This window comes from Fringilla coelebs (genome assembly GCF_963513975.1).
Source record: "Fringilla coelebs genome assembly, chromosome: 10".
NCBI lineage: Eukaryota > Metazoa > Chordata > Aves > Passeriformes > Fringillidae > Fringilla > Fringilla coelebs.
The window spans coordinates 13,918,638-14,062,193 of NC_140036.1; the positions used below are offsets into that span (position 1 = coordinate 13,918,638).

Sequence of the window (143,556 nt, forward strand, 5' to 3'; positions counted from 1 at the left end):
AGATGGACAGAAGCTGACTGACTGACAAACCTTTTGACTTTAATACACAGTCTACACCTACACAGGTGTCAGGTTCCTGGCATGCTGCAGGCACAGCTTCTATTACACATTTCCTGCTGGAAGTTGAGTAAATATACTTAAAAAGCAAACTAAAAAGTCACAGTTCATTGACAGTAACTGAACAGAACTGAGAACGGACAGCTTGAGGAGTCAGGAGCTAAATTACCTGCAGAGAGCATGGATAGGTAGGGACACCAGCCACTGTGCATTGCAGCCAAAACATGGTCAGGCAGCTGCATGGATAGGTAGGGACACCAGCCACTGTGCATTGCAGCCAAAACATGGTCAGGCAGCTGCATGGATAGGTAGGGACACCAGCCACTGTGCATTGCAGCCAAAACATGGTCAGGCAGCTGCCTATCATTCCACAACACCTCTGCACTGTGGATCTGCCCACCTCTGCTTGCTTCTCACCAACAGGGCAGTGGGTGGCGGCTCAGTACCTGGGCTGGGTTGGCCAAAAGGATGATTTGTTGTAGTTTTACCCACAATATTTTGCTGGTTCTTTGTGTATATTTTACTCATTCCTGTGCAGCTGTTAGACCCTTTTTTCTTCCTACTTAAAGGCTTTATTTTTTTCTCCTCCAGCAGCATGTTGTTTACATGCCCTGATCAGAGTAATCAAAGGAAGTTGTGAGATGCCCAATTAATGCAGTTTGACTTTCTGCCTAAAGGTAGGCTTTTCCTTCAAGGCTTGAAGTAATGTTATACAGGCTTCCTCAAATCTCCTTTTTCCCATAAAACGAAGAAGCCAGTTTTACCCGGCTCAAACTGCTGTTTGAAGTCAGGTTGTAGCTGTCTATACATCAGTGGGAAACACAAACCTCTGCACTGAATTGATCATACTGGGTCACAGCCAGGGTCTGGTGTCATCCACCTGCTTCACCTACTTCAGCTCAGAGCTCTGGGGATAAGAAATAAGCCTTTGGAAAAACCTTCTGCATGGGCACTTCACCCCTCCCCATCTGCAACAGGAACAGCTGCCTGGACATCTCAGCTCTAGAGCTGAGCACAAAGAGGGGAAAGAGCACACAGAGGTATTTTTAGAGAATTCATTTCCCCCACACTCCTGGTTTGAATGCTAGCTAAAGCAACAGAGAACCAGGTTATGAAAGCCACAAAATCACACTGGAGAGGAGTTGTGGACAAGGTCTTGGCCTCACATGAATGGGATAGGAAATTTCCTTCTTAGCTTCCAACTCCTGTCCTACCCTGCTGGTGGTCCTGCCTGCTGCTTTACAGTGCTTCACCATCACCAAGGGACAGACATGAGCCAACCCACTGCAGACCCACATGGGTCTGTGCCAGACACTGGAAGGCTTTCTCGGCTAATACTGCACATCTTCAGCTCAGGACTTAATCCAAGAAGGAGTTCTTCTGTTCTAATACCAGGAAATAGAGTGTAAAAATACAATTATAATTAATACTTCTCTGAGATATAATGTGCAAGCCGACCTGGAGAGGACAACACTGTAATCTTTTTGGTGTTATTGTAACCCTGTGCCCATAAGGAAAAGCAAATATCAACTTCAAATTAACTATAATACACACAGTGAAAGCTAAGTGGAGTGAATGAGGAGAGCCCAAAGATAAAACAGGCTGCTCTCCAGACATTATTCTAAAAATTAAAGTGAGTGGATGGAAGATATACATCGTGAAAATATTCTATTATGCTCAGTGTACTAGAGCAGAACTTTCACCCCTTTAAACTCTCATTAAAATGCAGCCATTTTTGTTTCAAAGGATTAACATGTTGGCTCTAAAGAGAGAAGAAAAATGTGATTCATGGTGTGCTTGGAATTAGATTTTGTTAATTGAAAATAACCCTAGGCACCTACACAGTGCTTTTCAGCTCAGAATCTTGAAACTATTTTGTTTGTATAAAATTCATTCATGTAAAGGGGCTGCTAAAAGACATGAGCAGCAAAAATCTCATCAAAGAGTACTGAGGGAGCCCTTGTATGTTTCCACTGTACACTAAGGCAAACATCACTTATGGGCTTCTAGAAGGCTTTTGAAAATGTGGGGACTCACTGCCACATAGGAACAAAACACCTGTCTGTAAAAATAGCAGGAAATCGTTTATTATGGTTTGGCTGCAGCTGAATGGGTATCTGTACAGCTAGATAAAACAAGTCCCCTGAAAACTGTGGAGCCAGCCAGTTTTGAACCCAGCATCTGAGTGCCCCCCTGTTCCCCTCAGAAGGGAGTCACCCTTCTTTTCCTTTTAATATTAGAGGTGGTGATCCATCCAACAGATGAGGTGTAATTGAGAGGCTCACTGGGCAGATCATTTTCTTCTGTGTCATCTCTCTGACCCTCTAGATCCAGGGCCTCATACCTACTCTGAAGTGGCACCTGGGTAGGTGATGGGGATTGGCAGGAATTGTTATCACCTCTGAGTGGGGACCTGTTTCCACTCCCTTTCATCCACCAAGTGTCCTCCTCCTGCCTGACAGTGAGAGGCATGGGAGTCCTCTGACTCCTGGTGGGCCTCCCTCAAGGATGGAGGGGCAGAACCCCACCAATCTATCTCCCTTTCACTTTCCCTAATACTCCTTAGTCTTTCTACTTCCTCCTCAAGCTCAGCCACCAGTGAAAGGAGATTGTTCACCTGCTCACACTGCTGACAGGCTTCTTCTGTAATGCTCCCTTCTGCAATGCCTACTGATAAGCTCAAACACTCCACGCAGGTAGGGGGTCTGTGTTGGAGTGAAGATTTACCTTTTAAGTTTTTTGTTTCTGAACCTATTGTGACTTACTTTAAGTTTACTGATAAGTGGCTAGGATTTAGAGTGGTTGGGACAGTGATGTGATCAAAGTCACACTTTGGTACATGGAGGCAAAATAAGCATCAAGGTCAGGAAATTTTGCAAAGTGCCACCAGATGAAATAGATAACTCTGGAATAAAGATGAAGAGAGCACCACATACTGAAAGGAAAGATCTGTTTGAAGTGGAGAGAGCAGAACGACAATTTTCATGCGGCTAATTCATGCAGCAATTCCAGCAGGAAGTCTTGTAACTGATGAGTGCATCCAACACCTCCAAATGCCCACTGGGAAGCAGAGGTGATGAACACCTTTGATAAGCCATTTTCTGCAGACTTTCATTCTTTGCTAAGGTAAGGGATGATTTCTCACAGACCTACTAGCCCCTAATGACCTTTTTGTATAATCAGCTGGGGCCTGCCATTGCTCCTGGAAGCAGGAATAACTTCCTTTCACACTGTGTCTGGGAGGCCATGAAATAGGGAAAGATACAGGTACAAGACTTCATGAAGACAACTAAAACCAAAGTGCTATATTTTATAACCAGCTTTGGCTCTGGCTTCTGCAAGGAAGAACTAGCTATAAGCTGCATGTAAAAGGCAAGTGATATTAAAGCACTTGGCTCTGAAAGGATCTGGGAATGAGAAATGCCACACTGTAGAAGCTATTACTGTTGTCATTTTACTGTGGAGAGTTCACTGTCAGACTCAAAGAGTGGTGGAGGAGAAGGGTGGAGTGGAGGAGGCTGGAGGAAAAGCCATTAGGATGGGCAGAGAGGGCACTTCCTGGACCACACTTATGATAGAGCTGTGGACAAATGTCTCACACCAGAAACCCAGAGAAGTCAGTGAAAAGGCTCTTATTGTTGTCATCAAGGTCAGGATTTCACAGAGGTCTGACCTCAGCTATATGTACTCCAAAGTATAGGTCACAGCCTCACAAAGGGAGCTCCAACAAAGCATGGCAGTGGAGTGATATTTGCCTTTAAGCTCTACGATATGTCACCATGGCTTTTATGTCTCATTCTTCTCTTCTGTGTGTGACCTCTTCCTAAGGCTCTGCATTGAGCTCCCTGCAGAGGTCATTAGTGCCTCTCCTGGGGCAGCAAGTGTGGAGACAGGGGCTAAAAAACCACGTGGGTTTCACAGGAACTCAGTACTGCATTCTGGAGACACTGTCTCTGTCCTCAGCTAGCTTTCCAAGCACACAAGGGGAAAACACAAGTGGTGTTTCAATTAGCACTCTGCAGCTCCCAGATGTGCCAGGGTTCTCAGAGCCAGCCCTGAGCTCACTGCTGCACTGAGCCTCCCTGTGTTCTTGGAGTGGCACCTGCTGCTGTGTGCAATGCCTCCCAGAGCACCCCTTCCCTGCCAGCCCAAATGGGAGATGTGGCAAAATCACTGAAACTCTTTGACTCTAGCAGAAGGTGGAGTTTGATGTCCTCTTATAAAATTACATACAGGGAGCCTGATCCTTGGCCCTCATTGTCTCCTGAAATTAACTGAATCTCCCACAGAAATGCACGGAAATTTTATCTTAATAAACCTTCATTATTTACTGGCTTTACTTTGCTTAAGTAACCAGGGGGAATTTAAACTTATCATTTGTTTTCCTGTGGAAAAATCCCATGCACTGTAATAGAGGAGACCCTGAAAGGCTTTTATCTTAATTACTGTAGAAAATTACAGAGAATTAGATCCTTTGTAATGGTTTTCTGAATCATCCTTTGGGATTTGATAGCAAGAATATAATTCGCTATTGAATTGTATAGACTAGTGGAATAACAATGCCTCTAGAAAAGTGTTCACTATCTATTAATGTCTATAGGGCTTCCCTATAAAAGGTTTCTAAAAGCCTTTTATTTATAAATAATTCCAGGGGGTTCTATTATGCTGTTCACCTTTGTTTATAATGCACAGTCATTAGAGTAAGAAGGGCAAAAATAGACAGCAGAGACCAGAGATCTGGGAAAAAGGACTGCATGAAATTACAGGACACCATCTTTGTAACCCTGTGAAAATGCATCACATAGCCAAGGAAGGTAGAAAAAAGCTAAGGTTTTCATCCTGCATGGAGTTACTGTTGGCAGGCCCTTGTTCCCACCTAAACTCTGCAGGTTCAGGGAGATGCAGGGAGCTTTACTTTGGATTACAGGTCCCTAAACTAACACAATAAGGTGACAGTGGAATTTGATCATTGCCTGGAAGCTTGCATGCAAGGATCCATGTTTGCATGTGTAATATAGCAATAATTGATCAATTCCTGGCTTACTTCATTCAGCTGAGCAGCAGCCAGGTCTTTCAGCTGCAATCCCAGCTCCCTCCTGAGCAGACTGTGCTGTGCATAGCCTGTTTTTCCTCCCCTAGTACTTGTTGCACTGACAGAAAAGGACTCCCTGAACCCTGCCCAGCATCCTCACTTCCACCTCACAGATACCAATACTGTAACCTAGGGAAAACTTGGTCTTGGCTGTGCAGTGGTTTGCTACACAGATCTGGTCTCACTGTTAACATGCTTAAGCATCTGAGAAATGCTTGCAAGGCAGTGTGGTGGGGCACTGTCAGGTGCTTTATGGATTTGGGAGTGATACCAAGCTCCTCTTCCATTCCCCTGGTCAGCAGTAAGAGCTATACAATATCTGCTTTGAGAGTTTTCCATTTCTGACGGGCTTTTCTGTTCCTTTTTTGGTTTATGCTAAATGCTTTTGCTCTCTCCTTATATGACTTTGAAGGAAAAGACCTTGCTGAGTGTAGCTGTGTACTTTTCAACAGATTTGTTATTTCACCACCTGATGGGGAACATGTTGAATGGTGCCTGACTCCAGCATGTGCTGCCAGAGTTACCCTGAGTTTCAGCAGTACAGCTAAGGCTGCCACATGCAAGGGTTTGCAGGTCTGGGAACAAGAGAAGTCACAGAAAAAGTTCAGGCATCTATCCTCGATCTTCCCTGAAAAGTGCCCAGCAGGGAAAATGGAAGAAGGATGTCAACAGCAACTTCAGAATTTGCTTGTTTCTGCAAAAGAGGTGAGGATAGAAGAAGAAACAACAATTTGTGTGACTTTCCAGGTGACAACGTGTCAAGCTTTCACACAGGAGACACAGAGGGATTCTAGCACTGAACGATACTGGGGGGTTTTTTGAGAGAAATTAAATTAGGAAAATGTTACAAAGCAGTCCCAACATGGCATACCTGTGCCAGGTATCCCAACACTGCATAACCATGCATTTAAAGCCCACATGACAAAAGGTGTTTGATAATCTCAGACTAAGAGGTGCTTTTCATTTTCCAGGAATCCACTTGTATTGCAGATATTCACACGCCAGCTGCTAAAACAAAACACTTAAGAGTAAATACAGACCATTCCAGAACAGTCTGTAGTGGAAGTGGAAAACAGATTATGTTAGTTATTAGATTTATAAGTTGAACTAAAGCTAGAAAAACCATTCATGTGTGTTGCAGTTCTGACCAAGTCCTGGCTCACTAATACCTTTCATGAAAAGCACAATTACCTTGATTTTCCTTATCTTTCCTTCACTTCCTCCCCTCCCATTCTTTCATTATTTTTCATTTGCAATTGTCTGTCTTGGCAGACAGACAAGTCCTGTGTTCAGGACACAAACTCCTACTCATTATTATAGATCTCTAAAATGTTTCATCTAACACATTTTCAGGCTGTCACAAGAATTACAGGAGATTTTTGTTGTTGTTATAGATTGTTCCCGCTTTTTGTTTATCCATCTCAGATTTTCCCTTTCTCAGATATGAACCCATGCATCAGACCAAGCTGTGCTGAAAGCTGCTTCTCAACAGTACAAAAAACGAGCTCTTAAAAATTTGTCAGCATTGGCCAGATGCAGAGAGATTCTTTGGTGAAGCAGGGCAGTTAAATACAGTACAGAGCTCAGGCCTCCTGAATTTCATTTTATGTTAATGTATTTTTATAGAGAGACATGAAGAAATCTATTAGACCTTCATGCTAATGAAAAGGAAATTGACTTACAAGTCAGTGTGGTTTGACAATCATTTACAGATAGGGATATTCTAACAGGAAGCATAATGTTGGGAAAGGCAGAAGAAAGGGAGTTTGGCTTTAAACATGTGACCAAGGGAGGGTTTCCTCTTTGTGTAGATGCTGCCACAGGGAATTGTAGCATTTCCTGCAAACCTCTGTTTTCCCCAAACCCTTATGACAACTAGCAAGTGTGTTCTTCATAGGAAAGAGTCTGGGTGTTGGAGTGTTTCTTGTTTCCAAACTTGGAGAAACATCCATCTTTTACAGCTACAGCCATTTCACAGCTGTGGCTACTACACAATGGGATTTGAAGTAAGAAATGGTGCTGAGGCTGGTACATTACAAGGCTCCAAAGAGGTAGCAGGTGTGTCGACATCACAGTTGCTATTTTACTGAGTTTGCATGTAAAGTGCTGTGCTGAAATCTGCTCAAGATCTGCAGAATATGATGTGAAACCTAAACTGCTGCTGGTAGTCAGCCTGTGAGCAGAGGGGTGGCTCAAGGAACGGTGTAACTGGGTCTGGTGGGTCTGTACGTCACTGCAGGCACAGATCCACCGGGAACATTTCTGAGCTCCTGGGTGGGAAGAGAGGCACTGAGTGAGGTCTCTGAGCACACAAGGAAATCAAACTGAAGTGCTAATGACCACTTCTTCATTGTATTTATATCTGGTTTCCAGTACAATAGGGCCCTGATTGTAATTTGTGGGTTTTGATTTTATTGTAATACAAGCAATTAGCTACAAATGAACAACAGCAGTGAGTAGACAAGCTATACATAATGCATATAGATGTGTAAGGGAGCATGTCATACTGTTTGTGTTCCCCAAAATGCCTCACCAAAATTTATTTATTACTTGTGGAACCAAACCCAAACACCAAATCCTCTCCATGTAGGAGAAATTTGCCCATGGATGAGGGATTTAATGTTCTGATCATATCCCTGTACCAAAGCATTAGTTCCAGTGCAGCACTGCAACGCAAAGCACTGCTCAGATATGAAGCCAAATTTTACTGCTTGAGAAAATCCCAATTTCAAAATAAATCTAATGACAGAAAATTAACATAAATCCAGGAAATGAGCAGCAGAAATCTATACAAACATTGCTTACAGAGGTCCTGAGCCAGCCCACTTAGAGACTATGAAGCTTTTCAGATCAACTTCAAAGGTGCCTGGCTACAATTTAATGACGCTTTACAATAATGAGATTAACACATCACTAGTATATTTTCACCAAAGTAAAAGACAAAAAAAAAAAAAAAGAAGACACTGAGGCAAGAATAGTAAATGATCCACCTGGGGACTTTCAATAGTTGTTGTCTGAAGCTGGTTGAGAATCAGGAGTTTGCTTCTTAGAACCTTACTTAAAAGCATCTGCTCTTCTTTTAGAAAATGTTTTAAGCATCCTGAGTATGGGTACTTTGAGGCTGGCTATGACAGATGCAATGCTATTGTTTCAAAAAATTTTAATGAGCACAGCTCTGCTGCCATGCAGACAGCTCGATGCTGTGTCCTACTGACAGGATGCAGATCACAACTCTTCACAGGGGAAGGCTTATTTTTTTCTTTTTTTAATCTGGAGAAGAATTTTAAGTCCATCAAGGAAGGAACACACACTTTTTAAAAACTGTCTGAAGATTGTGGTGTGTGCTGGACGCCATTGGCCTGACATAATCCTTGGCATATAGAGATTCTGCCTGTAAATGATCCAGATTTTTAGCTACAGACACAAAATTTGTGGTTCTTGGAGGGGGAATAAGGAGGGAGCAGAGCCTGTCATTGTCTCTGGGAGACACCTGAAGGACACTAGGTGTTTGGAGAAGGACAGAGCTGAGTATAATCCATGCTAGTTTGGCTGGCACATTTAATAGCTGTGACCACATGTCCCATGTGGAGACAGCTCCGGGTGGTGAAACTAAGGGAGTTCATGGCATTAGTTATTAGAATTGAGCTGATTTTACCCTAAAAATGGGGGAAATCAAGAGGGAACCATGAATACAAAACAGGAGTCCAATTCCTTGCCAGTTCCAGGTCTCCAGAGTCTGGAAGTGCTGTGATGGGGCTCTGTGACTGCAGCTCCTCAAACTCTTGCCCCTTTGAAGCATGTAACTTGACAAGCAGAGCCAGGGAGACGTTGTGAGTACAGACTTCATCTGAAAGACCCTGTGTGCCCTGAGTCTGCACTAAACCCAGCTTTTGGAGATCCCAGCCTTGTGCAGCCTGAAGACTGCTACCTGCAAATGCTGTTTTGAAGACATTTTTGGGGTGAATGAAATACAGGCAAAGTTTCTGGCATCAGAAGGAAGGGAAGACCTGACACAAAGAAGCACAAGGAGTGCTTTGGTTACATCGTGACATTATGTGACATTCCAATTCTGTCCAGGAGTCCCAAAAATGCCTTGCTACAGAACCAGACAAGGGACTGCTATGGAGGGAAAGATCTGAAGAGCAGTGAAGCAGCTGCAGTACACTAGGATATCACCAGCTCAATGAAAGTGAGGTCCTGCTTAATGTGAAACCAGGTTTGGTGCTTCTCTGGGCTCCTTCCTGCTGGGACTGGTACAGACCTGGGAATTGAGGTCCCACAGAGAAAGTGTACAGGCAGAAGAAAAGGGAGAAGTCTTGGCCAGGATCCAGCTATCAATAGGAAGAGCACAGCTGAGTGCAAAGCCAGTAAAGGAGAGGAAGGAAGATGGCACAGCAGGATCCTTGGTCTGCCCCTGAGTGACTCTCTCCATGTGAGCAGCTCATTTCCCTGCTCTGTCACTCTTCTTATCTGCACAGACAGCCTGTTCTGCAGGCCAGGACCAGGTTTCTGCAACAAGGCACAAAGGACTCTTGAATAGCTTAGAAGGTACTGCAATAATACAAAGCAGAATTTGCAGCCACCAGATGGAGAAAATAGAGCACTTCCAGTCAGCAGTTTTGTTCCTGGTAAAGTCCCATGCCACATGAAGCTTTGAGCTACAGCTGCTGCAGTGCTAAGTACAGAAAAGGGAGGTCTTTCTGGAGTCTACTTTGAAATTTTAAAAACTGGATACAATTTCCATGAAATGAGGGATGAATTTAGCTCATTTTTCATCATGGTCTAATTACCAACTGCAGTGAAATATTCTAAGATGATGTATCTCAGGCTCCATCTTATTTCTGGATCTTGCTCCAATTAATTCCCTCTACAGTTTACAGCACCTAAATGAAATGCACTGAGCATCAGGCCAGGAGTTGCCTGGTCTTTCTCCCTTGGTACCCTAGGCCAATTGCTCTTCATAGCTACTGCAGTATTGTTTTGCCAGTCTTAGGGTGAATGTGAGAGGGAGAGCACGGATTCTAGTGCAGGTGAGAAGCAGTTTCGTAATCCAGGTTGTCAATCCCTATCCCAAATAAGGTGAATGTCCTCATTGGCAAGTCTTGGGGCTAGCACAGCAGAGGCCATAAGTTCCTTCCAGATCCCAGATAATGCTCACAAGAGGAGCTTTGAGGATGCTGCATTTTTTTCCACAAAGAGTTCAATTTCAGAAAGAAAGAGATTTGGTAGAAAACTTCGGGCCAACACTATTTGCAATCTCATTCTCATTTATTTGCTCAAGTAATCCCCAGTGCTTGATTTACGTAAGACTTGAATTAACTGTGTATTTATTCAGAGATCTTAAATTACACTGATGTGATGAGGTAAAATTGCAAGCTGATGCAGTTTCAAGGGTATTAACAAGCACATGATGGTGAGGCAGATCCCACTTGCCACTGAGGAATCCAAGCCCATTCAAAGGTTTCTACAGAAGGTGCTAAGAAGGATCTTTTACAAGTACAACTGCTTTTCATGAAGCAAAATTTATCTTAGCACTGAGGTGAGGTAGAGAGGTACAGTTCTGTCAGAGACTTTTGAAGAAAATTAAAGCTGCTTGCTTGATGCTGCTCTTGATGAGCAGTCTTGGTTTGAGCTCAGAAACTGAATTAAGCAAATTTTTGGATCTGAGAATTTTCTGAATAATGCATGGTACCAGGAATAAAACAAATTCAGATGAACAAGAAGCATGGAGCAGTTATGCGCCTGATCTAATGGAAATTTTCTCTAAGTATGAAGGTGACTATAACTTCAAGCAGAAGGTGTCACTAAAAGACAAACTGAACTCATCATTGCTTAGCTGTTTCTGAAGTACTTAATGTTTTCCCAAGGTGCTTAGTGAATTCAGGCAATGAAAGCTAGCTATGAAGTTGTCACTGAATGGGATTTGGACCTATTAAATGAAGAGGGAGGAAAATGATAACGTGAGTCTATGGTTGATGGGGTGGAGAGCTGATGGGACCATTTGGAGGTCCACTGGAATACAGAATCTGAGACAAAATGCTCTTAAAGAAATGCCTGGAACTTCTAGTATTGAAATATGATGCAGCAAATAGAATATGGTTAGGAAAGAAAGGGATCTGGTCCACGAAGCTTGAGGAGATCATCAGCTTGAAAAAGTTGAGGCAAGAGGATTGGGAATGAAAACTGAAACTGGTATAAAAAGATCTGTCTGCTTTGCCTAAGTGGTGCCAGTGATGCGTGCGGCAGAGCTGCTGGAGGTTTGCACCACCTGAAAGGGAAACGAGGATACCCACACAGCTAAAGATGGTTATGACAGTCACACAGGAGACTGAGAGGCGTTCAGAGACGGACAGGGCAGGTCTTGAAGTGGGTCGGGGTTCAGGAGCTACTGTGACTTCTGTGGGAGCGGCATTATCACAAGAGGGAGCTGTCCGCCTGTATGAGATTGTCACCCCGGCAAGAACACCGCAGGCAAACAGCACCAGGGCTCTCAAACCCGGGCAGGGGCAGGAGGCAAGAGGTGCCGAGAGCTCAGACAGGCAGCGACCACAGCAGCCTAGAGTGGAGGGCATGGGCTGAGCCGGGCTAGCAGAACTAATCCCCCAGGGCAGGCCACACACACTGCACACTGTAATTGCTCTTCTGCAAATCAGATCCTGCATGGTGCTGGTGCTATCAGTGGATGCTGTTTTGTTTGGTTTTCTGTAGGTTTTGCTGGAGAGGGAGAAAAAGGAGAGGTGGTTGGTCAAAGTCAGACAAGGTGCCAGTCAGAGGTTCATGTGACAAGGCAGCTGATCACCAAGGCTCCGATGGTGAATGAAGTCCATGCGTGTCAGACGGCTGTGAGCAGTCTGAGCACAACAGGGCCCGAGAACCCAGCAGAGGGCATGTGCACACACACACACACAAACACACACACTCCTGCCTGTACCTCTGGGACATCATTTCTTAGATAATGAGCATATCAGTACCCAAAACGGTATCAGTGGCTATAGGACAAAGCCAGAGGCACCAGGCGTTCTGCTTGAATGGTTTGTGGTTTCTGTTACAGGGTTCAAACCTGCTGAACTTCCACTTCAGATCAAGGTAATGGTTCAGAGGAGCTAAGCAACATCCCTAAACTCAGGTTTAAAGACTGGCATCTGTGTTTACAATATATCAGGCAAATCAGCCTGTAACCCCTTCGCATTCCCCTGTGACCTCTTCACACTGAGCTTAGTTCCAATTTATCCAAATGCTCATGCCTGATTTTGGTAGACACATTTTACCATAGTCTGAGACTGAGCTGAAAGCTTTTTTCCTGCCAAGAATCTTGAGAGGATAATACATATCCAAGCAGTTTGCATCCATGGAATGGCATCTAAATGCCCTACAGAAGACAAAACCAATGTATTTGTACACTCCCTGGGCAGAAAGACACACAGTTCTTCCAGTGGATGCACTAAGACATGTAACGGATCATTCCGTGTATGTTCAGTGATGGGTCAAGGCACAGATCAGGCTAAAGGGAGAAAACCACTGCAGGTTGAAAAGTTAGAAGGCATTAAAATTACATACAGAAGAAAAGGGTGTAGTCTTGTTGATGGGAGAAATGGATGAAGATGAGAGGTCTGGGCTCCTTGCCCCAGGCTACTTGACCTCAGGCAAGTCTTCCGAGATCCCATTTCTCCTCCTAGCCTTTGTCTATGTGGCTCCCAGGAGCTTCGACGCAGAGTTGGTCTCAAGCGCAGGAGTTACTGTACTTTATCTTGATCATTTCTCCTAGGGCATACCATAAAATAATTTCTTATATATATACATATATGTATATATAAAGCAACCTTCAAGATAGCGTAAGAAGCTAAAAAGGAATAAACACAGAATGCTTCGGGAACATGTGGGAAGAGCAGAGTTCACAGCCAGTTATTAATCCACTTTCAGGACAAGGCTTTTGCTGGAGTCTAAAATAAATTTAAATTTAAAAAGAAAGGGAAAAAAAAAAAAAACAGGAAGAAAAAAGATAATTTTATCCCGAGCCAGCGGTCTGGCTCCAGCCTCAGCACCCGCCCGCCGTGACGCCGGCAGCGGAGCACCCCCCCGCGGCCCGGGCCGGCGCGGGCAGCCCCGCCGCGCTGCGCTCCTGCGCTCCTGCGCTCCCCGGGCGGCTCCGCGGTGCCGCGGGCGCGGCGCGGGCGGGGGCTGAGCCCGCGCGGCCGCTTGTTGATCGCGGCGGCCGGCGCCGCTCCGGGCTCCGCGCCGGCGGCCAGCCCCGCGCCCGGGCTTGCCGTTGCGCCGCTCGCATTCTTCCATTTCAACAGAGCAAACCCCTCCTTTTTTTTTTTTCCTCTCCCTTTCTTTCCTTTTTTTTTTTTTTTTTTTTTTTTTTTTTTTTTTTTTTTTTTTTTTTTTTTTTTGCATGAAGATGGCGGCGCCGCTCGCCAGCAAGGCAGGGTCCGCCGGCACCACCAGCAAGCCTCCCTTCCCGGAGCTGGATTTCCGATCGGGAGCCAGGGTGGAGGAATTAAATAAACTCATCCAGGAATTCACCAAGCACGATCAGAGGGAGTACGACGACCAGCGAGCGCTGGAGATCCACACGGCCAAGGACTTCATCTTCTCCATGCTGGGTAGGGCAGGGACCGTGCGGGGCGGGGCGGGGGCGATGCCGGCCGGGGACCCCCGGGCAGGGCTCCCGGCGGTGCGGCACCCGCGGAGCCTTTCCCCGCGCCGGGCTGGGGGGGTCCCCGGTCGCAGGGCGGCTCTCACCCCCAGGAAACTAATTTTTCCTGTCCTATCCGACTAGCCTTTGGCAGTGCTGTATTTATAAGCTCAGAGGAAAGGCTGGGTCGCAGAGCTGGCCGGTGCCCGAGAAACACGCCGAGCCAGCAGGGCTGCAGGCGAGTCCGACCCTTTATTGTTTTTACCCCCAACTATCGAGACATAGGAAGCACAGATTTTTCATTTCTTTTTTTCTGGACCGCCTATTTTGGATATTAGACCGGCGGATGCTTGTACAGGAGCATCTCCCGAACTGCCTTTCTTGCTTAGGTTGCAAAACTCGCAGCGAGTGGAGTCAGATTGTGGCGGGGGAGTCTTCATCTGTGTGAAACTTTGAATCGCGGACAGGAATCCTTAAGCAAGGGTGAAGCATGTGTTGGCCCTTGCGGAAATCACCTGGGCTCTGGCATGACTAAGGCTTCTTAAGAGTAACTGTAGAATGACTAACAGCTCTGATTCTCCAGGTAGTCAGTTTCTGATAAATATTTACCGTGAGTTAACTAAGAAATCACTCAGACGAATAAGAGCCTTCAGGATACAAAAGGATGCTCTTTAACATGCAGATTAGACCTTGAAATCAGTCATCCAAGTTTCAATCATTGTCTTAAACATTCTCTCAAACATTTTTGTGTAAACAGCTGCCTTGGCCAGGGAATGGTTCTTTGTAGCTCAGAGGTGCACATACACTCTTAAAGCATACTTGGCACAAACCGAGTGTATGGTCTGCATGTACACTCTGAATAACCTACATCACTTTTCTCATCCGGAAACACGGAGCTGTCCTATTGCAATAATTATTATTTTCTGTCTCAAAGGATTGTCACTATGGTAGCCCACTTCCTCTAGAGCCGTGAACACACCTACACTGTCATGAGAATCTATCTGTCCCACTGGTTATCTTCTAAGGTACCTGGATCAGTAGAATTGCCCGCTGTATGGGATTTGCACGATTTTATATGTGTATTGCTTTTTCACCGAGGGCTGGACAGGATATAGCAGACTAAATTTAGCCTGAGAACAAGGACAACAAGTTGAAAAGTCAGTAGCGTGTATATTTATAGTTGCAGTTATAAATATTTCCCCCTTCCCAGTTAAACAACAACAAAAAAGATGTGGTGAAGCCACAGTTGCCTCAAAGCCTGTAGGATTTTTCTTCTTAAAAACATGATCTGGTGGAAGTCATCCAGTATTATGATCTGATACATTTTTCAATCAGGGCTTTAAATAACTGGCTGAGGAAACATGGCTGGATGGGATGGAGCAAAGAAGAGTGGAGAGAAAAAAGCAATAGCTGCTGTGGCTAGCAAGTAGAGAAAGCTTTGTATGATCCTATTTAAGCATTAATAGTCTTTGCAGGGTACAGGGATCACAGAATTTCTTCCCGCCTCGTGTAGGAGAAAGCAATAGAAAAGAAACAGAAGAATAAACTGGAGCATGCCTTGTATTTCTGCAAATACACCCTAATGCCTTGCTGTTCCTGAAACAGGGAGCCTTAGGCTGTTTAGAAGTAATGTAAATTAATGTGGTTGTCTTTGTTAATATAATGACTGGGAGATGAGCATTCTTCACTTTTAAATGTATGGCTAAACCATTGGTTTCAACAAAAAACCTTATTTCTGTCTAAATTGTACCTGATAATTTTCAGTTCGTCTTTTTTCTAAATAAAAGAAGAGACTTGAGGACTGAGCCCAGGACAGAAATGGAGATGGGATGTCTGATTTGCCTGCATTAGACCCAGAAGTTGTGTTTGTGGATCAGATCCTTCTTAGCAAGACAGGCTTTTAAATCTAAAAGGATTTAACTTATTAATAAATAGCTTTTTCCCCTGTGCCTGATCTCTCCCATACGTACTGCTCTTATCTCGTCGGGTGATGATAGGAAAATTAAACATAGCTTCCCTGATTTAATTACACTGGTGTGTAATTGGTGGATGAATGATAGGTGAGGAGACCTTGTGAAGATTCTCAGATGTTTGTACTCTGCATGGCTTGCCCTCTAGGTCAGACTTTGCTTTTAATTTGCATTAACTCTTTCTCATCTGTGTTGTCTTGCCCTGGCGTTAAGTAACTGAACTCTGGGAGATCTAAAGAGTTGGACTGTGAGAAAATTAGAGAGAGGCACTACTTGTCCTGTGTTTGTCCAAAATCTTGTGCCCCAAGCATTGAGGACTGCAAATGACTTACCTCTCTGGTGGGGGAAGTGAGTGTTTTCTGATTGTGGGTGGTTCCTGGCCATTCACAGTCCCTTTCACAGTCACCAAGACCATATGGTCTTGCCAACACCCTATACCAAAACAACAGGTGTATTTTGGTGCCTCTGTTGGTAAATTCCTGTACTCACACTGAGCTATGCCTGATAAATTCTTGTCTCTTTGATTCAGGTATGAGAGAGATTCAGAGGAGGGAAAGGCTGTAGGAAAAAGAGTGGAGAAAAGACGGTGCTGGGCAAAGGGCTGGCTAAGAGAGGCTGAGAGACCAAGTCTCTACCTGCTAGTCATGAAAGAAGCTAACTCCTTATTCCTCTGATGACTCAGTTTTGGGGGGGTTTTGTGCTTAAAAAGTGATAAAGGAGTATTTTTATCAAATGATGGTATTACAGTCAATGATATTTTGATTTTTAAAGTACTTGCTGCCATTGATGGGAGGTGCATAGCAGTCCTATTAAAAACCATTTAAGGGTACCTGACCTAGAGGGTATTATTCTTGCAGTACAAGTACTTTCAGGAAATTCTTTAATAAACACTGCCTGTCTCTTTCTGTTCAGCACCTAAATAAAAAGTGCTTTAATGCACAGATGTGGTAGGCTTAAAAAACCATATATTATGCTCTTGGGAACTAGAACATTGCATATAAAATAACTCCTTGAAATTTCTAGTGCTGTTGCTGCCTCAAACCAGCTCACGTTGTTTGGAATACCGACTCTAGAATTTTATATAGCAACAAGAGAAAGGAACAAAAATATATTAGTAAGTACAGACTGTATAGAGCTATATTCTCCACTCCAGGTACACATCAGGGTTCAGTCATCTAGAGCAGTTTTCAAGCTCTTTAGGTTGGTATTTTGTTTCTGTTTCCTACTATGAGACTTCTCAGCAAAGCCAGAAGACAGATGCTTAGGACATTTCATGCCATTCTCCATCCTGAGAAATCAAATCAGGGAAAGAACTAGTTTAAATTGGTGCTGAAGTGGCCTTTTGGGGTTTTAAGGCCTCTAGTGTGTCTTTTTGTCACTTCAGTGGTTACTTCTGTGGGAAGTGCCCACCAGGGCAGGCCATACTTTGGGCATCTGCAGCCAGCTGCAACTTAGAGCTGTTGACAAGACCCCTAGAGAGCTTGTCTCAGCACCTGATACAGGAGAGGTGGTGATCCTATTCTGAGATCATTTCCTAATTCTCTGGTGTCTGCCTGCTGCTGCGCTGGTGCTGGCAAGTGTTTGTGACAGAGGCAAGTCTCAGAGTGGAAACAGGGCTGGCATCAACAAATTATTTCTGCTGCAAATACCAGATTCCCAAATGGAGGGAGCTACCCTGCTGAGCCCCTGCGTCTGTAGCGAGGCTTCCAGCTGTTTCCTGGACTCATGGGCCCCTAAAATATGTGCTCTGGAGGTGCAGATTGCTGTGCTGACAACACAGGTGTCCTCACAATAGCTTGCCTTTGTCAGCAGCTTCTACAAGGAAAGAATTTTCCAGTTTCCCCCTGTACCTGAGGTCTGTGTTGCAGAACAGCATTGGCGCTGTGACTCTTGTGTGGGTTCCTGTGGCATTTTATTTCTCCCCTTCCCTACCTGCCATAACTTGCTGATAAAATCTATTGTAGATTAGATTTCAGGCATTGTTTGAAGTGCTACCTGTTTAGGTATGTGTCTAGGATACATCATGGAAATTCTCTGGTTCCTGTTGTAGTGTCAAGCTGATGAAATAGCAACAGGATTGGAGTGATCTCTCTAGGGTTAAGTCTTTTGTGTGTGTGCGCCTTCTCTCAAGAGAAGCCAATCATGATAGGAGCTCACTGTACTCTGAGGCCTATGTTAATAAAGGCTCCCTGCTGGCATTCCCTGTGCTGCTGAATGCATAATGCACAGCTGTTAAAAACAACCTTACTCTATCACAGATTTCATTTCTGCCCTCGCTTGTGTCTCCTCTCCCTGCAGACCACATGTTTCTGTATTTGCATTTGAGGCTGAGGGTGTTTCTTGGTGGTTTTGTTTTTCCTAATTAGGGGACAGTGTACTAAACTGGTAAGGTAAGCCTACAGAGCATTGGTAGCTTCTATTTGGTTATACCTGTCAGAAATCAACCAATTTAATCTCACTGGGAATTAGTTGAAAAAGGTTTGGTAGGCTCCTCTCTTTGTTCAAAGGAATTGTTGGTCCATATGGGTGTCATCAGTGAAAATAGGTCGAAAATCTTTGTCTCAATTTGTTTTAAGATGCTGGTATTTAACTTGCTGGACTACTGTTTTGAAACATTAGTCTGTGATGCAAAGTATTTAGTGTAATAGCTAGGAACATGTCCTGAGGGCACAAATTCTCATGGCAGGCTTGTCAGACTGCCCACCGCCTGTTCTTTCAGTCTGTGGAAATATTTGTAAAAGATTTGGGAGAATACTTGCCAAGCCCAATTATGCAATTATGTTTTAAGGGCAATTTTATAATTACAGTGGAGGATGGTAACCAGGATACAGGAGTTGTTGAGGTTTTGACTTTTCCTTTTTTTCCCCTATGTGACTTTGTGTGAATGCTAAAATATTCGGGGCAATTCTAGTTAGAAACCAGTTGTTCAACTTTCTTTTAAGCAGCTGGCTACTTTTATAGGTGAAGCTAAATTATAGATGACTCCAACGCTGCTCAGGAAGGCTGGGGACATGTTTTATTATAGCTTTGGTAATCTGCAGGTTGGATGTGTACTCAGAGACCCAGAGTAGCCCATCCACAATGTCCAGTCTAGAGGAAACTCAGAGGGTGAAAATCTGCCTGAACTTCCCAAAGAGAATCTCCAAGCTGATCAGGTTTTTGACAGTTGGGTTTGTAATTTTTCTTTCACAAATGCCAGGTTCCTGCTTTGCCTCCTGCACAGCTGAAATTTTTGCACTTTTTCTTGGGCCTTGACATGTGCACTTTTGCACAGAGGTGCACCTTTAGGGGCATGTCCCAGTCCTTTGGCTGCAAAGATGGTTTTCCCAGGCACACCTCTGGAATCTTCTCCTGCCCAGGTCAGACCTGTTTGTACTCTGCAGGATTGGTTAGATGAGAAAGTGCCAGGAAGAGATGTGGCTAAGGCCAAGATTGCCTCTCACCTCCAGTCAAGGGGTCTTGAGTTGCAAGGGCTGCTTCAGCATGACACTGTGAACAGTGACTGGGATGGCAAATTGCACTTCCAAGCATATCTGTGTGAAACCCTGTGGTGGCAGCTGCAGGTAGAGGCTCTGGAATAGACCTGTCAGGTTTCTGTGAGTCTAAGAAAAATGACCTGCCGTGGAGTCCATCACCTTTGTCTGGGTGATGCTGATGTATGAAGCTCACTTGAGAAGCAAGAGCTGTAGATCATTTGCTGTGAGAGGCTTAAGAGTTGAGTGCATTATATAGGGTGACATATCTCCTGGGTTTTCCCTTAGCAACAGCTGGGGTGGTAAGTTCCATGTCCTAAAAGAAAACCAACACTTCTGGCCATTGGTACCTTGGCCTGCTATCCTCTGAACAAGGAGAAAATTCCTTGGGAGTGACAGTCCCTTCATAATACATTACATTTAGACTCTTTAATTTGCTTGTCTTTGGGGTATGAAACAAGCAGTAGAATAGGTGGAGCTCTGGGGAAGCAAAGGGGAGTATCTGGATTTTTTTTTCCCCTTGGAAAAGCAGAAGATCTATCATGGGAGCTAAGCAGAAAGCAGCTTTGGAGGCTGAATTCACAGAATGTCCTTTACTGGGAAAAGAGCAGTGAGCCTGCATGGGAGCAAGGGTGAGAGAGCTGAAAAATGACCTCTAGCTGCATGGCTCGAGTTATTGGTCTGAGTCTTGTCCTGATGACTCGTAGAGTGGTGTGAGTTCAGGAGCTGAACTGTAGCTTTATTGGAACTCACAACCATATTTCATAGGGTCTCCATCTTAACTATGGATTTTATATCCAGTGAAGTTTTATGACTTCTGTTAGCACAAACCTCTCTTACTGTCTAAGTAACAAAAATATGGCAGTTGGCTTTTCTCGGTGGTTTTTTTGGGTTTTTTTTTGGGGGGGGGGGGTTGATTTTTTTGTTGTTGTTGGCTTCTTTTTGGTTTTTTTTTTTTCTAATGGAACTGGAAGGTAGCTTATGATACATTCAAAATAAATCTTTCAGCAGCAGCTGATGTTCCAATTGACAGATGCAGCTATGGATTTTGCTATGTTTCATTAAGAGAACTCCACTGTTTGCTTTCATTTCTACCATTCTGTTGCGTTCCCTTTTACTGTAAATAGCAATTGTCCTGGACTGAGTGGATTAATCTGGGCCTTAGTACTTCAACCAAACTGGCAGGTCTCTAAATCAGGTACTTGTACAGTAGATAAAATTTCTGCAGTTCTTTCAAAGCATTATTTCAGTGACTGTGTGGTTGTATAGGAACCGTTCAGTTTGAAGAAGATAGATTCCCTGCTCCCCAACATACTTGACTTTCGAGCTTTTAATAAACACTGGATGCTAAGAAAGACACAACAATCTTATTAATGCATTGTTTCAACTGTCAGACAGTCTGATTTTAACCTAATTTAAAGCATTTAATTAGAAGGTTTGTTAACGTACTTTGTTATGAGCATGCTGGTGTCAAAAGCACAAATACCATTGAGTGGGGGTGATTGGTTGCTCTAAGGTTCATAATATCCATGTCTTTGACACAGCAGTGGTAGCTACTGCCACCCACTCATGTTTAGGGCTGTGGGCAGACATTTTCACAGCATTGGGTGGCTTCAGCTGGTAGAACAGGAGGTGGGTGGCATCTATTTCAACCTAAGAAAATCATTCTGTGGGTGAAACACTGAGTCAGAGTGAGGACACCCTAGACCTCTGTTCTGAACTGCCCCCAAATTTATACAGATCTATGCAAGTTTCTGCATATAATCATATGTAGTAGGCCTTGGTACTATGAGAAGCCTTCCTCGTCTCCTGTGCTTCAGCAGTCTGTGACAGGTGGGGTGGTACTGCAAGAGTGGAACATTGTGGTGCTGCAGTTCTTCATGGCAGGATGGTTTAATCATGCAACTCTCCCATGTAAAGGGAAGTCTGGCTCTGAGAGTCTTGCCATGAAGAGTATTTCAATAATGAAGGCAAATAGTTGACTGTCATTTGGTGTCGATCTAGTGGCTTTGAGTTCAAGTAGAATTCAACCTCTATGAGAGAGATTACAACCTAACCCAGTTCTAGCAAGTAATCTTGTTTTGTACTGAATGGACCCCAAAGCAAAACTGGGACAAATTAGTTTAAATAATGCATCCTTTCTGTAGTGTGCATAGTGATGTAATTTGGCAGAGTCAGGCAATGTCACTCAATAGAAGGCAGCAGTTTGGGACAGAAGGCAAGGGAAAATACAAGACATGAAATCCTGCTTGGATAGCCATTAGCAGTGAATTTATTTTATTTTTTTCCCTGTCCCATGACAAACTTGTCATAATTTAGGAGAAAAGTAGAGGTTTATGTGTGGGATGTCACTGATCTGCCAAAAGCTTCTTTATATGGATTGCAGTCAGACCATACAGACCTTCTACTCACTGATGGACTGAGAGTTCAGAAATGATTTGGTTCAGAACTACTGAGCAGCGAGAAAACACTTTCAGTTGAATCTGGAAGTAACAAAGTCAGTTCTTGCTTTACTGCATAATCTGCTAGGCAGTGTGGTTTTTTTTTGTTCTAAAATGTCTTGTCTCAACTCTCCTGTTCCTGTTTGTGGGATCTTTTGGCACTGCTCCACAACCCTCTCTCAAGGATGAGTGTTTTTATTCAGTGGTGCATATTTGACCCGGTTTACAAAATCAGGTTCTGAGGTTGTGAAGGAGTAGCATTAAACATCTATCAAAAATGCTGAGACAAACATTGCAATTAGCTTCTGCGTGTTTCCCTTCAGCATTTCTACTCTTTGCATTTTAATAGTCCGAAGAGCTATGTCTTTGTGATGCTTTGGGTGACTCCTTTTGGAAATGAATCCTGTGCTGGTAGCTCTGGCTGTGTCCCATCCACAGGCACGTGCTTGGAGATATTTTGTGTTTGTTTTGTACCTTACTAATTAATGTGTAAGTTAGTGGTAGAACAGCAGGAAAGCTGCGTTTGCTGACACTTCATGAAATAATGATTTAATCCTTTGTGACACATTCCTGCTGAGTGTCAAAGCTGATAACTCTAATCTCTGTCCCTAGCTCAGTGCAACAGGGACCTCTTCTAGAGGGCATTTTGCATGATCTTGCAAGCTCTTGTAGGTACTTTGTGACCAATTCATGTAAACTTTTTTTGTACATTGCCACTCTTGAGCACGATTGTTCAGGATTGTCTGGCACACTGAGGAATCTGGAGTTGAGGGCAAACAAATGAGCTAACATTTGTCTGCTTCAGAAATAAGGGGTGTCCTGTGAGCAGCAAGGAAATGCCCTTGTTTCCTTCTAAAAGCACCTCTTCCTTTGCCAGCCATCAGAGCAAGGCATGGTTCTGTCCATCCAGAGGTGCTCCTTGACAGAGCTTTGCACTGGTTTGGAAGGGGGAATGATGGACCAAGGGGGTCTCAGTGCCCTGAGCTGGAGGACCATGACTGAGACTGTGATCAACTCCCAGTCAACCATGAAATTGTGTGGGATCTGCTGCTCCAGTTGGACCCTTACAAGTCTGTGTGGCCTGATAGGATTCATCCAAGAATTTTTAAAGACCTGTTATGTTATCACAAAACCTCTCTTAATGACTTTTGAGTGGTCTTGGGAATCCAGAGAAGTCCCAGCTGTCTGGAAGCTGGCAAACATTTTGAGAAGGGGAAGAAAAAGGACCCCAGCAACTACAGGACTGTCAGTCTCACTTTGGTGCTTTGTGAAGTTATGGAGAAGATTATTCTGGGAGGTATTGAAAAACACTTTGAAGGCAACACAATCATTGATCACAGCCAGCACAGCTTCATGAGAGGAAAGTCTTGCTTGTTGAATCTGATTTTCTTTTATGACAAGGTTACAACCTAATTACCTTACCACCAGGTACAGCACGGCCAGCCAGGCAGGGGAGGGGATTGTCCTGCTCTGCTCTGCTCTGGGGCAGCCTCACCCCGAGTGCTGGGGCAGCTTTGGGCACCACAATGAAGGAAAGACACTGAACCATTAGAGAGCATCCAGAGGAGGGCTGTGAATGGTGAAGGAGCTGGAGGGGAAAGCGTGTGAGGAGCAGCTGAGGGCACCTGGAGGAGGCTGAGGGAGAATTCTGCAGCCACAGCTTCCTCCTGGGGGAAGAGCAGGGGCAGGCACTGATCTGCTCCCTGTGCTGAGCAGGGACAGGACCTGAGGGATGGCCTGAAGCTGTGTCAGGAGAGGTTTAGGTTGGATGTTGGGAAAGGTTCTGCCCCCAGAGGGTGGCTGGGCTGGAGCAGGCTCCCCAGGGAAGGGGCACAGCACCAGCCTGGCAGAGCTCAAGAAGAATTTGGGCAATGCTCTCAGGCACAAGGTGGGACTCTTGGGGATGGTGCTGGGCAGGGACAGGAGCTGGACTTGATGATCCTTGTGGTCCCTTCCAACTCAGCAGATTCTGTGAAACCCACCCCTCTTCACTCTATGTGATTCTGGATCCTGGGTGTGGATGCAAATCTGTATGCAGGGATAGCTGAGAAACTGTTCTGCAGTAATTAGTCCTTGAGATACAACAAGCAAAGCTTCCTTCTCTTCTGGCATGGACTGTGAATGGCTGTTTAAAATAAACTTTTGGTTTAATGGTATTAAACAAAAAATGTGCAGCTCTGCAAATAGAGAAGGGAATGTCACTGTAACAGCACTTTAGGGCCTCTGAAATTCATCTTTTACACTTGCAATACAATGTGCTGAATGGCAGATCAGGTATTGATATTGGCCCCTTGAAATAAGGGGCTTAAAACTTGAGTTGCTGAAATATCTGTATTTCGTAGACAGTAGGACAACCATGTGCTAAGCAATCAGTAACTTGAGGAAAATAAGAGGAATGCAGGTCTCTCTGCCAGCACAGCATGTCTCTGACAAGCTGAATTAAATGCCCATGTTTTTTTCCAATGAGCAAGCTGTAATGCACATCTAAGTGCATTATTGAGAAAAAGGAACCATTACAATTTGATTGAGCATCTCTCAGAGGCTTGCATTATGTAATAAGTTGTCTGTAAAAGTTTGACCCTGAACTTGCATTTTTTCTTAATATCGCGTGAATGTCTGTGGATGTGCAAAATTTACAGTTAAGGCAACAATGTTAGAGTGAAAATAACCCCTTTGACACAGGCTTGTAACATCAAAGACTGTTTCTGTGCAGACATTTTAATTGTCTTGGGGAGAGATTCGTATGTGCCATATAAGCACTTAGCAAAACTATTTTCGCACTATCGGAGCTGCAGAGTTAAATTACAAGTTAGTCTGGAAAATCAAAGTTTAAAAAATTATTTTCATCCTCTTAAACCTAAATGCTGGCTATGACTAGGGCACTCATGAGTTTCTTTAGAAAATAGACAAACCCTCTCACTCCTTCACCCTAAAAATCTGGAATCATCTTTTTATCTAAACTGCTTCTTAAAAATTCAGGTAAAGAAATTGGTGTTTAAAAATCTGCTCTTCTGCTGAGACCAGTCTTGTAAGACGTTGCTTGTATATGTATGAATCACTCTATTGTTCTGTGTCTGTTCTCAACTTCTTTTAAGTGACTCTTTCTTTACCTTAAAATGTGTATCTGCCTTTGTTTTATTCTGTGTGGAGGTCTGACCCCCTCCCAGCAGAGCTGTTCCAGTGTGGCAGGCTTCACTGGGCCAAGGCCAGCGCTGCTTGGCGAGGACTGTAGGAGTCCTGTGGAAGAGATTTCTGTCTGAGGGAAACAGGAGTGAGGGAGACAAATGAAGAAAATCCCCAGACCCCCAGCATGTTGATAGACCTCCTGTTGTTTTTAATTCGTGTCTGTAAATGGCACTGGTTTCCGCTGTTGTGCACCGAGACAATAATAAATAACAATCCTTAGCATTTATATACCACTTCACAATTTTCAGTGTGTTCAACACACATTAACTAATTCAGCTGAGATGCACATGTTCTGTGAGCAAAACTACTCTTCTTGCTGCCCAGGGGAACCTTTTATTACGGCTGGGACAAAGCTTTTCTTTTTACCCTTAACTGGAGCTGTTGGCAGGAATGTTCTATACAGGGCCTGTGTCTTTCTTCCTGAAGGTTTTAAGCATTTGCATGTAGCTCTGTTTGCACAGGAACTGGACCACTCCCAAGTCGTATGTGATACTATGAAAAAGATGTGCTGGAAACTTATCTTGGTATTTTGTGCTGCAAATATGCAGACCCAGGGTTAATAGATTTGTGGTTTCAGAAGTCATTGGGTTAGCAAAGATGTGCAACATTAAGTGCATCTTTCTGTGCTTCCATAAGGTCTTCAGGGCTCACCATCTCCAGTGGTCCTCAAGGCTCAGGAGGGGAATAAGTCTCTGTTAGTTTTGACTGTGTTGGATCATCACACCATGTGCTGAAGAAAATTGAGGATGCTTGGTGGTTTTGGTGCACTAGATCCAGCACTTGCTAGGCCACCAACCTGTCTTTTGGGGCAGGAGAAAGCTCAACAGAAGCCCGTGGCCATGTGAGAGGTGTTTTGAAGGCAATTAAAGACATTATGCCCTATTACTTGTAATCCTGAATCCCAAACATGCACTGGCATGAATCCAACCTGTCAGGCACCTGACTCCTTTTCTGCCTTGGCATTTTGCATATGTGTACAGAGCTGGTGAGAGGGAGTTCGATGCATCCCTGTCTGCATCTTCAAGCTGGGCAGGGCTGGTTCCACATTTTCTTTCCAAGAATAGCACCATTTTATCATTCCATTTGGGTGACTAGAAGATAAGCATCTTATTTAATCAGGTCATATAACGTGGGATTAGTGGTTTACCTTGGGAATAACTGTTTTGTAGTCTTTGTAAATTGGTGCCTGGTACTTCAGAATGGTTTTACAGTTGTAGCTCTTTTTCTGATCTGAGAGATTTAGTTATAGCTAGTGGTCACACTTCTGGATTTCCTCTTTGTCTGATCTATAGTAACCTTCTGATTTGGAAGTGGTGGCTGCAGGTTTGACCTGAAACTGATTCTGCAAGACCAGCATGGAGTATAATTTTCCTATAAATGGTTGTATGAACCAGGAGCACCATTAGCCTTTTAGTGACCTAATTATGCAGGCAGGTAGCATTTTGGGATCAGAACTCTCATCTTGCTACAGCTCTTCCTTCAGCTGACAGTGCATGAGAGAAGAACAGCATGTTTCTTGCAGGTGATGATTTCTCTTTCAGTGGCTTTGATATCCTCATTTTGTGTTTGAAGGTAATGTGCAGATTGCTGGGTGGCGTCACTCAAAGTGACTGACTGAGCTGCTGTAGCATGTGAAGATGTCTCCAAGACAACTGATTTCCTGGTCAAACAGCACATTGGCTTCTGCCACAAGACATTTTAAGGGAGCTGCTGAGCTGAAGGAGCAAGATATTTTAACAGTTAATTATTAGCACTCTAGCTGCCAAATGCAGCTCAGAGTCTAAGGCTGAAAATGTACCTATTGCACACTATAAATGAATAACTTTAAATAAAAAGGATTGTGTTATTTGATTAGCAAACTGATTTTTCAGAAAACTTCTACCAAATAATAGGATTTAATTCCCCCCCTTTACAGTTCTTTTCCTCCAGTTGTTATATGTGGAATTTAGGGACCTTCTTTTACTCTTACGTTTTGTTGTCTATGTCCCTGCTCCCTTTCAGCTTTGCTTTTTAAGTATTAGTGTGCCATATTTTTTTCTAAAACATACACAAAAAATCAAATGTTTGTTTCTGTTTTCCTTATGCTCTAAAACTCAGAACGGTTTAGTGACTCCATTCTATTCTAAAGTTAGGATAATAAAAGCTTGAAGCACTGGGTTTTTTCCCCTGTGTTATCCCCTCCTCCCAGTCCCCTTTGTCTCCAGAAGAGCAGTGTTACTGAACAGGTGTAGAGCATTTCAAATTTTTTTCTTCTGCATTTCAAATTTTAAACTTTTCTTTGGAAAATATTCCTACGTCCATCCTGTTTCAAGGTACTTGGTCCAAACCAAAATCAAAAATACCCACTTGTTTTCCTGCCCTCCTTGCAAGGCTTGGCTGTTCTGCTCAGCTGAACAAACCCCACCTTTGTCTTTGCTTTGGAATGAGAAACAAGCAGGCTTGTTGATTTCTGCTGCATTAATACTCTCCTTCCTCACAGAGATGTAGTGGTTATCAGGGGTAGGGTGGGAGCTGCTGGCTGCTGTTTCCATGAGATCTCCAGCCCCAGAGGCAGCACAGACTGAAGGAACACGAGCAAAATGTGCTTTGTGCAATGGTGGGTAGTGAGAGCACAGAGAGTGCTGAGAACGCTTGAAGATTTTCAAATAATGTGCAGGAGAGCCAGGGGGTTGTATCCCTGCCCTGACCTCTGTCCCATGGAACATCTGAACCTGAATTCTCAGCTAATAACCCCTAAGCTGCCTTCTCTGAGCGGGGAATTTTAGGAATGCGCATTTCAGCACAGCCTGGCTGCTGCTCACCCTCTGCTCAACCAAGAGCTTTAGAAGCTGGTGTGGGGTTGGTATTGCCCGGATAAAACCCCATTGTGGTTTGCAGTATTCTTTAACTAAAGATTTATTTTCCTGGGTAAAGTTCCATTTAGAACAGCAGGAGTCAACATCAAAGAGCTGGAGAAAGGCCTCTTCCCTTTCCCTGACACAGCACAGCTTCAACCCTCTCCCTTCAGCATCCCCTCTCCCAATTCCTTTGTTTTTAAGGCATTACAACTTCAGTGACTGGAATATTGAAGAGACTGTAGTTAGTGTTGTGTTGCCCAGAATTACAGGGGCAGTTGATCTAAGGAGGTAAGAGGAGGAGTGGGAGGGTAGAGCCAGTATCACTGACGCAGACCTCTCTCTTTTGATGTCCCCTCCATGCTGATGCAACTCCATCTTCAGCCTCCAGCCTCTTGAGTAGTTCCTGCTGGAGGATGTGGGATGTCTGCTCTTGACCCATGTGGGAGGAAGTTGGGACACTGGTCACAGAGCTGGCCTTGGTCACCACCTGCTTGGCTTTGCGTACAGCTCTGTGGACCGTGTGCCTTTAGCTGCATGTGTGTCTCACACAGCGAGGCAGCAGGAGTCTGTGGGTTTGTTTTGGAGCAGATATGGTGACAAGGACACTCCTTACTCACCCCTGTCTCTGTTTCTGGTGGGTAGTTGAAAGTCCTTCTATTTGCTTTGAAAAGCAGCTGACAAAGGAAGGCAAAGCAATTTGTGTCCTCAGCAGGGCAGAATAATCATGTGACCAGCATCTCTGAAAGATCTCAATGGTGCATCTTGGAGTCTCATCCAAACTGTGTTAATGCAGAATTCCTACACATGCAGGCATTCAGTGCCACACTTGATAACTAGGCAGTGATTCAAGCTGTTTGAGATCCTGCTTGCAGTATGAGAAGCAGCCTGGACCAAAATGAAAACCCAGGGTGATTCTGGAGGAAAATGTAAGGTTATTTTTAGGATTGCTGCTATTCTGTTGTGCACCAAGGAAGATAATGCTCCAGCTTTGCACTACAGGTCAGCATTGTTTGGCCTTATTCCTCATTTCTTGACCTCATCTATTTTAACTGGCAAATACTGTTTGCTTGAGCACCTCCTTTTGTGACCCTGCATCTAATTCATCTAGGTGCTGGACAAAGCAAGGGTTTGAAGCAATCCAGGGCTTGTGTTCTGTATATAAAATGCAGTTAAATTTGTTCCTGGTCATCTTGCAGCAAAGCTATTTATGCCCTGCCTATGGTCTGGCTTGCAAGCTGCAAATGTCCGGATAGGATTTATTATCTCTGACCATAAAATTTTAAACTGCTTTTAATAGTAGATATTGAATCACTCTGCAGAATTTCTGAGTTCCTAGGAAGGCATTTTGTCTGCCAGTAACCTTTGGTTTCTGAGAGCAGAGGCAGGTTACAGGGCTGTTCACAGGATGATGATGGTGAGGGACCTGTGTGCTGGCCAGTGTCCAGGCATCTGTCTGGCTCCAGAGAGCAGAGCCAGGCAGACCTGGTACGGCTGTGATGTGACTGAGGGATGTTTGTATTGGTGTCTGGGTGCAGACACTCTGCTAGGACACAGGGACTGAGTGTCTCTGCTCTTGGCTTTGTTCCTCCCTGATTGAAGTATCTTTGACACAGCAAGAAAACTGGAATTCGGTGCTTCAGCACTGAGCTGCTTACAACAAGCTATTTTATTTTTTATACATGTCTAATAAATACTGAACTGTTCAGTGTTGTCACTCAATGTGGCTTTGTCCCTTGCTGCTGGGAGTCTCTGCATAGATTTCTCTTGAGACTGGCAAAATGCTTCCTTCAGGATGGCGTGAGAGGCACAGTGTTCTAGCTGAGGCTGTTGTTTGTCACCTTTGCCTAGAGAGCAGTGGCAGCACTAAAACAGAATCTAATGTTTCTTAAGTCAATTAATGGCCTTAAAGCCCTTTTCAGGAAGATGCAAAGACAGCTGTGGCAGGAGATGTCTTCCTTGCCAAGGAGGGGGAGATGCCACCTTCTGTGCTGCCCTTGCAGGGGAGGCAGAGAGCCACCCAGGGCTTCCCACTCTCAGGCCTATGCACTTTACACTGCTCCATCTTCCTCATGGCAACCTAGCTTTCCATTTCATCAGCAGGAGTACCATTTAGTGTGTTTTGCTTTAACCCAAAGCTGCACATCATAGAAAACAGTCATCCAAGACTAGGCTGGTAAGAATTGTTTGACATCAGCATATCAGAAAAGGTTGCAAAAATGTACAGTATGCTGTGGCAGAGTTTTCCAGAGCTTCTGCTTGACTGAAGCAGGAGAACTCCTGTCCCTAATATGATGTTTAAAACCACTGTTCAAAGCAGTGCCTGCAGTGATGGCAATTGGAAGCAATCTTCTGGACCAGAGTAGCCAAAAGCTTAAAAACATCAAATATTTGATAATTTTCATCTTCTGGAAGATCTGTGCTGTCTAACTCAGGGGTTATTTAACTTCCCTTATGGTGGGAAATGCAGGCTATGATCAGTAGAGACTGGTAATCCTGGACCAGGGTTTAAGCAAAACCACTTTCAGCAAGAATGCTTTCCACAAGTGGTTCTGCCCGTCTGAAGTTAAAAGGAGACTCTGACTTTTCCTCTGCTCATTCTCACACCTCTAAAGGTTGAGCAGTCCATTCTCTCAGTGCTCCATATGGCTTCTTCCCATATTAGAAAGGGAGTTGCAGAATATGGGCATCCCAGGGTGCATGCGTCTGTCTGTCTGGACCTGTCCCATCAATTAAACAGCAGCTGACGTCATATTTGAAGGTCAGCTGTTTTATAACCTAATATTATCTTTTTTTTTTTCCCCCTCTGGGTTTATTATCTCTCTCCAACCTGCAGCTCAGCACCATCTGGTGCACACAAGGGAGAAAGATTAGAGAAAGTAAAGCAGCTTTGTTCGCTTCCCCCATTGCTTCCGATGTACAGAGGAGTCGGCAGTCTCCTGCAATATTGAATTTTAAGTGGTGGGGAGGGCTGGATCCTGTTTGCTATCTGAGAGAGGGAAAAATAGTCTGTGCTTACCAGCAGCCTGTCAGGAAGTGTCTCAGGATTCCTAAGGGTCTTACTGTGGCCACAAAGTGTACATTGCTGGCATTTTATTTTCTATTTAAATACCATTGGTGTTTTTATGGCCTGTTTTTCTCAGCACACATATTTTCCTTACCTGTAAATCGCCAGGAGCACTCCTAAATGAGGTACATGTGCAGTGCTGACCCCAGCTAGAGTCTGACTTGGAGGTGAAGATCTCTGAGCACCTGAAGTGCATTTACACCTGACAGAGCCAAGTGTCACACCACAAGCATGTCCTGCCACACAGAGGCGGCTCCGTCTTCCCTGGTGGCATCTGTCTGCACATGCCAGGGAAGTGAATATTGACTTACCCAGCCTCAGCCTTCAGGGAAGACATGAGTTGTTTTCATTTCATAGGCAGGGTAGGGTTGCACAAAAGCTTCACCCTCTCTCCCATCCTCCCTCCTTCTTTTTCTCTGTCCATCTAGAGGTGTGATTGCTTTCTGTCCAAACTGCATGGTGCTGATTTTCTGTAAAGGCAAAGCTCTTTTCCTTCCAGTAATAAAATAATAATAATTCTAGAATGCTGTTCTCCTCCTCCAGCTGGTGTACTTGCAAACTACTATCTTGTTGCTTTTCTTCAGTGTTTCAAATTTTGCATTTGGCTATTTTGAAACAAAATTTCTTTAGGCATAAATAACTATTTTTGGCTGTTGGGAAAGGATAGATAATTGTTGGACACAAATAAAAAAGTTTAATTATGAAAACAGTTGGCTGACTGGTGGTGCATGGCACGTACATGGCACTGTATCATAAGACATAGAGACTCTTTTTTGTCCAACTTTCCATTGGTGCTGTGTAGCCTTCTCCTAAACTGTGATTTTGTCAGGGCAAGGTCACTTCATACAGATTCCTCTTTTTGGAGAGAGTAGAACAGCTTGGGGGGGTTTTGTGGAAGTTTAGTTTCAGTTTTACTCTTCTAAGAAAAAATGACGTTAGTTTCTAGGTTCTCCTACTATATAAAGAATCTTGAACAAACGAAAGTAGAATTTCAAAAGAGGAAATTGTATTTGGAAATAAGGAGGAAGTTCTGGTTTTTTCCAGTACTTTAGGCTTAGGTCCAATTTTTAACGGAAAGGGGTTTGTCTCCTTTCACACGTTCTGATGCAATTATTTCCACTGTGATGTATTTAAGGTTGGGACTGAATTTTTTCCTCTCCTAAATCAGTATAATGTATGGTGTTTTTTCAATATTTGATTCAGCTTTTCATGTCCCTAGCATCTTGATTTATACAGGGTTTTTATGGAAGCACAGCAAATGGAGCAATTGTTCCTGCATTTCTTGACAGGTTTTTCGGTTTGTGAAGTGTACTTTTCCAAGTAGTGAGACAAACTGAAGTCTCCACAGAGGACAGTGAAGAGTTGAGAAGGCAGATGCACACAATGGAGGACCTGACCATGTCACCACAGTCCTCCTGGAGTGAATCCTCATCACCTTGAAGTGAACTTCAAAATGGTGCTGTGGATTCTCATTTTTTGTATATCCTGTTTATATTTTTAAAGACCATTCTTTAAGTAATTTTAATCACTCACAGCAGTTTACAACACATTTTGTTTCCAGTCCAGACTGACTCAGTTTTCTCTATACTTAAGCACTATATAAGTAAAAAACTCAAACACTTCTTTGTGCTGTCTTACCATGAGGGAAGGCTAGAAGTAGGAGATACTGAAATGGGGTTTGAGGAGAGAGAAGGAAAGTGCACGAAAGGTTTGACTCTTTTTTGTAAGTTTGCTTAGTTGTTTTTAGTGCCCAAGAGTAAAAGATGATTTTTAAAATTTATTATTCAGGTCATAATGTGGCCTTTGCAACCTAAAATGCTCCCAGACATATTGATTTTGTACTTCTAGTGCTCTCTACAAAAAGATCTCTCACTTCTTTTCAAGGACAGTACAAGACAGCAGTGCTTGGCTTGGATCACTGTGAAATCCCCTTATCTGCCCGTTCTCACTTTATTTTTCTTCCAACTCTTACAGTGTCTTCATTGGCACTGAAAATATGCAGCCAAGGTTGATGAGGGCAAAACTTAAGCTTTACCTTAACTTCTGCTTAACTCTTTGCAGTGTTTTTTCAAGGACTGTGAGTGAGCAGAGCCATTAAATCCTTCCTTTTTAATTTTTTTTTTCTGTCCCAGTACAGCAAATATTTTTAATCTGCCTTTTAAAGAGCTGGGAGTTCAGTCACTGATCTGGAATGGTGTACTGTGCCTGGTGGTGCTGTGTAATCTGCAAGGAACTTGGGTTCCTCCATCTCTTTTTAGTTTTTTCTTTTGGACACCAGAGGATGCATACACATTATGATTACTGCAGACAAGGTTGTACTTGCCAGATTGGCAAATGTCAGGCTCCAGAAAAGAGGCAGCATAATAGCTGGCTTTGCTACTCAAGATTTCTGTCCCAGAAGAGGAACCTGCTGACAGACATCTTCATGTGGCTCCTGATGCTGTGGCCAGCGAGGCACCCACAGTGTCTGGTGATGTCTTGGCAGGGAATGAACCAGCAGTACAGTTTCACCTGATACACATCCAGCAGAGCCATCCCACAATGGTCAGGTTAATGGTAGCCAGTAATACTAAAAGCAGCTTTTCATGCTGAAATAGGGAGTTTTGGTTTATATTGCCAGTACCACTAGGGCTTCTTGGTTGGGGACAGAGCCCCTTTGTACTCCAGTTTGTGTAAAGATCAGTTGAAAACTGCAACCTTTGCTTTGCCATGTTTTCAGGATGTAAGTAGCAGAAGCATTTTAAGTAGTCTTGTGCCTTCTGCTGCTTTGTTAACTTTCACTTGCATTGGGTTGTATTAACCATTGACTGGACTGTTTGCAGTTGCTTGGGGTTTTGTTCTTTTCTCTTTGCATCTCAGCAAAGAGATGGTCTCTGACGGTCTCTCAAGGTTTGTGTTACTTGTTTCTGGAGGTTCCTCTTTGGAGAGGTTTGGCAGGGGTTTGCTCACTGTCTCTGGTAATAATTGAGGTGGTTGAGTGAGTTATGAAGAATAAGCTGGATTGATTTCCCTTTTGCAATTGGGACTAGAAAAGCTGATTGCCTTGGTGCGCAGCATGCTCAAGGCCATGCGCCAAGCTGCTATCAATTTTGCCTTCTCCTCCTGTGAAATTACTAAAGAGAAGATGTTTTCCAGATCATGCATGTGGAACAGATGTAGCTTATATTGCTACATGATTCAGCTAAGACTGGTGCCAAAACATTTTCCAGAACTCTCAGCTGGTAGCAGGGTTGAGAGAAGGAATAACTTGATTGAAGTGCTGGGCTGTCTCTGCCCTCCTTGTCTGTAACTGCAGCCACGTCAGGTACAGCTCCCTTGGATGTAGCAAAGGTCCAACAGAGTGATGGGATGAGGGGTGCACACAGAGGTCCTGTGCCATGAGGCCAGGGAGGCATGGGGAATGTGTGTCCAGACTGGGTGCTGCCAGCCTGGGAGCCTGAAAGGAGTACAGAAATGTATTTGTGAAAGGCTTGGTTAATGTGTGGAGCTGCTTACACACAGCCCGTGTTTACTTCTCCCACTGCAAGTGTTCCTTTGTGTCACCCTGATTTTTTAAGATTTTCTAAGCCTTCTGATGTTGACATTCTTTTAGAGAACTTTCTCACATGCTTTCTGCAAATAGCACATTGTTTTGAATTCCTTTATGGAGGAGGAGAATCTGATGGACTGTTGGTTTGTCCAGTGACATTGGAGAGGTGGCACTGTCACCCTCCAATCCGCTGTCACTTTTGGAAAACTATATATGTTGGAGTCTGAAAATAAACTTCCCTTTTTGCTCTTCACCTTGAGAGCAGCGGCGTGCGCCTGTGTTCTCGCGTGTTCTGTAGCAACACCTTTGTAGTCAAATGCCATCAGCATAGAGATCACTTGGGTCCTCTTGGCCAAGTGTATTTCCCTCCACCTTCTGCTGAGATGGAGAAAATTCTGTTTTCATGAATAGGAATGTGATTAGCTCACCTATTTTTCCCTTTGCAGTCACACTTGGCAGTCACCCAGAAAGTCACTGGAATGAGCTTTTCTAAGGCTGTATGTATACATAGGATCATGCCAGAGATGGGACTGGGCAGTTGCCTGAAAGTCTGGCACAGTAAACACACATTTGTTTGTTTAAAGCTTGCTTATATGTGGACTGAGGAGTGCAGAGAATGAGCAGAAGTGCTTAGTCAAATTCAGTCCACATGTCTCACCAGCATGGCTCTTTGGACTTTGCTGCTAAGGTTGTAAATTGGAGCACTTTAACCCTGAAGCTGGTTAAAACTTTATGCATGGGTGAAGTCCAGGGGAGGTGTTCTGATGCTGGTGCCTGGGAAGTAGGGCCCAAGGAGGAGAAACGGGTTATTTTGTAACCCATAATAGGGAAGTGTTAATCCCAAGTGCTGAACAAGACCTGGTTTTTATTGCACACAGGGCATTTATGGGGAATACAGTGTAACAAGTCTTGGCACTGGGGAATGTGTAGTTTTTAGGAGAAGACGTTTGTGCAAAATGCTTGCAGGGTACCAGCAGCCTCCACTACCAGAACATGGGGTATTAGTGGCCTCACTCATGGATGGGTTAAAGGAAGGAAATGTCTACAGGGGATGGTGCGAATTGTCTCCTCTTCATGTTCCCAGAAAAAGCTTTAGCTTTGTCAGTCTTCTGCTGAAATATATACTACATTCTGCCTTAATAAAGAGAGCTATAGGAAGAACTGTGGTTTTTTCCTGCAACTGCTGAGTCAGGAGGGGGTGGAGATGAGAAGCTCAGAGTTGTCATTCTGGTCCCATGGGAAAGCAGTTCATAGTTTCTCTCAGTATCTGTCCTCTGGGAGCTCACTCTGTGGTTTAGCAACCCTATCTACCTTCCATGAGAAATTAGGATAACTCCTTATTGCTGCTTGGTTCTTGACTGTGGTCTATAAACCAGATCTCTGTGGCAGTGGGCAGAGCAGCCAAAAAAAGCAGTCTCTACCCAATGCCACTGCTGCAGCTCCTGGCAGTTTGAAAGAAGTCAAGGGTGGCAGGCTTGGGCTACTGCACGCTGTTGTAGGTAACCTTGGTATTCCGTGGGAGATGGTGGTCCTTTGCACACTGGGTGGTGCTCCCCACGCTCTGTGGCTGCCTGGGGAGGGGACAGTGTTTGCACTCTCTGCCATGCCTCTTTCTATGTAATTATTAAATAAAGCAGTTGGGGTCCCAGCTGTCCTCTGGCTTCTTTTGTGCTTAAAATGTCTGTTCTCTATCCAGCCACAGGAGATTTTCATGCAGCTCAAAATGCAGGGGCTGGTGCTTTCAAAGCAGGAGGCTTGATGTCCTTTCAGGTTAGTAAGGGCAGGCTCTGTCAGCAAAATCTTGCCAAGGTTCTTTCACTTTGTTTCCAGGAAGGCTCTTTCCTACCTTTGCCTGTGTCTGGGGGAAAGGCGGCACCAAGTGGCAAAGAGACCGGGCTCATGCTGCAGGGCTTTAATGGCAGTTCAGTTGCATCCCTTACATTTTTTGGTGATGCTGATGGAAGAGCTTGCACTAGGGGCTGGGTTAATAGTGCTTTTGTGTTGTTGCCAAGTTCTATTTAATGACAGACTACTTTCAGCCCCTGGAATTTCACGCAGAGTGCGTGCATGCTTCGGTCCTAAGCAGTAAAATGCTGCATATTGCAGACTGAGGTGTGCCTTGAGAGGTGAAAAACCACCCAGTAACCACTAACCCAATTCCAGCTGGATGCAAAGATGAAGTAAAATGTATTTACCAAGTTTTTATTACATTTACGACAAAGATTTGGAATTAAAGCATGGGTGCTAGGGTGCTATTTGGATAAAGAGCCTATTTCATGTATTCCAAGTGTGAAAGTTTTTAGTCACACTCTGAATAAGTTGCTTAAATATCAGAAGTTTGCAGTTTCCTCCCTAGCTCTGTAACCACTGAATAGTGGAGAGGATAGAGTAAGCAAAAAATGCTATTTGGAGGAAACTAATTTCTCTCTGCTCCACCTCTTCCTGTGAGCAAAGGGAGGGGGAAGGCACAATGAAGACATCTGTTCCTTTGAACCCACTCACAGACTTACTTGGTAATAAAACTGGGGGAGAGAAGGAGAAGATATTGGTGCTGTTCAAGTGGTTGCTAATTGTTGTGAGTACTGAGGGAGCATGTTGACCTTCTTAGGAGATATTGAAAAGAAGCTGGCACTGACCTCTGCCAGGGTTTAAATCCAGGAGACTCAGAATCCCTTTGTGCCCCTTTCAAAGAGGAGACAAATCTCTGTGTTCGCCACGCTGTCCCCTTGCCTCAGGGTAGGCACCTCAGCTGTACTGACCCAGATACTGTGCTCTGGTCTCCTGGATGAGCCCTTCACTGCCTGTGTATCACCATGATCAGGGTTGCAGCAAACTAAACAAGAGTCCTGCAGATTAAAAAATTATCCTGTGCCCTGCCTCCCATCCACACTTTGCTCTTGTTATGTGTAATGTTTAAAATCTTGTGTCTGTAACAACAGAGCTGCAGGGTCCTCCCCATCCCCCCACTCCTCCTGCCTAATCTCATTGTGCTGCTTAGTCACAGCAAAGACCCCTCTAATGGGTTTAAGTGGCCGTGCTCCTGGCTGGCTGAGCTGGGCTTTCTGTCCAGCCTGGGACAGTGTGTGTAAGTAAAAGATGAGGCTGCACACATCTACTGCCTCTGAGTTCTCCTGAGTGTCAGCAGGTGCCTGCATGAAGATTAGGTTTCCCTCTAAGTGTCATATCTGGAAACAGAAGCCTGTTAAAACATGCCAAGGGGGTGATATATTATTCTCAAACTAATAAAATGTCGCTGAAAACGCTTCTATGAACTCAGCCACAGGGAGGGGCAGATGCTTCCCTGTGAGCCTTTCCAGGCCCTCAAAAGTGTCTTAAGGCATAAACCAGTGGTTGTGGCACGCACTGGCACTGGTAAGGTTGATGAGGGACATTCTTCAGCTGTGGATTTTGAGTCTTTTCTGTATTCTTCCATGGCATTCTCCCGTAGCTAGTGAGGAGCTCTCAGAGCAAGGCTGAGAGCTGGTATAAGGTCTTTAAGCCTGGAATGTTTGCTCAGAGTGGGAATGGTTCTGCCTTAGGTAAGGTAACAAGCAGGCAGCTGCTGAAGAGAAGAAAGATGGCTTTGTGTGGTGATGCAAGGAGCACATTTGCCAAACCAACACAGTGGAGGAGAAATAGGGACTTTGTTACTGTAGGCAGCACTGGAGCATGATGATATGATTTAAAGTTATGGGGTTCTCTAATTTGTGGCTATAAACCATAGAAACATATGTGACAGAGGTGAGAAAGGGCTAAAGGAGGACCCCAAATACCTCCCTCAACTGTAATTGGTGACATAACATTAAGGCAGGAGAGAGCACCACATCATAACAGTGCATAGAGTGTGAAGGTGGGCAAGGTAGCAGGGCTAGGCTTATTCCTTCTTTCCTCTATCAAACTCTGGACAGTACAGAGTTAATAGTTACTATTTGTATGCAACACTAGTAAGGTTGGACTCTACTGTGTGCTGGGACTTAGAGAACTCTTGAAAGAAAAGGCTGGAAAACAGAACCTGTGAAGTATTGTTCTCCTTTGTCCTTTTGTGAAGTGCTAGCCTTGGGCCTGAAATGTCCTGGATGGAAAAATTGCTTTGAATAACTCATGATGCTGCTGACTTCATGGAAGTGAAATCTCTATGCAACACCACTCTCCTTTCTCGTTGCCTTTCAAGACAGGGCTTGGTGCAGATCCGCGTGGTGCTTCTAGGAAGAGCAAACAAAGGGTGTCAGTAGTGTCCTGGAGGCTGCTGTGTGGCCCACAGACCTTTCTAGTTAGGAGTGGAGTCTAGGCATGGGAGCTTGGCCCCAGATTCTCTGTGGGGCTCCTGTCAGACCCAGTAGCTGCTCTCCTCCACAAAGCATAAGGTCCAGCCTCCGTGCCTGGAGCCACAGAGCTGGTGGGCACTGCTTTGGAGGACGCTGCTGCTCAGTGCTGCTGTCAGGCTGCCTGGGATCCAGCATGGAAGCAGCTGCTGGGGAGTGCCACCCAGCAGGCCCTGAGGAATAATCCTCTTCTGCTGTCTTGTGGGAGCACAGTTAGGAGGAACCTCAGAGTCTTTCATCCTCTCCTGAAGTAACCTCACAGCTGGCTTTGCAGGCAGCAGGGTGGGCTCAGTAGGCAGTTGCTTCTTCTCTGAGGTGACTGTAGCTCTAGTCTGACAGATACATGACAGGGTGGGATGGACAGGGAAAGTGGGTTTTACTATCAAATTTCCATATCTTCCCTTTACTCCTGACAGCATTCTTCTATTACAGCTCTTACAAATCTCCCATACATCAACTTTAATTTAGCAATGCACAAGCCAGACATAGTTCATCAGTTCTTTCCCCTGGAGCAGGGTTTGTTAGCCAGCAGTGCCAGAAGGGATGTGTGTGCCTTCCTCCCTTTGCCCCAGTCTGTGTTCTGCAGTGGGACTTGTCTGGACTGATAAAACTCATACCATTTACAGAAGCACTCTGCCCAGACTTGTCATTGCCTGGTACTGAAGATTTTTCTCTGATCATCAGGCCTGAATCAGAATATGATCTTTCTCTTCCTTGTAAAGCAGCCACAGAGCAGCGTAAACTGTTAAGATACTTCTTTAGGAAAGAAACAGCTTAGAATAATGAACTGACTCATGGCATTTGTGACTGCAATCCAGAAAGACTCTCCCCTATGTGCTTCACTCCTTCTTCCCCTGAAAGGAATGTCAGTGAATGGGGTGGCAAGGGTGATATGATATGAATTTTGATTGTCTTCCATGCAGAATTACAGGCCCTAATAAACGTAGCAGGTGGCCACTGAAATGCGAGCATTTCTCATGACCCATAGTTGCAGAATGGAGCTTGTTGCCTTGTTGCCCACATGAAGTTCAAAATGCAGATGGATTTAAAAGGAGTTGTGCAAATTCATAGACCATTTGCCTATAAAAGTGACTGTTTAGCGTTTACAAGGCTGCATGCAGAAACCTCTAAGGCATGCACTGCTGAAAGCCAGGGAAGGTGTGTCGGAGGAGGTATTGCTGGAGGCTACTCTGCCTTTTCACACTTGCCCTGAAGTTTCTACTCCTTGTCACTGTCAGACAGTCCATGGTAGATGAAATGACCCAGGATTGTTATTTCAGTGTTGTTGAACACTTACTCTTTCTTTGCCACGACGTCTCTCCCACCCTGTCATTTTTGCCTTTCGCACAGACTTGTCGCATCAGCATCCCAGTCAGAGCCCGCTTGTGTGAGGCATCACCCTAAAGAGTGCTGGAGCTCACAAGTTCCTTTTTCACACGAGCAGGGCAGCTGCTCCAGTGTGGGTGAGAGAGGAAAAGTAGATGCAAGTATCATGAGCAATAACAGTGTTTAAAAATAAAAGGCACAGCCGTTCAGTTGTGCAGACAGATCAGCTGCTTGGCTTTTTCACGTGTGTGAGCTTCTTTGATGTGCCTGCTGTTGTATTTTGCAGCTAGATACCTTCTCATTCCTTCTTAATTTGCTGAGTCCTTGTCTCCAGCACTTTGACTAAAAGAACCTCCAAGTATGTTAAAGAGATAAATGCATGTTTTCTGGATTCTTAAACAACCCTTACTCATAGCAGTGGAATTTAAAGTATATTATCCACCCCTTTTCAGACGTTCTTTTTAAGGGGTTTGGATATGGAACTCAAGAGTTCTACTAACAGGGAGGTAACACTCCTCTTTGACCAGTGTCTAAATGGGTGGCTTGTACAACACAGATCCGTCTCTCTGAGACCTGACAGGGATGTGCTCTGTAACAGACACAGTCTTTCTTAAGGATTTGGATCCAAAACGTGTAATTGACAAAGCTTGTTTTGCTGGAATGAACATTATGTCCAAACATGAACAGCTCTTAGTTTGTGGGCCTGATTGCTTGTGTGTTCCTCTACCTTCCCCTCCTCCACCCACTACCTTCTCTGCTAATTGCTTTTCATCAGTTTTATCTAGTACTTATTAGTAGACAGGAATATCATCAGCCATTCATTAGATTTCTGTTGAAATGGCTCTTTCCATGGCAGGAGGTCCAGGCTCTGGTGTCTATTCTGTAAAACCTCAGGATGGAAATAGACTTCCCACATGGAAATCTGCTGCAGTTGAATATCTTTTGGCCAGGATTGCTAGGCAAAGGCCTCCTGACAATGTTCAACACTGGCTTTTTTCCTCCTACCCAACTCTTCACACACACACACACAAAATGTTGCTGGGTTCCTTTTCCAGTTCTGTTTCTGATGCCCCAGCCCTCGCCCTGCCCCTGTCGCCTTAGCAGCCGCCACAGGGCTGTGAGTGAGACTTTCAAACACACCCTGGGTCAGCTTCTTCACCTCCAACAGCAGGTGACCCAGATGGCTGGGCTGATTTTTAAGGCCATACATATGCGTTAGGCTGCCTTCGTGTGTTTCTGTGGCTTTAGAAGCCTGTGTGCTCACGGGTCATAAAATACTAGTCTATGTGCTATAAAAATGTGCCACTTAAAGCTCTTTAAGAACTGTTGAATTCTGCTAGGGCTGCTTATATATATCATCTAAACTCTCTTCTCAAAGCATCACATTAGCATGTGACTGTCCTCAAAAGCTGCATGCATGACCTTTCTGGCTTATGCAAAAGTAGTGCTATTGATTTTACCTTAGCTTTATTCCTTAGAAGGTCATGAGTTCATGTATTTATTCCTGTTTATTTACTATTTGCAATGCCCAGCTATGTTACCTCCTTACCTACCCCATTCTGTGATCATCTCTTCCCTTCTAGTGGGAAAGAAAATAAGGACATGCAGTGTTCATTACAAGTCACTGTATGCTGGTGTATCTTGGTATTGACAGTGGAGCTGTTCTGCTCTTCTGTGTCTTGTGAAAGCTCACTGAATAAATGTTTTATAGGATCCAGCCCAGTTCCCACTTAATGGAAAAAAATCTTATTGGTTTCAGTGGTATATGGATCAGTCTTCTAATCCTGTGAAGGAGTGTAGTTATATTCTTCTGTGGATTTTAGCATGACTGTATGCTGAATGCTGTAATGACTGCTGCAATATTAGCCTGCATATTTTCCATCGAGGTGTGAAATCATCTTGATGTTTGGAACTGCTCAGATATTTTTCTAACTCACTGCTTATCTCTGCATGGGAGCAGCGTGCTGTAATAGCCTTAGGACTGACTGAATATTGCATGCTACTGGACTGTGAGTTTTCCCTTAATCCAGGGGATTCCTGCAGTCTTTTTGAAAACAAGAATAGGGAAAGGGGAGAAGGATGTGAGAAAGATTTTAAAAGGAATTTGTAATGAACCTTTGCAGACTAGCAGTTAGGTATTACAGGTCTGTTACTGTGGTTTTCTGTATAAACTGACTGATGTCTTACTTTGAAGTCATGCCGTAGATTTCCATCATGTTTTTAATCTTTGAAGCATTATTGAAGCATAGCTAAATGCTACCAAGAAATTTTCACTAATATATAATATGTGCCATCTCTGACAATATTTCAATATAACAGCTAAACATTTTTGGCAGGAGTGCTTCATTGACGCAGCAATTTAGAAAAGCATCTAAAAATACTTTTTGTGTGTTATTAACACCTCCTGTATCAAGACTCAAAGTAAAATTCTGTGTGGTGGGCTTCCTTTTTTTATGCTGTCAGGTTGAACATGCTGCACTGGATTCACCCTGAAGAGTTCATCAGAAACTGGCTGCTTTCTCTGCTTCTGCTTCTGCGCCTGTTGCTTTCATGCAATGCCAAAATAGTGACTCCACATACTAACGTCATGTTTTCTATAAAGAACAACCTTAATAAAACCAAGACGATGCAACTTCCCCCTCCCTTTCCTCTGGATACAGCTTTTCTTTTTCTGTCTGGGTAATTTTTGACCTTGTTGACTTTTCTTTGGAACTGGCAGCTCCCTCTACCACTATGCCATTTCATTCAAACCACTTTGGAAATCATTTCCTTTACATGGCAGAGTGGTTGTATGTCCCTTCAGGGTGGTGGAGGGCACGAGCTGAGTATGCTGGCTGCCTTGGTGGGGTTCCTGTTTCAGAAGGACTTTTTGCTGTAATGTTGCAGTTTTGCAGGCCACTTGTCAGTCTTCTGGTATCCTTTTGCGTGGCAGTGGGAGAGCTAAATGCCACTGAGTCAGAGGGTTAAACAGTTTGTGAGGATCAGCTGCAATGGCTGAATGGGGCAGCTGAAGACCATGGCTGAAAATTTGGTACCCTGAAGTTTTAGTGACCAAACAATTGCATTTCAGATCAGGACATACCTTTGACTTTTTCCTACGGTGACACAGAGTTCCCTTCATGAGGTCATCCCAGAGCACTGATGGCATCAGAACAAGAAGATGTATCAACAGTGTCTTCCCATGGCTGGCTGGTAGATGACAGCTGCCCTTCCTTAATCAGCTCCTGCTTTTTCTGGGTTTTCTTGCTGTGACCCATCTCCCCATCTATGGCAATGAGCTGTAGAGCCCTGCCATCCATCCCCTGGTGCCTGTGGAAATAGCAGCTTCCAGGCCACCGATGGCGACAGCCTGGGGAGAATTGTCTTGGCACAAGGAGTGCAGAAGTGCTTCACTCACATTTAGTGCCAGATGTCTACTTATTTCTGACTGCTGGAGTAATGCCAGCTCTGGGGTGGGTGTGGAAAAAGGGATTTGGGCAGTTAAATGCAGGAAGGGGAAGAGAGGTCAGGGCTGGCAGCTCCTCTGTGCCTCAGAGGATCTTCTTACAGAAGAAGCTTTAAGGGACTGTCTTGCTGCAAGACCCATGGGCAGCCCTGTGATCTGTCCCCAGACTCCTTCCTGACTACTCTCCTTTTTAAATAGCTGTGTAAAATATATAGGAGTCTGGCCTCACACGTGCTTGGCATGAACAGAGCCCAAAACATGCCATGGGACTCACGCTCATCCTGGGAAGTCTGGCCAGCAGCACAATTGAAGCAAGTCAGATATGGATCACAGGGTCAGGATAACGATTAGTCCTACCCTTCCCCCTAGTTGTAATTAGCTGTGGTGATGTCACCCTCTGTTCTGACTTCTCACTGGCATTAATTACAGATCTGCAAATTTCCTGCCTTTCTCTTCTAATTGCTGTCTGGGAAACTCAGAGTTTACACCCTCTGTTCAATGTCTGCCAGCAGCCTTCCACATGACATGCTCCAGGGCCTAACTTCTGGAAATGGGCTTGTTTGGGATACTTGCTCAGATGCATTTCTGAATGTGAACATTTCTGGTTAGGAATAATCCCTCTGCTTCTCTTGAGCTTGGGTTCTTTCACCCCATTTCATTTTGGATTCGGTCCTGAGGAGCAAAAGGCGTTCAAACCCTGCAATGAAGTTTGCCCTCCCTTTAAGAGAATTCTGTCCCTCACTAGATGACCCTGTCTCTATTGGAGATAAATTCTCTGCTGGTGAGACAGGGTTTGGGAAATCTGAACTGGTGTGGCTCTACAGGGCTTGAGTGGCCTGGAATGTGTTCAGTCCTGTGAGGACCCTACAGCCCTTGGGTTGGACTCCACCTGCTTGAGGGGCTGTGGCTTGAACCCAACCAGTGCCAGCTCTTGCACACTCGTGCACACTCACCCCCACTCTTGCACACTACTCACACTCGCTCACACCCTTGCACACTACACACACTCGCGCACACTACTCACACTCACACACTACTCACATTCATGCTCCCTCACGCACACACTACTCACACTCACGCACACTACACACACGCTCACACCCTTGCACACTCACACACATTACTCACACTCACGCTCCCTCGCGCACATTACTCACACTCATGCACACTACCCACACTCACACACTACTCACACTTACGCTCCCTCGCGCACACTACTCACACGTGCACTACTCACACTGGCGCACACTCAGCTTGTGGTCTGTCACCCGTGGACTCTGACAAGCTCTAAGCAGCCTCTAATCATTAGGGTCACATGGGAGGAGTGAGTGCTGTAGGAGGATGAGGGAAGGAGATGACAGTGATTGCACTGAGAGTTATCAGGGGAGAGAAGGACGAGCTGTTGAGTGCAGGTGGGATCCTGGGGGGACAGGAATGTGTCTGCATGAACTGGCTGGGTCCCCCCCAGTTCGGAGTGGGCAGTCCTGGTTAAGTGCTGAAGCTCCAGATCTGCTCTGTCAAGCCCTGAGCCAGGCTGGTGCTGAGAGAAGGAAAGCAGCCTGTCTCCTGTGGCAGGGTGTCCCTCTGAGTGTGTGGGTGAGCAGGGCTGCCTGCACGCCCAAGCAGGTTCTCCAGGCAGCTTCTGTGCTCTATGTAGAAGCCTATGTGCTGTAGAACCAAGGTTTTACAGTAATACTTACCTATTTAGAGAATATCATAAAAATTCTGTCCAGATCCTGCTCTGTGGAAGTAAAAATCCAGAGCATCCATGCCCTGATCTTCATACTTGTTTTGCAGTCATTTATTTTCCTGGATGACTTTCCAGCCTTTTGCATTTTGCCCTGTACAAACCCCAGCAAGGTGGCCTCGTGGCTTCTTCAGTCAAGCATCTCCAGTCAATCCTCCTTTTATTTTGGGTGCCACTCCCCTTTCAAGTGGGGTGCGTTTATGACAATAAACATCATCATTAACATGAGGGGGAACATATCCCATAATCAGGAACCTTCTGTTTAGAGAGAAGTGTTTATTATACACAACTTGTTAGGGAGTGTCAATCAGCCAGGCTCCCTTTGTTACTCCATAATGCATCATTAATGATGGCTGCTGCTGTGCATTTAATTTCATTGCACACAAGGGCCTTGTCTCTGTATCCTCACCCCCTTCCCCCTCTTTATAATCACCAGCACAGAAGAAATTAATAAATCAATCCAGGATAGGAGAGCTACAGACTTGCTATAGGCTGGTGTCCTTTCTCTCACTGAGTTGTACCTTACTCATGGAGAGATCTTTAGGATGTCAGTGGAGCTATTTTGGGATTACCACTTGCTCTGTATCTTGAGAAAGGGGAGTGGTGTCTGCCCACACAAATACATGAGCATGGGTAACTGGCCGTGGAAGTATCTCATGAAAGTGATCTGTTGAGTCCTGGGGATGGATATGTCACATCCTTTTTAACTCTTTCTGCCCCACCCCTCTGGATCTTTGAGCCCTGAGAACATGCTGATGCTTTGCTGACTGACATCTTGCTCATTCAGTCCAACTCAATTAACTTTAAAAAAAATATTCAGCTGCTCCAGGGCTTGTGAAAGGTGAATGGGAGAAAAAAGCTTACTGGAGGCTATATATTCACTAAGAAATTCAGTGTCTACCCTGGAATTTTTTAGGAAACTACAAAGAGTTAAAAAAAAACCAAACTGGAAAATCCCCACTTAACAGTGATAAGAGAAAATGCTAGTTGTAGTGTATTTTGTTTGTTAAATAAATCTAACTATGTGGTTTGGGACCTGCCTGTTGGAAGCCCTGAAGCTGATTTTCTCCTACTGTCAAAGTTTCCAGCCTTCATCTGCAGCTGAAATTCAGCATGCCAGTAATGGCAGGGATAATTCTGCCTTCTGGCTGGAGTCTGCTAATTGGTTTTGGTTGATCTCCCTGTCTCATTTCTTTCTCTTTGAGTATCTCTAGGGCTTTTTTTGAGCAAAGAGGGCCGAGTCCTGGCATGAACTGTGGATACCAAACTCTCTGGTTTTTTTGTACTTTCCCAGATCAGAAATTACTTGTATTGTCTGGGTCCTTTCCCATTCTGTGGAAAATCCAGTCCTGTTTTATGGTCCCAAACTAGCTGCTTGGTGTCCGTCTTGGCACCAAATCTTTCCTAAATCCTTATGTGGATCTTCTGCTCACATATGTCACTTAGCTGCACAACACACTGGCAATTTTCTGTGTGGAAACAGTGGTTTGTGTGGTCATTTGTCTTTAAAGCCAGGAGTGGCTTGTGTTGAGGACGAGGAAGCCTCACAAATACTTCTGTCCATTCTCTTGGGTTTTTCCAAAGGAGCTCCTGACATCTGTTCCACAGAAAGACCCCATCAGTCCTGAGGACGCTGCACAGCAATTGGAGGAGAAGGAAATTCAGTCAACTTTAGATGGACTTCTTTAATTCCCTGTCCTCACATCCTCGGCTCCAGGCCACACTCTTTTGGGATTTCCCTCTGGCAAACAGCTCTGGCAGAGCGCTCCCAGCCGGGTTCCAGCTCCTTCGCCTTTGTCCTGCGCGTGGCCTGGCCGAGGGTTCGGCTGCTGCCGGTGGAACCCAGCTCCCCTTCTGCAGGGCACCCCTCTCCCTGGGCACACCTTGCTGTCCTCTGGCTCACCAAAGGAAAAGTTCACCTTGCTGCTCTTGGCCAGGGTCAGCTCTCAGTCCAGAGCATCCTGCTGGGGAGGGCAGAGGTGAGTGAGGCTGTTTGAAACACCTGATAAGGAGAGCTGTAGCGAAAACCTTTGATCATTTTCCATCTGAGTGGAGTAACTCACAAGACTGCATTGCCCTGATTTTCCATGATAAAGGAAAAATAATGAGATTTGATGTTTCTTTTCTGGAACAGAGCACTTGAAGTTTTTGAAATGTTTTGTTTATTTTCTGTTTGCTGTTCCTGTACCTAAGTACCTGAAATATTTTTAGATTGTTCCTCTTGTGGATAATTTCAGAGGTTTTATGTCCTTTGTTTCAACTCCAAAGGAAGTCAAATTTTAGAATGTTTCAATCTTGGCCGTAGTGCATTTCTGTCTTCTGTAGTACTCTGTGGATTTATTTGATATTTAAAAAAAACCACAGACTTCAGCACAGAAGAGGACAAATTTTACCTTTTTTCTTCCAACTTTTTTTTTTAAGACCCACTGTTTCACTGGAAACATATTCCTGGAGTTGCTGTTCCCTCTTTAAGTTACTTTCTCCCTCCACTCAGCATTAAAACTAGGGGCCTCCCAATAAGGGACCAAATGATCTTTTGGTGCTGGGCTATGAACTGTTTTCCCAGGATAAAAACATACTGCTTAGGTTATAAGGGAGTCAGCATGCATTCACCATGGTGCTGAGGGCATAGAGGGCCTCTCAGTGTGAGAATTTTTAGAGTTTATACAAATTGACAGAGATGCTAAATGCACATTACTGAGAAGAAAGTGTGAAAATCTAGTGACCAGTCTCCTTGGGGAAAAAAAAAAAAAGGAGAAAAGAAATTTGGTTCTTAAAATTTTATTGTATTCTTTAGTTTGACCCCGTAGGCTGAATTCAGATTTCAATAAATCTATATAGTAAAAAGAATTTACCTGCTAATAGTTTTTGCTCTTTTAGTGAAAAGTTCTTCAGAGAAGACTTTGCCACATGATAAATTTGTGCTGAATTTAATCTCTAGACAAACTGCATAAGAAGCTAAACTGTCTAGGTCTTTGTTATGGTGGGAGACTGAGAAAAAACTTGGTATGGAATGAAGCTCTCAACTTCATATTCTGAGTTCTTTGCTAAATTTTGTTTCTTTACATCCAGTGCATTTTCAGGCTTGCTTTATCTTGAAGATAAAACAATAACCCTTGATACCTCCCCCCTCATTCATGTCCGGTGTAGAGCAAAGAATTAATTATGGAGACTTAAATCACTGCTTGAAGCCATAACAGCAGATCATCATTGTCCTTAAATGTCTCTGGCACAAGCTCACTGTCTCTGATTTTCATGTCTCACCAGTTGCTATTTTTACGTGTTTTGTACGGAAGAGGCTGCACCAAATAAAGCTCTGTGTTGTAATAAGTGATTGAAGACCTTAAAATGGCTCCCACTCTGTTATGTGCCTTACAACCTGAATTCCCAGCTCAGCTTTTTCCCTGTGCCAGGAGATATCTCCTACCTTTGAAACTCCTCTCCAGAGATGTAAGATTAGCTTCATGCTGTCAGGAGCTGTCATTTCAGGCAATTAGAAATAGATCAGCTGACACCTGGTAGTTTTGCAAATGCCTTTCTTTCCTTCAGCCGCTTCATCTCTGGCTGGTTTTGAAGATTACGTGCAGGGTAACTCTTCCTTATTACCCACATGCACTCTTTGTTCCTGGCTGCTGTTCTCTGGCTGCCTTTTCAGTTCTGATGAAGTTGTTGGTAGCTCGTAATGCTGCTGTGAGGGAGCTTTATTTGTAGGGTAAGAGGGGTGGAAGTGGCAGATTCCTCCTTCTTAGCTAACCCAGTGTGTGAAGAAGGAAACAGAGAAAATAGGAATTGTTATTGCTGAAGGCAGAGGGAAATGAAAAAGGAGCTTTTATTGCTGTAGAGCTCTGTCCTCTGCCAGGACTGGGAGGAAACATGCAGTGGGAGGCAGAAAAATGCACCCACAGAATGAAACTCTCTGCATGCCCTTGGGCTGCATCTTTCATTAGGTGCCTGCCAGCCCTCTGCTCACACCATCCCAACCCGCCTGTCTGCTCTTGTGCCCTCCCTGTACAGCTGCTTCTGCTTTCATTTGTTTCTAGGTTAAATATTGCCACCTGAAATAGGCAGTTCCCAGAGGAGACACAGTCAATGTTAGTGAAAGGCTAGGATCTGTTTCTTTGCATTTTGGCTTGAATTTGGAATATAAAATCAGAGTAAGAGAGTGAGGGGGAGGCTGAGCCGTGACACTAGGACGAGCACAGCTCTCTTTGGTGACCTTGCAGTGCCTCCAGAGAATCCTGTATGTATGTAAAATTATGAACTCTGGGACTTGGTTATGCTGCCAACTTCATTTTGATCTTCTCTCTCTCTCTCTCTCTGAGGCTGTTTTAACTGAGGCAGAGCTAGCAGGCAGTTAACCCCGGTGCTCCTCGGTGGAGATGCGCTACCCTAGATAATAACATCGTTTCTAGCAAACTCTTGTTTGAAAGTGGTCTCCTAGACAACTAAGTTTCTTGGCAGGGATCTGTTATCTCTGGGTGGAAGCTGAAAGAGAGCCTGAAAGGTGACCAAATGCCAGGCCCTGGCCTGTCTGCTGTGTCAGACATCTTCAATAGCAGAGGCAGAGGAGGGTCAGAAATAGCGAGGGAGTGATGCTCTTGGCTCCCTGTGTGCACACAGACGGGGAGAAGACAAAATGAGTGGTCTCAAGGAGTATGGTGTTCAAAACTTTGTTTTGTCACTGTCTGTGAGCCCCTGAGGAGCTCTTTGGGGGGCGTCTGGTGGTGGAAGGCTCTGGGGCTGAGCGGCTGTGCCCCTGCAGCGTCAGAAGGTGCTGGAAAAGGCCAGGCCTGGCACAGATGGAGTCACGGAGATGGGAGGCGGAGGAGCCTGGCCTCGTGCCAGGCCGTGGATGGGCTGGGCAGATCACAGAGAGGAGCTGCAGGGGTCAGAGGAGGATAATCCTCGGGCAGCGAGGGAGGCTGCAGCTGTCGGTGTTGGAGGAGGCATTGCAGAGGTTTGCTGCTGCTGGGCTCTGGGCATCAGCAGAGCTCCGGCCCTCCTGAGAGCCGGGTGAAGTGGGGTGCTGACAGGCTGGTCCCCGTCCTTTGGTCAGTGTCCCAGGGGATGTTCTGGGACATCAGCTAAAGGTGGAGGAGCCTGGAGGTGTGCAGAGCCCTGGGCAGAGCTCACCTGGCCTGGTGTGGGGTTGTGAGTGCTATGGCAGCAGCTGGAAGGGAAGGCAGGAGCTGGCTTTTGGACATGCTGGTGTGTGTTGCCTTAGCAGAACTGCTGAACTCAACTTGCTTTTCTGTCTCCCTTTGCACCAAGTCACAGCAATGCCCTCTGTGAATGCTTCTTCCAGATGCCCCAGTGGGGCAAGCACTATGCTCTGGTGGGAATAATTAACTCACACTGAGCAGGGAAGCAAGCGAGGAGCCCAGCAGTAAAGCTGGTGAGGAAGCCAGGGCTCTCTAAGCTCCTGGAAACCTCTTTCCCTGGCAGAGGTGCCCAAACTGAGCTGCACTGCAGGACCTGGCAGGAGGTGGTCCCTGGAACAGAGCCTTTCTTCCCTGCTCTCTGTGGTGTTTCTAACAACTCCAGTACAAGTGTACAGTGCTGCTGTTTTGCTTTGGGTCTGGAGGGAGTTTGCCTGCAGGGAAGAACTCTGAAGGGATGTTAGAGATCCAGCAGAGTGTGTGATGTGAAAGTGGGCACTGGGACGACCACAGCAAGACAGGGACCAGTGCTGGGAGAAGATGCACTGCACTCCTGCACTCCAGAGGAGGAAGCTCTCTGTCCAGGGAAGAATATAGCCTGCTCCTGCCATCCCTCGGGCTGCAGGCACATTCCTTTTTGGATTGTTTTTCCCAGAACATCACTGTCCCAGGGAACAATGCATGGGATCCCTCTGTCCCTTTCCTCAGTGCCATCTTTCCATCTCCCTCCCTATATGAGACCCAGTGGGTTTTACTTCGCCATTTTTTTACTCAATAAATTTGTAGAGAGAGCTGATGGCAGCCCAGCCATCCAAAGGAAAGCTTAGGGGGAATAGCAGTGAGCTGGTTTGTGAAACTTGAGGCATTCAGAAGCTGAGTTGGACTCCAAAAATTAAAAGCTCTCGGTGTATTTTTATTTCTGTTCTGTTTTCTTCTACTTTTAAGTGAGACTCATCCCCTTCACGGTATTTGCAGCTATGAGGGATAGGAGTTGGTGATTTCTTTTCATAAATTTAAGCTGAGACTTTTGCCCTGCCTTAGGACTCCAGAAACTTGGATTTTCAGAAAAAAACCAGAAGACGAGAATTGGCAATATGGCCACTTAACAAATATTGAACATTTCTCAAGCACCTCCAGCACATCTTCGCCAAGTGCCTGAACTTGAATCCAATACAAATACCTATCTATGGCTCAGGATTTGGAGACTTAGGGAGGAACAGCTCTGTAGGTGTTTGTTAGGTTGGTAGATAGAGGTGATGGATGAGGATGGATCTTCTTGTGTGTCCTAGCCAAAAATGGTTTGTAACAAAACATAACAGTTATTCTGTCCAGCTGGCAGGGGCTTTTGAGTGCTGCTGTCTCAAAAGTGCAGACAGATCTCAGTTTTCCTCTCTCTGTTCAGTGGGAAGTTTGAGATGGGGCTCTGGCAGCAATTCTGTGCCAAAGCTGTCGAAGCCCAGCCCCTGCCCTGCTTGTTCTCATGCTGCAACTTCAGACGTGCTGGAGTAGGCACATCAAATAGTTACAAAGGGTGTGATTAAGCCCTGGGAAAGAGCAAGCCGGCAGCTTGTTTTATGTTTCCTCCCCTGTGTTTGTATGAGTCACAGAGCTGGCGGCAGTCCTGCTTTCACCTCTCAGAGAGCTGAAATAAGTGTGTAAGAGCCCCACACCAATTTGCTGAAAATAGCCAAAAGCCAGGCTCCTAAGATACCCAAAAGAGATTGCAACTCCTCCATTTATTGATTCCTTTTCTCTCTGCTTCAAGTTAACAGCTTTTAAGGGACATAAAATGGGAAGAGCATCCGTTCTGCCAGCGGTGCGGTTGTCTGTCCCAGCTCTTGCCTCAGTGGCGCATGTGTGTGACCTTGGAGGGCAGACAGTGGGATGGTGTGTGGAGACACACATTCGAAGCAATAGAGAAGAGGTAAAAAATATCTTCCCCTGTTACCTTGGAGGCTGCTGGCATGTCCTGACACTGCCAGGGCAGCAGAGAGGCTGGCTCTCACTGTCACACACCAGCTCTGCCCTGAGCAGTCAGGGGCCAAGGGGGTTTGCACCCGAGCTGTGTTTGTGCAAGTCTCTAGTGGCTGGACTTGCTCCTGCATTCTCCAGTGCAGGGGACAAAATACCACCTGGGTGCCTTGCAATGGTGCCAACTCAGAACCACATTTTTTGTTTCTCTTTTTAATCAAATGTGACATTAAATTTTATGCTGTCATTAAAGCTCCGGCTTCTGGAGCCAGTAGATGATGCTGTGAGAATTCCAGCTTTGTTTCTGAGCGGGGGAAGGAAGTCAGGAAGGCAGTCTGGCAGCTTGTAGCTTGGGGACAAGCAATGGAACTTGTGTTCCTTCCATGTTTCCATGGGCTAAGTCCATGCTCCAGGTTTTGAACGCAAGGGTTGGCAGAGCAGCCTCTGACCCTAGCTGACGTGCTGGGAAAAGCAGGAAAAGTGCTTCAGCTCGCAAGGGATACAAGGCTTGCGTGATGATTGCAAATTCAGCTCAGCTCACTTGAGCAGGAGGGGAAATAGGTGAGAGAGGCTGCTCTCACTTCATCCACTGGTGTGGGGAATGCAGCTGTGGTTTGGGGCTCCCTGAGCCAGGGCTGTTTGTGTGCTGAGCATCTCAAGCAGGCAGGAGACTCAGACATCTCCCAGCATTCATCCTTCATGCAATCAAGCGATTGCTCTTTAGCAGTGCAGGCTCCCCCAAAGCCCAATTCCTGCATTTCCTCCCTGCTGTAAGCTCTCTTTGCTTCACTTGTTTCCACATTTGTTTCTTCTGTTACACAAGCTTTGGTCTCAGGCCTCTGAGATGAAATACTCAGGGCTTTCAAAAGCATTACTCTGAATTAGAGTCTCTGGCCCCTCTCTGCTCCATGCCCAGCTCATCTACCCTTGGCAGAGTTAGCACCAAAGTTAAGGAGCTCTGGTGAGTGTTGCTGTTCAATGCTTAAATCCTGTATGTGTCTTCTGAACTGCCACAATTTTGATTTAATCCCAGACCACATCCCATTGGATTCAACAAATATTCCTCATGGAATCTGCAACGTTAGTGGTCCTAGGAGGGCTCTGTTTGCCACTTCATTCACTTTTTCTGCTTCCTCTGCTGTTTTCCAGATGTGTTTTGTCGTCCCTGCTTACTGACTTCCCCACAGTGTAGAATTCCCTCCCATGATCCTTAAACTGGACCTCCACCCGGCCCCCTTGCAGCAAATGCCCTGTCCCTCACACTGACTGCTGGGGCTTTTCCTTTGAACTGGAGCAGAATGGGAAAATAGGTGTGAAGATTTAGAATTATCCACTCGCCTCCCTTTTACCAGACTGCTGACTAAAAATGGGGTTGGGGGCAAGGGGGAAGGAACATGACAGGACATCTTCATCACTATCCAATACTTGGAAATCAATTCTAGGCTTGAAATAGGCTTGCTGGTGGGTTGCTTCTGGGCATGCATGTCTGAAGCCAGCAAGAGAGTTATCCCAGCAGTGTCACCTATGACAGTGTCTGAGCAGTGCTCAAAGGCTGGGGAATGTTCTGGGGCAGAGAAATACGTGTTTGTCTCCTCCATTAAGGTTTTTGCTGTCCTACAGCTACAGTGTGGGTGTGACAATAGCTATTTAATGCAGCTTCAGAAGTGTCTGTAGGACAGCCCCCCTGAGAGCTGATGCTCTTGCTGGGCACGGTGCTGTAGTTCACACAGCAGCAGCATTGTGGTAGTTTGCTATTTCTGTAAACTCAAAGGATGCTTGGGTTTGTTCCTTTGATGTTCCCTCATCCCAGATGTGTTCTGTGTTTCCAGATGTTCACAGCTATCTGTTAGAGCACACACATTCAATTAATTAAACACATTAAATGCACCCACTTCCCACTCTGGATTTGTTCCATCTCTGACCTATAACTCAGCTGACACAGGGACAGTTTGATGAATCTTGGTCCTACAGCTGGAGTCATGTGGTGACCTCCTCCCTTTTCTGCAGCAGATCACCCGTAGAGGATGGTCTGTATTTTAAATCTCTGGAAGTTACACTGACAAAATAGAAATACAGTTCCCTTGACTAAGAAGCTATTTTTGTCTTCCTTTGTCTCTGCTATTTAGGTGCATTTTAAATCAATTTAGTTCAGAAATTTTATACACTGGATTAAAACATGCAAACATGACTTTACAACACTGTTTTTATTGTTTTTTTCTTAATGCTTTCTGTTCATCCTCCATTTCCAGACAGACTCTCTATCTGTTTAGTGCCCTGAAACAGTTCCAAAATCCCAGCCCTGCTCTTCAATACATGGGTGCATTTGCATTCCTAGAAGACCCCCTTTGCATTTAATTTTGAATCCTCCTAGGTTACTTTTTTTGTATTCACTATGTTCTGAAGAGGAAAATAAATAAGGGAAACTGATTAGTTAGATGTTGACTTCGCCTTTAATCCGACTCTCTGGAGGGCTCTGTCCTTACATTGAAGTAGCTGCTTCCACTCAACACAAGAACTGCTCCTGGGCAGCTCTGTGCTTGCTGAGAGTTTACTTGGTTTTTGATGAAGAAATAGAAAATCTAATTTTTGAACTAAACTTACCTGCAATTATTCATTCTCTTTTCATAACTTATCAAAATGCATTAGCAATAAATTCTTGACAGTGCTGCTATAAACAGCAGTTGTTCTCCTTTGAAGCCGTGGTGCTCGCTGCCTGCTCAGTTGTGCTGCTGTGCAAAGTGGCATAAATGCTCAAAGAGAACGGCACAAAAGGAGCTGTGTACAGATGGCTTAGACAAAATGCTGGCCTTTTCCTTCACTCGTCACAAGCTGGAAATCTGGCATTAAATAGGATTTGTAGACAGGTTTGGTGTCTATCTTCTGGCTTATCCCCTCTTAAAGTCGCATCTCGCTCCCGCCCGTACATTGTCTGCTGCCAGAGGACTCCTGGCGTACACCCGGTGAAGAGGATGGAGCGAATGCCGTTTGGCGGCCTGGCGGCGGTCTCAAAGCTCTAACTGTGTCCGAGCAGGCTTGCCCCGCACGGTGGGTGGCGGGGAGGGCGGTCGGTGCTGTGCGTGCCCGTGGCCGGTGGCGGTGCGGGGCGGCGGGGGAGCGCTGCCGGCGGGCGCGGCTGGCCGCGCTGTGTGCCGGTGCGCTCCTGCCATCTGCTGCCCGCGCCGTGCTGCTGCGGCCGGCACCGCTCCCCGGCACCTCCAGCGTGCCCGCGGCGAGGCGGAATGATTCCTGCCTTCCCCTTAAGGCGGCTGGGTAACTGCCAGTACAGTTTGAAGTCAGATTAGTCAGGAAAATTAATGCACAAATGCCGGAGGTTTATGTCCAAAAAGTTACAGGAGTAACTGTAGTAGTAGTCCTGCAACTTCATTCGAATAACGGGAGAGGCCATGGGGCATTCCCCTGGGGTCTCACTAAGTTTTGGAGGATGCAGACTCCTTTTTATCCTCATTTCCCGGTCGCATGTCCCTCTCTGTTTCCCCATTGGCTGAGGTACTTGAGAGGTACGGAATTCCCGGAGTGCCTAATACCTAAGACTGCCTTCTAATGTATACCCTCCTTTTCTTTTCCTTGTGTCAATCAGTGGAACTCCTATGGAATTTATGGTTCTTCCCATTGTTTCTTTCTTCTCTCAGTATCTGACTTTATTCATCAGCAGACCTACAGTTTGTTTGTAAAGACAAATGCCTCTCACTCCTTTCATCAATTAGTGGAATCCTTTCCATTGTTTCTTTTATCTCTCAGTATCTAGCTTTATTTAGCAGCAGACCCACAGGTTTTTTTGTAAAGACAAATCCCTCATTCCTTTAAGATTTAAAGCTCAACATGGTGATTTAAAGAACCCGCAGCAAAGTAGAATGTCCTCAGCTTGGGAAAGCAGAGATGTTTTAGCAGCAGTGTGATTTCATGAGCCATCTCTCTGGGAAGGGATAAAGTACTGCTTCTTCCACAACCACGAAGTTCTGTGCAATATTTCTTACTTAATTTCTAAATGCTCAGGATATAATTTGGGGCAGGGTGTTGTGTTTTAGCAACAAAAATTGTGCAGGGTCCTCCTAGTGGTGGCCCTGTCTGTAGACAAAGGATGCCAGTGGCTGTTTGGGAGCTGACATACTTTTGCCCTCCTCTGGGCTCTGCCCGTGGGTAAGAGCTGGCTGATCCCTGAGCTTAACTAGGAAGTCCCCCAAACCCATTAAGTCGGGAAGGAAATCTGAAAGGTTTCTTACACTCCTCCTCCCTGTGGGTTGTTTGTGAGGCAAGGAGAATAGGGCAGTTCAGGGGCCTCAGATCTTGGCCCAGCCCATCATCCAAGGCAGGTCTCCGTGGGCACGAGTAGAGCAATACCAGCCAGAGCAGCAGCACAGCTCAGGGTGTGATTTGTGCTTTGGTGATGGTTGGCTTCAGCTACAAACCAGTATTTTTCTGTCTCTGCCTCTGCCAGCCCCTTCCTAAAGTGCAGCCAGGAACAAACAAGTAGGATTGTGCTCAGATTTCTGCTGGGTGTGAGCTGTACATCAGCTCTGTCTGACTTCAGGGACAAGCACCCTTGTTACAGGACCAGCTCACACCCTCTATTCCTGATTCTACCTCATGCAATTAATTCTGAAAACTGTGTTAGCAAATTTAGGAGGTCTGTAATCTTCTTTCTTTGTCTGTTAATCACAGTGTGGAGACCAGCTGTCAGTGGGAAACCAGCAAGCACTGTGTTATTTGTTGCTTTCTGTGTAGCAGGACTGTATTCAAACAATATCCATCTCTGTTGTGCTGGGAAGTGTTTTCATGCAAGGGATAGCAAGCCTTGCAGGAGCTGTATATCCACATGGAAATTTTACAAAGTATTATCACAGCAACATCTATAAAATACAGGTGAGATTTCTAATTACTGAATCCATTTGAAGGATCTGTATTCTCCACGTACCTGCCTCTTCCAAGCATGATTTCTTTAGCATCATTTGTGAGCAAAGCTTTTTTTTAGCATTTTTCATGATTGTATGTACAAGGGAATTAATTTGTAGGATTACAATTCCAGACTATTGCTGTATAAGACAATAAAGAAGGTACTTTAATTTTTGAAAGAAACTCCAAATGCAGGTAGGAAAATTCTACCAGTATACTGTGGTTTTTCCTTAAGGCATTTTACTGGAGTTATATGAGGTTCTCTGTTAAATAGAGTGTAAACAAAGCATTTCTAGTTCTCACATTTTCAGGGGAAAGCTAAGTGAGCTAACTGAATTTTCTATTCTGTTGAATTATATTTCTACTGGATTTTGAGCAGTAGTTGTCTTTCCTCTGCCCTCCTTGCAAAAATGGCTGGGGAAAATGAAACTGGGAAGACACTGTTGTGATTTCATGGTCTTTCTTTTCATGTATGTTTGGGCTGGGGACACTCCTTCCTAAAACATGGGGGCATTGGAGAATGGGATTCTGCTCACCTGAACCTTTCAGAGTCAGGAAGGTGAAGCAGCCCTGATAGGAGATGAGATTTGAAGAATGAGCTTTGATTGTCATCAGCTTTCCATTACAAGAAGACTTTGAGATCCTACTTCATGAGGTCTTTTGCATACATTTCTGACAGTTTCTGGACCCAAATCTTGCTCATGCCATTATTCAATTTGATTTTTAGAAGAGACATTACTTTGGGGCTCAGCTATTGGCGGGGACAGCTTTCTGGAACATACTTCACAAATTTTATATTTGATCAGCAACAATTTTGCTTTCTCCTCCCTCCTTCACCTTGCAAAGTAGCTTTCATCCTGATGAGCCAAGAGATCACCAGGCCTTTCTTTAAATAAATGTGTGTGTGAGGCTTTATTTCATTCCAGGTAAGCACAAAAAGGCTTTGCAACAGATGTGGTTGTTCTCTTGGAATTTCTCCTGAGTGAGCAGAGTGGGTAAAACGGGATGGGAGTTCTGTGCAAAGGGCATTTCAAGCCCTGCTCCTGGTAACAGAGAATTGCTCCAAAAATACAGCCCTCATCTCACTGCAAATGCTTCCAGGCCATGGGCACTGCCTGCTCTACCAGCACTGCCAGCTCTACCAGCTCCTCCTTCCCACCAGCCAAGCCACACCTTATGCTGGAAGGGGGGTGGCTGCAATACCTGGGTCTTTCAGGGTCACCTGGCAATGAGACTTCTTACTGTTGCCTTCTTCAGGGGACTGCATTTCACCTTTGCTCTCCTGTGCCAAAATGACAGTGGCATTTTACTGCATACCTTCACACAAGGCGGTCCAGGTTTTACCCTGCTGTAGCAGTGGTTGCTCTTCCCTTTCTCTTTTTCCCTAATTATTCAGTTCCATGCTTCCTGGCCACTGCTGTGCTGCAGGGATAAGAGGTCTTTGACAGCAGCTGGGGCTGTGGGCTTGGTGCTTGATGGAGATGGAATCCACACAGTGCTTCCTGCTGTGCTCTTTGACAGATGACAGCGCTCAGCTGCAAAAAAATGGCTGTAAAATCTGAGATTTTGGTTAGAAACTTCTAGTGGCTTTTGTGTGCTGTCAAATATGACCTCTGAAAGGTGAAGCTGGAGCAGGATGATAGGAGCAATGGGACATGGACAGGCACGCTTGGAGAGCTTAGGTTTTCCTCTGCCTGTCTCCCATGGAAAGCAAGGAGAAATGCTCTTGACGTTTCCATTCACTTCAGGGGAGCTGCTCTGTTTTCTGCTAACAACAAATTTGGCCTGTATCAGCTTCTGGTGATTTGGATGAAGAGGAATTTTGCATGAATGTCAAAGCCAACCAAGCATACATCCAGCTGATGCTGCACATGGGGCTTTGGCAATAGCATCTCCTATAGGTGACTTATCCAGCTCCACATGGCTTTGCCCATGTTCTCAGTGGTGGGTGGGAGGTTGGTTAATACTGCAGGAAAGCTTGCTCTTAGCTCCATGAGCTCAGGCTTTGAGCCTTTTTGATTTCAGCACACTCTGACAAGGATCTGCATTCCCTGCCTCATTTTGCTAGTCCAATCCATGTTCACATGCAAGGACAGAGAAAAATTATATTGTGCTTCTGGCATTGCTTGTCTCAGCCATATTTGGCCTATCTGTCTTGTCTTCTCCCAGTGTTTGGATACCAGATTTGTCAAAGGGGCCAGATCAGGTCTGTACAGATGGAATCCAGTAAATTCTAAGGGCTGGAGAGAAGATTCAGTTAATGTAATTTTCTCCACTACATGCCTCAGAAAGGCTTCTGAAGACAGCTGCTTTCCTTCTGTACTCAGAGAACTCAGGATTTCCAGCATTCTTATGGTGCTTGGCTGGTTTCCTGGAAATATCCTTCCTTCTCTCTCTTTCTGACCTGTCCCATTGTATAAATCTAAGTAGATTTTGTTATTGGTAGATTAAGAGAATGAAAGCAATTGAAAGAGAGACCATTCTGATCATGCCATTGACCTCAGGAGCCAATTTTGGTGGATTTTAAGGGAAAATCAAAGGCATAAATTACAGCTGTGGTTATTCATCAATTCCCTGATGGCTGTTAGTTACCATGTGTACTCCACATGTAAGCTTGGCTTTTCTGGATGATTTAGTGAAGAATTGTTGAGTTAAGGACAACCCTCCTGCTCCTCTGCAGCAAGGTAGAGCTGTTATTACAGAAAAGGCAGGTTCTGAGGATGGGCAGTGTTAGCTCAGGCCCTGTTCATAAGGAAGGGTGCTGTGATTTGTCTTGGCTGGGACTTATCTTTGCAGAAAACAACTACTAAAGGAAAAGAAGGGAAGCTGGTAATTTAGCAGCTGGGGAGAGAATTTCTGGTGTGTTGGATAGCTGTAAGCAGGAGTCTTGGCAGAACAGCTCAAAGTGCATTTACAGTGGAGGCTCTTATGTTATTTAGAGGAAGGGAGGTTGTGGTGGCATTCCTCTGTGCACAGCCCACTGGCACCAGAACGTAAAGTGGTGTGGCAACTTAGCCCTTTCAGGATGGGAAAAAGATACCAGACAGTAACTGAGAACACAAAACCATCCCAGAGGAGCCCAAAGTGCTTTTGCAACCTTGGAGTCAAGTTCTGCCTGATATGTACTTGTGCTTCTGTGGCTGACTGGAGTGAGAGGAGAATGTGTTCCCAGGTTTGGAAGGGAATGGCTTTGCTCATCAGTGGAGAGCTGCCACGTGTTTTCTGTGAGAAGCACCTGGTGCTGACTCTTCAGATTGGGATGAGAGCCCGAGGGAGGCTGGGGACTTTGTTCCCATGTGCAGTCTCCAAAACCCTACCCTGTCCTACTTCCACAGTTCTTTTGCAGTGTCAGCAACACCCCTTGTAAAGTGATGGGATTGGTGCTGGGAACATCCTGAAGGTGAAATCAAATACTGGGGAGGAGGACTCCATTACATTGAGCAAACCTGCAGTGGAGTGGGGCTAATTCAGCAAGCGAGGCTGCTCAGGTATTTCCCAGAGGACTGTGAAGACATTCACCCAGAAGTCACCTTTTCATGTGTCATGCAGTGTTGGCCATCTCATTTCACTTGAGTGTAGCAATACCAGGGCCCCACAATTGCAGATCAGAACAGTCTAAACAAAGTTTAAATAAGTTGTCCTTTTCAATGTGGAAGAAAGATGACTGATGAAGCTATGTAAGATCTTCAGTGATCCATGGGAGGTGCCATGGTTAGGTGGTTTTTTTCATTTCCTAGCAAGCTAGCAAAAGGAAGTGCTTTTGGCACATGTGTTTTGTGGAACACGGTGCTGCAAGGCACTGACTATAACAAAAATATAACTGATTTACAAAGCAATGAGAGTCATTCCAGGCAGATACGTCTGTCAGTGCTATTAAAGACAAATCTGCAAGTACTGCCTCTGGGTTGGGAAATAGCAAAGCCAGAGAATGCTTGGAGATTGCAGAGGGAAAATTATTATGCTGCACTTTCCTTGCTCTTAACGCTCTTCTGAAAGCCCTGAGCAGCAGTTGTCTGAGCCAGGGTGCTTCAGTAGGTGGACGTGTCATGTACCACTCTGAGGTTGTTGGGCTCTTGTGAGGATCTCAGCAACGGGGAGGGAACTAGGAAAAACAAGGGCAGAACAGCCTCTGCTGCAAGCTGCGTGTTTGCACTCGAGATGCTCAGCCTGGTTTGTGCCCACTGCCGTTACCTTGTAATCAGATCCAAGAGAGGAATCCTGGTGAGTTCCCCAGGGTAACATCTCGCCCAGTGTTTAGCAGTGCTCTGTAGGGGTGTGAGCAGAAATGGCCCATCTAGGCCTTGTGCAGCCCTTGCCAAATGTGCACTCTCAGTCCCAGAGGGTGGGACTGTTAAAACAATCTGTCCCTTGGCATATTTTGTCTCTGGCATTGCAGCTCCAGGAGCGATGGCATCTTGTGCCATTTCCAAAGGGAATTTCATGTCTTGTGCACATTTGAAAATATGGACACCGTATGGACACAGTGTGCAGTGTTAACTGGGGTGTAGCAGCAACTTGTTCTTACAGCTGTCCTCTCTGTGCCCTGTTCCTTCTGTTCTGCATGTCAGCTGCTCTCAGACCTCATCACCCACATTTTTCAGACCCTAGAGCACCTCTTTGACTTGCACTTCATATTCCATGTAGGCTTTCACCTTTCATCGCTCCTATCAGTTTGGCTAATATGACTGGAGATAAGACTCTTGAATAAGCAGACTGGCATGGTGGAAACCCAGCATCAGTTTGGGACTGACTCTCAAACTCTTCCTGCCCAGAGCAGAGGTGCACAGCAATGCAGGGGCTCCCTCTGAAAATGTTGGTTCCAGCTCTGGGAGCAATCTGGTCCTGCTGTTGTGGTCTCTGAGCCCTGACTGGTTTAGCCAAGCAGATCACTACAGAAACACTGCTGCTGGTTTTGGTGCCAGAGTGGGTTTAGATGTTTGTGACAGCACCAGTCTTCACTGTACAGGCTCACCCTTTGAATCTGGGCTCTTTCTTGCCTTTTTTTTTTTTTCCCTGCTTGCACCATGAAACTCCTTTCCATTGCCAAACAGGATTTCAGCGAGGTGGGGGGCTTCCACCAGGACACATGAAAAATGGCAAAAAACTGGGACACTACTTTAAGGATTGTTTTTAAGGAAGACTTTGGAGAAAGAAGCTGATTTCTTTTACGAGGGGGTGCTGTCTCCCTGCAGTGTGTTCTGTCACCATGTCACAAGATTTCTAAAAGGAGCAGAATCAGTAGGACACTGGTGTATCAGTCTGCAAGGAGCAGCTTCCTTCGCTCACATCCCATATTTGACTGAACTGGTATCACATGGTTCAGTCTCCCCACTCTTCTCCCACCCCCTGCCTGCTTCCGCCAACAGTCCTCTCAAAATGTGCTTTGTAACTGAAGACTCCCCTAAAGAGCTGACTCTTCCAGTTCTCCTGCGTAACAAAAACTTGTGCTGCTCATAAATAGAATTGCAATTACCAAGGGAAACAGAAGAATCTGCGCAGTCCAGATGCATCAGAGCGGCCTCTCATCCCATCTTAAAGAAGCCTCTGAAATTCAACACACACTGCTCAGGCATAGCTGGGAGACCTCTGCAGAAATCTTTCTCTTGAGCAGCCACTGTCTGATCATCCAGGAAGTCAGACTTCCTTAGGTCTTGGAATTACAGGATGGTAATGATTTCATGTAGAAGAAAAAAGGCAGTCTCTAGGTTATGCATCAAAAAGGATGAACCTGTGAGGAAAAGTCAAGAGCCTTGACTGTGCATGCTGGGTCCTGTGGAAGGGTTAAGCAGTAGTCCTTAGCTTTCCCTATAGAACAGATCACATATATAAGGAAGGTCCCTTCTATATATCTTCTCCCTGGGCTGCCAGGGAACTCCAGGGGGGCATGCACTATTTAGTGCCTGGGTCTGGTTTGGCTCCCAGAAGAATTCCTGTGATAGGCTTCTTCCGTGTGCAAGGTTCTGCTGATTCTCCTCTGTGGAGCCTTTCTGAGTCCCCCACTGCTCCTTTGACCTCTCTCCAGTTCCCATGCAGCAGAAGCCTCCCTGAATTCAGTGACTGCCCTGAACATCACCCTATTCAGTTTGATGAGACCAAGTTAGACTAGCAGAACAGCATCTTGCTTTGCCATGTTTCCTTTTGGTGGCAATGGTTGCACATCTAAAGCGTCAGGAAGAAAGACTTCAGGAAGGAACCCAAAATTAGGAAATGCATATGTTAGAAATAAGTTTTTACATCATGTTTTTCTTGTGATCAGTTTCTTCAAAGACAGATCTGTGTCTTCCTCCTTATTTACACAAAGCTAGTCATGAAATAGCAGTGGATCCCAGCACACACTGCAATGGTCATGAAATCAGTTCATCTGAAATTCTGTCATGGTTGGAGAGCATTTTTGCATTGCAGTTTTTTTTTGTTTTCAATGGGAAGAATAGTCTCTGTGTCATCTGCATCGGAGTCACAGTTCATTCAAGGATGTGTCCCAAATGTAGGTGTTATATAAAGTAAAATATCTTTTCTCTGTTTTTATTCTCTTTGTATCTTAGTGCTTGAAGTAGAAATAAATCCTTTTTTTTCCTGACACTGAAGAAACAACAAAGGAACAATGTTCTGTTGGTAGAACTCACTTGCTCACCTGCATTCCTCTGAATTAATATTTAGTAAACCAACCAGCAAGCCTGGCCTACAGGTGGTGCTCCTGATTCTTACAATCCTTGCCTTTCTCATGCTTGCAAGCATACTTACCTGTTAGAATGCCAAATTTAATAGCTTAGAAAGATCTTAAATTTGTTACATATCTAGCAAAACAGAACTCCTTTAAGTGCTCTAGAAAGAAGTGGTAACTGTACACCAGTCTCTCACTTAGCTTTGCCAAACACCTTTTCAGTGTCACACATGGTACTACTGCAAATTATGTGTCTTGCCTGGTAGCTGCAAGAGGATTCTTCTGTATCAGTGAACCTGCTTTGATACCATGAGAGCTGGTCCTTCAGCTAAAATTTGTTTTGTGCGTTTGACCCTACAAATTCTAGTGTAGTCTTTACAGACAGCTCCACAGATCTTCTATAAATTTCATTAGTTTTTCTGTACCCCCTATTGCCTTCTCCTCCCCGGAGGTCCTGGACTGAGATGAAAAGAACAGAGCTCAAACTGCCCACTGATGCTATTAAGTACTTGGGTTGAGTACCAGTCTTGGTATTTTTCTTTGTATTTGCACTTACATGCTTGCTGAACTGGAGTGCCTGCTTGTGTTGTGCATTCACGGGCTGCAGAAACTTGGGGGGAAAGTTTTGTGACAGGGTGGTGTGTGCCACACAGTTCTGGCTGATGGGATTTCTTGAAATCCCTTCACATTTCAAATAGGTTTGTGAGCAAGGGGGGCAGGTTGAAGACACTGCAAACCCCTAAACCCTTAGGTAATGCTGAATTTGGCCAGCTCAACTATTTATAGAACACTCTATGCCTATTCTAAATATACTTTCCTCAAGGGGACCTTATCTCAACTCCCTGCTCCACCACTTCAGTTGGATCAGCAGTGCTGCTGTGACCATTTAGCAAAAATTCCTCCTCTTGCTCTGTGGCAGAGCTGCAGATGTTGCTGGTTTGGGACTTGAAGGGGAAATTCTGTGCCAAGCAGAGCTCAAGGGTTTGAATTTAAACTGCAGCCAGCCAGGTGGAAAGTTATTGATGATATATTAGATAATGTCCTGTAACCATTTCCTTACTATTTTTCAATATTTCTCTTCTGCTGGTAGGTCTGGAGTTCTAGAGAGGGAAAATCGAGGGGCTCATTGACAGTGTACAGAAGGCAGGGCTTCAGTCCCACTTGCTGCTGGTGAATGGGGTTAGATGAACAACTCTATTGCTCCCATGTAAGGACAGAGGTTTTCTTCAGGCCAAGGAGAGCATCTCATCCAACAGCAGATTTTGTAGTGGGGAATCTCTTTGGAAAAATCCTGATTTTCTTTTTTAGTTGAAGGCTCTGGGATAAAAGTTCTGGTGCAAAGGGCCCACTGCAGAGCATGTTTCATCCTTTAAGTTTAAAAATATTTAGAAAAATGCATCCTTTATGGAGGCCTATAGGTTTGAACATTTTCTTCTGTAGGATAGTTACATTTTGTCTGCCAATCTCAGGCACATCTGCGGATCTGCATGGCAGATGCTGCAGAGTACCATCCTGAGTGGGAAATTTTGGCTGAGTGTAGAGGCAGGATGGGCCATCCAAACCCTTTATATCATGAATAGCTGTGCTGCCCCACTGTAAGGGCCAGTAGTACATTAATCTTTGGGGAAAAAAAAAATTGCTCCCTGTCCCTATGATGTGATTGATCCAGACTCTACTTTGTGGGTATTGAACTCAACTTCCAGCAGAGGTGTAAAGCACTAAGGCTGCTTGCACTGGTTGAAGGACAGGATTCAGAGGCAGTGTGTCAGTAGTGTCTGCAGAAGTCACATCAATTGAGGTACCCATTAGAAAACCCCTTCTGGGCACAGCAGAAGAGTGACTGCTGCTTATTTGGCCTCTGGGATAGAGAAGCCTGTGTAAGACTTTGCTGCTCCACAGATCAGGGTAACGTAGCTCACTGTGTGTCTAAGCCTCAGAAAATGTTTTTGAGGTTGACAGAAGCTTTTCTTAGTTATTACCCTTTGAGGATGAACAGGGCAGCGTGTGGCAAGATCGCAGAATGGGATTAGCTCAGGATTTAGCAGGAAGAGTTTCTTAGCACTCCTTTAGAGCTATTTCCTTCTATTGCAGCCTGTGGAGCTGCATGAAATGGAATGGTTTATGTCCTTGCCTGCCTGGCAGGAAAATCATCCCAGCTCAGTGCAGCAAAATGGACTGAGTCCAGTGCTCTTGGAAGGAATGAAACAGGTAAAGTGTATTTAACCAGGAATTTCACATGGGGGCTTTCAAGTACACTGAATATTGCCCCAAGATGCATTCTGCTTCACACAGAGGCCTCTTCCTACAATATTCTTGGCTTTCCCAAGGAATCAGAGCTTTAGATTTTGCTCTGGTCATGGCTTACCTATATGCATGCAGGTAGTGTTTCCTTGTTGCTGTCCTAGCATGCAGGAAAGGACAGGGCAGTCTGTCTGAAAGCACTGCAGTGCCACTCAGCCTAGTGCAACCCTCAGTGCCTTGGGGTGCTGCTGCTGTCTCTGCTAGGGTGCCCCACTCAGTGCAGGCAGTGTCTGTGATCCTACAGGGATGCATTACCTCAGGAGAGGCTCTGCAGTCACTGGGACTGTGACAGGATGGGTACTCATACTGTAGTGCTGATCATTTGTGTTTCACATTCTTGATGTGTCTGCCTGTGATTTCTGGGCTGACAGAGTGACTGGCAGCTTTCTGGCTCACTCTGTTATGCCTCTGGCTTGTTATTCCCACTGCTGTCTCTCTAAGACCGGCTTCCTTTTAATGGAAGTTGCCCATTTGACCATTCTTGATGTAAACAAACCATATTGCCTTTCAGAAGCCGGACTCAGTAATGCATGCCAACAGAAACTAGTGCATTTGTACTTGTAAGGAATAAAATCTATCCCTTTTGCAGTGCTTATAACAGCTTCAGCATCTCCATTCAGAACCACTGGCCTTTGTTCCCTCATGGCTGAGGTGTGGCGGCTGAATTGAGGCTGGGAAGCAACCAAAAGCGTTTAACCACAAGAGGAACACCGGCAGTGAATCAGCCCAGAAAGCAGGAGCAGACTGCAGAGCAGTTGAAGTGCAGAGCTCAATTTTAAGCCTAATTTGAACACTGAATGAGGTGCTAATATCTCAGCTTCTGTGTAGAGTCTCAGTCTGCTGTTCCTGTTCTGTGGACACAGTAGAGTGGGCTGTATTTATAGAATTCCCGGTGAAAAGCTGGCTTTGTACAGCTGGTATGGGCACTGCAGGGTGAATGTCGTGTCTGGTTTTGGTGCTGAAAGTAAAAATCTGTCTTCATGTCTGTGTTCTGGGGAGCTGATCAGATATTTTATGTCATTGCAGCTTGAAGAGCCACTTTCAGAGCTGGCTTCTCTAATTGCCTGATCATTTAACCTGCTCCATTTGCCCATAAGAGAAGGATGCATTTCTTTAGTTCATGTTGCCTTGTTCATCAGTAGATGTAAAGCAGATTGTGAAATCAGACCTGCTTGAAGCAACATTTGTAGCTATTCATTCACTCATGAACAAACCACCTCCCTGATGCTGGTCCAGCTTTTTTCTATACCAGAGAGAAAATAAGAACAGTGAGTCAATTAATATTCTCTTTTCTCTATGGAGTGTTGGTGAAATATTTGGATAGTCTGGAAATGAATGTCAATATGGTGAAAAACCAGTTTAGAGGGTGTTAAAAAAGTTACATTTAGTTCTGGAAGTAGCTTTGCTGTATTTCAGCAGAGGCTGCTGCTTTTTTCCATTGCTTGAAATGTGATGTTTAGGATGGACTTCACACATTCCACGAATGCAGGGAAAGCCCTGCCCTGAGTCAGGTGAGACCAAAGGTTGTCTGAGTGCTGGGCCTGATTTATGTTTTTGCCACACCAAAAGTTACAGATACCTCTGTTTGCTTTCTTTTCCTGCTGGGCATGGAATGGATTTTAATCCTGGTTAGATCCTGGATCTGTTTGCCTTTTTTGAAAGGACTTCTCTGTCTGTCTCTTTCAGGCATGGTTCAGAAACTCGACCAGAAGCTGCCTGTAGCCAACGAGTACCTGCTGCTGTCAGGCGGCGTGCGGGAAGGCGTGGTGGACATTGACCTCGATGAGCTGAATGTTTATGCCCGGGGCACGGACTATGACATGGACTTCACCCTGCTGGTGCCCGCGCTGAAGCTGCACGACCGCAACCAGCCGGTGACGCTGGACATGCGCCACTCGGCCCTGTGCCACTCCTGGCTGAGCCTGCGCCTCTTCGACGAAGGAACCATCAGCAAGTGGAAGGACTGCTGCACAATCGTGGACCATATCAATGGAGCCACCAATTACTTCTTCTCCCCAACAAAAGTTGCAGACTGGTTCTACGAGTCCATTAGCATCGTGCTCTCTGAGATCCAGAAAAAGCCCCAGCGAGGGATGCCAAAGGTGGAGAAGGTAGAAAAGAATGGGACTATCATATCCATTATTTTGGGAGTGGGCAGCAGCCGCATGCTGTATGACATTGTCCCTGTGGTGTCCTTCAAAGGCTGGCCGGCTGTGGCGCAGAGCTGGCTGATGGAGAACCACTTCTGGGACGGGAAGATCACGGAGGAGGAAGTCATAAGTGGGTTTTACTTAGTGCCTGCATGTTCCTACAAGGGGAAGAAGGACAATGAGTGGAGGCTGTCATTTGCCAGGAGCGAAGTGCAGCTGAAAAAGTGCATCTCCAGCAGCCTCATGCAAGCCTACCAGGCCTGCAAAGCCATCATCATCAAACTGCTGTCCCGCCCCAAAGCCATTAGTCCATATCACCTGCGCAGCATGATGCTGTGGGCTTGTGACAGGCTGCCAGCCAGCTACCTGGCCCAGGAGGATTACGCAGCCCATTTCCTCCTGGGTCTCATCGATGATCTCCAGCACTGCTTGGTCAACAAGATGTGCCCTAACTACTTCATCCCGCAGTGCAACATGCTGGAGCACCTCTCGGAGGACACGGTGATGCTCCACGCGCGGAAGCTGTCCTCGGTGCGCTCCGACCCTGCCGAGCACCTCCGGACTGCCATCGAGCACGTCAAGGCGGCCAACAGGCTCACCCTGGAGCTGCAGCGGCGGGGCAGCACCACCAGCATCCCCTCCCCGCAGTCTGATGGAGGGGACCCCAACCAGCCCGATGACCGGTTAGCCAAAAAGTTGCAACAGCTAGTGACTGAGAACCCCGGAAAGTCCATCTCTGTCTTCATTAATCCAGATGATGTCACAAGGCCCCACTTCAGAATTGATGATAAATTTTTCTGAGCTTTCGTCAGTGTTTCTTGGGATTTTTATTTGTTTTGTTTTTTAAAACTCTTGCAGTGCGCAGGTTTTTTAATTTGGTTTTCCTTGATGACTTAGTCTCTTGGTTTTTACATATCCAGCATAGATTGGATCTGTGTAGAACAATCTGAACAAATTATAGATCCTGTTTCTGCAGGACAGTGCAGATTTTGGAACAGTATATTACTATTTCATATGCTGCTTTTTTTTTTTTTTTTTACCCACCCTGCCCCATTGTCTGCGAGTAGTTTCTAAAGGAGGACATGCATCATAAACACAAGCCACAGTGTAATGTAGGGGTTTTTCCCAAGCTTCCATAATTTGTGTGCATTGTTGGGCCGAGAGAAAGAACAACTCACCTCCGTTGCTTCAGAAATTCACTTCTTTTTCCATGAGCTTCCATCCCCCTAAAGAAATGAGGAGAGGCTGGGTTGGAAAGCACTTCTGGTAATCTGATGAGGCCAAATCTACTGGGCTGAAGCCCAGTTCATCTGTTCTTCACATTTCTGATATAGGGGAGAAAGCTGACTTTAAAGATGATGATGCAGCTTTTTGGGGAAAAAGTTGTTTCTGTTTTGATCTACTTTTTGAATGTAATTGTTCATTAATTGGACCTTGTACAGTCCAGAGGGTTGTTTCTGCTGCTTTTCCATGCGGAATAAGGTTATGGAATGTTAGTTTTAGTGTGTGTAATTATTCAAAGCCTTATTTAAATTCTATTAAAGAACATACCATTTTAAATGTAATTGCACTAATGAAATCTCTGCCATTACCTCAGTCCCACTGTTTGTGTTTCTTTCATGAATTAGCATCTGTTATTAGGTCTCAATATTGCTGATTGCTTGAGACCCCTCTGGTCTCATGGTTTCAGGTGATTTCTTGATTGTCTTTTGTAAAAGACTTCCTTGTTAGCCCGGCTATGTGTGAGCAGTCAGAGTTTTGCATTGGCATATTTCTTTGGATGTGTATTGTGTGTTGCAGTGCATATTGCATTAATATGTATTGCATGTTGTTGAAACAGGTTTACCATTAGATAAGGATGTAATGCTAAAGCAGTGGTATGTGCAAAGTGAATCAGCCAGACCTCCAGCAAAGGAGCTCCCTTGCTTCTCTAATGCATGTATTAGGCCTGATCCTTTCTGGCAGTTACCATTCCCTGGACTCCTGAGAACTTTCTGACTCACCCTGGGATATGGGAGATCTTACTCTGGTCTCATGTTTGCAAAAGTTGTGTTTGTGTGTAAACTTGTGGTGCAACAGTAGCCTTGAAAAACACATACACTTTTCTTCTGTGTGTAGGGTAAGATGTATGGTAACAAGGGTTAGTCTGAGCCAAAAATAATTCCAAGAGTTCAAGGATAGAGTGACTTATTGTGGCTGGCTGGCCAGTGACTGATATTTAGGCCTTAAATCAGCAATTTGGGCTTACTGATTATCCCAGAGACGCTGTTCTGATCCAAACTTGATGCATGTGTTAAAATGTGATTATTAGAGCAGGTTGAAGTATTTTTTAAATATTTGACAGACAAATGAGGTGCATATCTAGTAAATTCTAACTGATAAAAATTGTGTATGAAAAATGTGTCACTTTTTCAGTCCAGCCTTTGTGGTAAAGAAACCGGGCTGGTGGAGCAGCACACCAACAGCTTTGGCAACTGCTTTATTAGATGGCAGGGAGGTTTCAATGCCTGATCTAGTGCCCAAGTCATGTCTTAAAACGTTAGCTCCTCCATCTCTTGGGCATAATTGAAAACTTCACCCCATTGCTATAGCCAAGATGTTCACATTTACCTGAATTTACTGTTACACACTTACAAGAAGCTCTCAGAAGTTGCTGGCCTGATGGAGTGGACGAGGATTTAACCTTAAAGCACAATTGGCTCTTGATCATGAGCCCCGTGCAGCTGCAGTTTGGTCTGGGGAAGGACATGGATTGGCTTCAGCAGAAGCAGAGCTGGGTCCTACCCGTGTGGCTATTGCCAAAGATGAGTTTCCACACAAACCTGTGAAACCTGCCTGGGGGAGGCAGGACAAACAACGGGCAATCCTCTCCAGAAGTGTGTGGAAAATGCAGATTTGTTGAAATGGTTTCTTCCCCAGTCTCTGGGACTTCTGTTTGTTGAAAGAAGAGTCTGGGCTGCAGGATGAAGTTTCCCATCACTACGTGAGAAACCTGCTCGGCACAAGGCAGCAGTGGCCTGGCAGGCAGAGTACTCTCCCAGGAGACCCATTGTCTGTGCCAGTGCTCCTGAGATATGCAGAAACACAGCCTTCCTCATGCCAGTTCAATGTCCTGGTGACCAGCAGTTTGACTAGCCCATGTCAAGCTGGTGTGTGCTCCTTTTTTTTGGTTTTAATTAAAAAAACATTTTGAAAAGTATCCACCTTGTTCTTCCTGCATTCTGTGTGTTGGTTTTTCATTTTTGTTTTTGTTTTTTTTTTTTGGTGGGGGAATGGAGGTTTGACTTTTTACTGGACTGAAAAGCAGTTTTCCAGGTGGGTTTGTGAGAATGTTATATCCTCTACCTGGATCATCTGTCTTCCCAGGAGACAGAATCCTAATCTGCAGTGGGTTTGTATCTGTCTAGAATTTGCACCTCTCCACGTACCATAGTTAATTTAATGAAGCAAGCTGCCATCCCAGAGGTGACAAGTGTTTTGTATACTAGAGAATACAAAAGGCTATTTTCTTCCCTTTCTATTGTCCCCTCTTGCCTTTGAGTATGTGCTGGCACAGACTTGTGAAGTGCAGAAGTCTCTATGTGGGGTTTCAAAGTAGTCAGTGGGTTTAGATACCAATGACCTTTTACTCTTTACTTCTCTCTGCAAGTTTCAAGGCAACCATGGTGCTTTTCCTGTTAGGGAGTTCTTGAAAGTCATCCACATGAGTATTTTAGAGCACTCAGCCCCATGGGGTTAGAGACTTGGCCAATCCTACAAACACTGAAATAAGAGGGAATTTGCTTTAAACTAGCAATGAAGGCATCTTCCCTGCTGATGTCAAGAGGAGACAAGTCAGTGCTGTGAGCCATTGTTTCCATGGGAGCTTCAGCTCTGCACCCACTGCTATGGCAGATAAGACTACTTTGTTTTCTTTTCCTTTTGCCCTTTAACTACCTTTCTGCTGACCTCTCCCTGTCCTGAGTGATGTTGCAAAAGGACTGGGACAGTTTGTGAGGGGCTGGCAGCATGTAGGATGGATCCCTTGTGAGTCTGTGAGTTACTGAGAGGGAGTAAAAGTGTGAGTTAAAAGGGAGGGAGTCCCCGCCAAGAGGGTCTGAGGCATCAGAAAGGTGGGGAGGAAGGAAAATGCCCTTCAGAGGCTCCCCTTCCACCTCCCAGTGCGATCCTCCTTGGGCATCTTGGCTCTGGTCCTACTCTTGGAACATGCTTTTGCCTTTGCTCTTTCCATAGGGTTTCTCTCCAGTAGGACAGTGGGAGAAGCAGCTAATTTGACTGGTTCCAGTTGTTGTAAGTTCTGGGAGGTGCTGTCACTTCTTCAGAAGGACACCTGAGCTGCTGCAGAGGTGACAGAACCACCAGCTAATGGGAGTTACTCTCTGTGCTGTGTTGGGAAAACTCATTTGAAGGCAGAAGGGAACAAGAGACCAAGAACTTTGTGTCAGCCTGCAGTCTCTGCTCCTTCAGGCATGTTGTGTGAAGCCACAGTCACTCTTGTCTGGCTGTGATAAATTGGTTTCTGCTCATATTCCAATACTTTAGCCCGGAGAAGCGTTGGTGCTCTAACCAGAAAACTACAACTGGGCATCAGAGCCACTCTGCAGCAAAATACCAGCAGGACTTTAACCATGCACTGCCCAAAAGAGAAGCCAGTCCTCAAAAGCCTCTGAAAGAGCTGGTTTTTACTAGTGTGATTTCTCTGTTGCCATTGTGACAAATAGCACTAATTTTGATCTAGATTCTTGGACTTTCCCTGATGGCCTTGTTCCAGTGGAGAGCAACCTTCTGTTGGCAGCTATGGTGGTTCTGTGCTGGACACGAGCTCTGGGCCCTTCCACTGCTTGGTCAACCCATGGAGGGCTGTGAGACAGACTTGTGTCTGCTAAAAACTGACTGAAACAGGCATTGAAAGGTGACAGTCACAATAGATTTCATTGGGAGACTTGAAAATATGCTTAAAGCAAAGCATGTGTACTTTGCTGGATAAAAGCTGATTGTGGTCAGACCAAAAGTAAGCAGACATCTATCATATTTTCATATTTCTTAACCCATGCATACTACTAGTGGCCATGCACAATGCAAGTGACTGTGGCAGAGGGAAAGGAAGATAGACTTTGCTAATGATTATTTCTGATAAAAAAAATTTTTTAAAGGTGTGCATAGTCCATGCATAGAATTGCTTGAAAACATCCATCTGTCCCTTTTTCTGGGTTCAGTGCTGGATGCATTTTGCCACTTTGTCTTGTATTAAAGTGAGTGTGTTCGAAAGGTTGCTGGGCAGCTGAGGGTAATAATGTTCACATTCTCCTGGCATTGCTCAGTGATTAGAAGTATTCAGCATGCAAATAGCTTGTTCAACTTCAGCAAGTACATCATCTCCCTCCTGCCAGCCTCGCTTGGGGTGAGCTAATGGACTTTTAACATTATACAGCTTAGAGAGCACTGTCTCTAATAGCTCCTGATTAAGCTCTCCAGAAAGACAAATAACCATCATGGGGCAAAGGCTAAACCAGGGGAGGGGAGGAAAGAACACTTTGGCCAAGGGACTCTTGCTGACATATTTTGGGTTTAGGGACATTCAGCATTATATTTAGCACATTTTGGCTTTTGAGAACTGTCAAGTGAATCCAAATTTATTTCATCTGAATGCTTTTAGAATAGTGATAAAATAGCCCTCACTCCCTTCTCCTCCCCTTTTGCCATTTATAATCTATTATTTTAGGACTGCTCTGAGGAACTATTGTGTTTTCCTATTATCATTGTCCCTGGCTCAGCAGCATGCTTCCAGGCTGAATGTAGGCTTTTGGGGGTTATTTTTATCTTACTGGCCTTCTGTGGTAGAGGAACACACTCTCATTCAGTCTCCAGACAGCCTGATTCACCAGGCAGAGATGTGGGTGCATATCGGGGGCATCAGGCTCTCTTCAGACTGACTCAGCCCTGCCTTTCCCTCAGTTTTTGTGTGTTAGGAATGTCAGCATGACAGACATGACTGAGGTCTTGCTAGGCATAGAAGACATGGTGTGTGATTCTGAAGTCAAGTAAGCTCCAGTGCAAAGTGAAAACTCAGCCCAAAATGCCACTTTTCTCCCTGATTCTCAACCCATCTGACTCCTTTGTTTTAGCTTTATTTTGGGGAGGTGGAGAGAGATGAGCTGCTTTTGTCCACTTCAGTGGGTACAAATCACAGCTGTGGCCTAGGACGTCAGGCATTTCACTCATTAATGGCTTTGTCTCCAGGTCTCCCTTGCTTGTGCCCTACCATGACATTGACAGGATGGGAGAGGGTTTTGTGATTTGTTCAGCACTGTGTAAAGAAAGGAATGGGCATTTTTCATGAAGGGCTGGTGACCTATCGTGTCCTTCCTCTGCCTCCTGCGTGCCAAGGCTTACGCACACAGTGTATTAATTGTGGGCTGCAGCTGATCACAGAGGGAATGCCAAGGTGTTTCTGTGCACACCAGTCTTCAACCTTCAGCATCCCTTGCAGGGTAAGTCTGTTCCTGACTGAAGTCTGTGCTCTCAGAACGGACTTTGGTTGTGTTTGAAGGGTACAGGCTGGGTCTGTGTACACTGAGGATGGCAGGCCAGGTTCCTACAGCTGCCACACGGAGAGATAAATCCACTTGTCTCATCTGAAAGACCACAGGGAAGATAATCCTTCCTGCAGGGAGGCCACTGCAAAGTCTAATCTTTCCAGCACCACGACTTTTGCAGTGACCAGGAGCAGTCTCCATGATTTGTGCCACCACTGAGGCACCCTTGTGTCTCAGAGCTTATTTGTGTCACATAGCTGCCACACTGCTGGGGCTCTTCTGCCTTCTGCCACCGTGAGGGATGGAGACCAGAACTGTCTCGGGTGGTTTTCGTGTTTAGGTTCCAGAGCTCATCTGGACCAATACTTTTTAACACCCTGTAACAGGCAAAAGAGCTGTAATGAAAAAAATCAAAGCTGCAACTTCATTGAGCTTCTCCAAGAGGTCTCCTCTATTTCTCTGTTTGCTAATGGTTCTGCCTGATCTTGCTTGAGTGCACAGTGCTCCTCAGTGCTCTAATTCATTAGATTATTTTGTTAACCAGTGGTGGCAAAACTGGGATTGGCAAGTGTTGTACTTAACCCCTGGACTGCGGGGGTACATGCAGATGTTATCTTGTGGAATTCTTGAGCTAGCTGCACTAACATCATCTCTGCTGCTGATTAAAATGGATGGAACAATGCTGGGAAGTCATTACAGAAGGTTTCTAGGAAAGAGCACAAGCCCACCAGTTAAAGGAGGTTCTAGAAATGGAATCAGCTGTTCTGGGTCCCCCCAGCCCATTGGGACTAATTCCACCAAGGCCTATGTTACTGGGTCAGTAGCACAAAACCAGTTCCTCAGTTGTTCTGTCCCCAAGGCAGGGCTCTTTTCACATCAAAACCCACTGAAGGCAGAATGTGAAACCCAGTGCAGCAGGAGGTATGGACAGAAATATCTCTTAACTCTTTCCTCTGGTCTATTTTGCTACATTACCCAGCCTGCCCCATTCCTCTCTCCATCTTTAAATAAACTCTCCAGAGGTGTTCTGCTACGCAGTAATAAACTCTAATGAAATAAATGAAATTAAATGCTGCTGAATGGAGCTGCATAAATGCCTTGTCATATTTTGTTATAATCACCTAATGTGACTTCATCGTCTGTGTCATCTGTCTCTCCAGCTTACTCATGGAGCAGCACACACCATGGTGACTGGGCAGAAAAGGAAAGAAATGCAAGTTCATGTGAGTTGGAGTAAATAATTCAGAGGCACTGGTTGTTGTTCTGATACACAGAGCTGCCCAAGCTGCCAGGGCACACAGGTCCAGCACGCACAGAAATCATGCTTTCCCAAGGAAAAGCCAAATATGGAGGAAACTGAGCAAAGCCTCCAGCCTGTGACCTTCCAGCTCATTGAGCAGGTGGAAACTCAGCAGTGTGGCTTTGGGGAGGGGTGGAGGGAGGCTGCAGGGTGTGGAAGCAGTACCTGCACACTGGCACCTGTGATTGCAGTACTGTGCTTCACTGTGAAACTGGTTCAATACAGTCAGTGCTTCAGTTTGAAAGCCATTTCTGAATAATAGCTCAAGAGAAAGAGGGTGGGCAAAAAAACCCCAAAATCTAAAAAGCAGTACATTGTACACAGCCCTTCCACAGAGCAGAGGCAAGAGTGAAAAGGAGCTTCACGTGGTCAGTTTTAATGTTGTGGTAGGCTTGGATTTCCTGCCAGCTGCCACCTCACAAGGAACCTTACTTTGTTGTGCTCTGCTTGGAAGGGGTATTGCTCTGGCAACACAGCTGTGATGACTTGGGAACGATGCAGTTTTGGGGACAAACACAAACCCTTGTGTGACTGCTCCACCGAGCACCAAGCACAGCTGTGGTTTGTGTGCGTACTGAACTCTCAGCCTTCCAATTTCTTGCTGTATCAGTGTCTTAAAAGTTCTCCTGAACAGTGAAGTGTTTCTTACCTTGATAATTTTGTCTCAAATTAAGAGGAAGTCAGTGCAGTGCAAGAGGGTGAGGATGAGGCATGGTCAGTAACTCCCATACACTGTGCCAGGAGATCTGCATGATGTTTGCAGCCCAGGTCCTGCCTGGCCTGCCTTTCCTGCCCCTCCATTCCTTCACACCAGGCACATGCAGGAGAGGTCTCAGGTGTGGTCTGGAGGTGCTGGGGGCAGCTACAGACCCCCTCCCTGTGGTGGGCTCTGGGTTCAGCCCAGCAGGGCAGTCAGTGGTCAGGGGTGTTGTGTCTCTGGCTCAGAGCTGTCCCAAATCCTGTTGAGTGCTCACCTTTCCTTTCAGGCATGGACAACAGTGCAGCTGTGCAGCTGCCCTGAGGAATGGAATGGATCTTGGCACAACGCTGAGGGCTTATGAATTGCCGTGGTGTATGACTGGGGGTGGGATTTATTTGTCACAAAGAACTGAGTCAATGTGTCTGTTTATTTGTATAAACAGATCTGAGGGCTAAGGGACCAGTGAGACGTTTAGACATCTGAGTCACACCCTCCAGCACTGCTGGTGCTTGTGGGCACAGACCTGGTCCCTCAAACACTTGTTTAATGCCACTGTCACATAATTACTCACCCTAGGTGCTGCCTGGGCCCACTGTAACCACATGGACTCCTCTGGCCTGACTGCAAAAAGATCCTTAGGATCCCAATGCCATTTCTCCTTCAATAGGTACCTCTGGCTCACTGAGCACTTCCCTTGAGAAGGCTCCTGTGAGCCCAAGGGGCTCTGTCTGGGAGCCAAGGGCCACTGCCAGCCAGGAGGAGATGGGCTGTGTCTGCCTCCCCTCCCAGCCCTCTGTGCTTGGCTTGGGGACAACACCTGGGTCTTCTGGGGACACTGAGCACCTGAACAGCACAGCCCCACAGGGGACCAGCCCAGCTCTCCCAAGCAAAGCAGCCCTGTACTGAGCTGCCCTCTCCTTCCATGGCACTAATGAGACCACAAGCAGCTCCCATTTCTGGGAAGAGCTCTCTTAGAGCCAGCCTGGGTATCTCACAGCTGCATCTGGCAGCAGATGGGAAACATCCACTCTGCTAGCAAAGCTAGGAAATGTCTCACAGCAGAACTGCAGCCTCCCAGTCCTTACTGAACATCACCTTCTCATCTCAGGAAAAGGCATTATTTTGAGGTCAGGGTGAGGAGGATGGGGAAGAGATCTGCTGCTGTCAATTTTACATGCAGTACTTCAGCAAATGTCCACATTTGCCAGCCTGAATTCAAAAGATGGAGAGGGGCATGAAGACAGAATAGCAACATGAATTAATGAATGTGTTTGTAAAATGATCTCCTGTATGCATAACTCACTTTTAGTACATGATTTTCAGTCTAGTCACAGAGAGGGGATGTTGGTTTGCACTTCTGCAACCCCTGAAATTCCTTTGCAGTCAGTAAGAGACAGCACTCTCTGTTAAATATATATAGTGCTGCTCCAGGTTCATTTAAAGAGAGTGATAATATATCATTGCTCCCAGTAGGGACATAGCTGCCTCATAGCTTATGTCTGCTGTCAGGCATTAAAGCTGGGCTTGAATGGTGCCAATCGATAGTGGAAATGCAGCAGCTGAAACTGTTAAGTGCAGCTTTAATGTTCCTTATGCAAACCCTGCCTCCCACCAGAGAGTACACCTGCTCAAACAAGCCAAGAAATGGGACTGACTCCTCTATTCCCTAAATAATCCCAGCATTTCCCCTATTTTTTGTGGTTTGTGTATCTAATGGTGGGAAAAACTAAAAGAGAGTTTCTGAATCTGCAGAAGGTAGTAGCAGCCAAAATTAAGAAAAGAGCGCCTCTTTTTTTGGGACAAATGTCTGTTGCTCACACACTCGAGGACAGATGAGCTATCTCCAAGCCAGGACACAGTTCTCTGGGTTCTGCCCCCTCATCTGCTTAGTGCCTTCCAGTTCCTGCCTTGATTCTGACCAAAGCAGGCACATGTCCCTGACTTGGCTCTAGGCAGAACTGGTGCATGGCTGTTACACCCTCCTGTGCAGCCCCTGACCCCCACACTGCACCCAGCCCCTCAGCCTGCAGCTGGGCCTGACTGCCCCTGGAGCCAAGAACCTGCTGCTCACATCAGCTTGGCTGGAGCTGGAACGTGTTCCTGCTGAAAACCAGTTCATCTGCTCTGAACACACAGGTGACACGTGGAGGGAGACCAATATTGTGACAGGCAGGCCCTGAGGGTTTGGGATCCCCATTTTATTCCATCTGCAAGCTGGAGCAATTGCAGTAGCGACCACCTCCCCCCTCTGTCATGCACAGCAAAGTGGATTAGAAGGTGTAAAAATCCCTGAGTTTTCTTATTTCTTTCCGCAGGGCAGCCCCGACCTTTGTGGCACACCTGGCCATGGCTGTGCCTGGGTTGATCCTTCCCAGCTGGAGCTGCTCCCAGCCCAGGGAACTGACTGTGCAGCAAGGCTGGGCACAGCAGCAGCCCAGGTGAGGGCAGTAGCAGCCATTGGAAGGGTTATAAAGAGGGGATGAGGGGCGCTAGGAAGGCTCTGCAGGGAGAGGTCTCTGTGCTCTGAAGGTGACTGGCTGGGGGCTGCAGTCAGAGGAAGGTCAGCGATGGATGGGGAAGTAAGTGAGTTTTTATGTAGCACTGGTGTGAGTCTGTGCACAGTTCAAAAGCAGCTCTGTGTCCTGAGTCTGGCCCCTGAGCTTCAGGCAGACCCTGTGGTCACAAAGGGGACAGAGCTTGAGCTGTGAAATGGTGGAAAAGGTGAACTCTCATTTTGGTGGAAGTATGTGCTTGCCTTTCCTACTTCTCCATTTCCTCTTATCTGGAGATTACAGCAAAGCTGTGAGCTGAGTGAGATCAAAGGCCAGGGTTTGCCTGTGTGTGCCAGGAGCTGGGGTGCCTAGAGAGCCTGAGGCAATGCTCTGGGAATCTGAAGTAGCAACTGTCCTGTTGCCTGCTCTTTCCCCAGAAAGGGATCAAGGAAACAGAACAAGAAGTTACTGTGACTGCCTTCCAGATGTGCTCTCTGGAGGAGTCTGCTTTGGGAGGAGCTGAGCAGGAGAGAGTTGTGTGATCTTGAGGGCAGGAAGCCTTGGAAAGCCTGCTGGGCTTGAGCTGGCTGAAGCTGTTGGTTTCCTGTGTGGTACCACTGCTCAGCCTGCAGACTCCCCTGGTCAGGCTGGGAAGAAAGGGCACATCCTGGCACACAATCAGGTTTCACCAGTAAGCTGGACATTAGCAGGTGCTTAGAGGTGGTTGTGAATCCTTGTGAGGTGTCATGGAGAGGAGGTGAAGTGTTCCCTTGGCTTATGTTTCCAGTTGCTGTGACGGGGCATTCTTTGGCAGAGTGAGTTGAGGGAGCCTGCAAAGTGTTGTGGTCCATGTGCTTTGTGTTTGTGCTGCAGGGCTCACTCAGGGCAGCTTTTGGGTGCAGGGGTGTCTGAGAGTCCTGTTTATGCTCAGATGGGTGCCTGGGGTGAGGGGCTGTTTGCTTTGCAGGGTGCCTGCTGTGAAGCCCAGAGTTTGCCTAGCTGGGCCCTAAGATCTCTTGATCAAGTGAATTCAGTAGCTTGGTTATTTCCTTACTCGAGGAGTGTGCTGCCTGCAGGCTGACCTGGATTACCCCTGCCCGAAACACTTGCAGGAATGACTTCACTGACCAGCTCTATTCCAACCTCTGGTTGAATGTGAAAGCTGAATGGGAAGGGTGTTTCTTTATCTACTTTTCCTTTACCTGGTGAGTAAAAGTGCCTGATGAACATTGTCACCATAACTGTGCTCCCTTCTTAGTGTCTGACTCAGCCAGTTGCTGTTCTGTTTCCTATCCCTGATGCTTAGTGAATGAGGGCTGTTGATTTCTGTGTGGAGATGAGCTAAATCAGCAGTGATTCTCTAGATCTTGTGCATTTTTGTTATTGCTGGAGGATGTGGTTATCCTGGATAAAAAATCATCATCCCTCACAGGAGATAAGGTTGTTTCATGCTGCCATTTTTATTCTTGAAATGATAATACCCTTTTACCATTGAGATTTTTAACAATGCAGGGAGATAGTATTGCATGACCTTGCTTTTGGCAGTGAGTATGAACTGAAGGCAGCCAGCAATGTTTTAATTTGTTCTCAGCTCAACTTCTTCCTTCCCAGACCTTTTTTTCCTATTTGCCCTTGTAATTGGAGATAAGATGGACACACGCAGTTATGCAGCATCAGAAATGTAATCTAGACATCTCTTCCATGAAGCACGTTTCTAGTGTGCCCTTCAAACACAAGTCAGATGCCTACAGTCTATTTTCTGTGAGCTGCTTGGAAAAAGCCTGAGCTGCAACTATTGAGGGATACATGTCTGAGAGACACCTGGAGGTGTCTGATGTTCTCACAAAAGCAGCACAATGCTTCACAGAAAAGCAGCTTTGCTCAAGGACAGCTTTATCCCCTTCCTAAAAGGAGATCAAACTCTTCATAGGAGGGCAGGCAGGGGCCACTAGGGACTTTGATAAGGTGATGAAAGCCTTCAAGTGTTTCATGTTTTGAGCAGAACAGGAGTTCAGGCTGTGCAGATCATCAGAAGAGATTTTAAAATACCCTCTCATGCTGTCTGTGGACAATGGAGGACTAGGTGAAAGATCAGGTTTGCTTTCTGTCTTTGTGCCCAATCCAGGCCATTTTGTTACTGAACAAAAGCCCTGCTTGCTGTGTGATGAGAGCTAAGCAGGGCCAGATTCCCAAAGCTGGATCTTTTATTCAGAACATCACTGAGGTCCTGCCTTCTGTTCCAGATTGAGAAACTTGTAGAGCCATGGGGAGGAAAGTCTTGGCTGAGAGGAAGCCAGACTGGGGGTGAGCGATTACGTGCTGGTGATAAGCAAGAAATTTTGACAATTGTGATTTTGAAATGCTCCAAGTATGAGACAATTCTTATTCTCAGGACTCAAGATATTCCCTATCCTCAAGATCTCCCTCTCAGGAGGTTTCATGGCTGCCCACAAGCACATCCGTTATTTGGCAAGGCTAAGGCTGAGGAAATGGGAAGCCTGGAGGAGGGTCGAGGGAAGTATCCAAACCAAAAAAAACTATTTGGGCAGTGCCATTGCTTTGAGACAGATGAAGCTGCATGTAGCTGCTCCTAACAAGTGGGTTGAGAACTTGAGGCTTTATTAAAAACCCAAAGGTGTAGATTCTAAAGCCTGTAAATATACAGTGAGTTGTTCAGATAAGTGATAGCTCTGAAAATTCTGGTTGTGCTGGTTCTGTGAGTTCTTGGAAACACAGCAGTTATACAAATACTACTGCATTTGACTGAAATTGTGATTATGTTCCTTAGCTTTCCCCTCTGCACAAGTCTCTAGGGTGTCTGAATCCTTTAAGTGGTGAAAATGAGATGTAATGCTCTGGAATGCCCTGGCTGAGTGGTCAGTGAAATCCTGTGTTGTGAGGGCCAGTAATGCTGGGTTATCCAGATTAGACACTGCATCTGATTATCCTGCTGATAATCCTGCCCTCAGTAATTTAATCAGGATGGGGATTGCAAGGCCAGGATCAGACAGAAATAATGGGTGATTGCCCCCTCAAACATCTGTAGCAGTTGGAACTCCTTGTTTTTGGCAATATCTGTAATGCATTTAAATAAATAAGTGCGTGGTTGTGCTCTGTTGTCACTGGCATTGTAATGGGAGTCTCCTGGTGTTTCTCACAGTTTGTGAGAAGTTGGTTATCAAGCAGTTTGGGGGCTACAGAGATTCCTGCATTTGCTTTCTTTTAATTTAAAGTGCATGTGTGAGGGAGCTGTTATGTGATGCCAGCTTAGAGGAATTGGGATGGTAAAGAGAACGACCCAGTCCAGTAAGAGGAACAGATGGTTTCATCTGAGGCAGGACTCCTTGCCTACTGCTACAGGAGAGCTGGGGGTGAAGTGATCCACGTCCTGATCCCATCTCTGGCAATGGCTCTCCCACTGTGGGCTGGGAAAGAAGCTGCCTGGGCATGTGCTGGTAGTAGTGCCTGAAAGGAGGGCTGTGTGCTTATAACTGATTTTGGGCCAAAAAGGCAGGGATTTAGGTTCCTGACACCTGGAGGAGCACTAGGTCCTGCAGAGGAACAGGTACCCAGTTTATTTAGCTCCCCCAACCAGAAATGAATTATTGTGAGAACCACATGGGTACATGGGAGTAAGAACTTCTAAATGGAAAATAAAGAGGCAGCTTTTCCAAGTCCTGAATGAACCTGGCTCTAGTAGCTAAGCAGAGTCTTACTCAGGGATAATTGTACCTTAGCACTTGGGATAATGGGTGCGCCTGGAGCAGCTCCACGCACAGCTGAGCGTCACAATCTACTCCGGGCTTTTACCGCGGTGCCTATACGCGATTTATCGGAAAGGCATTTGAGAACTGCCAATATCCATTTACACTACTCGGAGAGGGATCAGCCCTGTATCGTCCTGCGCAGCCCCGCGGCATCTCCAGGCCTGCTGAAGCGAGCCTGATGCTCGCTGGGGCGGAGCGGCCGCCGGCACCGGGAATTCCGCATCCCGCCGGGAGAGGGCGGCGGCTCCCGGGGGACGGGACCCCCCCCCCATCCTGCCCGGAGCGGGACCCCCCCCCCCCCATCCTGCCCGGAGCGGGACCCCCCCCCCCCCCATCCTGCCCGGAGCGGGACCCCCCCCCCCCCCATCCTGCCCGGAGCGGGACCCCCCCCCCCCCCATCCTGCCCGGAGCGGGACCCCCCCCCCCCCCATCCTGCCCGGAGCGGGACCCCCCCCCCCCCCATCCTGCCCGGAGCGGGACCCCCCCCCCCCCCCATCCTGCCCGGAGCGGGACCCCCCCCCCCCAATCCTGCCCGGAGCGGGACCCCCCCCCCCCCATCCTGCCCGGAGCGGGACCCCCCCCCCCCCCATCCTGCCCGGAGCGGGACCCCCCCCCCCCCATCCTGCCCGGAGCGGGACCCCCCCCCCCCCATCCTGCCCGGAGCGGGACCCCCCCCCCCCCATCCTGCCCGGAGCGGGACCCCCCCCCCCCCATCCTGCCCGGAGCGGGACCCCCCCCCCCCCATCCTGCCCGGAGCGGGACCCCCCCCCCCCATCCTGCCCGGAGCGGGACCCCCCCCCCCCATCCTGCCCGGAGCGGGACCCCCCCCCCCATCCTGCCCGGAGCGGGGCAGCCGCGGCACCAGGGCGCTCTGCTGTGCCTGGGGGCTCTGCAGCGGTGGAAAGCGCGCGGGGAGGAGGAGCTGGGAAAAAACCCGAGAGGAGAGAATGGATGCGGCGGGAAGGGGAGGAATAACAGGTGGCAGCGGGCAGGGAGATGAGCTTTGCCTTCGCGTGGCAAACGTGGCTCGTGTCTGTGTGCAGATGCCGGGATTGCAGCGCTCGGTGCACGTAGGAGGGCTGAGCGGGGGAGCCTGCTTGGCTGGAGCTCGCAGCCGGGATCTGCCGGGGAAGGAGCCGGCCCGCCCGGGCCCGGCAGCTCCAGTTCAGCACCGCTCCTACCCGGGCTGGCACCTTAGAGTGCAGCTCTGACCCCTGCGCTGAGGATGCTATTTTTCTGCTGACATACTCATGATGTGGAAAATCTTCAGGATCAAGCATTGTTTCCAGCAAATGCTTTTAGTTTGGAGCCCTTTGACAGTGCTTTCTTGATGCTGACAGGAAAAGGTCTTCCTCAGGAAAACAATTCCATTGCTTTTCTGCTTTTCCCACTTGCTGGCTTTTTTTTTTTTTTTTTTCCGCTCCCCCTACTTAGCTGCACATCCCATCACTTGGTGTTTCTAGTGCTCTTAGCCTTGACAATGCATCTTCTTGTTTCCTTGCAGTCAGTCCTCTTGTTTGCTGCAGCTGATCTCCTCTCATTCTGAACCTCTTGTCTTCTCCACTGCAATGTGGCACTTGTTGATTTCCAGTGCTTTTTCGCTCTAACCTGGGCTTCTGCTCCTGTTCCTTGGAGGGTCTCAGACTGTGTTGCCATGCTGAGTGTGCTAAGCTTTTTCAGTTTTGCCACCTTGCTGACTAAATAGTTTTCCTTCTCTAGCTTTCTTGTTGGCGTGGGATTCAGTCACAACTGGCTTCCTGCCACCTTGAGTCAGTCCAAACCTTCCTCCTCTGCCTTCATTTCTTTTTCTGACCAAAATCTCTTCTACATTTAAAAAGAAATGCAAGATGATATGCTCTTCTTTCTTGTCCTTGTCTCTTGGATGTGAGCACCAGCACCTTCTCCCATCTTCCAGACTCCCTATATCTATTCCTATCCATGCTGTTATTCTTTCCCTTCAGCCCACCCTCTCTTCTGGCAGCTCTTCCTTAAAAAACAAACTTGCTATTCAAGCCCCCACATGTTTCTCTAAATACTGCACCTTGACTTGCAAAGTGCCTTCATCAGCCAGCCCTTCCTTCCTCTCATGTCCTTACTCTCATCACTTGGGATGTTACTCCTCTGTTCTTCCCCTCTCTCCCTGGACTGTTATCCACAAAGTTCCTTGGAGAATGCTGTTTTTCCCTTTGGCCTTTTCCAATCTAAATTTGTTCAAGTGTCCTATATCACTCTGTCCTTGGGCTCTTTCTCTCCTCCCTTTACATCTTATTTGACTGATCTAATCCAAGCAGTAAATTGTCTTTGTAGCTGCCTTGTCCCCTCTCCTCAGTCTGAGAGCAGGAGGAGAGAGGAAGATCTGGAAGATCTCTGTGCAGATCCAGGCATTTGCTTCAATCACAGCTCTCCAGCGTCCCCTCACCTTCAGTCCCTTCCTGCTTTTCCAGTGACAACTGCCATTGCTCTAAGGCCCTCAATGTGCATGTCACTTAACTTGAACATGGCACTGGATTCTCAGGTCACAGCTATTTTAATGCATACTTCTCCCACACCACACAGATCTTCACTGGCACCTTTTTCTTTTACTGACACAGTTTTTCCTTCTTGGTGAGAGTGATCCCAGGCTTCTTCTGTCTATGCTGAGTGTTGATTTCAAGGTGATCCCTTCCCTAGCCCAGAAGAAATATCTGGTGGAGTTGGTGTTCTACAAACCTGACCCCTCATGCAGCAAATACTGTAAACGTGCCCAAGGGATTGCTGGGTTTTTTTCCTCACCATTCAGTATCTGTGCAGCCGGTTCTCTGACAGAGAGAGGAATGTCCTCTTAGCACTGTTTGCTGAAGCTGCTGCTTGGTTCTGATATTTAAGTTTTAAAGGGTAACCACTTTGACTAAGAAAGAGAAATACACTTTTTGCTCATCAGTCAGCTAAGAAATGCTGGGCAGAAAAGGCTAACTATGTGCAGTAAAAAATGAAATTCTGGGAAAGGGCAATAGTGATGCTATTTTGACCCTCCTGGAGCCAAAGGAGATCAGCTTTGGGCATGGCTATGATGAGCAGGGGCAGAAAACTGTGCTCCTGGGCACCCGCTTAGCTGGCTAAGCTGTTATGGCCAGCTCTGCTCTGCGTGGCAGGTGTGTGTAGCACTGACAGCTTAAAAATTCTGCTGTTCCAGGGCTTCTGGACCACAGCAGGGCAAGGGTGGAAGATGGGTAGAAAAACAGGAGCCTTTCTGATCTCACCTAGGTGTTGAGTGCTTTCAGAACTTGGTTCTTGAAAATGCCTCTCAAACCCAGCTTGGACATCTCCTTGATGGGAAAATCAGCCATTCACACTGGACATGTGTTAAGCTCTGCAGAATAAAGGAACACTCTTCCCAGGAGCGTGTGGCTCTTCCAGCTCAGGGCTACACTTGCTGCAGTCTATTTGAACATCTAACAGGCAGCAGGCTACAAATGCTGCCCATGATCTCAGTCTTGCTTCATCACTGCTGAAAGGCCTGCAACAGAGCAGAGATGGGGAACAGCTGTAGAATGAACAAACCTGAAGTAACTTGCTGGCTGCACTGAGTGCAATTCCAGATTCTTCCTTGAGTCTTCACTATTTTCTATGTTTATATTTCACTGTTACTTTGAAAATGCTGCTGCAATTTTTAAAAAGAAGGAGAGTTGTACTCACTTGCTGAGCTCCTTCTAAGCAGTCATGCTTTGCAAGGCTTGGGTTACAAGCATGAGGTTTGGTTGTGCAGGTGGGTGAGGCAGCTGAACTCCCCAGTGAAGAGCTTCACTGCTCAGGACTCCTCTTGCCATTCTTTCAGGTGAGAGTGAGTTCAGTTAGGATTGCCCTCTGCTTTTGTCATTTTCCTTCTTCACTTGTCTTTGCCTTTTCGATTGTGCATCTCACTTTTATTTGAATTTCATTTCTTGCTATTTGTCATGACACAGGCCAAGAGGAGTTTAACTCTGAACTGGTCCAGCCAAAAGGCTGTCAGTGGTGCTGGTATCAAGCAGTGCTTATCTGTCTCTTGTATTTGAACAAATGGAGTTTCAGCCTGAAATATCACAGACATCCAAGTCCCTGAGGCATGGAAAAGCTGCACTATGAATACCCTGATGATAATAGTCCTGGCTCTGTGGGTTTTATTGCATTTGTTATTTTCTAACATTCTGGAAAACATAGCATTAAAATGAACAGGATAAACACAGGCAAATGGAAGATGATGTTGGAGCTGGATAGGAGATGAGTCTTTGTGCTCAAGGCTCTATTGTCCCCTGCATCAGGGTCACTGGAGCAGTCTGGCACATGCTTAGGTTTTGGGGGTTGGCAGTGAATAGCCATCTTAGGGGGTATCTCAGGACTGTGGTGTCTGAGGGCAGAGATCCATGCTCTACAAATGGCTCTTATGGGGTAGGAATAAGGCAAAGAAATTGCTTTCTGGGCCTTGGCAGAGGTCAGCTTGCTGTGATTTCTTGAAATAACAGATAAAGAATGTGGATGCTACTCAGCTGATGGCTGTAGAATAGTGATGAGCTAATAGATATTTTTTTTTTAATTGTTGGAAATAGACATAGGCAAATAGGATTTTAGGGTGAATAGTCTATTGTCTGCAAGCATTCAAGCACCTGGCTCTTAGGAGGGCTGAGCTCACAGCAGGAAGCTCTTTCCTGCCTCTGCCCTGTAAAGTTTTTTTATCTTGCATAAATTCCAAATGCAGGTATAATTACCTTTTCTAATCAAGTCAAAAAGGGACTAGAGCTTGAAGAGCTCCATTCAGTGGCTAATTTTCATGTTTTATCTACTTACATGAAATTCTTAAGGTTTTATAATGGTATTACAACCTGACTTGAGATGCCTTCCTCCCTGTCCCCATCTGGTTGAGGATCTGATGAAGTTATTTACTATACTGAGTAACCAGATGCCTGCAGTGGGGCTCAGAGAGTCTGAGAGTAAGCCCTGAAAACACAAAGAGTTTTGCTGCAAGGACTGAGAGCAATGTCCACCTTCTATAGATTTTGGTGAGCACAGGGTGTTCAATATCTCACAGAAAACTAAAACTGGGAGTTGAGCTGTCTACCATTAAAATCAACACCAAAACTCTTGTTAGAGTAAATGGGTATATACAGATGTTTATGAAGAATAGTAGCAGAGGAAAGCTGGTGCTCAGAAGGAACTTCCTGTGTCAATAACAGAACGGTTTCCCCATCTAGGATTGTCTTCCATAGTAATTTTTGACTTCATTGCAAGTAATTGCAAAACCTCTCCCTTGTTTTGGTACTTTTGTGACATTAGTGTTTTTCCTTTATTAATAAAATACTGACTGATTAATCTCAACAACATTTAATCAATTTTATGTAATTAAACTCTGAGCTAGCTCAAAGGTTGTGGCTTTGGTCTTTATTTCACACAATAGCTCCTAATGCACTACTTCTGCTTCTAGCAACTACTTGGGTGATGTAAGGAGGTGACATCAGCTGATGATTTGTGTTTTGTTCATAATCAGAAGTTATGTACATCATTCTCAGGGTGATGGATTAAAGCTTGTAAAAATGTTTTTTTGTATTTTACTCTACCTATGTTATTAAAAACTTATGGTCTCTGTTTACTCCTCTTTCCCTCCCCACTGTGCTCTTTGCTTTCTCAGTAGTGTTAGAGGTCCTTCCTGCTGCTGCTGTGTCATGGCCTACTTTCTTGGAACCTGCTGCTCTGGCTTGTGCTTATCTGAGCACAGCTCATGGCACGTGGACATCTTCTGAGCATGGTGTGGTACAGAGCTGATTTCTTATTCTGTCCTTAAGGAATCTGCTCTGGCTAATGATGGTAGCTAGCTAACAATGCCCATTGGTAGTTTTGGATAGATGCTTCAGAGGTCAAAAAAGGACTTCCAGAAGCACTTAGCTGATTCTTGCTTGCCATTGCAGCTGGCTTTGAGATCATACCCAATCTGAAGCTCAAAGTTAGCAGTTACTTCTCCTTCTTGGCCAGAGCTCAGGGTAGTTCCTTTTTGATTGAGCTGTTCATTGCCTTTAAGAAACACGGTCTTTAAACCTTGTGTAGGACAAGTGTTATTCTGTTGCCTGCAGTGAGAGCAGCTCTGTCTCTGGCTGGGAACTCTTACTTGGGTGCTGAAGTTGGCTTCTAGGCAGTTTGGGAACAGGCTGAAACATTGGTACCTCTGTTGCACTCTCTTGAAATGAAAGCAAAGCTGACTTGTGGCTGCTTTTGTGCAGAGCTTGGTATAGAAGCCAGTAGGTCACCTGGCCCTTTTTGCCCTTGTTTCCATTTTGGATGGTCATCACCAGAAACTGGCCCTGGGCAGGTGATATCCCCCACTGGCAATCTGCTCCCTCCTGGCACTTCCAGCCTCATGCAGGAGTAGCCCCAGCATGCAAGACAGCCTGTGTGGCTACCTGCACAGCCTTGCAGGCTGGCTGGTGTCTCTGCCCCTGGGAATGGAGGTTCCCTCTTAGAGAAGGAGGCTCTGTGCCAGGGCAGCAGATGGGCAGGAGCAGCAGCAGCTGGGACACCATGTATGATCATCATGTGGCCTTACAATCTGCAGCAATGCCAAAGTGGCCATTTGCCTTTATCCTGTCTCTGGTCAGGGCTGTTTCTAAGCCAGCAGCTTATGGAAAGGTGCAAGGCAGGCAGTGGGCTCTGCCCAGCATCCACCATCAAGGTGGGGAGAAGCAAGTTCCTCAAGGGCTGAAGGCCCAGGAAACATTTCTGTCTCTGTCTGGAGCAGCCAAGCTGCGCCCTTGCTGTTCCCTCTCACCTTTACAGGCTGAGCTCTTTGTCAAGCAGAACCTTGCCTCCACCAGCAGGACCTTCCACATTGTCCTGCCATCCCTGGGAAGAGGGGGCAGCGCTCTCTCTGCTGTTCAGGGTGAGTCAGTCTGGTGGAGTGGGCAGGTCTTCAGCTGCACAGGCTGAGCAAAAGTTCTGCTGATCAAACAACAGGGCAGGTGGCCATGAAGAAACCCTGTGTTTGCAGCCCCACAAAAACCACTCAGGACTAAGATCAAGAGGGAGTAACTCTGCCTTTCCCATCTCCTTGCCATGACAGGGGCCAAGGCTATGCTGAGGCATTTTGGGAGAGCAGAGTCTGCACAAGGTGGTTTGTACTTGGGTTGAGCCACTTTGTTGACTGCACTGTGGTTCCAGCTTACTCCCAAAGCTTGAGCATGCGGAGGAAGCAGCCCTGGCAGCCCTGTGGGGTCGATACAGCAGAGCAGAGCTTCAAAGGTGGTTCTTCCATCTTGGCTGAAGGGTGTGAGTAGGAAGGATTCCAGGCTCAGCACATCTGCACCTCCTGAGTGCTGCAATGCTTTCTCTTGCTGTGGTTTGGGGCAGAACTGAGATGCCATTAATGTGTGTGGTGTTATTTGATGCTTGATACTTGCAAAGCCAGAGTAGGCTCAGACTTTCCTGAGGGACTAAAAGAGAAACAGTGATCTAACTTGAGCTGGTCCAGCTTGCTTGAAACTTTAATGCAGGATGTACTTTAATGTAGAGTAGAGCACAGGCACTATTATATTTCTCTCTACTGATAAGTAATTTGAAAGATGACCTGTAAATGGCAAGGGAGGGAAAATATTCACTGGATTTATTCCCTTGAATTTGCTTCTTTGCATTGAGGAGAGAAGCCTTGAATGAGCAAAGGAAGGGACTTCTCTCTTCAAGCTGGCTTTTTAAGAACATGAATCTTAAGGCCTTGTGATGGTTTCATGATTTGGAAGTGAAATTGTGATGTCCCAGATGTGACCCAGAAAGCTCTGATAAACTGTGATTGAAAACTGAATGTGTGGATTAGTGGGTTTGGATGTTCTGTTTATGTTTCTACCCTCTGTTACCTCAAAGAAAGAAATGCTTCATATCTCAATAGCAAAACAAAACAATAAATGTTTATTTTGCTTTGCTCTCGAAAAGTGAGACATCTGAGCAGCTAATTCATGCCCCCCCTCCTTTGAAAGGACCTCCAAAAAAACCCCAAACCTCAACCTACCTTTGCCAGTGGGGATCATATTATGGCTGATCCTGTCAGGACACTGGAAAAATACATTTCCTTTATTTGGGAAACTTGGTCTTCATGTATTCTGCTGACAGGCAGTGGGGCTCAGCTTGATGCCTTCAGCTAGGAGCTGTTGCCCAGCTTTCTCAGTGAAGCTGAGTTATTGATGGTTGTTAGCTTTCCAGGGAGTGCACAGCCTTGAAATGAGGCTCTTGGCTCATTGGTCCAGCCCTGCTATTACAAATGGTGCCTCAGATTGTGCTCTTGGTAAACAGCCTGCCTGCACCTTAAAAGTCAGGGTGTTTCTGCGTCTTCTATCTGTTGAAAGTTGTTCTTGAACCTGGACGCCAGGAACTTCATTGTCCTTTGAGATTTTGCCTGATTTTAATCTGTGGGAGTTGATAACTTGAGCCCAAGAGTTATAAAAAACTGGCTGAGGAGTTGTGGAGCACACTCGTGTATAATCTGATTGTATTTTGAAATGTTAGTGAGGACTAATAGACCTTGAATGAGTCATTGTTTCATTGCTTTTCAGAAAAAGCACACAGATTGACCCTGGAAGTGTAGTTGAGTCAGTTTGGCATTGATGGTGGGTAAAGATATAGCAACAGGGAAATAGGATCCCACATCAGTCAAAGAAAGAATTGATGATTTGACTAGAAGGTCACAGTAAATGTCTGTTTCTTCTTCAGTTTCTAAGTCTGCTTCATCAGTTCTCTATAGCACAGTTTGACTCACAGCTTGCCTACAGTACCTGACTCTTCAGTCCTGAAATTAAAAAATCCCCAATGTCATTCTTCACAATAGTGTAGGACCTAATAAATGGATAGGAGCCAGTTAAAATGTGAATTTTATGTGCTGGGTCTTCATCCTGGGCTGTTTCTAGTTGATTTTATTTTTTTTTTTGCACTAATAGGCCATCTCTAACTTAAGTTCTCTGGCACCTTGTGGGGTGGCAGCTGAGATTGGAGCAGGTGTTGCTGAACTGCCTGGGCTGTGTGCTAAGGGGGAATGATGTGTGCAGTGTTCACCTCCACAACCAAATTCAGGGTTTGGCTTTGGGATGTGAATGCCCATAGGTAGTGTCTGCAGGATGGTATGCAGTAGCTCAGAATGAAAGAGCATGTAATTCCTTACCTAGGACTGATAAAACACTCAGAAGGGAAGATGTGAACACCAGGATCTATACAGGAACAGTAAAAGAGAGGAGTTACTGTTCCTGTATTTAGAAACTTACATCGTGCTTAGAAACTTACATCTCTATTTGTGTAGCTCCCAGGTTGCTGTGAGCTGCTTTTTCAGTAGCACAAATCATAAATACAGAACTGGGTTTTGCCATCCCCGTTGCATTAAAGTTAAAAATCTGAAAAATACTTGAGGTAATTCCAGTGTGGAGAAACTTTCTAACTGGGATGAACTCTTTGTTCTCCAAAAAAAAAGTGACTTGATCCTGGTATGAATGTTTTATCAACTTATTAGCAAGGGACTGCTTATTTTATTAATGAGTTTGGAGGATGAGTGAAATCCAGCAGCTGGATGCAAAGGTGGAAAAGCATAAACTGGCCATGAGGCGGATGTTTTATGAATCAGCATAATTAATCTTGAACAACACATCCAGGGAAGGCCTGAACCTGAGACCGGGCATCTCCGGAGAGAGCCTCTCCGAGTCTGCAGGTGCGCGGGCTCAGCCTGGCGCGCAGCATCCAGGGAGGCTGGGGGCGAGCGGAGCGGTCTCGGTGACCCGCCCGGCGCGGCAGTCGTGCTCTGGGGCTTTGCGGGGCACCGGCGGGACCGGCCGCGCTCCTGCAGCAGCGGGGCCGTCGGTGCACGGCTGCGGGGTCCCGGCCCGGCCCGGGGGCTCCCGCCGGCGCTGTCGGGCCGCCGTCCGTGCCCGCGCCGAGCAGCCGAGCGCCGCCGCTCTCCGCGCGCGGCCGGGGCGGCGCGGCCGGAGCCGGAGCCGGGAGCCGCGCTCGGTGCGCGGCGCGGATCCCGCAGCCGGGCCCGGCGGTGCCGCGGTGCGGGGGCGGGGCGCGGGCGGGGCGCGCATGCGGGCGGTGCCAGGCAGCGCGGCGGGCCGCGGAGCCACTCGCCCCCGCAGCACCGCTCGGCCAGGGACAGCTCCCGCCGGCGCCCAGGTAAGGCGCGCTCCCCCCGCGCCGCGCCCCGCTCCGCTCCCCGCGCCGCGCGGCTGGGGGGCCCGGCCGCTCACGCCGTCCCCCCCGCCGCTTGCTTGCTTGCTTGCAGCTCCGGGGCTGTGACAGCGCCGTCCCCACCGCGGAGCGAGGCAGCGGCGGCCGGCTCTGCCCGCCGGGCTCTCGGCTGAGGAGGGTGCGCGTCTTCCCGCAACTTCCCGGCGCTCGCAAGGCTCCGCGATGGAAGGGAAAGGTGGGTCGGGCGCGGGGGGGCGGCGGCGAAAGGACCGCAGTGGCCGGGCTGGTGCGGGGCCGGGCGGCCGAGGCTGCCGCTGTGCTGGGGACATTGCAGCACCGGCGGGGAGCGGGCGGCAGGCGCGTCCCTGCCGATCCCGCGGGCTGCTCGGCCCGCTGCCGATGGAGGGAGGGGAAAGGTGGCCGGTTTTGTAAATTTATTTTCCTTTAGGGCGAGACAGATGTTAGTTGGTGATTTGTTTTCTTAATGCTAAGGATTTGCATAATAAATATGAGGTCTGTCCCATGTTTTTTAGCCGGTCAGCAATGGGGAGGTTTTTAACAGATGAAAAGCATTTTATGATTAGAATGCGTTTAAAAAAAAAAAAAATCTAATTTTTCTTTTTTTCTGAAACGGGATCAGGGCTATAGAGCTCTGCCCTCGTTACATTGCATATTTAATACATCAGAACATCCTGATAGATTGGAAGAAATGCAATGAGTATTGTGCTATTGAACTGTCCACCCTAGAAAGAGGAGATAATTAAATCTTGCCTGGCTAGCTTGTGTGTTTGCGTACGGAGATATCTCATCCACGTATATCCCTTCAGGTTGAGCATATGCGTTTTGTTTCCATACATAGCTGTGTGGTCCTGCACACTTATTTACCTATCCACCTCTACAATTGCAATGGAAATCACACATTCAACTGGTACGTGAACTCAAAGCCTGTGTGTGTTAATTGCCAATGAAGTGCTGATGGTAAGTCAGTCCATGGAGAGGAAAGGCGACTTGCCATTCCCACCCAACGTAGCTGCCAGCTCTCCTGTACCACGCAAATCTGGGAGCAGTTTAATTGATAGTGATCAGGGCAGTGGGGCAATATGGACTATATTAACTCAAGGAAAATGATGGTAGACTTGTATAACACAATACTACATACCTTCCAGGGAGACGAGCAAGCTATATTTAAACCCCAGGTTTATTTTTGTAGCTATCTTGTCAATCAGGGCTATAGTTCTCCTGTGTGGGAATATCTGATTATATGCTGATTAAGGAAAGAAGCTATTTCAATCATAAGGAGGCAGTATGTCCTATAAAGTACAGTTTCTTGTGGGCAGTGATCAATAAACATACCAGGGCTTGGGGAACACATAAGTACCTCTTAAGAAGGCGTATCTGCGAAGACTTTGCTTAAATTAAAAAGCTCACAGCAGTCATGTAAGCCCTAAAGATATTTTTTGTACTATCCATGCTGTGTTCACAGTTAACCTGAGATGGCCACCTTGGCCTTTTGAATGTCCTGTTGGTACTTGCCTTGATGAGAAACAAATGGACTGTGACTTTAGTATAACACGCTGCGTGCCTTGTCATGCACTACAGGGGCAGGCAAAGGCTCTCCATGGAACTTCAGATGGAGCTCATGTAGCTGGAGGAGTTGTGCAGGGAGCAGGAAGGAAATGCTGGCAGTAAAACAAGGATCCAGGTAGCTGGTGGCAAAAGCACCTCCAGAAGGAGGGTTGCCCAACTCCTGTCCTGTGCAAACAGCGACTGTTACGCTGCAGTTGCTGCCTGAATTGGCAGTGAGTGTCTGATGAGGCAGGTTTTGGGGCTGCTGGTACTTGTGCTTATGGGCTCCACAGCAGTCCATGTTTCTGGGTGCTTGGCTTTGGTGGAAGGGCTAGTGGGAATGAGGCAAGCCCAAGAGTCACTACTCATTTTGATGTAGAAAAATTTGGAGCAGTTTGCTGTTACTAGAGATTTTCCTTCATGGGGTAGAGGAAGGGAACAAATACTCTCTGGGTTTCCTCTATCTATGTAGAAAGAAGGGCTGTTGAGAGCAAACCCAGCAGAAATCAAGGTACTGAAATGGGGCAGGTCCAAAGCAGGGATGACCTTAAAGGAAATACACAAGGAACTTTGGCATCTCAATGAAGAAATGAGAAGGCAAAGGAAGTCTTCTCACGGCAGGGATCCAGCTGTGTTGGCACTGAAGTAGATTTTGTGACTTGGATAGTGTTGGAGTGGCAGGAGAAGGCCTGTGGTGCACGGGTCTCACGGAGCAGTTTTGTGTAGGTGTACAGTGAGGCACAATGCAGGACATCTCCCCGGAGGAAAGCTATGACCAGACTAAACCCTTCACATCTTCAGCTTTGAGACTAATCCTGGATGGATTTGCAACTGCATAGCCTGACTATGCACTGGTTTACATTTTGTTTTCATTACTAACCAGGCCTCTGCATTGCGAGTCCTCTGTTAGGAGATTGTTGCTTGCAGATGATGTTTCTCCAAAGTCATCTCTTGCTTTTTAAATGCTTCCTCCTGCAGCCTTCCTCCCACCTCTCCAGTCTTCCTCAGTGCAAATCTCAGAACATCTCCAACTCAGTGTTGTGCAGATACTGAGGAAGAGTGTGTGCTATATTAAGCAACATAAAGTCTGTTTAAGAAAACCTGCCGTCTGGTCCCAGAATTCAGCTATCCCTGATGAATGCTGTGGACATTTCTGCATAGGATTTGCCATCAGTAGAACTTGGTTGTCTGAATATGGCTGGGGCTGGTGCTTTGCAAAGCCTGCAGTCTGCAGTAAAAAATGGGCTAAAGAACCATCTCTGGCACTGCTTAGAGCAGCCATAACTGATTTCGCTGGTTGGGCTTACTCATGAGAATGAGGGGAGAAAGACGTATCCTAGTTTTTGAGCAGTGGGATGTGGGACTAAGGACTTTGGTGTTAGGACTGTAGCAGTAAGAGTACAAGCCAAGAGGGCTCTGTTGAGGTTTGAGGAGGTGGTGGAGCCTGTGCCATCTTCCAGCAGACAAAGCTGGCTAGAGCCAAACATCTCTATCTCCTCACCATGCCTAAAAAATAAATAACGCTATATGGAACTGCAAAGTTACCAACACATCTTGGTGATCTAAAAGTAGCATTTGGCCTCGTCTAACTTACAGCTTCTCTGACTCTGTTCTGCACATTCACTGTCTCCAAACCTTTTTGCAGAAGTAAGGAGCTTAAAAGTTGTAGCTGTTCCCAAAGCTCATTAGGCAGTGGGGGATGCAGGGCACCGTGGGTGAGAGCTCTGTTTTGCATCTGCTACCTGATCCCTGTTCTCTGAATCTCGCCACTACAGCAGTTCCTGTGGGCTGCAGCAGTGAACGATCCCACACCAGGCATCCCGGGAGCTGGGCTTTGCCAAAGCTAACAATAGTTAATGTGGAGGTTAAAGAATGCTTGGTCACTTGCCAGATTCTTCAGTCACAGTTAGAAAGATGCTTAGCAGAGGAAGGAACGTCATGCAGCGATCTTCAGACTCAGAGGCTGGAAAAGAAATCAGCTGAACAAGAGTCAAGCTGCACGGTGTGGAATGGATCCCTGGGCTTCTGGATGGAGTAGAGAGGGACTGCAGGCTAGCCTTGCTGCAGGGAGAGCTCCCCTCCTCTGAAGGTGCAGTATCCTCTTCTGTACTCCTGAAAACACAGAAATCACATTCTCCCTCACTGCTACAAAACACAGATTACTACTTTTATCTTCCCTGAGGTGGGGATTAGGGTCTTGATGTGTCAATGTTGTATGGGGGCAGGGCCAGGCTGCCTGTCTGAACCTTCCTTAGAGGCTCAGCCAGTTCTTGGTGCTCTCTGCTATCCCTGGAAGTCAGTGCTGGGCACTGGTGGCTCTGGGGTGGCTGGGCAGGCTGCCTTCAGCACAGGATGCATGCTGTTAGCTAGGAAATACAGCTGGACTTGTTCTTGTCAGCTGGTCTATGGGGCTGGCAGAGCTAAGGCATGTTAGCTGAGATGTGGGGATGCTCTTGTCAGTCCCCTGAGCCATGGTCCTGCCCTGCTGGAGAGACTCTCTCCATGCAGTAGGTCTGCCCACAGGACCCTCATCCTTGTGCTCAGGAGGCTGTGTGGGAGAAGCCAGGGAACCTGTCCTTGCAGCTCTCTTCTGCTCAGGGTCCCAAAGCAGCAGGGCTTTGAGGAGATGTCTGCAGAGGACATCTCTGCAGTGTGACTGTCCTAGGCAGATGCTGCCACACTACTGCTACCTGAGTCATGTTCTCTTCCCAGTCACTGGGAGCAGGATTTTTGCTTTTTTGTAGGAAAGCCACAATGCTGCTGTTCACAGACATGGGATGTTCAGGCCTTTAAGTGGAAGGCCTTAAGCAGTAAGATCCCATTTACTGAGGGCACAGAGTTCCCCTTCCTGGGACTGGCAGACAGGTCTGAGCTCTTTGCATTGTGCTGTCTTGGGGATATGAGGATGGGCAGAATGGTTTGATCCATCTTGTCCCACCAGAGGGGCTCTGAAGCCTCCTTGGCCAGCCCCAGCATTGTGGGCCTGCTTCCTCTGTGCAGCTGCCTGCATGCTATGCCTGTAAAGGACAGAATCTTCACCTTGAAGAACTTGTGATCAAAACCCAACAAGAGCCACTGAATGTTAGGATTGAAGACAGACTTTGTGGACAAGGTGAGAGAGGGTGGCAAGTGAGAACATGCAGTTCTGGAGGTTACTGTGCACTGTTCCACCTTTGTGGCTTTCTTCAACAATCAAAGGAAAGATCTTAAAGATCCAAGACATAGATCCCTCCTGAAGCTGTTTGAGATGCTCACGTCAAACTGTACCCCATAATACACCTTCCTGGCCTGGTGAGTCTGCAGCACATACTGTCACACGTGTGTTGGAGTAGTGCAGATTGCTTTGGGCAAGTCTGGGTCCCCCAAGACACCTTAGGTACTTGTTTGTAATGCAAACAAAATAGTGGCACTGTTACTTTTGTTACAAAACTGTTTTATTTTTCAGGGAGTGCTTGCATCTCTGTCAGGATGGTCAGAGACTTCTCTGAGCAGTGTGTTTTCCACAGAGAAGGCAGCTCCATGTTCTCAGCCCTTTGCAGTGATGTGCTGTGTGAGATCCAGGGCATGTCACTGAGGCCAGCAGTTCTCAAACTGGCTGCTTCAAGTTTGACACAGGGAAGCATATTTGGGGAGGTAAATAAATGGCCTGATCTTTTTTTGCTTGCTCCCCCGTGCCCCAGGCTGTGCATTTCGATGTAGGTACCAGCTTTCTGTACAGCAGGGGAGGACTTTGATTGCCTGACCTTACCACCTTCTCCCTGGGGCTGGAGTAGGGGTGCTGTGAGAGATTACTTTGGTGCTGTGCTTCAGACTCCACCAAAAGAGGAGGTGAATGTCAGGCACTAAGTTAGCAGTGCAGTCTTGCTTTTCTTTAATGCATTTCAGAAAGGAAGAGAAATGTCTGTTACCATTGCTTTAGAAATGACATTAGAAATCAACACAAACATGACTGCACTGGGAGGGCTCAAAGATAAGAGCTTGAGTTGCTGTGTGGCTCTTGCAAAATGAGCCAACCTTGGCTATTTGCTGCCACCTAGAAGAGCAGGTAGGAGTCCAGTACCTTTATGAACCATCATTTGATAGCTGCTGAAATACTGTGGGTGGGCATCTGCAGCTGCTGAATGAGAAGGGTGATCCGAGCCAGTCTGATGCTGAGGGAAGTGGCTATGGTACCCCAGGAAGCATCTGTGCTCTAACAGGCCTCTAACATGCTCAAGCAGGTAATTAGGGGGAAAAGTAAGTGGCCATGCTCATAGTCATCCATACCAACAAACCCACCATGTTACTAAACAAAGGTGGGAGGAGGACCCTAAAAATAGTCTTAAGTCTTATAAAAATTGATGCAGGACTTGGTCATCAGGCTCTTATGAAAATATCCAAATCCTTCAACCCTTTTCCACAAGTTACATGGGAACTATGGATGTTGCTTTTAGACTGAATGAAATGCGAGAGTAATTGAAAGTATTTTTTTTAATGCATTCAAATGCATTCAGTTGTTCTGACATACCATTTATACCCAGAGTGGCTGGAGGCATAATCTGTGGATACTTTGAGTAATGACCTGCATACAGCTGTTTCATCCCTAGGTCACACGGGGTCCAGAAATTTTAAAAAAAGGGTGATTTTTTTTTTTGGTAAGCTTTTTTTTTGAGGCTTAGCTTACCAGAAGATTTTCCTTATTTGCTCTTATCTTTCCCTCTCTATCTACTCAGCTATTCAAATCTTGTCTGAATTGCACTCATTTCTAATGTGCCATAAAACTTGATATGCAAGAGCTAGTTATTTAGGGAGAATTGCAGAAACTATTTTAGTCTGTGTGTTTTGACCTATAAATGAGGTAACACTATTAATTTTTACATGCAAATCATGGTGTTTATTAGCATGGTAAAAGGCAATTTGACAATGAAAAATATTCCTGATGGGTATAGTAATTAATGCTTTCACTCAAATTGTAAAGACTTTAATAATGCTGTTATGCTTAAAATGATTGAAGAAAAAGTTGACTATTTTCCTGTCGGTGATACAAGGATGTTTCCTTTTAATATAACTCCTGTATCCCTGCTTTTTCAAAGTGTTCTTTATAGTCAATAAGACTACAAATCACCAGGCTAATTCATTGAGTTTCTTCTCCCAGGTCTCAGGTTCGGATGAACCTTATGATTCGATACTTCTGTGGGGATGCACATTGAAAGCTCTGGCTTTTCTCTTCAGATTGAATTAAACCATTTATGGTGTCGTCATGTTTCAGTAGGGATCTTGTGGCTGGAGATGATGGCTGCTCCGCGGAGCGCCGGAGCGATCCTGCGGCGCGCCGCGCGGCCGAGGGAGGCTGTGTGTGCATCAGGATGTGCACTTGGAGAGGAGAAGTAAGGCGTTTCTGCTTGCTATTTTTAATAGCATGTGCAAAGCAAGAAATCAGGGAAGCATGGAACAGCATTTCTAATTTGGAAAGCTGTTTTTTTTTTTTTTCCCTTGAGCTGTGCTTCTTCCTTCTGTGTTTCATCCCCCCACTGGAGGCTGGCTTAAGGCTGGCTTTATCTGCCAACAGCCTTCAATAGGTAAGGTTAACTTGCTGAATGTAGCTACTTGGATTTTCTTCATAAATCCTCCAGAAGTGCTGAATTTCTTATTGGTATAATGAGGGAAAGTTGCCTTCCTTCTCAGTCACTGGGAATGTATTATTAATGCAAAACCACTTTCCTAGCATTTAATGCTATTTCCAGAAGAGGCTGACAAGCAGGAAGGCCTCTTCATGTTGACTGAGCCCCATCTGGTCACTGAGAGTTGTATGCAATGCTGACTCCAATGCAAAGTGCTGTCATTGGTTATTTTTCTCTCCACATCCAGGCAGACAAGTTTATTGGTAGGATGGGTGTGCTTAAGTGTGTGATACCGCTTTGCAAGCAAATGTGGAGCTGGAGACCCTGAGGGATCTTCCAGTTGATGTTGGTCTCTAACATCTCTAACATCTCCTCTACTGAGGAGCTGGAACTCTCTGGTTCCAGATTCTGGACGTCGCCTCTTCCTCCTCTCACTGGCACTCTGGTCTCTACTTCTCATCATTTCTGTGTTTATCATTACTTGGGCCACTGAGGAGTAGGATCCAGATGTGGTGGTGGTTGTTTGGGGTGCAGTGGAATTACAGGTGTCTGTGCAGTTGGAAAGATCAAACCTGTGTGAAGTTGAGCAGAGTGAAATAAAGTTCTTCTTTGAAGGACAGCCCTCAGAGCTTCATCCTTTATTGATGTGTAGTCCTGAAGATATATTTTGGGGGAGCACTTCAGTGAGTATGAAACTTGTTATGAATATTTTGCAACAGTGGTTTTAGAAAGGTAAGAAACAAACACCAACATATTCCCCATATCCAGAATTGTTGTTTCATCATAGATATTATTTTAAGATTCAGTTTAGTTTTCTGCACTTTTTCAAGGAGAGCACATAGAGTATGGATTCATTCTCAGCTTGAGAATCTTTGCACACACTGTGCTTGCTAGGATGCAGAAATGTTCATTTCTCTGCCCCTTTAGAATGCTCTGGATTCAGTCTTTTACATGCCAGTGGCTCTAAGTAAGTGCTGCTTACATTACTGCTGTAAGTGACAGGGGAACAGCAGTAATGCCAAAATGAGGAAAAATGTAGAATCCAGCACCTTCCAGTAAATGGAGGGGAAAAAAAAGTTAATTATACATGAAGGGAGACTTGGATTTCCTAATTTGATACTAACAAGCCATTGCAGCATAACTGGGTTGACAGTAGAATAAGCTTCCTCAGCAAGACCTGCTTTTTATAATATTTCCAGCTTATTTGATCTCTTTGAAGGCTGAATATGAGCTTTTGAGATATTTTCTGGCCTTGAATTCACATTCCCTTTTAGTACTGACCAGTGCTCCTGGTATTCTGAGACTGCCCGTTAACCGGTGCCATTCGTTATCAAATAATTGCATTGACAAAGTCATCTGTTAATTTTTAAACTTGTTATTCCTATCAGTGTGCCCCAGTGGAGAAATATCATACTGCAAATTATAACCATTTTGTTGCAATATGAGAAATGCTGGGGGAATCAGCAGAGAAATTTAAAAATTACTGTCTTGAGTCTCCTCTTCCAGTCAAGATTTTAAATGAGGCACGTGGAGCTGTTCTTGATTTGCAGCGGTGTAGGTAAATGCCTCATTTGGTCAGTAGGCAAAGGCCAGGTCTCTAATGCCTTACTGAACTGAAAACAAAGGAAATAATACTGATGATATGGTCTAAGACCTATTTAACTGCCTTTAGACCTTGACTATTAACTATTGAAGAAGCAGTAAAGGCTTGAAGTCATTTTGTATTGGTTCAGGGGGATGGTAAACTAACAAACATTCGTAGCTTATTTACTTTTTACTTTCTTCCAGCCACTTTGAAGGCAATTTACTTTATTGGTACAAATTATATAGCCTTGAGGCATTTGTGTTAGGAGCTGCTATTAAAATTGCTCTGTAGTATCACTGAAGGGGTGTTGGGACAGCTAAAGGTGATACAAAAACTTTATCATCAGAAGGCATGAAAAGATACTTTATTATTAGAAATCTACAGCTCTTATGGAAACAATGGTGGACCTAAGACCTCACTGGCCTTTAGGAATCTTCTCTTACACTATTGGTGAACTATGAATAGTACACTCTGGAGAACCATATCTATAAACAATGGTTACAGAAAGAGAGACAATAATTGAATTCTTTTTCTCTTAAGTTTCCCAGAGCTTCTACACGGCTTCCCAGGATTTTCCTGGGAGAGCCATGCCTCTCTCTGTTCAGAGGATATATAATTACTACAATATGGTATCTTCAAAAGTCAGATTATCCACCCCATCTTAAAAATGACTGTGAATTACACTTACAACAAATGGCTCTGTGCTGAGACATGTCTCTGCCATTGCTACTAAACATAGTGCTGGATATCTAGATTTACCTGTCAGTTTTATTTGCATGATTCATCTCTCAGTAACATGCATTTCAGGTTCTCAGACCTAAACGGTGCTTTTAGTGCATTCCCCTCTCAAAAAATATCAACATGCAGGAACAGCAAGACTTTGTGGGGTTTTTTGTTTATTTCTTTAAAAAAGGGAAAATAAAGGCACTAGGGATGAGTTTCCCACCTCCTTTGATTAGAAGGTTCCCAGAAATAGTGAGGACAAGCCTGACATACTAAAGCATACAGCCGTGGGCAGTATACAGAGACAAAGAACAGAGTGTGTTTAAAGTCTTAATTATTTATAGTAAGAAAATACTGATTTTGGTTAAATTGTCCCTTCTGAGGCACCACCCTAAGGTTGATGATGGCAGATCTGAATGCAGAATCTAGCTTCATGCTCTGCTGTCTGTGAAATTGAGACCAGGGCATTGAGGCTGATGCTGAGCTTTGCATGCAAGGGGATCTTCTGGTGCAAGCAGTGCTCTGTGCTGTGCTAGTCAGCCAGACAGTGGGGATTTTTGGGTGGATGGCCCATGGTAGACATACTGCTGTATATATGAAAACACAGGCAGGTCCTTTTTTATTTAAAGGCTTTCAGGAGCAGTGAATCCTGAGGAGTCTCACTGGATCTCAGCACTGTTAAAGCTGGCATCACCACCACTGAAATGCATTTAAGCTCATGTGAAGCATGAGTTTATGCTCAGTAATCTCAAAGGTAGGCTGTTCTTGTATTCCTGAAGTCAGCTTTATTACCCACAAGCTGCATGGTTATTTGGTAATCCAGACCAAAGAGAGCATGTCCTGACTGTGGCTCCAGCTGATTTTGAAAGTAGCTGTGGAGGGCAATTGGCTTGGAGACTATTGGCACCATGTAGGTGGATATCTCCCACCTCAGTCCCTCCCTGCTACCTTCAGGTCAGTTCTGTAAGTTGGCTTTGACTTGGAGCCTGCCCATGGCCCCCAGCAGATGTGCTTGGGTCTCTCTCCTGTCTCCTCACATGTGAGGACTTTGTCTTCTGAGATTTCCCTGCCTATGGACAGTCCCTCTCCTCAGACATCAGCCTTAGGGGGAGTCAGTGTTCTAGCAAAGCTTAAGGCAGGACATTTTGGGCTGTCTGTCAGGAACAATGAAGTTAAGCATCTACCTCTTCTCCCTTCTGTTTGTAATGGAGCTGCCTAAAAATCAGATCTATTTTGCAGAAAATCCAGTTTTCTGAAATTTCTGTGCTGAACTGGATCAGACACAATATTTCCCTTCCATCAAGTCAAGGGCTGCCTGGACTCTGCACTTCCTGATGGATTTTGCCTTAGAGTCACAACAGTTTGTCAGCACCTGTGGTAATATAAACAGCACAAATGAGAGTGAACTCATGTTTGTAAGCTAAACAATTTTACCCTGTGCTGTTTTTGGAAGGAGGTATCACAATAGCCAACTCTCACAGATTTCTGAGGGACTGGGGATTTCATGGGATGCTTTTAAGGCCTTTCCAGGTGGAGGTACATATGGACCATAAAGCTTTATCACTGTTTTTAACTTTTGTACTATTTCCCTAATCAACTTTACACATCTTCTATCTGTTGAAGTATGGAGCTTATCTGTTGGGAAAAATGATTGTTGTTTCCAGGTTTCCATTTCAACTTCTTTTGTGAAAGAGACACAGTGCTATTTGCCAGGAAGGAAAGATACATCATCAGAAAAGCCTGTGTATTCTTCTCTTCAAAAATACTGATTTTCAGTTCTAAATAACATGTTAGTTTGAAGTTGTTTTGAAATTATTTCCTTTGAGGGAAAAATATTAATTACTATTATATTGCTGTTATTAATACTATTAACAAACAGTAATGGGTTATTGAAAGCTTTAAAACTTACTTTTTCCCTAGGGTTTCCCAGGACAGTTCAACAGAACTGATCTCTGAATTGCAAGTGTTGCAATTGACTGTATTATATATTTCTGTGCAGATGGTCCCAGCTGCAAACGTTCTGCCCATTGTTTGCCAATGTCATTGGCTCAAATGTCATGCAAGGCCATGAAGATGTGACTTCATCTGGATAGATTATCTTGTAGCTTTACCAGAAAAAGCCCCATTCAAACCACGTTGTGCTGTCTTGGTTTATGAACTACGTGGCTTTCACCCCATGTCCCAGAATAGCCCCAGCTGGCACTGATGGCTGTGGACTCCATATATTCATAGTGGTGCTGCTTGGTCCCAGAAATAGTGACCAAGGTGGCTATCAGCCAGTGGCTGCTGAATGCCCTGAGTGTAATGAATTGAAAATCTCATGTACCTCCTTGGAGGGAAAATACAATCAGCTTGCCTCTAAGTATGACCCCAGATAATGATGGAGCAATCCAGAAATATCACAGCATGGGCAGTGAACTCACTGAACTTCCTTGATATAAAAAAAACCTGGATGGGTCTGATATTGGATCCTTCTTTTTTGCTGAAAGACATATTGGACTGTCAGTTCTGTTCCTGGAAGGGCTAATTACAGCTACATGAGGCAATAAATCAGCTCCTGCTCCTCTGGAAAAGAAACCCCTTGGCTCTCAGCTCAACCCACGCTGGCAAAAAAGTGTGGGGATGGAGAGCCAGAGTTTTACACAGCAGTGCCAAGTTCAATACACCAGTTTTTAAATTACCTGGGTTTAGCCCCTTTTGTCTGTATTCCATAAAGAAAGAATGGCTACAGAACTCTGGTTAGTGGAGTTGCTGTGCATGGGGACCGACTTTGGCTCTGGACTGAAGTCTGAGGCTGTCTGGACAGTACGTGTTGATGTGTGCTCTGGGGTTGAGGTCTTCATTTTCCTATGTAGGGGTAATAACAGGAGCCCAGTGTGGCTTTAGTGTGAGATCAGTGCTGATCTGACACCTTGCCTGGCCAGCATTTACAATTTGGGAGTGGTTGGATCCAGCTCTTGATGATGTGTTGTTGGCCAGAAAGCTCAGAGAGCTTTGGAAAGATCATCTTTATGGTCATAAGGGAAAGGATAATACAGAGCAGCAGAACTCCTGGGTTAAATTCTACCTCTGAATTGTAAAAATTGTTGAAATTGCTTTTAAATCTTCAGTGCTGCTCAGTGGAATGAAGACTGGTGGATAATGCAGCCCTGAAACCACGGCACTCATGTATTGTTTCCTCCTGCTAATCCAAAAGGTTTTGAGCTATTATAGTACTACAGCACATGTTCACCCCAGCCTAGTGGGGTGATGGTAGCTTCCCTCTGTACCTTTTTCTGAAGTTCATGTGGTAATAAATAACAGCTCACAGCTGTTCTCTGAAACTTCTCAGACGAGTTTAAACTGGAGAGATGCATCCCATGCCAGCTGCCATCATGCCTAGCAAAGTTTACTAGTTATTTCTTGGATGATGAATCCCAATAGCTTTTCATCACTTCAGCAACAAACAGAGAGCAGTGTTCAATAACTGTGGGTAAGATCATAGTGTTGGGCCTGGAGGCATTGCAGTAGGGCTGCAGCAGCCCAAGTGGTGGTTGAAGATTGTAGAAGGAGCTGTTTTAGACAAGGACACAAGGAAACCTCTGTTCTTGGTTTTTTGGTTTTTTTTTTTCCTTCCAGGTGATCACTATTGTAACATCTTGTATTCTGTGGGGTTTTTCCTTAGCTGTTACCAAGGCCTGTGTGTTTAGGCAGTCACCTGATGTGGGTCTCATGGGGTGGTAATGTCCCTGCTGTGCCTCAGCCTAATCTTGTCCCTATAAGGATGGTGATGCGGTGGCACTAGGAAAACATGGGGTCTGAGAAGTGTTCCTCTAAGTTTGCTGTGTTCTCCAGGCTGATCTGGGCTCTCACAGAAGGACACCCTTACAGAAAGACAGACGAAGGGACAGAAGTAGCAGTCCTCATAGTTGTCCCATTTCTGTTACAATTGCTAATCACCTGGCATTTCATAACATCTTTTTCTCCTCCTGTGCTGTCATCTCCAATACCTGCTGTACAATCTCGTAGTCATTGGGATGGCAGAAGATTGCAATCCCATAATTGTGTTCTAGCTGGTTTGCTGTGAGCCTGGCAGATGAAAGCTCCCCTGACTGGTAAATGAAGTGAGGAGTGTGTGTGACCAAACGCCGTGTGCGTCACTGCCCTCTGCGCGTTTTGTCCTGCACGTGTGACGTTTCCATTAACCAGCACTGAAGGACTCGTTCATTTGCTTGCACCATTCTGCAGGGTACACTAGACTTCTGTGTAAAAGATATTGCTAACATTTTTCCTACTAGAAAGAGCCAATTGATAGGCTCTTCCTGGTGGGACTGAAATCCTTGGGATAAGAGAGAGCTCCTCTTACATAAAACATTTAACGCTGTAAAATATCAGTGGAATTTTTATAGAGCTATGAAAATGTTATAGATTGTGGATATAATCACTCTTAATTTTAAAATCTACATGTTTTATGAAATTATTATAGTGACCATATTTTAAGTTTTAAATAGTGTAGTTGGTTTGGCTTAATAATCTGTAAAGGTTCCGTGCACAGTAAATCTAACTTTTCATGCAGAAAAAGATCTTGAAAGACAAATATTTGAAGTAATAGAAAAGTTAACATAGAGAAATTCTGTGGAAGAACATTATTCTTTGGGTAATTGTTTCCTTTCTTTTTCTTATGGCTCTTTGCTGGAGGTAAATACCCAGGCCTCTCTGTGGGTCTGTGTGCTTCTAACAGGTGGCTATTTTTCATCACCTTTCTATGAAGGAAGGGGAAGAAGAGTTGTGCTGTTTTAATTTTTAGGTGTCTCAAGTGCTAGTTGGCTGTTTCTGTGGGTGATGGATATATTTGGGACTGTTCAGAGAGGTCAGTGAGTCCATCTCACCAAACCCTGACAGGGGCACACCACTCATAGTTACATAGGAGTGTAAAATGGCCATTGAGAGGCCCAAATCAATAAGCACCTGTATTGGTGGGTGCTTTTCCTGTATTTGTCTTGTCATGTTCCCTTTGACTTTTGCAGTCAGCCCTGTCCAGGCACTCCCACCTGTGCCTGCAATAGAACTGGCACATCTCAATCAACATCTCAGGCTCTTATGCATCTTATGCTGCTGGCGCTTAAGCAAAGGTGCTGTAATGTTCCCTACTTGATATTGTCTGTCTGAATAATGTTTCTATTTCACCAATACAGGGTAGAACCAAAATCTTTTTCTGAAAAAGATCCATTTTGTTTAGTTGCAAAGCCCTGGCAGGAACAAGTAATGACAGCTCCTTGTGGTGGTGGTGCAGTTCACCATGTAACTGTCCTGGGAGTTAAGCAGAAATATTGGCAAAGGCAAAGCCTTTCAGCTCTGGTAGGGACTTGAATAACTTTTGAAATACCTATTTACTAAAACATTCGAATATTTCAATAGTAGCAGTTGTTCAGACTAAGAAAAGATTGAATGGGGAATTTGTGGACTTGAACTCACTTCATCAGTATGGAATTGCTTTGTTTTGATTCTTCTGTTTAAACCTAGATCAACATCTCAAGGATGTTCAGGTGACACATGTTCATGTGACATTTCATGTTTTGTCAAAGGAGCCCAAAACTTCATTCTCGTTGGTTTCAGTGTTTTTCCTAACGCCACATGGCTTCTGGAGCTGAGTCTGGCAGCTGGACTCCATTCTTCCCTCCCCTCAAATCAGCCTGCCTGGTGAAATGCCAGCCTTTGTGACATACAACACTAAATTGTAGCTCTTTGCATCTGTGGGTATCAGTGCTACAAAAAGGAAGCCAAGAGCTTTATCAGAGTTACAAAGGAAAATGAGGCACAGAGTAGAGCCACTTACTCAAGGTCACCCTTGAAAGTGCCAGGAAAAGTCTTACTCTAGCACAGTTGGGAGTAAAACACCTTTTCCATGATAATCTGAGCTAGAACATCAGAAAATTCATATCTCTAATGAACGACAGGGAGACTCCTTATTGCAATGTTGAAGATGTAGCTCTCCAGGGACTTTGCCTTAATAAGAGAATGGGGGTGTGAACCACAAGTTTGAAGCAGTGTGTTAGTAGGGAAAGGCAGCTGAACTTATTAAAAATATTCTTCAACTATTTTTGGGTTAGTTGAAGATGGCAGAACATTTTTATTTGGCCCTGTATGATACTTCACTGCAGTCACCCTGATGAGACTGTGTCATTGTTGGAAAATGCAGAGTTGTTCTTGCATAATTGGAGGGCTGGGGTGGGGGTAGAAATCCAAAAGACAATTCTCAGTAGTGGTAATAAAGAAAGTCAGGGGGCTTGTTGAGGAAGCACCTGTGGCCCTGGTTCATATGCAGATGACCTGAGTGAGGGTTTCATTGCCCTTCTTTGGCATAAAGAAATGGAGCAGCAGTAAGCACAGTAATTATGCTTGCTTTTAGCACGTATGATTCCGGGTTTAGAGGTTTGAAGGAAATGTGATGCTTTCTGCTATTTACCCATATGTAAATATCTCAGTATACAGAGATTAAAGGATGTGGTTTTTAGCCTTAAATGAAGGTTTTTGTGGAGTTCAGGGAAAGCTAGACCTCTAGGGTGTTCACTTTCTTTTTCTACCTGCCTGCATCCTAAGCATTCCCATAGGAGTACTGTGGTCCTTATAAATTGGAGTTCAGTGCCTGTAAGGGTTTTGATTTGCCTCCAAGCATGAGGCTCCCTGAAGGAGGAACACAGATTCAGAAGAGGGCTGCCCTGAGGACAGAGCAGTGCCTTTGCTTGGGGTGGCAAGCATGGAGGCTGTGCTTTTGGAGGCATGGCCCATCCTTCAAAGATAAACAGCCTTTGAACTACAACTTCAAAAGCAAGTTACCTGCTGGAAAATCAGGAAGTGTGGGGAAAAGGTTACATAATGCAGATTTAAAGGTGTGTTTTTGCCAGAGGTGGGTGTGAGCTGCTCAGAGGTTGAGAGGGGAGTACACATTCATTAAGGTGTGCCTTTTAGTAAGTAGGACCTTGGATCCTAAGAAATTAGTAGAAATGGAAGTCTGCAGAAGTATCCATGTGTAGGTGATACTCCTGCCTGTTATGGAAAAGGAGATATCAAATCACAGTGTTTATTTCTGTAGCCTACACATAAGGGTACTTTGTGAAAAGATAATGCAGCTTTGCTGGTCCCCAGTTATTATGAAGTGTAATTTATTTGAAAGCCTACACTTAATTTAGAAAATAACAGATATATCTGGGCAGATTTAGTTTTTGCTTTTACTCTAAATTGAAACTGTTCACTCTCAGTGGTTCAGTGTCTCATGGTTGATTGCTCTGTATGGAAGATGGATATTTCTCAAAGATCTATGCACAGTGTTCACAACATCAGCTGCTGTCTAATCTCTGCTCAGATACTATTGAAAAGCAACAAACAAATACTAAGACACTTCTCAAAACTTGAAGGTAGAGGCTCAAGATAAGAACTGTTTTATAGCATGTGCTTTCTTCAAAAAGCAGTGTATGCCATAAGAAATGATTTCTTAGATTGGTGTAGATCTGTGCTGCTGGCTAGTTATCTTCTGTGGTTTTACCTGGGTGACAGGCTACTTCTTGTATAAGCCAAAAAAACCCTGGTTTTGTTAAATTCCACCTAGAAACCAGTCAGAAGCTTAGGGTAGACATGAGAATGTTATTGTAGTACATTCCTGCATGGACTGTAGGTTGTCAGGACCATGGAGTGTCAGTTTAAACCCTTTAGATACTTTCTTCATGGTGGTGTCTTAAAAGCAAAGGGTTGAGCTCTGGTCTGACTGTGGGCAGTGGTCCTTTCTTCGTGGGGGCAGCAGAAAAACAATTTTATTCTGGGCTACAAACTGAGCTACCCGAGTCAGTGCAGAGCTCCTGGGAGCTCCCACTGCTGCAAAATGCAGCTGCTGCAATCTCACTCTCATTCTGGGCTTTTCCCAGCCCAGGGTCTCGTGGGTCAGTGGGCTGTGCTGGGCTGCCCTGGAGGTGTTGTTGCCCTGGGGCAGCTGCCCATTGCTCGTGGGAGTCGCTGGTCAGGAGCCCCTGCTGCAGAGTTTGGGGAAAGCAGGTGGGGCTGGGATGCTGGCCTGGTTTTGGAGTTTTTCTCCCTCTTGGCTGTGTGAGAGCTGCATGTAGGGCTGTGCTGGCAGGGTTTGCCTTCTCCCAGATCTGCAGTCCTGGTGGGGCAAACCTGCTGCACAGAGCTGTGAGAGAAAAGCTATCAAAAGTGTCAGCTCTGTGACATGTGCTGTGGGACAGCAGTCTGCTTCCACTGCTGCCTTGCCTCGTGCCAGCACTACTTCTGGAAAGCTGTTTAACCATGTAGACACTGACTTTATATCTGGCCCTGTGTGAATGGCAGAAAAGTGTGCCAGCACTCCAAGTCACTGGGCACCAGCCTTACTGATTAATTTGTCTTAGCACTTAATTCTTGTTTTTGGATAGGAAGCACTATCTATAGCTATTTATAGTTTTGCCAGGCCTTTTCTGAAGCTCAACCAACAAGACATTAATGGATGTTTATGTCATCAAGAAATTCCTTCCTCTGTTGGTTACTTGGGTTTATTGATTTATTTTGAACTATGCTTATTAGCATATTACACAGAAGGATTATATTGAAAAGTATCTGATAGATTTAGAGTTCCTTTCCTTTCAGTCTCTGCACAGTTATTTGAGAAAACTGGTGACAACCCAAACCTTCCCTCCTTTGTAGGCCATCCTGCTTGCCAGGCACTAACAGGGATGCCAGTGGGATGCAGACACAGACATTTGGTACCCTTATCTGTCCAGTCCAGGACAGTTTCTTCCCAATTCTATATCAAAATGTGGGGACAGCCAGAGGTGGATGTTTGAGAGGGTCCTGCAAATCACTGACCAAAGCCAAGCTGAGCTGAGGGCTGTAGTCAGTAGCAGGGACATTTCCTTTTGCTGAGCCTCTGCAGCCCCTCTGAGCATCAGTGCCTTGTGTGTGTGGCTTTCCTTCCTATCCCTGCCTAGGAGAGGAGAAGGAACCACAGCAGATGCACCTGAGTGTTCCGAGGCTTTCCCAGTGAGCTGCTGTTAAAATGCACTTGGTTTGAATGCAGAGAAGAGGGGTCAGGTTTGGTTGCAAGAAGCACAAATTACTGCAATTTTATTGCTAGGATTTAGGGTGAGAAGGTCAAGCAGAGGAGCACACAAGTCATTGCAGTTAATGGCAGGCTGGACAAATTAAAAACCCCCAAGAATTTGATGCTGTGCAGCTTGAGCACTCACGAGCTGCTCTTGGGTGCCTTTGGCCAGCAGAGTTTTACTGAAGAGAGAGAAGAGCATCAGATCCCTGCCCTGAGTTTGACTTGCCCATAACATTTGTACATCTTGGATCCTCCTTAGGTGCCTCAGAGGAGCTAAATGAATAATGTACAACCTTGAGGAGAGTAGCACTAATTGTTTAGGAATAACCCTTGCTAAGGCAAATATATTTTAAGTGGAGTCTCAAATGTCTGCCTCAGCAAGCAGTTTGCCTAAGACACCCTGATGGGCAGGTGCTGAGCTCCAGCAATTCTTCTGTGTGGTTATCATGAGATTGCTTAGGTCTGCTAAAATATGCAATATGGTGTGGCCAAAGAAATTACAAAATCATTGTTTGTCCTACAGAATATGGATCTGTGAAAGCCTATTTTCCAGCTAGGCACTTTGGAGAAGTTTTAATGTGGATCTAAGCACTGCCTTGGCATTGTATGTGTGTTTGTGTTTTTGCACCCCACAGAGTCTCATTTGTCGAACAAATTAGTGTCCCACAGGTGACTCTTTAGTAAGTGAAGTCATCCTTCAGTGGTCAATACCAGCCAAATCTGCCCTGAAATAGGAAAAAAAAAATGCCTTCCTTCTTGGATGCTTCTGAGTTGCTTCTCCTCAAGCCTTTTGTGCTCTTCTGGAAAGTCCCAGAGACTGGGATACAGCATTGTTGACAGTGACAGCTTGTTTCTTGTCAGAAGATGGGGAAAATGATTTTTTAATTGATTTGTTAATTGCAGATCAGGGTCAAACACTGGGCTTAGTTTGATCTGATTCCATACTGGATAAGTGTCTCTATTCCAGCATTATTGGCTCTGGTACCCCTGTGCTATGCAATGGAGCAGTGGCTTGGGGGAATGAAACAGGAGTTTCAGGCTGGCAGTGTGTGGGCAGTGCCCATTGATGGTGGAGCACCTGGTTCCTGCCCTGGAGGAAGGTCAGGAGCTTCAGGCAGGCTTTGGCAGCACAGGATTCACAGGTTTCCAAGGTGTTGGTGGAGTTTGATTATCAGGCATAGGTGTTGCTAAGCCTGGGCTGCTCTGATGTCAGGATAGGCAGTAGCTGTAGAGAGAAATATCAGGGGGATGGGGAAAAGTGATCAACTGATTCCCTGGTCTGAACTCCCAAAATAACCCTGAAATCTATTTTATTCCACTCTGAAAGAATAATTTCCTTGCCTGGGAATTAACATAGCTGTGATGCTATTCTAGCACCATAAATGGGATTGAGAATGTGATGTTCCCTGCCCTGGAGAGTCACTGCCTCAGAAATTTGCTGGGGCTCTGCAGTTGTCACTTCCACATTGTATCAGCATCCTCAGCCTCATCAGCGTTTCAGTTTGAAGCAGCATGGGCTTTTGATCGTAAACCATTTTACTTTTGGGACAGCATGAAGGAAAGTGTCTTAGGCTTTGCTCAGAGAAGGGGAGGGAGGGGTCTGTGCCTTCCTGTGTGTATTTTTGCAGCACGCTGAGCCAAAACCTTCTAATTTAATGGGACAGATTTGCAAATTCACACCTGCAGAGTTTGCCTTCACAGGGTTTTCATGCACAAGCTTTTTATTCGTGCCCCAGAGAGCAGCCTGCACCTGCTTCATCTCGCCTGTGAGACCAGCAGCTCAGATCTATTGACAGTTTACTCTCTCTGGTAATACAGAAATGCCTCATCCTGCAGCATGGGCCCCCTTTAGAGGGTAGTAAAGGTCTCCCAGGTGAGCAAGGGCCAGAAACACAGCCCAGCCCGTCTGTGCTGCAGATACTGCCACAGCACAAGTGCAGTGGAACGTGGATGATGCTGCTGCTGTCTAAGCCTGCAGATCTCCAGGCTGTCAAGAAAGTTGTTTGGTTGGTTTTTTTGTGCTGGTGCCTGCATGTAGAACATGAAGGAGCTGTCTTACACAGCTGCCCAGAAGTCTGGCCTTGTTTCTGCTGCTTCCTAACAGTGGTTCAGGCATTGCATTTTAGCCTGAGATGAGTAGCTCAGGCTCCCATAACCATGGAAACCTGGTTTGTCTTCCCTAATAGCTTCAACATCTGTCTGCCTGGGAGAAGGGAGGCTGCAAGCTACAGGTTATTTGTGCACACCTCTGAGGTTGCTAAAACCTCCAGCAGCATCCTGGTGCACCAGGATGAAGCAACAATCCTGAGATAATGCTTGAGGGGCTTATAAAAGCTATGCCAGGCAGGAGGAGAAAACAGGGAGTGAAAGAAGGCTCTCCTGAGGCAAGGAGGGGTTAGGAAGCTGCCTAAGAAGGTACTGCATTATGGTTGTCTTGCTCTGTGTGTGCTGGCTTGACATGCTGGGTGTGTGGAGCATTCTGTTGTGACTTTTAAGCTTTAAGAAAGCCATTTTCCATTTTAAGTTAGAAACCCTTTAAACAGCTTGCTTGTAGCAGAGAAGGAAATCTGGGTATAAGCTCATGAGCATAAAATAAGCTTTGAGATGGGGTAAGTGCCTCTCTGTGGTAACAGCAGGGTTCCATACAGCTTTTCCCTTAGCTATTGGAAGAATGGCTGTCGATAAATGGGTCTCATAGCTCTAACTTGGTGTTGGCAGTGTTGCTGGGCTAGTTAACACGGGGAAAAGTGGGGAGGAGTGTTTTTAAAAAAAGTGCAAAAACTGATTCAAGAGGGTTAATTCTGCTACATTTCTGCATAGATACACATGAATTTCCTAGGGGCTGCAATTTGAACTTTCCTCCTTGAAGCACAGGCACAGCCCTGAACTTCAGGCTTCCAGGAGCAGCCCTGATGGTCGCCAGCCTCTCAGAAAAGTCATTGTGGGAGCTGCCAAAGCTCCTGTCCCGATATGCTGATCCTGTGTCTTTGTTAAATTAGCAGCAGGCCTGGTGCAAGCTTTTGGAAGCGTGTGGAGAAGTTCTGCCCACACCAGGGAGGTGCTTGGTGCAGGGACCTGTGCCAGGATGCTCTGTAAGCTGGAGCCAGAAGCAGAAATAGAAGTAACATTGTCCACTGGCAAGTCACAACCTCATGTGCCCATCTGTGAGAGGGGGGTCATAATACTTCACTGTGGGTGCCTTAAGGCTCACTTGGTGTTTAGGAAATGTTCTGAACTTTGGGATGGTGCCTGCTGTAGGGGGCACTTACAGTGGCACCCAGATGTCTGTGTTGACACAGCAGGCACATAAAAACACTGGCATCTTCCTAGTGCATAGAACAAAGATGCTGGAATTACTCTCAAGAAAAAATCTGACCCTTCTAAACCAAACATTTAATATTAATCTGACAGTTGTCACCTGCAGGTGTTGTGAGAATGAAAAAGAAAATACCAGGTTAATACCTAGTAAAATTCTGTGTTGAAATTAGTGCCTGAACAATAAAAGCTGTTTGGTAAATTCTTAATATATTTTCTTTATATGTATATATTTTCTATGGCTGTTGATGTTTTACATCTAAGCACAGAGCCATCACGCTTTCTCTGTGGACATGACGAGCATAAATGTCTGCTTTCTCCATGGCAGCCTGGCAGGAGGGTTTTCATGCCAGTTGCTGCAGTGTTGGAAGCCTGGGCCCGATCAGGGAGCCAGTTCTCCAAAGTCTCCTCTCAGTGGGGCCCCTGGCCAGCACAGCTATACAAGATGCAGCCTGGCAATAACAATATGCTTCACAGAAACTGTTCTTGGTTTTCTGGCTCCTTGGGTGTTTGGTGAGCAGGGAATCAAATGCTGGTCTCTTGTCTGCTAAATCCAAGTTAAGATCTTGGGAATTATCTTGTGTTTGTGCAACCACATATGCAGCAACTGCTGCAGGTCATGTTACTGGCAGTTTAAATTGAGGATTTTCTTTTTCTCTGCTGCTTTTTCTTGGTAGTAGATGCTTTGCCACTCCTTATTTACACAGAGAGAAATGGTCTGGATACCTGCATAACCCAGCTGTTCAGAGTACTAGTCTCTATTTCTAACCTGGACCTGAGAAACCTTTTCCTCAAGTAAATTTAATCAAGATTGCTTCTTCTAATTAAGCTTCAATTAAAATACATCTATGACCAAAAACCTTCTTTAAGAGCTACCTGGAAGCACTTTTTTCCCCTTGGAGCTCCTGGGAGCCAGCAGTTCCACATGCTGTCTGTGTCAAATGGCAGAAGTGCACCAGAAGTATACTGAGCTGCCTCAGTACTGTTGGATGGTGCCATGAATTGGTCCAGGTCTGCAGTTTTATCCTCCTGTATTATTAGGGTAGTACCTAACAGCAGCTCCATCTGGTCAATGACTATGGACGAGAACATACACACTCTGCATTTTTATGTTCGTGTCTACACATAGGTACAGAAAATACCCATGGTTATTAACTGCACCAGCAGCTGTTTATCACACTGTCTGTGCCACTGATAGGAAGCAGTGATGGCAAATGTTACCTGAACTCTGACAGCAAATTTGCTTATTTAGAGCTACATTGCAAATATTGGGTTTTGGCTTTTTTCTAAGTTCTAAAGTTACAGAAGTAAATTCAAAGGCAATCTATCAGCACTTTAGAAGTGAGAGTGCAGCTCCAACAACGTTCAGTTGATCTAGTATAGACATTGTGGGGCTGTGAGAAATAACCTGACCTGGAAGCAGAAACAAAGTTGGACCTTCTGAGTTGTTCTAGAAAATAACTGCTCTGTCTATACTTGAGAGCTGGACAATGACTTTGGGTTGGGTCTCAGCAATGGAGATGGGAAAATGAATGGAAGTGTATATATGATGAACGAGTTGGCATCAGGAGCTGGGCTGGTTATTCTTGTGCACTCATTGATTTGAAGTTGCCAGGGGTGACTTTGGTTTGCTGGGGGTAGTGATAGCTGCTGATTCTGTCTGCTGAATTACATTTTCCTGGTGACCTGTTTCTTGCCAACCCAAGTCTATTTTTGGATCAAATGGTGAATGAATGACTACTGTTTGGACTGTTTGTGGAGCTGAGCACCCAAAATGAATGTTGATGCAGAAGTGACAAATCATCCCGTGGCTGCTGAGAAGAATGTCTGATGATGACTGCAGCTGTGGTGCAGCTCCACTTACTGTTCACATTTCTGCATCAATCAGACAGGTCTACACAGAACTTACAGCCAAGGGACACGTTCAGCAGGTGGGCAGCTGGTCATGGAAGGAGAAAAAGCTGCTGGAAGGGTTTCAGGACATGGTGGTAATAGTCTTGCCTGTCCACTTATTTGCTGTGACCCTTGATCAAGTTTTGTCCCTTTACCATGCTTTTGATGTGCAGTCAGGCTTTTTTATTTACCTGTTGAACTGCAAATGCTTGACAAGCCCTGTCCCTTTTGTGTGTCTGTGTCTGATACCTGGTGCTTTCAGTCCAGGTTCCAGTCATCCCTTCAGGGCATTCCTGCTGAAAAGGATCAAGTAGCAGTTATGGTTCATAAAGAAGCTGAATGTGACCATCGAGGGAAATTTTTCCCCTTCAGGGAATATGTCTTTAGAGAGTTCAAAAATGGTTTATATGTTTCTGCAGTGTCTAATAGTGAACTCTCTAAAGCTGAGGGAAATCCAGAGGTGGTGGTTTGGTCTTATTGATGCCTGAAATAGGGGAGCATACAAAACAGTGGGAAAAACTTTGACACTTCCAGAAGTGCTGCAAGCTCAGGCCTCTCCATCCCTGTGGCCTCAGGCCAGGCAGAGGTGGCTGTGGCTCATTCAAAGCAGATAAGCAGAAGTGGTTTGCAAAGCTCTGCACGTGGCTCAGCTCCTCCTTGCAGATGTGCAGCCTCCCTCCAGTGCCTCAGAGCTGCAGCGCACAATTTCGCTGTGGCAGCCTCACAGCCTGGACTCACTGGTCAGGGATTTCTGGCTGTCTTGAATGGCTGCCTCCTAAATCTCACTGAGAGCTTCTGGTGTAGCTACAGATGCTAAAGCAGGTGTGTCACATCTGGGCCCCAGGTGTGCAGATGGAGCCACGTGCAGAGGGAGGTAAACTTGGCGCTGTCCGCATCGAGGGTGAGGACTGCAGAGAGCTAAGCTGGCATTCCCCTTGTTCAGGAGGAGGTAGTGCTGAGCTCAGACCAAGGAGATCAAAACACAGCTTTGCTTCAATATGGCCCAGCCAGACATGCAGTGCTGTGCTTTGTGTGGTGCAGGTTAAACCCAATTACTGCAGCAGCTTCTCTTGGACGCTCAGGCTGAGAACTGACTGTGGCTTGGCTTCTGGTGTGTCATGGTGTGCCCTGCTAGAGCAGCATGTGGGCAGGAGTTACTGTGTCAAAATGCTGTGTTAAAGAAGCATCTCTGGTTCACCGGGAGCTCTTTAGCTGGATTCAGGATCTAGGCTTTCAAATGATGATGTAATCTTGATTCCAAAAAAAACCAGGGACACACAGCTTAGCTGGTACAGCACATGTGGAGAAAAGGCAAGGAGCTTCTCTGCTCTTGCTGTTGGCTCTCTGTTCCCCCATGGTTTGGAGCTCAGCTGGGCCTGAAGCTGTGCCTTTCCCAGGAGGGAGATGCCACTGATGGGCTGCTTGCCGCTGGCAGGGGCGTGTGGCTCCTGGCTCTGGCAGCATGCAAGGTTGCATGTGCTGAGCAGATGCAAAAAACTGCTTGTCTGAGCAGAGGGAGTCAGGGATGGAACCAAATGGATCTGAGCTGTAATGCCAAATTTTTGGCCATTCTCAGGTTTGAATTTTGCATAGGTTCCAAATGCAGAGATCTTTTTTGTAAAGGAGGAGTCTGATGCACCCTGTATATCCATAATACTTTAAAGTATTATGGATGTCCCCATGGGATTATTTCTGGCATTGCTGCCCTGGGTGTGAAAATGTATACTGGAAAAGCTGGTAAGGTATGGGCAGGAATTTTTTGGTGGTTGGGAACTGTAGTGCCTCTTTGAAGAAATGAAGTTGGCGATGCTTTGAAAGGTAACAGATTTGATAAATGATTGCACACTCTTTTAAATGCAATTAGAAGCCATATGAAGAGTCTCAAAGTCTCAATTTAAGGCATCCTCAATCACCAACCATTTCTGGAAAGCAAGTAATGTTTAATTTCTTTAGAAGTGCATACAGAGCTAGAGCTATGTAACTGAATCTGGAAAAGAGTCTGATAAAAATCTCTATCACTCCCTCCCCAAATTCACAAAAAGACAGAAAAGCATCTCTAATTAAAAATTTAAAAGGTTTCTTGGCTGGCTGACTGCTTGTGTGTTCTTTAAAATAATACATTATTTTAATCTTCTTTTCTGGAAGATCTCTCACTGAATGCTCTGAGTGCCTCCCTTGCTTTATGCTCCAAGACTCTTGATATAGGAGAGCCAAACCCTCATTTTCTTGTTTGAGAAGGATTCTACAGCAGCTGAAGTTAATAAAAGTGAAGATGTAAGCCCATAGAGCTTCCACAGCTGGTTAGAAGCTTTGAGTCTGTGAATTCTGAAGTCTCTTTTTGCCATGTGTTTTTAGCTTTTAGCAGTTACACTGCACAAGGCAAAGCAGGCCCTGGATGCCCGTGGTTGGTGTGGAGGGTTCTGCTCAGACAGCACCCAGGGGTGATGAGCATCCCTTGCAGAAGGGCTCTCATGCTCTGTGCAGCCCTGTGGGGTGTGATAAGGTGTTGCTGACCTGCATGCAGCCTGGGGTCAGTAGCCCGTGGGGTGGGCTCCACACTGCAGCTCTGCTCATCAGTCCCTCATTTAATTGGAGTAATTTCTTCAACTGAGGCTGGGATTAGGAGTTGGTCTTTACTCCAGTATGGATGGGGGAAAGAATTGGCTCCAGCTGATCCAGCAGAGCTTTCCTTGTCCATGGAGAGCTGAGGGTTGTGCTGTTTCAGATGACTAAAGGCTCACATGGACTGACTGCAGAAGCCAGAGCTCATGTGAGCATCTAGTGATGATGCTCCAGTTTTGTTTCCAGTTATTTATGTCTGCTCGTGCTTTGGAAACTGCTTTGTGGGTCTCAGCTACTATGGAGCCCTATCAAGGAGACAGGTTTAAGTCTAAAAATTCAAGGGCTCTAGGGACTGAAATCAACCTCTAAGGGGAAATGCAGTTTTCCTCAGCTTAAAATAACTTTATAATGTCCTTTACTCTCCAAGGTCTCTTTCAAGGCTCTGCCTGGGTTAGATTTTTGACTTGTGCGGAGTCAGGCTCCTGTGAGAAAGGAGGGCCAGGAAATTCAGAAAAGGCAGTTGGGGAGGAGAAGGAAGGGGGAAATGCTGATAAGGGTGACGAACAGTTTCACCTTCAGGAGTGATGAACTGTGGGAGAGTTGGCTGCATTGAGGGTCTGGCACAGCTTCAGCACACGCACGTGGGGATGGATCAGCTGAGAGAAATGACTGCATTTATTCAATGAATTTACATGAGGTGCCTGCCTTGCCAGAAAGGGATGGGCTCCCACCCCCTCCAAAACATCAGTGGCTCCGTGCAGGAACGAGGAGTGGAGCAGCAGGCTCAGCTGAGGGACAGGGCTGGGAGTTTTTCAGCAGAGCCTTTGCTGTGAAGGCTTCTTCATGATGCAGCTACCTTCTGAAAGGAGTTCAACTGTGCCCTGGGCTGTGGCTCTTATGAACTGAATTAATAAATAGTTAATTAATAAATGGTTACACACTGCCAGCCTGCTGCTGGTTGTTCTCTAGGCTGTTTTTGCCTCTAGCCAAATTCTCTCCCCTTCTCCCCCAGGCCCTCATTCCTAGAAATCCACCAGCAGTATTTTTGTACTTCTGATTTGAGGTATTAGGTTCTGTTCTGTAGTTGTTTCCCTTAAAGACAGTGCCTGAATGCTGTTTGTAGGGCAGGAAACTCTGATTTGTACTTAAATGTAAGGGACAAAAGAGGAGGAACAGATTTGTACCAAAAGGTTGGAGCTGCAAATGCTTTCATAGAATTTGGTGAGAGAACTGGGGCTTAATGTGGGGAGTCCAAGGCCCCTCCTGCATCCTTGGGGCTTTCTCAGAGTGAAGGACCCTGCAGTGCAAATCCTGAGGATACAAACCTCTGGCACCCAGGAGTCCAAGAGTTTAAGAAAACCAAAGAGCTTAAATTACCAGAGAGGTGGGGGACTGCCCACCCATGGATGTGTTCAAGATCAGGCTGGATGGGGTGCTGAGTAACCTGGTCTAGAGGAAGGTGTTGCTTGGAACATCTTCCCCTGAACTAGATGATCTTGAAGGTCCCTTACAACCCAAACTCCTGTAATTCTACTGATTCCTTAGCAGTGCTGGGTTATTAACAAGGTGACTGTTGAATAGGCTGCCCAGGCCTGTGGCTGGGGTGTTTTTACACTAAAGGCTCTTCTCAGTAAAGCCCATGGAACCAGCAGCAGCTGGGGGTCTGCAGCTGATGCTCTGCTCCCTCAGCTTCCAGGGCCAAAGAACATTTGAAAGAACGGCACATCCCCCAGTCCTTCTAAAAACAACCCGCAGTAAGCAATGAATATTTAATTTTAAAATGGGATTAAATAAGGATTGGATTCTTCACTTTATGCCTGTTATAGCTGTTACCTTACTGCATGGCTCAGGGTGCTGCAGGATGTGACCTGGGCTGAAGGTTCATGGACTCCAACTGAACGTGCATGTTCTATCCCAAACAGTCACATTTGTGGGAGATGCTGAGGGATGAGGTACCGTGATAAATTCCATCTTGGTATGGGAATGTTGGCGAGCTCATGGTACAGCAGAGAAGCTTCAGTCTTAAAACTTTAATTCCTGATGGATGGCAGAATGACAGAGTCTGTCTCTGGTGCACATCACAGTCCCTCCCTCGGAGTGATGCTCCTGCTGTGGGGCCCTCAAGGGACACACAGGGCTGCTCGTGTAAAGTCTGTGCTGTAAAATTCCCTGGCTGCTCTGAATTAATTCTTTTTTAGCTGGAAAACTGCCTCTGAGTAAGGGGGAAAAAAATCATGCCATTATGTTTTTCATGTGTGATTGAAAATCCATGACAGCTTTTACTGTCCTGCATTCAGCCTTACTGACAGGTATCCATACTGGTAATACTGTCAACATCAGCTTTAACTGGTTAACCATCGTGAACATATCTTTGTTTGGGCCTGAGTTTGTCTGAATTTTGTGTTACCTCTTGTTAGACCAGATTTGCTAAAGGGCAGAGCTCTTTGATCGAATTTCTGTTCCTTACGTAGGTGCTTGCAAACTGTGATCAGATTGTCCTATTAACCTTCTCCCTTCATTAGGGAGAACAGATGGTGCTTCTGGAGCCTTTCTCTAAGCTGCCCTTTTGGTCCTTTAATCATCCTCTTGGAGGTTCTTCGCACTGGATTCAGTTTTTTCAATATTCTTAAACTGCAGGCATTAAAACTGACTATAATTTCGACAGTGCTAATCCCACATGCTGATTTATTTTTTATTTTGAGCATCCCACATCCAAAGTTCTCTGAGCTTCCCTTGAGCAGAGGACCATTCCAGCACAGTGTGCTCAGCTTCCCTAATTGCATGTTGACCATGAAGTTCCTGCCAAAATCAATGGCTTCACGGAGGCTGCCCTGTTGTTTGTGTTGCTCTGTGTGTGGGTGGCAGTTCAGAAGTCTCTGCTGTGTTCTTTGGTGGAGGTTATTTAGCCATGTGGACCTGCTGTTCTCTTCTCAGTTATTTAGCAGTCCTACAATGTTGGCCATCCTCAGGCTTGATAAGTAATGATTTTAGATTCTCTTCCACTCATTTACACCACAGAGCCAAGGAGCAGCTTCTGCCAAGTCCTCAATAGGAACATGCATGTACACCTGTGACTATTCAGTCACCCCTGCATGAAATGATTTTAATCCATTTATACATGTCATATTATTTCCTCATCTCAATCAAATAATAGTGTAGCATGAAGCTAAATTCTGTATGGACAGTCTACAATGTCATTTTATTGACTAAAATAATGATGAAGTGTATTTTATACTTTAAAAAAAATCCATAATACTAGGTACTGTGCATTCTGGAGAATTTCCAATTTATACAGATTAATTTTATCACACTCATTTATTGGAGATCATTCTTAGGATTTTCTATTTAATTCTTAAAATACTTGGCACATCAGCGTGTTTTTTCCCAGCTACTGTGACTTCCATGTACCCAACATATTTAAAATTGATATCAATAATAGAGTGTTTCAGGATGTTCTTTTAAAACTGTGGTGCAAGTCATCCAAACCTGCTGAATTTAGGTTCTGTTTAATTAGCTGCGCTTTCAGATTCTGCTTAGTTGGTAGTAGAATAAGGAGTGTGGAACTGGTGATGTAACTCATGCAGACACCACTTAACTGCTGCCACTCTGCAATGAAAACCATTACAAATATAACTTTTTTGACCCCTACCATGTGGAACTGATCAAAACAGCAGTGGAATAATCTTCAATTGCCTTAAACTCCACCTATATGGTTCTTAATTTTTCTACCTATTTGTCTCTGAGCCTTCCTTCATTAAACTCACAGTTGCTAGTTTTTGGTCCCTTGTCATCACCTTTCCCTTTCTCCAGGGTGATGCGTGTTTAATCCTGTGCTTCCAAGTGGCTGATTGTTGGACACAGCAGTTTTGAATTGGTGCATTGTCATCTGGGTGGTGGTGATAATTTTTGGAGGGCATTTCGGTGACAACCATGTGGGACCTCCTGGTTTTTCTATGCTGAAATCCCCTGCAGTATCTCAGGTTTTATTCTCTATCCATTCCTGATGATTGCTAAAGAACATGAGTAAAATCTCATCTTTATCTTTTATCTGAGCTATCATTGACTCAAGGAGAGTTGTTCCATTTCTTCTGTATTTGCCATTCAGAAATACATTAAAGCCATTTATGGCACCGCTGAGGAGTGGAGTTTCAGAAATGAGCAATTCTGGCTTCTCTGGTGTGTTGTAGTCTTCTGCTGCCTAGACAGATGAAAGCAATTAATTTTAACCATATGAGAGACAGAGAGGAAACAATTCTGAGGTTTATTTGCTTCAATTTTTTTTCTCTGGAAATCTATGCTTTGCTGTTGGTTTCCAGTGAGAAACCCCAAAGAAAACCTTTCCTGTACTAAATTGTACATCAGACTCTAACAGCTGGTGGAGCATCGTTGCACAAAGCGGATGTTGATGTTCTCTGTGCCCCACAAGGTTCCCTGGTGGAGCACTTCTTAGCTGAGAAAGACAGATGTGTTTGAAAAAGAGAGGTGTTACCTTCCAGTGAATTGCTCAGATGTGGCTGTATGCAGTGAAGCACTACTAGGCCCTGGGGATATTTGCCAGCAAGCTTCAGAAGTCCTGAAATTTTCCTCTTGTCCTGGATCTGGTAGGACAGCAGGCTGTCCTGTTGTCTTGCCACCCTGAAGAACACTCCATGCAAGGTTTGAAAGCTGTTAGTGCAGAGGGCTTGTGGGGATGAAAATTCCTCCCAAGTACATGCATTATGAAAGCACCATGCATAGTTAATGGCTAAAGACAGATTTCACAAGGACAGAATAGTGCATTATTCCCAGAATATGTAGCTTGAGCTCACCTGTATGCCCAAGTCAGTGCAGTGCATAGTGAGAAAATCACCTAATCCATAGCCTCTGAGTGCAGAGCACTGGGGCAGGGGAGCAAATGCAAAGCAACTCCGGCATTCTCAGCTTGCTTTCACTGAAAGATGAAATTATTCAAGTTGTTTTGTGTTGGGCTTGAGTTTAGGGCTTCTTCATCTTGGTGTAAACAGGGTTCCCGGTTTGTCTTGTGCCTCATTTGTCTTGTTCTTTAAACAGTGAGAGAATTCTTTGATGATCTGTGTGGCACTCAATTAATGGGATTTTTATAACTAGAATCAGCTGATTTGTAGAAACAAATAAAGAAAATATTTCTAAAAGGCTTCCTTTGTGAAAACCACGTCTAAGCGTAATGGATGACCTTGATATCGAAACAACAGACACATCACACAGCTTCTGAGTTAGCCTTTCTGAAATCTCATCCATACTCTACCTTTGAAGCAGTTCTTATAAGGATTATCTCCTCTACCCTCAGCCTCTATCCTCCATAATTGAAAGTTTATACAGCAGCCATGTGATTTCAATATGGGCTGCTGGCAAATGTGACTTCTTTAATTCTCTCCCCGTGCCACGATGTGATGGGAATGACAATGGGAGTTGTTACACTTGATAACTGCAAATACTGTTAATGTTGTTGCCAGACAAAACAAGTGTTCAAAATTGTATGGATCTTTTTCCCCCTTTAATTTTGACCCTTCCATCTCAATTGAGATGTGATGAACTCAGACCTACCAGCTTGATGCTGAAGAAGATTCTCTGTAAATCAGTGTCCTACAGTGGGGAGGTCTGCTGGTTCTATATTATGGGTATGTTCTGTATTACTGGATATTCTGTGTTATAGGTATGTCTGCCTTTTGCACTCTGCTGTAACGTAGCTGTTAGTCACTAAAAACACACAGAATGAAATATGGCCCTTGTCAGTGCTACTACTGAGGTGCACTCGCAAGTCAGAACCCTTGAGAGTAGCTGCAGGTGTTGCCAAGCACACACTGTACCTGCAAGAGGGAAGATGTCCTTTGGAAAACACAGTCTCAGGTTGTGGGTGGTTAGGAACTGATGCTTTAAATTGTAGTTTTGTGCAGATGGCAATCACAAACAGCATTTTTTACCCTTTTGCTTTATGGTGTATTTACTGTGCTGTAAGTCTGCTTCATCTGAATGTGCCCTAAATTTCCAAAGCAGTAGTTGGAGAGGGCAGCCTCAATTGTCCAGCTGGCCATGGGCTGGAGATACTGAGCCTGTATTAATTAGAGCAGTGTGGCAAGATCTTTTCATTCCCTGGATAGTGGCCTGCACAGTAGTATGCTGCTGGAAAATTTTCTTTTACCAAAGACACATCTATAAGCTTTAAACTTAATGTAGCAAGCCCAAGACTTTAAAGATGCCTCAGAGGTCTCATTTGTTATTGCAGATGGTGTGTCTGCTGTATGATGATTTATGAGAGATGGCTCCTGTCTGCTTTGGAGAAAGTACTGTGTGCCCATAAGCAAGCCTCTCTGACACCCTGTTGGCAGTGGGCTGTGAATTCATTGCAGGGGAGATGTTATTTGAGTCACCTCAGAAGTGACTTATGGTAAGCGATCCAGGTTGCCTTCAAGAGCTGTATTTTTGCTATGCTTAATGTTCAAGGCTTGAGATCAGATTTTTGGGGTGTTTCCTGCTGGAGCAGGATGGAGGCTGAGTACAAGGCATGGTCAGGGGCAGATCAGACACAGTTGACACTGGGATCTGCCTGTCTTCAGCAGGAAGCTGGAGTGTTTGTTCCTGGGGTTCGGTCCCAAAGCCACTGTGTGCTTGATGTCACAAAGCCACCCAGCACTAGGCTCAAGGAGCTCTTGTTGCCAGAACAGCTCTTGGCTGGGAGGATGTGGATCCTGTCAGCAGAGCAGGTGACTTTGGGTGATGCAGGTTTGTAGTCCCCCAGACAGAGTGGGTGTCTCTGAGCATCACCAGGCACTTGCTGCAGACCCGTGCTGGCTGTGGCCAGAACCTTCACTCCCACATCTCCTCTGTGCTTCTAAATCCTTGATACTACAGGTGACTTTGGAGATGAGATCTTGGCCTGAGATCGTTCTGGGAAATGGCTCAGGAAGGAAATTCCCCTGAGCTCCCCAGCAAGGGCTGTGGGCTCCCCTGTGGGCGCGATGTGGTGGTGGCTGCAGCCATCCCAGGGCAGCTGCACTTGTCAAAGGAGTGCTGAATGGGATTAGTGAACACTGAGCTCCCTGAGTGTTATCAAATCACAGAATCACTGGTTCAGGAAACACTAGAAAGTGTGAAATTATCAGTGAATATAAGGTGATGTGGCAGTAGCTTATAATGGTGTGTACCTAGATTCCTCTCTCTCTCTCTGCTAATACCCTGCAGGAACAGGATACTGATCTGTACAGCCCATCTTTATGCTGAGAATGGAGAAATCTAAACAAACTGGACTTGTGACAGTTCACATTTCATTTTAAATTTCATGATTCTCATGTGCTAAACATTAAATCAAATACCATGATGCCAACTGTGTATTTTTATTTTAAGCATATTAATAATATCTCAGCTGCTTCTTTGCTGTTCTCTCTTGTTCAGAAAGACAGTTCTTGGTGTAGAAGATAAAATGTATTTGTTTTCACTGTTAATAAACATCCAGTTACATTCACTGGCAGGACAATGAATCAGGGCAGTAATATGCCAAGTCTGCTGAGGCCACTTCAGGAACGTGGTGCTGCAGTTCCCTGCAGACCAGGCACGAGGTTTTCATGGGTCTGTTGTTTTCTGCTGTTCACCTCAGAGAAAATTATTGCAGAACATGGGAACTTTTTCACATGCTGCCTGTGCTGTGAGCAGAGATGAATGGAAAAGGATTTTGAAAATACCTGAGTCCTCATTTTGGAAAAGGTGGAAAAATGATCTATTCATCCCTGGTGGGATTCTGCCAGTGTGGAGTAAATCACAAGACAGATTCGTTGTCCTTACAGTGTTATCTTTCTGTAACAGCACAAACTTGCTTATTTGGTGGCTAGAAAAGGTTTTACAGCTTAGTTATTAAAGAAGTGAGAACCAATCTGGCTGCACTATGAAAGAGATGTGCTAATGTGATTTCAGTGTGAAATGGTCCCAGACACTGTGCTCCTTGGAAAGCTTTTAATGTTTGGAAATAGTTTCTAGTTTTAGAATTTGGGAGGAAAAAGTGATTTTTTTTTTTCCCTCCCCACTTAGCTTTTCCTTTCTTTTTTTTTTTTTACTTTACATTTGAACTAGAATGTAGGAGAAATTAAACTGTTTTGCTTTAGTTGCCAACAACACATTTTCCTTTCTGTTTTGAAATAGATTTTTTTTTTGTTTGGAGTAATTATATTCATTTATTTTTGTGTCCAGGCTAAGAATATTTTCCTGTCCTCATCACTGTATCTGAACATAGGTCTTGGAGTCTGTCTCTTGTGTTTTTGAGCCTTTTCCATGTGAGCAGGCTTTAGCATCAATAGGGCTTTTTTTTCACTAAGCTACTTTGATCTCCAACACAGGTAATAATATCCAGGGCTCACTCCCTTCTAAACTGGAGCATCTCTCTCCACCGGAAAGAATCTAAAGAATTCCTTGTAGCAAGGAAATAAATTCAGCGTGGAGTTTCATATCTGATTTCAGCTATGAAAACTGTTATCTTGGCTAAAGGGAATATACTTTGTTCTTAAAAACAATTACTTCAATTATTTTTGCTATGCTGCACTCTGCTGATGGCATGTGTGGCCACTGGGACTTACTTAAAATATGTAAGTTCTTAATATCAGCTCAGAAAGAAAGCTATCTCAGCTAGAAAAAAATTAATGTAATGTAAAAAATTAGATTATTTTTTCCATCTGACCTTGCCTCTATTTAGTTATCTCAGTTTTGATGTTGAATGTACAGATTAATAATTGTAGCTGCTTGAGCAAAGTCAGGGCAGAGAACAATTACAACTGTAAACAAATCCCTCTTCAACTCTGCCTTTTCCTCATTTGGAGTGCAGTGTCTACAGCAGAGCTGTAACTGTGCATACAATTACTCACTTTCCTAATAACTCTGGGAAAACTAATTACTTTTTCAGAGCCATTTGTAGCCAAAGGAGAGTTTTCTGTTGCTGGTGCAGCTGAGGGTCTGGGTTTATCCTGCATCATCATGATGCTACATCATCTTGTAGCAGCAGCAGCAGCTCAGAGGTCTGGTTAGGGCCACAAAGGGTTTTTCAAGCTGGTTTTGTTAAGTCTGTGCTGGGCTTTACTCAGTCCTTGCTTAACCTGCTGTGTGTCCCCAGCTGGGTGCTTGCCTGGCTCTGATGCCTGCCCAGGCCGGCTCTTGGGGCTGGGTAGGGCACATCTCGCTGTGCCTGGGCTGCTCCAGCTGTGGTCAGCAGCTGCTGCAGGGGCTGAGCTCTGTCTGGTGCTTCCCAGGTGATGTTGAGGGCTTGGGGTCAGCGATGCTGCAGTGCCTATGGCCGTGTCAGAGCTGTAAAGGTCAGGGCCACCTGCCCCACAGCAGCTGTGGCTTCCTGAAGGTGCTGTGGCAGGCACACCTTGCAGTGTCTCTTCAGAGCACACACTGTTCTTGGAAACCAGACCTGAAACTGGCTTTGCCTTCAGGGGTTTGTAGTGGAACAGCCTGTTATAGCTTAACTACCTGAATTTTGGACTTGGAAAGCCTCTTAATCATCTCATAAATCTAATCAGTGCTGTAATTTTTGGAAAACTCGGGATTCAGCTTGGAGTTGAAGCCAAGTGTTCTTGGAGAAGATCTAAATCTGTTGGAGAAGGTGGATCCTTGAGCTAGAAGTGTGATATAGAACAGACACCTGTCCTCACTGCTGCTGACAGAATTGAAGAACTGGTGTCCATGCTAAGCAGGTTTTATTTTGCATCTGTGGGTTTGATGGTGCTTTTAACCCAGAGCAGTGCTCACCAGATCAAAAACATGATTAGAAAATTAATAGTTTAATTATTGTCTCATTAGATATACGGACCTGCTGTACTGAGCCTCCCTGTCCTGCCTCTGAAGTTGTTTCAAAAGCTTAAACCTTTAAATACAGGGGTTTTCTGTCTACTCTAAGGCATTTTTTAGGATTAAAGACCAACTGATTTGCCTGTAATTTGTAGGCCAGCTCTCTGTTTGATGCTAGTGGAGTTTGAGAGCTGACTTAATGCTCTGTCCAAGCGAGAATGAGCCCCTCTCTGGGAAAGGGGAGTTCTCATGAGTCTTTCATGCCTCCCTCACTTCATCTCTGCCTGGATTTCCATGACTGTGAAATGACTGATAAACTGTGGAGCTGTGAAGGTGCAAATAACTGCAGTGCTCTGGGAACCTTTCCTGTGAAGTGGTAGGAAAAGCAGTTTTATGGCTATTGCTCCTTTTGTGCTTTGTGCACATCAGCCACAATTACCACGACACCACAGGAAGCTGCAGTGCTTCTATAATTAGCTGATGACATGGGGAGCACTGGTGAAGTAAACTTTCCTTGGGAATACACCAGCTACTTACCCAATCATATACTGGAAGGGGCCCTTTGAGTCACAACTAGCACTATTTCACATGTTCTCTATGTGAAAGGAATTAGGTTTTCTAATCTAGTGTTACAGCCAACTGACTGCCTCACTAAGAGAGCAGAAGGGCATTAAAGTGCTGAATTTAAAGCAGCCTTTTAAAATATTTTTGTCTAATAAATCATTCCAGGAGCTGGATTTTGCCATATGCCCATGTTCCTGTTCCCACCAGCAGCCTGTTTGATCTCACATGTGGTTTTGCACCGTGTCATATCCTGTCACAAAGTTCTCCCTTCTCCCTCCCCAGTCCTATCACTGACTTCAGTGTTGCTCCATTCAAGTGTGAATGACTCAACATGGAGGAAGTCTGGGAGATGGGGACTGAGCAGAAGCATCCTCCCTCTCTTCTCCCTCTTGCTAGCCAAGCCATCAGAGGAGATATTTTTCTTTCCCTCCCTTTTTGCTGTGAGTTTGCCTGCAGTGTTTCATAGGCTGATTACTGCCTGCACCTCACCTTGTGCTGTTGGCTGTGTGGGGTTTTGGGGCAGTAGAAATAACCAGGCTTGGAGGCTGGAGGGAGGCTGGTGGTTCAGGAGGCTGCAAAGGTGATGTCAGCCTGGAGCACCCCAGCACTGTGCTCCTGTTGGCCAAAATGGGCTCCAGGCACAGCAGGAGATGTGCCAGCCTCTTGACCGAGTGTCTGAGGGCACAAGTAAGTGTGATTTTGGTGGGAAATCCCAGAAGTGCTCACAGGGCAGTTAGTCTGGCAACTTGCACCCAAAAAATATCTTAATATTCATTCTGGTCTACTTCAAATGTTGTATCAGGTTATCTTCTGACACAAAACTGGGATTGAATTCCATCTCTGTCAGGAGCTGCTCAGTTCTGAGGTACCTGTTTCTGTAGCTTCCACAAGCCCCAGCAAAGGCAGGAGTGTGGGATGCAGGAGAGGTCCTTGTGTTGACAAGCTGGTGAAACACTTGAGTAAACACTTGTTCCTTTGTATGGTCCAGGGGAATCTCTAAATGCTGGTGGATGCTGAAAAGATGCTAATGAACCAAACCTAGCAGCCTCATTTACCCACATGAAATCACTATCAGTGGGTAACTCATTCTCCTGGAAAACACAATAATAGTAATGTAGCATACAGAACACAATGCTGCCCTCTAATAAGTCTGACAGGCAGATTGGAGTGTATATTTAGACTGTATTAGCCAGCCAGAGATTTCAAATGCTTTTATGTGCAGACCCTTGTTTCTCAACTCCTGCTCTTTGCTTGTTGAGCTAAACTAATTAAAGAAAAATGTACTATAGCTGAGAAGTCTGGAAAAGCTAAAAGCAGGCTTTCTAAACAAAATAAGCCTGTAAACGAACAGCTGTCAGTACTTTTTGCAGAAAGGAAAGTTTATTTGTTGTTCTTTGGGAATGGACATGGATATGATGCTATGTTTTGTTAGGTATCTTGGGTTCATCAATATGTACCTTTATTTTTGCAGACTGTAAGCACTCATAAAGACCTGCTTTACCTGGCCCTTTTGCTCTTACAACATGAAGTGACAGTTCTGTCGAGACAAAAGTCATTTAGTGGTGTGTGATATACGGCCTGTAGCCTCTGAGCAGCAGCACTTCTGGCGTGTGTTTAAAGGTTTGGAGCTCGTTGTGGCTGCAGTGTGCAGTGTTTGAGGGCTGCCTGCACACACTGCTTGGAGCCTGTAAGCTGTGCAGGGCTCTCTCTCCCCCTTCTCCTTGGCGTGCGTGCAAAGCGCTGCCCTTCTGCTTCGGCTGCTGCCGGCTGCCACAGGACATATCTGTGTCCTTGGGGGCTGCAGTGGGAATAGCTCCCACCCCAGGGCTGGAGTGCTGCTTGGGATCTGCTGAGTCAATGTGTCAGGGCTTTTGGGAGGGGGGTGTTGGAGTAAAATAGCTGCCGGTGTTGTGGAGCTGTATTTAAAGGGTGCCGGTGGGTTTGAAGGCCTTACAGCTATGGGAGATAAGTTCCACAGGGCATCCTCTCCTCACTTTGGGGTCTGTGCATTGGATTGCTCAGCAAAAGCACCCTCTGGATCAGTCAATCGCTGAAAGATGGTCATGGTCTCAATGGTGTACCTCGAGGAGTCCTTCCCGTGTCCTGTGCTATTCCATGGGCTGGAACAGAATCCAAAAATCCCAATCTCATCTATTTTTATGAAGATAGCTTGTTTCTTTCTGGGATATTTTCTTCTGAAGAGCAGATGAGCTTTCTGAAGCAGTGAACTTGTGCTTTTGTCTCTGCAGGCTGCAAACAGTGCATGCAGCTGGGACTGGCCTGCTGTGCGTTCATCTGGGTTAAACCATCGCAGAGAGACTCGGGCAGGTTCAGGCTCCCTCCTGGCCTGCCTGAATGTGACTGGAGTAGTCTGTTCTTATCTTATTGGCGGTGAAAATTGGCTCAGAGTAGGAAAACTTGATCTGTGTAATGTAATGTAGAGGCAATATCTGCCTTGAAGTAGAAATGTAGAAGCTGCAGCGTTCAGCCTGTTCCCTCTGCTGCTGGAGTTTGGAGGATGCATTTGGCGTTCGAAGAAATACTGGCACACTGTGCTGTTGAACGCTGGCCTACTTCAGCTGCTGATGGAAAGATAAAATACATTTTGCTCTTGGCTGGCTTCCTTGCTGATGCTAATAACATCACGAGCTAAGCATTTCAGGGGTCATCTTGAGAGAAGCAGAGACCTGAATCCCCCTGATCACACCTTCCTGATGTTGTTGCCATTTCAGGGGAACGTTGTCGGGTCAGAGATCAGCGTTTGCGCGTCAGCACAGTGGGTGCCAGGTGACTCCAAGGGCTGCTGTGCAATTGGAGTCATGATCCAAAGCAGGATGGGGGTGATTCTCCTGACCTGCAGGTTTCTCCATGCCCACCTCCTAATTTTTGCACTTGTATAAAGGTCAGACTGAAGACTGCAGACTGCAGCTTTCATGACCACCTTTGTAGGATGCAAGGCTGAGGAATACCTGGTCATGTATGTACATCTTTATTGTCCTCTAGGAAGTTTTCTAATCTCTTCAACATTTTGTAGTGCCCCAGGGAGCTTTTCTGTCTCTGCCAATTAATTTGCTGCGGTTATTTCAATTTTGTTCACAACCTGCTCAACAAAAACTCCTTAAAGCTAGACTCTTCACATTGAGAGAGGAAAAACATGAAGCTGGTCTGGATCACAAGTAACAGTAGGAGACATAATGCTTAGCCATAAAAATTGCATACATGCTTATAAGCTGATGCATTGAAAATGCAAGTGCTTCCTCAGCTGCCTGCCACTATGAATTTTAAAGATGATAGAAATAAACTTTAATTTGTTCATTAGTGTGAAAATCAAACAACTGCAAAGCCAGCTTTTATTATACCTCACTCAGAGGGGTTTTGTGACAACGACTTGATGCCAGTTATTTCTTGATCTGTCATTGTCCCAGATAGTCATCACTTTTCTTTCTTCTAGACTGATAGTGGGAATTTATGCTTTTGACACTTGATTATGGAGACTTTGGTTTTGCCTGGACACCCAAGAAAGATGGAAGAGAAGGGGAAGCACATGGTGTCACTAGTTCTAAAAGCATTTAATTGTGAAAGGAACATGCATTACTGTTTAAATGTTCCACTAGATATGTCCTCTGTCTCACTTTTCCCTACAAAAGGAGAGGAGGATTTTCCAGGATTGCTTATGATTTCCATGTGTATTGCTTATGATTTGAATGAAATAATTGCTTATGATTTCCAGTGCAGGACTTGGCAGGTAGTGGAGAGCTGCTGTGCAGTGCTCTGGCTTAACTCAGGGAGGCTGTGCCATCTCCCCTGGTCATGCTGTCAGGCAAGCTTTGACTCATGGATGTTAATTAACCCCAAATTGTTTTTCAGCCTCTACTGTGAAATTTTTCTTTCTCAGCACTTAGGCTTCTGCATGAAATTGGCTTATTTATCCCACATTCCCCCAGAGTGGAGAATTGTAATTCTGTAAGCACCAAATGTCTCTTTCTTCCTCTACACGAGACTTTTTATTGGCCTGCTGCTGCAGATCAGTTATTACCTGGAGAAGGGATGTTTGCAATAGTATTTTCTGCCGGGGGAGGTTGCAGGAGGTGCAGGGTGGCAGCAGCTCAGCCAGTCCATATGCAGACACCCTATTGCCAGCCCTGTTGCTGTTTGTGCTCCATCTCCTGGCAGCTTTCTCTAAGGGTGCTGCATAATTGTTCTGCTGGAGGTATTTTCATTAATAATGGAATTTAACTTTTTAATGTGCCATTAACTAGATTTCCCTCCCTTAGGCTGATATTAGCTGTGGTGGTTTATGGGGCTTTTCATGCTCACACAAATGGAATTGTGTGCACAATTTGGACCTGTCACTCATGGTGATGGGTCCCAGGGTGTCAGTGAAATTTGCCAGCTGACCTGAGGTGAGGCACTTGGATCCTGTGAATGTGAGTTTTTCAGGAAGATTTCATGTTACTGAACTTAAAAGTGCTGGAGGCTGCTCTGGGAAAGGGAGGATGTGCCTCAGTTTTCTCCAGTAATTTTAGTCTAGCTGATAAAATAACTCTGATTGCCTGGAGCCTTGACCCTTCAAGCAATTTAAAATGGTGTTGCCTCTGTTGAGGATTTACTGCCTTACAAACATCAGGAAGCTCATGTACCCTCAAGAAAGATGGCTTGATAAAGCTTCCCCTTGCAGTTGTGAGGAATGGTGAGGATGCCCAGCGAATCCAGGGGGAGTTCATGTCCCTTCCTGGGAGAGTGGCAATAGGGGCTGTCCATGTCCCGTCTCAGCTGCTTGGCACAATCCCACGAGGGACTTGGTGTTTTCTTGAAGAGCTGAAAGCCAAGTTAAATATGCTTATCTGGAAAGGAATTTCGACTGGTTTCAGGTTTCTGATATTTATTAAAATCTTTTTTTCTTCTCCTGGTTATAAATTAAGGCAGTGCTTTCAAAACTCTTTAATTGGGGCTGTAACAAGGCTCATCATATCTGGCAATGATGAATAAAGGGTTTGACTGGAGCATATGTTAATGCACAGAGAACAATGACGCTTAAAATAAATGTCCCCAAAGTGCCATATTTGGCAGTGGCTGCAGGAAATCTGTAGTAAATGATGCAGTGCTGCTGTTGTGCTTATGAAGGGACCACAGCAGTTTCTGGCTGGTTCAAGGATTTCATCCTGCTGAGCTCCTGTGTGGCCAACAATCTGCAGTGAGTGTCTTGTAAGGAGGTTTTTCAAAAGTAGCCCCTGGTCTGAGCTGTGTAAGAGGTTTATTGTCACTCCCTCTGCAAAAGACTGTGAGAATGCAAAGCACTTTGGGGTCCTGGGGGCTCAGTGGGTTTGAAATATGGGCTGGAATTTGATTATTTATTTAAGGTTTCTAGGCTGCATGTAGCCAAGGTGCTGGGTGTCTATTTCTGGAATACAGATCTCTGTGCTTGTGTTACAAGATGCCATCTACCAAAAGGTGGCCCTGCATGTTTATTTGCATTTGTGCTATGTAGCCTAAATCACCTGTATGTAAGAGCAAAGTGCCATTTGCTCTAAGACGCAGCTTTTGCACTGGCCTGGTGGTTGTAGCTCAAGCAGAGCTATTTAAGCATAATATAAGCTACTTTCTTTTGCAAAATTGATCTTTTTCCTCTTTTGCTCACTGCTTTAGCATGTAAACTGAAACAAAAAAAGCACCTCTTATTTATCCCTTGCAAGGGTTTTAGTGGTGGCAGTATGATGGCCCTGGAAAGGCACATATTAAAAAGCTTGGGGGGGGTTGTAAGCTTTTTGATTAGTAAGAGATTTATTTCTCATCTCTGGGCACAAAATACTCATCAATTCATTAAGCAGATTAAATAAAGCCAACCAAGTTGGCTGTGAGCACAGTGGCGCTTTCACATGAAACGAGAAGGGATGCACAGACAATTAATTTATCATATATTAGGCTGTAAAGTTCAGCTCAAGCCTTGTGCCTCCCACCACTACTTTCATTTTAGGGGACAAAAAACCTGAAAGCACAGGTAAAGTCTGTCACCCTGCATTTCCAGAAAGGGGGTTAATGCAGAGGAGAGGGCAGCACAAGGTAGAGAATGGGGCTGATTGAAGGGTTCTGCTCCAAGAGACTGCAGCCACCTTGCAGGCTTCCCAGTAACGCATCTGGAAGCTGAGCAAGGTGAGGGGAAGGAGAGGGAAGCGCTTGGCCGTGGGTGGGGGGGTCAGTGTTTGCAGTCCCTTCTGCTGTTCCATCAGGGTGTGTTTGCACCTGACCCAGGCTCATGCTGGGCTGGCCACGGGCGCTGGAGCAGCTCCAAAACCCCCACGGCACGTGGGACAGCGTGTCCCTGGATGTGCAGCTGGGCCAGGGTCCTGCCAGGGAAATAAACACTGCAAACTGCCTGCCTGGCTTCAGCCCAGCCTGCCCAGAGCCTGGGACTATAGGCAGGCTTTTCACCTGAGCCTGCGGGGCCAGCCGTGTTTTTCAAGCGAGCATCTCCGAGCCCTGTGGCAGGAGCAAAAAGCATGGCAATGTTTTTTCTTTCTGACAAAGTAGGGCTGCTGCAGATGCCACAGAGAAGATCAGTGTTAGACAGCTTGTAGCAACACCCTTGTCACAGCTAGCAGTGGACTAGGGAAAGCTGAGTGGGAGAATTATCTGCATGCCTGTGCCAGGATGATCTTTTGCTTAAAGGAGTCAGGAGAATTTTTAGCTGGAATGGCTACAGATATAAACTTGGAGTTATGGAAACAATTTGTATAATTGCCCTAAAGAGCTGTGGTTGAGAGTAATGGGAATATAGGATACTGTGAATAATAGAAAGAAAGAAACCCCATTAAATAAAAAACAACAAAAATCCACCAGAACCCCTCTCCAAGCGAAATAAAAGACTCTGGCTGCTAGAGGGTTTCCAAACCTCAGCTGGTTGTCTTTGCACTGTGTTTCTTGTTCCATGTTCTGGGAAGGCTTATTAAATCAGCACAGTGCTGAAGGTCTGGCTGATGGGTGAGATTTTCCTGGGCCTGCTAAGTCAGGCCAAAAGTCCTGCCAGTTGTGACAAACCCTGCTAGGTGTGAACTAAACCTCCCAAAAGGGGTTGGGGGCTGTGGTGCCACTGATCTGGGCTGGGGAGCCTGCCCAGGGCAGGGTTTGGGCTCCTCTGGCAGAGCTGTGCAGACACCAAGGAGACAGAGGTGCTCTTACTGACAATGATCTAGGAAAAAAAAAGTTGTTTTCCTCTTTTCTGAAAGTAGATATTGCCCAAATAAACTCCCAGTTCTTTAAAGAACACCTGACAACCAGCCTGGCTTTTACAGCATGCTGGGATTCAATGCTGAGTGAAGGCTTGGTTCACGTTCAGTGGTTGCTTTCTCATTAGGATTGTGCTAGGGAAATGCACTGTCAGTTCAGCAGGGATGGAAATTAGACTAATCCTTTGGGGATTTTCTTGTTCTTACTCCAGATATTGCTTCATTAATGAAAGAGAGGAAAATAGGGGATTTCAGACTTTTTTCTTCATCAAAAAAAAAAAGTGATAAAATGAGCTTGTAACAACTTTTAACCTTGAATGAAGAGCTGATATGAATTAACCAAAATATTTGTTAAATAGTCTTGATTTTTTGATCCCCGTGGGAAAGGTAACAAGCATGGATCTACACTAAGACCAGAAACCTGAGCTGGAAAATCACCTTAAAACAAACCCAATTTGCTGCCCAAGTTACAGCTTCCAACCCACCATGGCTACTTACACAGCAGAAATATGAATTTGTGTTTGTCCTCGCCCACCCAGTTGTCCCTGATCTGTAGGTATGACATCTGCTCCCAGTCACTGGAAGCCAAAATCTCTGCTTTTCCTCATGCTCTTTCTGTCACGTGGCTCTAAGCAGGCTTCACTGGAGATTAACATGTTTAAAAGCTTGTCCTGTAAATTATCTTCAGCTGTATTAATTGACAAGTTCTTTAGTTCTTGCTAGTGTTTCACTGAGCCTGAGCTGCCTAAGAGGGAAATAAATGTCACTGCCTTCTCTAGGACAGCAGGACTTCGTGAGCTTGCAGTTCAACTGAGACATCCCTTGGGATTGCCTTACAGGCAGAAAAAGTCCTGCAGACTGCATATTAAACTTCCTATTTTTAACTTTATGTCAGGTTTAGAGAGCATAGCAAGACAACCCAATTTTCCCCTGAGGATTCAAGCAGAAATATCACTGTCATTTCAGTTCATTTCTTGGGGATAATTAATTACTGCTGAGGACAACTAATCGTTTTAAGGATTTTTTTTTTTTTTTTCTTGAGAAGGGCAGGAGCAAACACAGGGTAAAAGTCTCTGGCTGACCCCACATTAGGCCAAGCTAAAGGCATCTGATATGCAAAATGTAATAATTGTTTGTAGCCCTGAGCCCTGGGGATTCAGAGCGGGTTTGGTGGAGTTTGGGTTCCTTGGTCCTGTCCATAATGGGTGAAACCACAACTCAGTCGACACGGACGGTTTGTTCAGTAGTGGCTCTTGATTTCAGGGGGCTGTGGAGAAAGCTCTGCTTGTGCCAAGGGCCAGAAGGGCTCAAAGCTATATAAAGGAGTTGTTCATTGGGCTGCTTGGGCAGTTGAGGATGAGAGGGCCTTGAGCTTCCTGGCTTTCTTTTCCATCAGGCCAGCACCACAAGCCCGTCCAGGAGGTGGTGTGACAGCAGCTGAAAATCTTTTGCTGTGGGTGTGGTGGCTCAGGACTTGAAGATCTCAGAGTGCTTAAACCTCTCTGATCCCAGCTGCTGCTCTCCTACCTATCATCCCATCTCACACTGATTGCTGGATGCTCTCTGTGTTGCAGAGCCAGCCTCCTAAGGACATGGTAAAAAAGGAGCTTGATATGAGCTGCCTTTTGCCAAGTTCAGCTGTGTTCCCTCTGTGGTCCTGGCAGGCCTCATTGCTGTGATAAACATATCCACAACTTCAGGAAAAACAAGGTGATTCTTCTTCCAGGACTCTCAGGCATGTCACAGTTTTACTGGATGAAAACACCCATGTTCAGAGACCCTGTCCCCTTCCCCACACCATCCCTGAATGGATCTGGACAAAAGCATCTTTCTGCCGGTGCTGCTGGTACCAGTTTGCAGGCTTGTGGATGCAGACTCATTATAATCTGGTGGTGGTTTTGAGCCCTGACAGTCCTCCTAAATGTCAGATATGAACTTTAGATCATGTTGGCAGAGCAGGGGCACACTGAACCAGAGGGAACACATGTTCTTAGCTTCAGCCTTTTTCCTGTGAGCTCAGGACCACCTGCTCAGGTCCTGATGCTGTTGGGCATCAGCAACGTTTTCTCCCAGTTGTTCTTTCAAATACCTACCACGGTTTTTGAATATGCTTGCCATTGCTTCTGTACTGACTGCTAGGGAAGTTTGGAAAAATTGTCTGAAGGAGGAGAAGCAAGAGTCCATTCCTAATGTAGCCAAAGAGACTTTTATGTTTCAAGAGGTAAAAGAAGAAACAGATGGAAGGTTTTCCTGAACTCTGATAACTCTAGCTCTCCAGCAGGATGTTGGAAGGCATCTATTTTCCTGTTTAATTGTTGCATTTTATGAGCCCATAAAAACCACAAAAGCATTTAGGGTTTCTCAAGATCTGTTTCACAAAACCCTGTAACCACCAGAGGTGGTGCAGTGGCAGATGTTGGGGGACTGTTGCTGAGACAATCCTTTCCTGCCAGTACAGTAGTCACTGCTGGTGAGCCTGGGGATGAGGAAGGGGGAAGATAGGCTGGCATGTTTAGTGTGCCCAAAGAGGCCTGTCAGGGTCAGATACTGCCCTTGAGTCATCATGGTGCACATCCTAGGCAATCTCACTGGCTAATGGAGGATTTACTCAAGGGTGATGTAAACCCAGACTTTTTTCTTCATTGCATATCCATCTTCTCTGACCTACTTGTTCTTACAGCATCAAGAGCTATGGTGTGTACACAGGACAATGGGGAAAAGCAAAGGGTCAGTGAAGCCAATTGTATAAAGACTTGTTTTGTAAAGTAATACTGTAATTATATAATGTTTAGATAACTGGCCCAGTTGGGGATGGGTCTGGTCCAGCACTGCATGTGCAGCCTTTCAGTGCATGGCTGAGCCATACATATTGTGAGCTCATCCCAGGGCTCCTGCTGAGGAAAAACATCATGCCCCTCAGTGGGAGAAACCAGGTTCTGCTGGTGCTTACCCAACAGGCTCATCATGCCTGTGGTTGCTTCTCTTTTCCTCCTTAGGCCATGGTGTAGGTGTTAATGTAAAGCCACAAATCTCTCAATGTGTTTGATATTGTGTCTTCTATAGATATGTACAGGGCAATTATATGGATTGATTTACAATAAACAGACACTTCAGAGCTAAGTGGAACATATTCTGGTAATGTCATATCAAGAATGCTTTATAAATAAGTCATAGCTGTGATACGTGGTGTGAGAGTATCTTATGAATAACTTAGACTGCCTGGGGTCAAGCATGCTTTCTTTTGGTCATTGTAAATGTGACAGAAAAGTCAGTTTTCTGCCTATACTGTAACTTGCCTAGGGAAGTGGGACAGACTGGATGGTGGGAAGAAACATTGGCTAGTAGTAGAAAAAACAAATAATGTTGCCTGGACACTTTTCCAGAAAAATCTCTCTCTAGAGTGAATAAGTGATACTTTAATTTCTCAGCACAAATCCCAAATACACTGCTTTCTTGGTTTACTGTGTCCCCAGTTAACCTGGCTTTGTCCCAGTCTGGCTTCTCTGAAGGAGAGTCCTGATGGAGAAACCTGGTGGTTTTAAATGTTCTCTGCAAGTGCAGCCTGTTGTGCAGTAAGCTCATCTGCAATGGATATTTGGGATTTTGAGATCCAGGCCTTTGGAATTGTTTCCTGAGGAAGCACAGAGAATGATCCTGGCATGAAGGTGTGTCTCCAATGGAAGATCCCTTATTTTGCAGGCACTTAAGTAGAAAATACGACCACATGTGCACCTAGACTTTGGCCATGTACCATCCAGCTGGTGCCCTCTCCTGCCTGGGGAGATCTTGCTAGACTCAAGTGGTGCTTTAGAATCTGGCCTGAGTTAGAGGCGAAGTGCTCCATGGGCAGGGACAGTGTCATGGCTGGGTCTTTGCTTCATTCATGCAGCAAAAGGCTGTTGCAGGTGCTTTTGCTGCAGACGACTTCCTCAGTCGTGGCTGCTTTGCTGCTGGCTGCCTGAATTTTGTCCAGAGTCTGCAAATACTGCCAACAGATGCAGTAGCTATTTTTTTTTTTTCCCTGCATAGGATTGAGGACAGCAGAGCTTTTACATAAGTCAAGTTTATTCCTGCATGCATGCATGCAAGTCTCCAGTGCCGGTTTGTACTTGCAGCTTGTTCTAGCCCTCTGTCAAACAAATTCCTGAGTTTCTTGTTTGTTCCTATTCCTATCAAATCTGTGCTGAGCTGATTGAGCATTTAGCAAGAGTAAATCTGTAAGAAACACTAATTGAGAGCAGCTGTTATTATCTTGAGAGAAACATCAACGTGAATCTTCCCTCAAAGTATTTGTATTTCAGAACCAAGAGAAAATGTTTAGACAGTGGCTGGGCCATAGGGGGAAAAAGGAAACACATTTATAAAGAAGGGTCTGATTAAAATCCCCCTCCATCTTCACAACCTGCCATTATGCCAGCCAAGGAGGGGCAAAAGACCTCCCTGTCCAGCTGCCCTTTCCTCCCCCACTTGCTGAAAACCTCATTGTACACCATGTTCATGAACTTCAAGTGCCCTCTTAAAATCCATATTCCTGCTGGGGACCTGCTTTGAAGCCATCTTGTGCTGATCAAACCTTGCTTATTTCTAGGTTATGTGTATTCTTGGCCATATTTATCTGCACTGGGCTCCAGTGCTGTCCTATAAATACCTCGGGGAGGATCATATTCCCTCTTGCATTCTTCTTTGCTGGGTTTTAAGTGGGCCAAGCTGCTTTAGTCCCTGTTGTGCAGAGCTCTGCTTGCAGCTGACCCTGCTCTGCTCCTGCTCCAGATGGGCTCAATCTCACCCCCATGCTGCAATGCAAGAAAGCCACTTCTTTAAATATAAAAGTCTTTCAGGTTGATAGGCTTAAAGATCAACATCTTGTCTGGCATAAGGCTGGAGTCTGCAACTTCAGCATTTGGACTTAAATAGTTTTTCATTTTTCACACATTTTTAAAAAATTGCAGTATACACAGTAAACAGATGATGCTCAGCAGGGCACTGCATAAGCGGCTTTCTGTTGTGTATTGCTCTCAGTGATGGATGAAATTAGGCTTCAAGAGTTACTGGCAACCCTTTCCCAGATCCATGGCAAGGGACGTTTTTTGGTGATTTCATTTTCAGCTCTTGCGCCATCGCTTCTTAAAGTGCTTGTTTAGTTCTGCCAACCTTCACAGAGGCTGAGGAATGTAGGAACACTTGGATCCAAATACCTTAAAGGGTTTATGAAGTTCAGATCCAGCTATGAGTCTGGCAAGTGCCAGCTAATGGAAGCTGTCACAGTAGCTGAGATTTATGGTTGGTTTTGTCCATTATCTCTCTGGCCGTGTCCAAGGGCCAGCGCCTCACCAGACCTCTCACAAAGCAGCCACAGCTCAACGGCTCTGTAGGAAAAGTGTCTTCCCAACCTCCAATATTTGGCTTATTCCCTAAAGCAGGAGTGTTATTCTTCATAAAATGTGTCAGCCAGTACCTTTGGATGTTTTTTCTTATAAATAGATGATCCTTTGTGGATTCATGCCAGTCTCTTCCAATATAAGGCACTATTACATTCAGTTTCAAAGGTTGTTATAGCTGAATCGTGCAAGGAGAAAATAGGGTGAATTTTGGAAATGCTGTGATCCAGTTATAAGTCATACTTCTTTAAATTTATGAATTTTTATTGAAAAACATAGTTGCAGACAGTATTGTGCAACACATTCGATGAAGGCTGAGATTTTTGTAATACAAGTTTTTCTTTGGTTGTTTAATAGGCAACCAGAATTACATGAATTTATTAAGGCTCATGTTAATATCCTTAGTTCCACTTTGTTACTGAACCTTAAATTAAGCTTAAATAATTGGTAGAATAAAAGATTTGCTAAGAATACGGGAGTTAAATGACTTCTGATACTTGTGTGGAATGAGTGAATGTGAACGAAGCAGCAGAGCAGCAGTTTTGAGGTGACTGCTTTCCCAAGCCGGTGTAAGCATGCTGTTAATTACCATTTTGCAGTGCTTTGAAAATGTAAATTGCTCCAGGAATGTTAAGTATCATTATTATGGCAGACTTGAAAAGTAATAGCTTAATCTATGAAATTGAGTCCATTCTTTAGAATTACAAGTGGGACCACGATGTGGCTGCTGGAGTAGCAAACTCCAATTCAGGACATTTGGTTCAGCTCTTGGGGCTTTTTGTGGGGTCTGTCTGAGGTCAGCTCGTGGCTGTTTACTGCTCAGTATGAGTGACCTGGGGAAGGGTAAGGAAGATGAGGACAGGTCTCTCATGGAGCTGCTCAGAGAATTAGCACGAGGAGCGGTATGAACAGTGTTACTTGCAAAAGCAGGATTTGGACACAGGGAGCTGAGAGGGTGGCCTGTTCTTGGGAAGCAGAAAGTATGCAAAAGCACAGAGGGCTCTGCTTCACCTGGCTTCACTCACTAGGACTTGACCTGAGGGCTGTGTTCCCATCCC

General features: G+C 45.5%; 1 protein-coding gene across 1 annotated transcript; it reads left to right on the forward strand.

Annotated features, from left to right (window-relative positions):
• Positions 1 to 13,003: 13,003 nt before the first annotated feature.
• MB21D2 (Mab-21 domain containing 2) lies at positions 13,004 to 71,434 on the forward strand. The gene is made up of 2 exons (XM_084212009.1): positions 13,004 to 13,755; positions 67,817 to 71,434. The coding sequence occupies exons 1-2, from the start codon at positions 13,545 to 13,547 to the stop codon at positions 69,079 to 69,081; spliced, it is 1,476 nt and encodes a 491-aa protein (XP_084068135.1). The 5' UTR covers positions 13,004 to 13,544; the 3' UTR covers positions 69,082 to 71,434.
• The last annotated feature ends 72,122 nt before the right edge of the window (positions 71,435 to 143,556 follow it).

Coding starts and splice junctions, on each gene's coding strand:
- MB21D2 (XM_084212009.1), top strand. CDS start 13,545: ATGAAGATGGCGGCGCCGCTCGCCAGCAAGGCAGGGTCCGCCGGCACC. Junction 13,756..67,816: donor CTTCATCTTCTCCATGCTGG/GTAGGGCAGGGA, acceptor TGTCTCTTTCAG/GCATGGTTCAGAAACTCGAC.